Genomic DNA, 144,179 nt, shown 5'->3' with positions numbered 1-144,179 from the left:
TTAAGTGTTGCAATATGTAGCAGCTGCAGTCATTCTGTGCAACTCTTGTCCATCTCTGTTCTATTCATGCCATTATTCATGATTTTCCATGAGAATAAGGGGGATCTCCTGTTGATTGAATTTCACAGTTATCTCTTGCACTTATCTATGCCCCGTGTTTACTGAACACAGGTGGCTGGATGAGCAGTTTTACAATAATAGAAATTCAAGTGCAAGTGATTTATCACCTGACTCATTTAAGGAAAGAGACTCACATGATACTAAGGAATCAAAAATGTTTCTATTTCAGCTTTCAATGCATTTAATACATACATTTTACCTTAATACAAATAAACACGTGCAGTGACACAGTTCTGGTAAACAGTGCTTCTGTAGCATTCAGCATTTAGTGAACAGCTACTGTATTATCAATAGGTGGTGCTAGAATAGAGTGAATGGGTGATGGCTTTGTAAACAGAGCCCTATACAACAGATATGCTCAGAGTAGTGAGTGCGCGTTTGTGACAAAGACAGATCCATTTCTCATCCTTTTGCATTATTATACATTAAAAGCTGGTCTTCTGTCTCCCCTGGCCTGTGATATCCTCCCCTCCTCCGGTACCTGAATTCAATTTGCAGCACCACTACTCAAGATGCGACAGCTGCACAGCTACTGTAATGGGAAAGCGTGCTCCCTCACTTCCTCGATGGATCGAACGTTCCCTATCAGAAATCCCAAAGATTTCTAGGCAAAGCCAAGGAACGTGCAGTTCCACATCACCTTTCTATTAGTTCTACGCTGCTCGTCTCGTACGCTTACCTTAAGGTCACAGAAATCACATTATATATTTGGAAGCATAAAACAGAAAGTTCTTGCTGTCGGGGCTTTTATAACTTAATGACCAGTGAGGTAGCTCATTGCTGGATAGCTGTTTGTCTGCGCAAATGACTGATTAAAACCTCATCGTAGCTGCTATATTAAGCTTTTTAAAGCAAATTCAATTCCCCAGAATGGTTTCTGAATTTCCATCCAGGCAAGAAAGGCTATTTATGCCGTCTTTAACAAATGACTCCTTGCAAAAACAACAATTAACAAGAAGCAATTACTCGGCTAAATGTTTAATCCAACACGGCGTCTTCGCTGAGTGAAGTCACGTGCCATCACAAGTCCCTACTGATATAATGAAAATTCCTCATGGATGATCAGGGGCCAGTAGTGTATATTGTAAAACAAAAAGTCTCTGATTGAGTCTTTTAAATGCAACATCTGTATCTTTCTGGACGACTTTGATAGTAAATGGAGAAAACACGTCTGTAGAAAAGATCCAATTAACATGCTAATGCCCATATGCTTCTATTCTGCAGCAACAAGAACTGACACACACTTGTCTGATTTTCTTTTCTCTTTATCTTGCTGGGAATTTGCTTTTCATTTGCTCGCGTTCTGCTGTCAGTCCTTAACGTTCTTCTTCTTGTTTACGGTATCTGTTTTACTCTTATTCATTTATGTGATAACATTTTTGTTCATACATACTTGTCAAGTATCTTATTTCATCTCCGTAGCGTCCTCGTCTAATGCTTACCATATCTTTGTTGTTTTTCATTTTTCTTTTCTCTATCAGAGGCTAGATTGACGCACCGGCCAGCCTCCTCTTATTTGATTTCACTTTCTCCGTCTCTGTCTGTCCCATTTTATCTCTGTCCTCTGTTCATATTCTGTCCTCTGACTCTTTGTCCTTTGCAGTTAATTGCATTGTCATTGCTTTCTGACTTTTACCCACCTCTCTTTTGCTTCTGTCCTCCTGAATTTTCTGTTAATCTTTTCACCCACTCCTGTGTTTGGTGGAAAACACTTCCTGGGGATCTTTCGTGCTTAGCTGTCGGCCCCTGATAGCTTTCTGCCGCTTGGGCAGACACAGCCACTGAGTGCACATAATTTGGGGTCACTGATGCAGATGGGGTAACTGAGAGTTGTATTGAATAGGTTTCTTTTTACTTTGTTTTTTACGCTTTCAAGTGAGTCTAATTGAAAATTCAACATTTTGGAGCAGAAAAACAGCGACTCCACCTGTCATCAAGTCTTTCATCTCCATTAAAATACGCTTTTTCTCTGCCTTTCTATCTTTCTTCACCTCAGATCTTTCTTGCTGTTTACCAGCCAGGTGTCCAGATTATCACTCAGATATGCTTGTCCTTTTTTCATAAACACTGACATTCAGAGTGACGCACTGGAATATTTTTGGCTCCGGTTCTCCAGATCTGGCACTTTCTCAAGCACTGATGCATCTGTCTGCATATGTGCCTGCAATCTGTCAAGACAATGGCATATATAATGACCTTTTTATTAATGCGAACTTGTGTTTTGCACTACATCAAAGACATCTCAAGCCAAATAAAACATGAAAGGTCATTTGTGAATAGCCTGATATTTCGGGAAATAGACTTGTTTGCTGACTTGCTAAAAGTTAGCCGGGAAGATTGATGCTACACTCACATCTGTAGGATAAATTGGAGTTGGAGTCAGACATGGTTAGCTTAACTAGAAACAACCCGGCCTGGGTCTGTCTGGTGTCACTTGATCACACCCTTATCATTTTAGACCAACACCAGATGATGTTTTCGCCCAAGCAGTAAAGCGTGTACAACACACCCGTTGTGTCAGGAGAAAAAGAGTCAAAAGGTTAATCTTGATAGAAAAGTTCTGACAATGACATAACATCCAGTCATCCTGAACATGGGTCAGAAATCTTTCATCTAGTGACACATCAGACCTCTTTAAAAGACTCTTGCTATTTAACATTGAAGCTTCAGGGGTCCTGAAAGCAAGGCCCAGGGGTTAACTGTAATTAATATAGCTTATGTTTTCCCTCAGAGGAGATATTTGTAATTCTGGCTTAATACAATATCGCTGGCCTACTCAGCCACTCATTGATTTCCTTTGCTGTTCGACTCTTTTTCGCTCTTATAATAGCTGGCACTTCCAGTTTTTCTACAACTCACAGGGTCGTCTGTAATGCCAGGCGTAATCACCCCCTATTAAAGGTTCGGTTTGATTGAATGGTGGCACCCAGGAAAAGCCATTATGCTGACTTTGGATGTTGATTTTCTTCTTTTTCTAACTCATTCACTTTCTCTTTTTATTGGCTGTGTTAGACCTTCTTCTCAGGAAATGTCGAGGTGCATTTTCAAGTTGCATACAACCTTGACGCTTTTAAAAAAAAGCAGAGAGAATTTATTTTCACGCTGTTTATCATCACACAAGTGGCATTTGCACAAACATGCTCTCTGCATAATGTCTGTGAAACTTCAAAAGCCGCTTTTATTTCAGCCTCGTCTAAGAAGAAGAAGAACTTGGTTATTATTACACAGTGAAGTCCTTTTTTTCCCCTTGATGTACTATACTGATTTTTTTGTAAATATAAAAAAAAAAGTTCAGACGTCAACGGGATATAGAAAAAGATACTGAAAACAACCTCCCTTCTAGCAGGGCAGATATGCCCTTTATTATATCCGAATTAGTAGAAAGGTCTGGGTTGACTTGTTCTGAGGGTCTGACATGGCTTCAGGGGCTTCAGAATGATGCTTGAGGGGCTTGTTGTGCAAAGCGAGAGTGATTTGCAGCATAACCACTTCATTCTTCAAAAGCCCTCTACGCTCACTTTCTGCTTCACTCAGTTTCTTCTCTTGTCATTGGCTTCCTTTCCTATTGTGTCTGTTCTCCATGTCTCTTTTATCAGGCCTAATGTTGATTAGATTTATGCTGTAGTATAGTACCTTTCTCTCATTACTTTCTTTATTTCTTCCTCTTTTAATTTCCTTACAATTTCACCCTCAGGTCACAATATTACAGGGCTGTTAGAGAGCGCCGAGATCCTGTTGACTGCCATGCTCGTGATAATAGCATTCACCCCTCTCACTCCGCCTGTCTCCCTCACTCTCTGTTTACAGCTTGTAGCACCCAGACTACAGCTCACTCCCTGACCCAACAGAGCGTGCTATGAACACTGTACCCAGAGGGGAATTGTAGTTAATGCCTTTCGGCTGAAGTCCAGCAACAAAATACTTCTTTAATTGCTTTCCCATAGCCCTCAGCTGCGGTGTGTTTTGTCTCCAATTGCAACTGGGAGTTAGCGACGTGAGACAAAAGGTGTATAGGGGATCTGTACTGCATGCAGAGTTTGGAAAGTTTCTTGTGAACTTGAGTTAATATTTTAGCTATTTCTTCATCGTAGCCTCCTCTGTTTTTCTGTTCAGTTGTCATTGCCTACGCACATTTGATCTAATTTATCTTGAAAACATTTAAGCAACAAAATAAATTACCCAAATCCAAAAATCTGCTGTGGCTTGTGGATTGCTTTGTTTGCTGATATATGAATGCAGACTGCCTCCATTTCTCTTTAGATTTTAAGCCTGTCAGCTTATAGTGACTGATTCGAGTCATTGAGAAAAACATATTTAATGTGGAGCAAAGAGCAAAGGTTAAGAGGGAGCGGAGCAAAAGGGTGCTTCCTTACAGAGATAATTAAGACCATACTATGGAAGAATGAGTGCATGGCTTTTTTTTTTTCTCCGGAGCTGAAAAAGTAAGGTTATCTTTTAAGACGTGAATTATGATCTGCAGATGGAAAGCGGGGGGAGAGAGAACTGTACACTAAGTCACCTAGATGACAGCCCAGGCCGGGGCTCAGCCCATCTGTCACTAGCTTCCTTCTTCTCTGAACTGGCTCTTAAGATCTTGACGGGGATGTTTTTCTGTTCATGCAAATTTTGTCTCAGTGTTCAATTATTTATTATAAATTTGATTTAAAAGTGAAGCACACAGTATAAGTCATTAGAAAATAAGCTTTAAAAAATTAGACCGTAGATTTGTAAAAGTTGTTTTTGCCTAATTAGAACAGCATTTGGCAAACACAAAATTATTAAAAATTTAAATAATCATATTTAAAGTACTTGTTAAAGATTCGTATTTATGGTGGATTCATTTTTAATGCTTTAACATTTTTGTAAAAGTTTTAAAAACAATTATACCACACTGGGGACCATTCACAATGCATAGCCTGTGGCTGTGATTGAACTTCATGACCAGCTGTATACTATGTAATTCTTTCTGATATAGGACTATTTTTTTGAATATTTATAAAAGAAATTACGAATGTCTACTTTTAATAAAATGAGCTAGAATAAATGTAACAAGATAGAAAAATAACTTTGAAAACATATGAATCTATGGAAGAAGGTTGACTCACAGCATACTGCAAATGTTTTTAATAAAAAGCTGTTTAGCCGGCATAATTAATCATATTAAGGGTTATTAAGGTAGAAGTGGGATTTGGATAATAGAAACATTTAGAAAAGTGAATTGATGAACTAATTATAATTACTAACTAATTATAAGTAAATTGCTAATTAAATAATTATATCATATAATGTATAACTATATAATTATAGTATGTAATCCTAGCGTGATTTCAGTAAAAGGATTAACATGATGACAAATTTTCATCTTAATTTGTCAAAACAAACTAAAACTTAGTTTAATTTATATCTTATTAACTCTTTGTAATGAACAGAGCATAACATTTCTGCACAGGGAGGGCACTTTGGTGGCATCAGGGAGAACACCCAGAGTTTAATACTTATCCTACTGATCCATAGACTTACTATGCCTTAAAATGTATTTAAAGATTTTGCATGTTATGTGTTTGCACTATGTCAGTTGTATAATAAATTAATTGATACTTAGTCAGCCTGTCACGTTTTAATTACAGTGAAACCACTGTACATAAAGCAGTGTGGTGGAAGCACTTTGTATGAGCATGTCTTCATGCTGAAACTTAATTTTGATGGTGCTAATGGGTTATTATGAGGCTGACTGTGATAGTAACAGTGCAGAACATCAGTTACACTAGTGTACATCTAGCCACTGATTAGTTAATAGTAGGGCAATTTGCAGTGTACTTTGCTGGCCAGACTCTTCCTGGGCTCTAAATGGTTGCCATGAACATGGCACAGATAATGGTAATGGTATCAGGCAGACAGGAAATGGGAGACAGAAAGACTCTCTTCACCTCTGCGAATATACGGTATGTGAGAGTTGGTGTGTCTATGTACGTATGTGTGTGTGTGTGTATTAATACATGAGCATGTGGAGTGGTGTAAAGCCAGCAGCATAAATCCCCTCTCTACCCACATGTGCAAAAGAATACCTTCAGCCGCCGCTGATAAGTACTTTCTTTGTGATGAACCACTTTGAACTCATCAACCAAATGAATGCACGAGCATATCAACCATCCAACAAAAGATGGAGAGAAAGCTATTAACTGTTCTGGTTCATTTAAAACGGTCTTGAAAAGAAAATTCAAAGACAGAAAATTGAAACCAAGCCTGGACTAAAGACTGATTATCTCATTTGGGGTTAGTGACGTCAACTTAGCCTGAACAGACATTTTAGTTAATTACCATTGCATGATACTGTTCATATGCTGCCTATTGCATGACAATGACTTTTGATGAAGTGTGCTTCTGTTTTTCCAAATGGTCGTACATCCATCACTTTGGAGAAATAATTCCCTCATTTCAAGTCATCTTTAAGTGTTTGGCTGATGCTATGCATACCATACAAAATGCCATTAGATCTCTAAGATTGATACTGTATATTTGGATTGCAGGCGGTATGCCTGCAAACACCCACATACTTTCTTTCCCTTAATATAGGAACCCAATATTTGCATACACTATCAGTAAACACATGATTATCAATATATTATATGTGAGGTTTCTTTATGTTTAGAGCAGACCTGTCAGGACAGCCTCTGGTGCCTCTAAGGGAATAATTGTAAAAACATTATTATTTGGTTTTATTCAAATAATTATGACATTTTCATTAATCAGTTACCGATCATTTCTGCCACTGAAAACAGGGCTGCTGAAGGGTGCGGAGACGAGTGTGGGAAAGTTAAGGGCCTGGTTTGCACTTGAAATAGAGCAGTTTTGTTATCACCACTGCTCTGAACTACGATCAATAAGTCATGCTTTGCTAAAGCCAGATTAATGTGGTTTTGCTGTAGGTGCCAGGGCATGACGGATCATAGAGTGAGAAGGAATTATTCCTCTGTTTTACATTTAGCAGGAGCCACTTGTCAATTAGGCTTGCTAATGCTGTGGGAAAATACTGAAGTGGATAGAAAGCAGGACATAATTCAGAAATTATGCACCTTTCCACTAATCACCAATTTACAGACAATACATTTTGCATCAGTCAGTGTGTTGTTTATATTATTAATGCTTTTTGTCACTTACAGCAGAGACTGGAACATATAATTTTATCCAGCGAGGAAATATGTTTCCTTGCGTAGGCGAGCTGCATCCTATCTATCTTCAATTTTGCAATTAGATCAGGAACAATAAAATAATTTGGGAACCTTATCAATGTGCTGCTCAGACAGCAGCACTAAGGCCTGCCATTAACTGCTGCGTCTAATCAAATCACATTTTTTTCTAAATGTCTTCATTTTTGGACTTTTAAATTATATGTTTTCTTCCTCCTGCCAGATGAAGGCATATTACATAATGTTAAAAATACTGTGTGTTAGTGACACGTTGTAATTACGGGAGGTATTTATATTGAGTTGAGCAGTTGGCTACAGGCAGTGAAGTCATTAGAAGTTGCATTTGTGTGCGGCTTCAGTTGGCTCTGCTCTGTCCGTACTGAACAATATGCAAGAAGAAGAATAGTAGAGAGATCTGCTCTTGTCGTCAAGAAATTATTGTTCTTATTTTAGCTGAAAATATCTTGAGGTCTACTATGAAGGGAAGATAATCTGTGTGTGTGTGTGTGTGTGTGTAAAAGGGATAGGGATGAGCCCTCTTTACCTTCAGGGTTTTAAATGTTTCCAAGTAAGACAGCAGGTCGTTTTCTACAAAGTAGTTTTTGTTTTTCAGTCAAGTAGATCCGATAATAATAAAATTAAATTTCTATTAAAGCACAATAATGAAACAGTTCTCTGCTTATTATAAAATACAGTATGAATGAAAAATATTTTTCTATCACAATGGCACTTCTCTGAATGATACTGGATGTTTTTGAGTGGTTATTTTCTCCTCCTTTGTGTCCAATAACACTATTGACATTTCATAATGACATTTTAATAACACTGTTGTTTTGGTCATGGACTCTGGTTACTCATTATCCACAGAATAAGACAACAATCCGAGATTTGGGTCACAGCAGAACTCTGGTGTTTCACTTATTGTACTGTGGAGGTGCCATGATAAAAATGCGAGTGTTCATTTCCTATGCAGTAGCATATGGTGCTTAAAGTGGAGTTTAAAATGTTGTTAATTGCTTTGCTTTACATATAATCAATTTAATGAATGTGGCAAGACAAGTCCATTTATTTAGTAAGCACAACAAAGTGCTCTACAGAGAAGTTTATTTATGCTTTATTCAGAGGATCTGCTGGGTCTGGCAGTATGATAGCAGAATCCATTCTACCAGGTAGGTTTGTGCTGGGGAAGCTGAAGTATAGTCTCTGTTTTTGCTACCGAATGAAAAGTCTCACTACTGTATTTGATCAGGCTATGAGTAAGACAGGGACAACTCTCTGAATCCCACATACTTAAGAAGGGACATGATGACAAGATAAAAGCTTACCAGACGTCTGAAAGCATTTGCTTTATCTAACATGGAGTCTATAGATACAGTGGCAAGAAAAAGTATTTGAACCTTTTGGAATTTTGTGGTTTCCTGCATTAATTTGTCAAAAAATGTGATCTGTTCTTCATCTGGGTATTAACAATATAATGTGCCTAAAATAATAACACAAAGAAATTCTGATGTTTCATGTCTTTATTAAGAACAACCATAAAAACCCCATAGTGCTAGTAGAAAAAGTATGTGAGTCTTGTTAAGAAATTTAGTTTGTAGGTGAGGACTAGAGCTACTTTAACTAACAAAAAACACTGAAACACTTCACAGCAGTATTATGTTTTATTTTACTGATAAAACTAAGATTAAACTACTTGGAAAGAAAACACAGCACTACATCTAGTGTAAAAAGGTCACTGCATTTCATCGTGAAAACATCATTCCCATCGTAAATATAGTGGAGGAAACATCATGACTTGGGCCTGCTTTGCTGCATCAGGGCCTGGAACAGCTTGCAGTGATTGAGGTGAAGATGAATTCCCAAGTGTATCAAAATATTCTTCAGGATAATGTGAGAATGTCTGTACGTCAGCTGAAACTCTGTAGAAGTTGGATGATGCTACAGGACAATAACCCAAAACTAACAACAGAATGGCTTCAGAAAAACAAAATCCGCCTTTTGTAGTGGCCAAGTTAGAGCCCAGATCTCAACCCAACAGAGACGCTGTGGAGCTAGTTGAGGAGAGCCATCAACGAGACGTCCAAAGAATATGACAGAGCCACATACTTTTTCCACTGGCACTATGATGTTATTATGGTTGTTCTCAATAAAGACATAAAAGATCTGATTTTTTTGTGTGTGTTATTACTTTAGGCACATTATATTTGTTAATGCTCTTGACTTAGATAAAGATCAGATCACATTTTATGGCTATTTCAATTTTTAACAATAACAATTTGCCACTATATATTTGAAATATTAAAAGCAGAATAAAAACTCCACCATACAGGTTTCGTGCATATGGAATTTGAAGACAGAGACAAGAAAAGTGTCTCCATTTAACTCCTCATTCAACATTTTGGTCATTTGACATATGGAGATCATTTTAATGTGTTTCACTTGGTTTTAGTGAATAATATATATTTGTGTTTTGTGTTGTTGCACTGGCTCATATACTTAGCAATGACTTATTTATTATTGTTCTCTTGGTACATAATGTCCTACATAATAGGAAGTAGGCAGTAGAGAGCTACATCTCTCTCTCTCATACTCACACACACACACACACACACACACACACACACACACACACACACACACACACAGACACACAGTAGAGTAGCAACCATTTCTTTATGTGTGAATGTTAAATAGGTTGTAAGACTAGAGCAATCACACACAAATGCTGCATGTGATAAATTTAGTGGCCCATGATTATAGATACACTCACACAAACACAGAGAGACAGATGGAGAAAGACTTTAATCCCTTTCATTCAAGTTTGACAACCCTCCGTCCTTTCTTCTTTATCTGATTTCTATGTTGTTTGAATCGGTTTGTCTGCAGTTTCTGCTTTGCTATGGCTGAGCAAAATACGCTACTGTCCATTAGTCAACTGGAGACATTAAGATCATTTTTTTAGAATAATATAGTTTGTATTTGTTTTGTTTCTGTGCAGTTGTGCTGCACTCAGCTTGTTTTCTTGGAGTGGAGATTGTTCCTCTGCAGGCACAGAACGTGAATAATGATGATATTTACACTACTATATTGTTTTGTGTGGAGGTGAACTGTGTATTGGGTTGGGGAAAAGCTTCCCAGATTTCTTGGAAATGTGTTTCCATATCTGCCAAAGATTTTCCTACGATAGGAACACATTTGCAAGTGGTTAGAGAAAGAACTATGACATTCTGTATCTATGAAATGGGAATTTGTCAGTGTGTTCATGTACATCTGGGTATGTGTTTTACAGTCTTTATTTTGCAGCCTTACTGGATCATGCAGGACTGATACACACTGTGAGGCTGTGCTCAAATGACTATTCCTCTGATGTGTCTCTGATATGCTTTTACACTGTGCCTGCTTTAACAGAGCTATTTCTGTCAACCTCTTTTTTTTTTTTAATTCCCTCCCACCTAGCCTGATTTATCGTCAAAAATGTTTGTTCCATTCACTCAGTGTACATCCCAGAGCTATTAGTTGTTCCAGTAGGTGCCGATCATTTTCCATCTGAATAAGCCCTGTCCTTCTGCTTTTTGAACTGTCTTGTTTGAGTTTGAGATTGAGTAGCAGGATTAAGTTGGATCTCGGGGTCTCTGATCTCATCCTCTGGGATCCATTTTCTGTTAGATTGCAAACCTTGATCCAGAGGGGCTTATCTTTTATCTTTGATTTGTAGCGCTGCTTCTCTGCTAATGCTTCTACAAGATGACCCATGCAACTATAATATTATGTTGTCCATATAACTCTTTATAGTTGTATTTTGATGCTACGTATCACTTAATACATCCCATATGGAGCTTTAAGTTCAAGTAAAGAACTGAAAGAGGGTTCAGCTTGCTAAACCAATTGTGTGCTTGTAATGCCTGTGATAGGAAGGAGAAACTGTGGAAGAAAATCTAAAAGTAAAAAAGAGCTGAGTTGCGATTTGGCCTATATTCACCTCTAACTGCATGTTAAAAAATCCATTTTAGTTTATGAAATTTGGAAGAATAATTGTATATTTTGGGAACAAGGTTTCATAAGAGTTAGATAAAAAAAAAGGTTTTGTTTTACACTATGTATTCTGAGGATTATTTTTGAGTTTAAATGAGTTTTCTTTCCGCTGTAACACTGACCTGGCATAGGTCATACTACAATTGCCATCTGTCCTCTGCTCTCAGCTTTTGGGAAATGAGATAAACAAATGTCATTGGTTGGTAGACAGATGAGACATACAATCAGTGGAAAGTCAAAGAGGAAATGAAGACACTGGGGAAAGGTGAGGTTGCCAGATGAAAGGACTTTGATCCCCTGAAAATACTCTCCATTCAGTAGCAGATGTCTTTGAGCTCCCGAAGCCAGCCATGCTGCCACAAAAGCATAAAGTGACACTTAATCGGTTCAGGAAATAAACAAAAAGTTACTGGGTAGGTGTCAGTGTCAGAGAGGAAGCTGCTTATTTGACAGAACAAAGCCTGTGCTCATAAACAGATTGTTTTGTTTACTATATCAGGATGAAAAAGGGGATTGCATGAGGGGGTGGATATAGTCAATAAACCTGACAACACAGCTCAGTGGTCTCTGTACTTCTTGGAAATCCTGTCATGTTAAGTGACATTTGGAATTGCTGCTGAAAATGAGCATCATAAACAGTGTAGCATGAAATGTATATTAATGCACTTTAAACAGGCAGTTTTTTTAGCTTTTGTTGTACAGTGTGTTCTGTACATCTCCAGCGCTCTTATGGCAAGCATCAAGGAAATTATGCATTAAAAATGCAGATTTGCATTTTAATGAAAAGAACAGCTGTCCTCAAGATGTCTTATTTTCTAATGGTATTACTAAAAGCAAGGTTTCAAAGACTAGATGCTTTTTTAACTTGTCTTACTGCAATATAAAACATTTCCCCCATTGCAATTCATCACAACGCTGTTGGGCTTTATACAGAGCAACAGCACTGGCATGAAAAGCGTTTAACCGAGCACAATCTCAGAAGCAACTCTTGGGATCTTGTAACATTATTGTGAATTAGTCACCTGTATGAAAATCAGACGGCGCTTTGAAAGCAGCAATCATACTTGTGTTTTTCTTTTGTTAGCTAGGCTGCTTGCATGGCTGACACTCTTACACATCTGATTATGATATTCTCTAATGATGTTGTTCTCTTGATTGGCAGATTAGCAGCTTCTGGAAAATCAAGCTTGGTGATTGTTTGCAGCCAAAAATAGAATTGAAACAAGCTTTATTTGAAGTCTGAATGAAGTCTTTATGACTTTGAACTAACTGGAACCCATTGATTAGTTGGGTAAAACACAAATCTGGCCAATGTAATAACCCTGTAATTATTGCTGTGTCATATACGAAAGGTACAAATTAAATGTATGTTATTTTTAAGCCTTTATTTTGTTGTGTACCTCTGTTGGATGGATCTACACGCCTTGACTTGCAATTCCACAAAGTTGAGGGATTTGCAAGCAGCATATTTTTAAAGAAATTCTAAGAATTAGAACAACAGAGGCTGTGGTATCCTGAGTTTTGGTCATTTGCATTATTCCAGCTCCACTGACACTGGAAACTGAAAATCTACAACTCTACTCTGCTCTTTTTTATAATATGAAACTCTGGCTATGATACAGCCATTTGGCGTTACGGCTGTACAGTATGTCTTTTTGTTATATGCAGTTATAATTGTGTATTGTCATGATATCCTGCCATATAAATTTAAAGTCAAGTTTTGCAGGACACGTGCCAGCTGCAGCTGGTCAGACGGTGAGGTGAACTGGGCAGTCGGCTGGTTCAGCTGTAAATGTCTGAGGCAAATGGGGGAATACACGGGATCTGTTGGCTTTAGAGTCACGGTGGTCTCTCCGCAGATTAATGCAAAGACCACCATGACTGTAACCTTGAGAGACAGACAGAAAGTGAAAGAAGGAGAAAGAAAAAGAAAGAGAAGTGGTGGTAGGGAGTGGAAGAAGTTTGCAAAAAAGCAGAATATAATAGTTGCACGTCCTGCCAGGATATACAGTGTAAGGAGCATGTAATTGAATGATGGAAGGGTTGTGCTTCTAGTGTTGAAGCTCAGCCTTTCCTCCTGATTCTAGTTAGTTTGATAACTAAGCAGCTATGATCTAAATATCTGTAGAACACAACTATTTGTACATGAACAGGATCCATAGTGATGAACCTTTTGAAAATTCTCATCAGATGTCATTGTTTTGGTTTAGACCCATTCCCCCTTCTCGTGGCGTTGTTTTCTGGTGCAGCAGGCCGCTGTTTTAACCAAAACTACTCACTGTAAACTACCTGATGCGAAATAAATCTCACCAAGCAGCTAGGTGGAGAACGGAGTGGAGCGTTTAGCAGACAAAGGAGCTAGAGATCTCTAGAGTGCGCTAAACAGAAGCAAACAGGAAATAGTGAATTTACATTTGGCCAAAAACATGACTCCAAATTAATGCTAATCCTGCTGGCTGCTGAATGTGCAAATACGCCACTGTTTGATGCATAGTTCACCAAGTCATTGTTATGTTTACAGCTTGAGTCGTATCCCCATAGCGGTGAAAAAAATATATTTGTTGTTGCAGGTTTTAGAATTTTCTGTTTAGACTTTTCATTTTGATTTGACCATAGGGTTCATGAGCAAATTGCAAATCTGAGAGTTGCAGATTTGATTCCATGTAATTTAAATTGTTATTTATTCTTTTACAGCTTCTTGATGTAAATGATTTGTTTTGCAGCAAAAGAATTTAGTACAGAGCCAAGAACACACACTATCTTTATTTACTGCAGGCAAAATACTGTATGAAACACAACATTACCTGATCCAAGCGATGCAGGTTGCTTAAACTACAGTGCTGCCCAATTTAGGCTCATTGAAGGATGCAGCAGAAATGGAAAAACCATGTTCACTTTGGGATGTTACCTCACATTTAAAAAAAAAAATAAAAAAAAGCAGATACTGTAGATGGGCACACCTAAAGCTGTTAACCACAGCTGAGTCATTAGCTGTAGAAGTTGAAGAGTGGCTGTGGAGGCTTCAGCCTGTTCCATGTTGTCATAAAGTGGAGAGAAGGAAACGGTAAAAAGGCTCCCATTAGTCTGCCTGGCAAACACTGAACTCTAATTTACATATGATGTATGTTTCAGAATGGGAAAGGAGACCATGCCAGTTACAAGAAAAATGAAACACAGGCAGCAACATGGCCAATGGACTGCGCTAATGTAACTGGATGAAGTTTAGTGGCGAGATAATATCCACCGTTATTGCTCTGCTGTTCTTGTTTCCCCCCCTGTGTGGCCCTTCTGTTTTTCTTTTTGGTCTACGAGAAGAAGTGTATGGCATGTCATGGCGTTAGGGTTCAGTTATAAATCAAGTGTTTACACAGAGTAAGGGAGAATCTTCTTATTACTGGAGGCTTGTTCTGAACAAACGAAACACTAGAGCACACAATGCTCTCTTGCTTCATTGCCCCTAACCATATTTCTGCCACTTCGCTGCTGAAAAACAGGCAGGACTTGACAAAGGTGGATAGGTTTAAAGCCTGAGTTTGCTGGAAGGCAATATAGGTTCCCATGGGTGAGTTACAGCACAAAATATTTCTTCAAAGATCGACAATGTAGCTTTTAATTTAGGATGGAGGGTGCTGGTGACCTCCAGCACAACTTCAAATAAAAAGCTATTGTGTGCATTTACTGGAGGGTAATCATTATGCTGAGGTTTGAGAACAAAAAGGCTTGAAATGCATAACATTTAAGTAGGAAGACCGTGTCTGCAATTAAATGCACTCATCTCCTGAAGATAAATCAAATTATGCTGGCAGAGATAACCGTCCAATTCATTCAGACTATGAAGGCCTTGTGTATTCAGATGCATCTTAATTTGTTTACTCGTTGTGGAGATGAGGTTCCCTGTCATAATCTGTTTGGTCTTCCATTGTCAGCCGTCCTCTGTTGCGGTTTGGGAAACTAAACAGTAAATCAGACCAAAGCAATTGCTCACTGCAGCAGGGTCAACAATACAATGTTTACTTAAGATCAATTCTCATAGAAAACAATCAGCCAACAGCCAATCAGAGTTTTGTCAAATGAAACTCCAAGTCTACATTCAGAAGACACTTTGCTGCATTCGTTTTTTGTTTTCCCAAGAAAATCCAGTCATTTTCATTACATCATAAGCATTAGTGAAACATCACTGACTGCTGGGCTCCAAACGTCATTGTTTTGTTCCAGTGCTGGAACGATGCTAATCGATTGTCAGCGTGACTCAACACTTTATATTCAGAGCTGACAGAGTTCAGACTAACACGCGAGCAATTCAGTGTTCATTAAAGAACAAAAATAAAATAATAATAATAAAAAAATATATATAAATGTTTAGGGTTTGACAGCAAAACACTACTATACTGCAAAGCTTAGTATTATACATAAGAATATTTAGAGAAAAAAAAAGGCTTTTAATGTATTCTTAACATACATATTATACTTCAATATCTGGCTTCATATTAAAGTCTGTATGTTTCTCTGTTTTACTGAACCAAGTCAATGTAATGTTACACTATTTTAAGATATCGAGGGAGGAATGGTGCAGTTTCTTTTTTCCTTTTGTTCAGGGTTAATCTGAAAGTGAAAAATAAGGTCAGACCCCACCATACACACCACATCACTTGTAGTTCATTGTCACGTTGAAAGCGCTGCCTCACACTAATTTGTAATCCTCTTTCCTCCACACAACATAAATATGTAGCTGCATTTTTCTCCAAAATCAAAATCATCACTTGTGCCTTTTATCAAAGTAGCTGCGCTATCCGGCATAATCCTTAGTAAATGCAAACATGCACGTAATAATAAAAAAAACAGTTTTAAAGAATGTACTGTCAACACCTGAATGAGCCTATATTTATCCCATATAAATTCATCTTTATTTGGACATGTTCACAGCTGGTTAAGCTTTATCTCAAAAGTTTAATTTTTTCTTATACTAGTGCTTCAACCAGTGTATCCTCCCAAACCGGAGGCCTGTTACGATGCAACACAATCTGAAACCATCACTGCTGTTTATTTTAGTTTTTAGTGATGTCCTGTCTCTTTGCTTAGTCACATATTGAGGAGAACAAGGTTAGAACTGAGATATGTGAATGTAACAACGACATATCAACTGAAAATACAGTGTGCCACTACAAAAGAAACCTTTCTGATGTTTATAGAAGTCAGAGCCTTGAAGAAAGCACCCAGAAAAACAGCAGAATGAGACAACTAGCGCGAGAAGGAAAGCAGCGACTCAAATGGGCAGGGAGAGCAAGTGGAAGGGGGAGTCAGAGTGTAGACAGTGGAGGGAGGCTGTGCAGAGATAGAGAAACGAGGTGAGAGGGGGAAATAGATTAAAGCAGCACAAGATATATGGAAGTAGAAAGACTAAAAAAAAAAACTGCAAAGAGGAAATGAGAATGAGGAGACAAATTGGGATTTTGGCAAGGAGGGCGAGGTAAATGCGTCGTGAGGAAACCATGCGAGCTGGTACTTTTTACCTTAATTGGAGACAGTGGCATTCAGTATATTTTTAGATAGACGATAAAGCCAAAAGACATGAACGAGCCAAGCTGCAGAGCTGTCACTGCATTCACTTCTACACCGTCTTTCCTCAAACGCAGAAATATGTTCGCTTTGAGGCGTGCTAAAAAGAAATGCAGAGCAGGGTCTGAAAAGTGACTCATCAGTCCATTCGAGTCTGCCACTGGAACGCCCTACAGTCTGTCTTTAAATGATACTTTATCATTCAGTAACCTTTTCAGATGAACAGACCTACCTTCCAGCAGGAAAGTCAACCTGCAGAGACTTGAACCTATTTTATGAGAGTATGATTATTCACCACAGACTTCTTTTTTAAAGTACTATATTTTTACACTAATATAGTTTAGTGCAGGAAAGGTTCACACAACGTAACACATCACATTTAATCCAGCAATTCAGAGTTTTGCATTACATTCACATGCTTTTCAGCCAGAAATTGGAGAACAAGCAAGTACTGTACAAGCAACTCTTTGTTGATCAAGGTCGACATCCAGAAAGTACAGGCCAAATGAACACAGTGGACACTAACATCAAGTTCACCGGGGCTGGCTTTCCTAGATTGTGCAGTCATCACAGGGCCTGATGGTAGCCTAGAAATATAAATATACAGGAAACCCACCCACACTGACCAGTACCTGCTGTTTGACTCCCACCACCTACTGCAATGCAAACAAGGAGTGATCAGAACTGAAAAAGCTGCTGATGAGTAGTTAAAAGTTTCAAGAAACAAGAAACAAGTCCAGTTGCCATGACTCCAGACAATTATAAGCAATGTTTATAATATATTACATTGTGATATTCCAAACTAGCAAACCTGCAAAATAATTTCAACATTAAAATATATAATCATTTTATGATAAATAGCTTCAATTATTAAAAGCGTTTTACTTGGCTCAGAGATCCCACAGGTCGCACAATCAGGAGGCGGTGACGTGTTTTACATAAAATATTACTTAATTAGAAGCGTCATTATGTGTGTAATAACAATAAGGAGAGTCCTTTCATATCGCTTATCGATCACGTAGCTAACTATTTTGCTCCTTATACAAGACTTATAAGGCAGCCTTGTGGGGAACATCCACAATCTGTCCGTTTGTCAGACTAATCCACCTGAGCTCGCGTTGTAATCCAGCTCATTTGTAGTGGGCCAGAAATTGTTCGCCAATTCACGTCTGTGTGGCTGCTCCCCTCAGACTGAGTGATGGGCTCTGAAATTGTGAGAAGTCAGGGGAAGGCAGATCGCGCTGCTGCATACTCCATCACTGATGCGATGTTAGCACAAATCTGTATTGTCACCGTGCCTGTGACTGCAAACTGGAAGTGGATACAGATAGGCGGTTCTGTCTGCTGCTGTCTTATGTAATGATGTCGAAAGGAGAGGGATAAGAAAGTGAAATGAGGAGTAAACGGAGGAGGAGAGGGAGAACAGGAGGGGGATGGGGTGTGTAATGTAAATAGTAATTAATGTTGTAAAAGAGCCCTACAAGTTCTCATTATGTGATGACCATTCACTTGATCTGCAATAGCTAAATAGCTTTCCTGGAAAGGATCAGGAGGTGTACACCTGCTGTATGCCGTCACTATGGCCTCACTCATCCCGTTTGACTGTTTCCTTTATTTTCTCGATGTGCGGTCCTGTCTCTTTAGCGAACAACACATTTTTACATCTTACAGATCATATCACATTGTCCTTAATGGCCTGCAGTCTGGGGACCATGTTAAGAGATGGATGGGTAAGGTAGAAAGGATTAGTTGTAGAAAGAACCTCCACCTCCCTGCACTGAAAGTGAAATATAGCCGCAAGGTTTAGGTTTGAGGAAACTGTCACATGTGCAGCAGAGGCGCTAAGGTATGAAATGTGCTGTTGATAAATGTATTATTGATGGGCTGAGAGCAGGGAATGGTGTTTTAGATCATCTCAGACGGTACCTGTAGCTATTTATAAAATCGCTTGTTCAACGAGGATTCTCTTGAACTAACCATTTTTTGTAGTTGTATTATTATTATTATTATTATTATTATTATTATTATTATTATTATTATTATTATTATTATTATTTGTTCAACAATATCTCTGAAACCTTTCACATTATCCTCTCCTGTGGAGTGAGCTCCCACTTCAGGATCTGGAGGCGGACCGCCTCTCTACATTTAAACTACTAGTTAGAGATGGCTCAGGTGACGCTGAACCGTCTGTTAGTTACGCTGCTATGGCCTTAGTCTGCTGTGGGACCTCCCTTATACACTGAGCTCCTGACACTGAGGTGTCTGCTACTATAGAGAGTTTTTCCTCTTCCTCTTCATCGTCCTGTCGCCTAGTGCTTGGCCAAGGTGGATTTGTTGGGTTTTCTATATATAATAATTCTTCTTACAGTTACATTGGTCAACGAAATTTTAAAGCTTACATTGTAAAGTGCCTTGACGTAACATTTGTTGCGATTTGCCTCTATGTAAATAAACGAATTGGAATTTAATTAATTAGCTTCTAGAAACATGTCACGCATCTTTCAGAATGATAATGTCCCATTATCTCACTATAAACTCACACAGTCACGCACACCCTGAGGTCATCAGTTAATAATAGACTGGTGTGTATCCTCTGCCCTGATGGTGGTTCAGATCTTATTTTTTAAACCATTTTGGGATGCATACATCACCCTCCTCTATCCTCTGCTATTTCTTTGATTCGTGTTTTTCTCTGCTTCATATTTTAATATTGAACATTAAGAAAAATGGACTGAAAATGTCTGAATAGAGACAATTAATGGATTAGTTATGTCAGAGATAAGATCTGCAATGAGGTTTATGCTAATATTCGCTAAAATTAAGAAATGTTGTTTTATAGTGCTTTTTGGGGGGAAGTTTTCCCTAAACTGATTTCAAGGTCTCAGACAGAAGGTGATGTTATACAGACTGTAAAGGCCATTGATGCAAATCTTACCTGTCTGGTAAGTAGGTCATGCAAATTAAAAGTCATTTGATTTTTTTTTTTTTATTTATAGCTGAAACTGAAAATTAGCCGGAGCTATCCGTGTTTCTCTGTTTCATACTATTTTAAATTGAATATCTCAGTGTATAGGATCGACAGTTGTAAAATGTAAACAACTGGTGTTATCACTTTGGTTTTAAGAAACCTTCCTGGATCTTTTTTTTTTTTTTTTTTTTTTATGATTTTGTGACTGTAGATTAAGCAAACATAATTATCAAGTGTTTATTACAATATACAAATATACACAAATATTTTTACTGGGGTATTGTTTGACCCAGTCTAGAGTTTACTCCCTAAAAGCACAACATCCCCACAATTCATGAGCTGAAAAGAGCATCAAAGAGAAAGACGGATCTTCTGGGGATCCCTGGTCAGAGATCTGCACTCCTGGTCTTAAATTATTGGCGAAGACAGTTCCAAGTTTATTTGTCATCCGAATGCTAAGTAGCCTACCATCAGTGTGCTTCTGAAAGCCAAAACAAATACTATCAATCCAGCTAACCTTTCACAGTGACTTATAGGATTTGCTCATGCACGTCTGCCTGCTGAACAGCCTGCCCCCTGGGCCACAGTGGGGTGTGGAGTACAACCAGCAGGTTATCTTAACTGTTCAAACTGCAGCGTGATGGGCCTTTAGCAGAGACTCTGAGAGCCAAAGCAAAGAGATCTGAAGTGAATCCTAATCTCAAATGCACTCAGTTACTGCAGGAGTGGAGGTTCAACATATGATTAATGACCATCAGTTACTTTTGTCTGACTGTGTTTCTGTCTTATGTTTTTTTCCCCCCCTCTTTATCCACACAGTGCAACGTTTCTCTTTCACGCTCTTGTTTCCTTGGACGTGCTTTCTGTCTCGTGCGAAACGTTACAAACTGCCGTGCTTCTGCTGAAGCGTTTTGCATTTCAGATTAATGATTGCTGGTCCTACTTTCTCCTGAGAGGCCATAATCCTGATTTGAAACAGTCACATGTTTGTTCAGTCAGTCACTTTCACGGTAGACAACTCGTTTTTCTGATGGTTTTAACTTCCCGTTCTCCTCACGCTCTCTAGAGATTTCCTGTGAGAGGAAGATATGAAGTTGGTGGGCTCCCTGCGGATCGCTTTGGTTCTCCTGGTGGTAAGCTCTAGTTTTGTTTTTTTTTTATTCTAGGAATGCTATAAGGTAAACATTTGAAGGTCCTATTTTAGATTTTGTCCATTATCATGCTGCAATGTATATGTTTAAAGATAGGATTACATTTTCATTGTACCGTAGATGTGATAGTTGTGGTCTAGTGGTTTTTTTTCATCAGCATAAAAAGTCTCATGATTAATAATCACTCACCTCGTAATTAATAAGGACATTTTATAATTAGCTCAGCATGTTCATTACAGACTTGGGTGATTTAAAACAGAACGTGTGTGATCTAGGATTTTATGTGTGTATTGGCCACCTCTGTACAAAAAAAAAAAAAAAAAAATTAAAGGAACATTTAATCATCACAGTACAATACAAAGTCAGGCTGGTGAGGCAATGGTGAACGTTATGCTGCCTGTAACAGGATCAAGCATGACTGTTTATTCTATTTCAATTATTTATTTTTTTGGTGGTGGGGAGGGATATTCTTAGAGGACTGCTCATACCTCCATGTCATAGCTAACAGCACCCTGACTGCTGTGAGGTACTGGGATGGAAAGCGATGTCAGACATTACACTGGTGTAGTGGGCCCTGTGTGGTGCAGAACAATGCCCAGGAGGAACCTGTACCACCAAGTCCCACCACATACTGTCCCGGAGCTCACTGATGCCCTAATCCGGGTCTGGGAGGAGATCCCCCAGGACACCATCTGCTGACTCATTACAAGCATGCCGAGACATTGTTGGGAGTCTATACACACACAAAGGGCCATACACACTTCTGAGTCACATTGAGTTGTCGTGATGAAATTCGTGCAACTTGAATGAGCCTGTGATTTAAAATGTTCTGTGTGATTTTGAATACAGCCCTCAGTGGGCTGACGATTTTGGTTTCCATCGACTGTTGTTGTGTCATTATAGAGAGATCTTCAGATTGAATAATTCATCACATCACATGTGTGATTTACTGTAAATCCACTTTCAGCATTTATTACAAAGCGGCTGACATGGCAGTCGCACATCCTCCCTGGAAATGTAGGACAATTAGGTATTCACAAGGTGTTTCTTGCGTAAGTTATTTCTGTGACTTTGTCATTTTGTACAGGGTCAGTGCATAAACAGTAAGCTCAAGGATTTCAAGCTACTGTATACAGCAGTTCTGCTAGATCCCTGACATCTGTCTGTTTTAATGAGCATATTCATACATCAAATTTTCTTAATCAATCTTATTATTCTGCGTGATATATCTACTGTATGTTCAGCTTTATGTTTGTGCACTTCCTTCTCTAGAGTGGACTTATGACTTATGTTCATTTAGGAGTATTAATGAATTGCTATAGGTGTGGAGAGCCATTGATATGAAAGAAGATTATTTTTGATATTGGTGGTGGCCTGGTGGTTGTATGTATGACGTCATTTACTTCAATGTTTGGAGTGACATCATATGTACGGCTGCTAAACTGCTACATGGGACATCATTGTTTCCAAGTATTTTTCCTTTCCTGAGCTTTTGTTGGACAGGTAAGGACAATATTTTTGGTTTAATTAACCCCCCCCCCCCCCAGGTTTGCATCCCATTTGTGATAAGACAGTTTGCAAGACAAAGTATTAGAATTCCTAATGTGTTTCAGAAAATTCAACTGCATGAGCTTGGCACTCGGAGAGGCTTAATTTTCAGCCAAAATGTTGTGAGATAAGTGATGGCAAAATGGGCTCTTTATCCTTCAGTGAGCAGCGTTATCAACTCAGCATTTCAGCAGGCTTCCTCATTTTTAATGCTACCTCCAAATTCAAACAATAGAGCAGAGATAAGATTCATTTGGAGAACATCAGCTGCTTAACTACTTTTATGAGCTCCCAAACACTCTTTAATAAGTTGCATGAAATGAGAGTGACTCGAATTTCAAAGCGGAGTGAAATCTTTATCAGATCAGCTTTGAAAATGCTTCAAAACGCCGCATGCACATTCTTCCATTTAAATTTGTATCTTATATAAAGATATATGTATGTTTATCTAGAAAGGATAAAGCAGTGAGATACAGGACATCTAGTTAGCATAATCCTCCAAGATAATTTAGAACTATATTTTATTTTTATTAAGGAAATGTAGCTCATACCAGCAACCACGAAACACACACTAACAACTATCTGTCTACACTCTATAGTCCAAGCCAGCCTAGGCACGTTTTTTCCCCCTCTCCTCTCACCTCTAGTGTTGTGTCGTCTCTGCAGTGCGTTGCAGCAGCAGGCGCTGAGCCAGTCACAGACCCATCGCTCAAGTCTGGACAGAGTATGACAGAGGGACAGAGCCAGGCACTGAGCCAGGGTCAATACAAATGTCTTAAGCTGTCCAGAAAAGACCGCCAAGAAAACAGAACCGGTGAGAAGCCCAAATCATATAAAAAGCTTTTTAAGACCAAATCGATTACCTCTGGGACCACATAATGGGCGTAATGGTGTTGTAAGGTGGTGAATCGGGACCAGAACATTGTTGTTGTTCTTGTTAAAGATAATTACAGTGTTGTCAGGAGTGTTTTAAGCACAACTGACATGATTTAGCTTTTGGAAGTAGAAGCTGTAATCATTTTCAAGGGCAAATTATGTTACTCTCACACAACATACGTATATACAGCTAACATAAGTTACACTATAAACAAACAAACAGAAAGAAACAAACAAAAAACTGAAAAAGTGTCTGAGTTATCAAAGCACAATAATCATTGTACTTTTCTCATCTCCTAAGGCACATTCTGTGAACATATGTGGGATGGTTTGTTGTGCTGGGAAGAAACACCAGTTGGGACATCTGTAACGCTAAACTGTCCAGATCGTCCTGACCTGGACCCAACTGGTAAGAAAGTTTTGCACTTCTCCACCCATTCCACAAGAACAAGCTCAGAGAACCGAGAGTGGTGGGAGTTTGGAAGAGTTTTCTTCATTGGATTTTAATGCCAAGTCACAGAAAAATGATCCAATGTTCTGTGTGTGTGTGTGTGTGTGTGTGTGTGTGTGTGTGTGTGTGTGCGGGTGTGTTTGTATGGCTCTCAATGTGAGGACCAGCATGAATTTTTAACCATTGGGCTGAGAACATTTTTACAAAGTGAGGACATTTTAACCTGAGGGAGGTCGAACGCTGTTGAGCAAACGGTATAATATAAGTTGAGGAGGAAAGCTGGGAAGATTTTGTTTTTATTTTATGTATTTCTGTCCTCCCAACCTCCTAACGAGGCAAATGTGAGGTCTAACATGTCATCTGTCTAAATCATCAATGCATCTCCAGACTGTGGAGAGGAAAATAGAGAGCATAGCACCAGTTCAGCACCGAAACCCTTGAATTCATGGACTGACATCAGCTGGTTCATTCATGCTCCATAATCCCTGGCTCCCTCTCTAACTGTTTGGCTACCAGCTAATTAGAAAAGTCTAATGAAAGGTATGCAGGTGTACAACTCCTCCATTATGACTTGCTGTTGATACGCTAATACCAACACCATCTGCTGCCACATCCCCCCCTCCAACCTCCTCCTTACGTATTGTCGGTAGACTATAATTGATTTAAGATTTATTGTCAGTTCGATTATTACATTTGGATTAGTTCTTCAAGTGGAATCCACAGTGCGGCACGCTTTTCACGCTGTTCCCTCAAGGAGCAGACCCTTTCTGCCAAATTTAACTCTTTGGATATTTTCTGCACAGTGGCCAGTTCCTTGATGTAAGTGTCTCTGACTGAAGTGCATAATGTAATTGCATTTTATGCATGATGTCCTAAGCAATTATGATTTATGTTGAGCATTAAGTAGATGTGGCATAAAAATAGTGCTTTTGCCTTTTTCAGAAAATGAACGGGCTGACGCTTTTCTGTACTGTAGGTCATTCTCTTCTCTTATTACTCGTTAGCTTTGCTGGGCAGACTTTCAACAACTTTGTTTATCCTTTAGACGTCTCATCTTCCACTATTATAATTTTTTTTCCAAATGAAAAACGAATGACATTGCTAAAGCACCACTTTGTAAGCATGACTAAACTAGCAACAACTACTACATTGTATTTGACCTCGGACGAAGGTGAGCATAAAGGTCAGCTAGTATGAAATATTTATAAACTGAACGCAAGGTAAATCATTAGACTATTGTGTTTTATCAATCAGAGTGAAAACAGACATTTATATATATTGGAAGTGACAGAAATTGATTATGTAAGTACACTTTGGATTATTTAACGTTGGGATGGGAATAGAAATAGTTACGGCGACATGTGGAGCGTTTTACATTGTGAGGAATGCAAGGCTCAGTAATGTCAAGTTGAAAAGATCCAGAGTCTGGTTATCTCTGATTCAACAGATGTAATAGAATGGAAAGAGGAGAGGTGAGAGAGAGGACAGAGAGAGGAATGAAGGGTATTGCGAGTAAAAAGAAGCAAAGAAAAGAGGGATTACACAAATAGACGGGGAAGTCAGAGTCAGAGAGATGGATGGGGAGAGAGAATATGAATGAGAAGGTGTTTTTGTAAGAGAACACTCATAAAGGATCTTCCCAAAATGCCTGTGATGTTAAGAGTCCCCTTATGGCTCCTTATTTGAAAGCTGATGCTGCTGATATGAGGCTTTGGGGGAGACGTACAGTTGGAAGTGGTTGTTGAACAGTTGATGAGCTGTCAGAGAAGACTAGGCAGGCTACGGTTGTTGTCAGGAACAATATGATCTCATTCTCAGTCCAGTTGTGGATCTACAGTACATGTGGTTTTAAGCTTGACTTTTGAGAATTTGCCAGAAAATTACTCCAAAGGGTAATTTTCCATTTGACATAACATTTGATGATGCCAAGCTAAATTAATCACAGTTATTCTGCAATGCCAGGATTCAGGGACAGATTTATGTGTTTGGATGATGCCAACTTACTATAAAAAAAGAGCCGGAGATCATGTTGATTGTCTACTGAACATAAACTTCAAACAGAAGCAATAAACTTTGCTTGTAGACGAAGATTTTCGGATAATCGCTGATAAAATGTGCTGTTGTTTTTCTTTTTCTGTACAGAAACGGTGACCAAATATTGCGATGAATTGGGTAACTGGGTCCAGACTGGTTCCTCTTGTCAACCAGCTTCAAAAGATAAATTAGAGGTATTTGGAAAGTGACATTGGTATTTGGACATTGGTTTCCCTGCATGCAATGGTTGAATGAAACAAAGCTTGTTTCAGTGGCTCTTTACTGTATATTCATTTTTTTCCACAGAAGGAAGTGCCCCCTTTTTTAAGTGATGCTCCTGAAGAGCCAACCACAGGGATCACAGGGCCGAACACAGAAAAAGCCAGTGTTGTTGAAAAAATGATCCTTGAAAATGAAAAGAAATGCCTGGAGAAAATGAAACAACATCCAACTCATAATAGCTCAGGTACTTCTACTGTAACCCATTATGCAACTCTGGTCTAACAAAGATATTTTTGGTTTTTGGCTATTAGATTTGTGTTGATTACTGTTGGCCTGTAAACACAGTTTTTATTGGCTCTACAGGTCTATACTGCGGTCGTAACTGGGATGGCTGGCTTTGCTGGGATGATACTCCAGCAGGGACCCATGCCTCCCAAAACTGCCCCAATTATTTTGTGGACATTGAACTCACAGGTGAGCAGTGAGACTTTTTGCTCAGATTTTGCTTCGTTTGTAATTTTTACCCTCCCATAATGAACTCACCTCTAATCCTCTGCTGACTGTCTTTAAAGAGGTTGGTCATGGATTAGCCTTTTCAGAGAAGGCAACTAAGTACTGTGGAGAGGACGGGCAGTGGTTTCACCATCCAGAGTCCAAGCACATGTGGACCAACTATACACTCTGTGCAACCACCCTTGAGAAGAGGCAGAGGGTAAAGTGTTATTACTTTGATCAACTCTCAGTTTGCCTGTAGTGTTATTTAATACTGAAATGTCTGTTTTGTCCACAGAAACTCAAAATGCTTGAGAACGAATATAAATGCCTCTTGAAAATAAACCATGACCCGCCTTTTAATAAATCAGGTAACTCTACCGCCTCCTTAACCTTAGTGTGTAATTTCCATTTTCTATATATCCATTCAATTTCTCCATGACGACAGTTTCATATTAAATAAATGCATTTGCAATCTTATTGCTCCGGCTTTGCTGATGCTGCAGACCTGTACTGCAGCAGGAACTGGGACGGCTGGCTGTGCTGGGATGATACTCCAGCAGGAAGGTATGCCTCCCAGAACTGCCCTGATTACTTTTCTGGCTTTGACCCCACAGGTGAGCAGTGAGAGTTTTACCATTTCCATTAAAAGTCTATCGAATGTACTTACTGTGGACTGTTATTAAATGAGTTGGATTATTTTCCACTACACTTTATGGACACAGCTGTGCAGATTTAAATGAACTGTAACAGATGACATATGGTATTTCTCACATTATTGTTCTTTTTATAGAAAAGGCAACAAAGTACTGTGGAGAGGATGGGCAGTGGTTTCGGCATCCAGAGAGCAACAAGACTTGGAGCAACTACACACTCTGTGCTGCCAACACTAAGGAGAAGTTGAGGGTGATGTATCATTTACATAATTACTGTTCTTGGTTCTTGGTAACTAGCTTTTATAATATGTATGCAAATTAAATAACACTTTAATTCTCCCAACTTACTGTTGCAATCTCAATGAGCATGGTTTCTTTATATTATCTACTAAAAAGTAAGCAGAATTGTGTGCCATGCTTTTTCCATATCTTCATTGCTCATTATGTTATCCTATATGTGCGTGTGTGTGTGTCCCCAAACTGAAGGCAGCAGCCCAGCTTTCAGGAGACACTGAGGTACAGCCCATCGATGAAGCCACGGTCAGCCCCATCATTAATCCAGAAGAGCAGGAAATAGTGCGGAAAAAAATTCTTGACAGTCAGTACAAATGCTTTGAGAAAATGAATCGAGATCCGCCTTATAACAAATCAGGTAGAGATGAAGTTTAGTAAAAGTCTTTGTGTCTTTCTCTTATCGGCTCCTCCTCCTGTGAATGTTCACTCTGTCCATGTTGGTGTTGCAGGGCTTTATTGCAGCCGTAACTGGGATGGTTGGCTGTGCTGGGACGATGCTCCCGCAGGAACCTTAACCTCGCAAAACTGCCCCAATTATTTTGTCGACTTTGACCCCACAGGTGAACAGTGAGACTCCAGAATTTTCCTAACCTCTCAAAATACTATTTTCTTTGATTAATTATTTACCAAGGCTAGTGGAACCAAAAATATGGGTATTAAACAGTATGGGGTTGAAGAAACTGCTATACAATATTTACTACTTAATTGTTACTTGCAGAAAAGGCCACTAAGTACTGTGGAGAGGATGGTCACTGGTTTCGGCACCCAGACACCAACAGGACTTGGTCCAACTATACACTCTGCAATGAAAACACTAAGGCAAAGCTTAAGGTAATTCATTTAAGATACGTAGCTTGCTATAATAGATATACTGCATGGTGGTCACAGTGTGATAGGTCAGCACAATCTTTTATTTTGTTGCCTGGAGTCCTCGAGTATTTGGAGTGAACGTGGAGAAAATGTGGAAACTGTAAATATGTAGCTCTGACGTCGTTGTCCATAAATATTGTGCCAGACGCTATTATCACCAGACATTTTAACTGCCAAGGCACAATCCTCTGCTATACTCAGAATATTTACACGTGGAAAAGTAACAGGTAAATGCACAGCGTGAGATCAAACGTGCTTTTAATCATAGGCGCAGCTAATATTTGATGCATGTGTTTACTTGCTTTAATAGAAAATTCGTTTGGGTAGGGAAAATCTGCTGGCAGCTCAGCTCCACCTAGACGCAGGAGCATGTAAATTAGAGTTTGTTTGACATTCAAACAAACTTTGCTTTGGAACAAAACTATCAAACCAAGCCCTCTGTTTCTCAGGCTATATAGTCAATATAGACCCCAGGTCTGGATTGTCCCTACAAACAGGCCCTTTGTTTACACCGTTACATATTAACGACTTTCTTATCACCAGCTGCACCAGGCTGCTGCACCAGGACACAACAGAGCGTAATTTGTCCAGAAAGAATATGTTTTGCATTTTTGCATTTATTATTTGTGTACAGATGTATTCCATGCTACGACGCAGCGGTAATGTGATCGTAAATTAAGCTTGTGGTTCGGTCGTTCAGTGTTTATGATCTACCATTACCATTGCCATAAATTTCTCACTAATTTCACATGTCTCGGGCCTCTCAGAATGATATTACTGGTGTTTGCTGGACTGCGCCAGACAATATCAAACAAACCAGAAGCACCAGAAAACATAAGCAAAAACAGTCAGACGTGTTTTTGTAACCTTGTGGCATATATAGCTTCTTCTTCCACAATTTCTTTTCCCTTGTCCATGCTGACAGTTTGGCAGCCTTCACATTTTTTTTTAAATCAAACTTCTTTCAACAAGCAAGTAGAAAACTAGAAAACAATCCTTCCTTATTGTCCCATCGGGGACAAGGCAAATTGCAAATAACTTGCACCTGTAAACACAACTTCTCCAAACAAGTCATTTCCATTTTGCCGGTGTACCAGTTGCCGTGGTAGTTTGATGCCAGCCAAGCCAGAGATCAGCTACTCCATCTGCTGCTGCAGAAACCTGCGAGAACGAACAGACGTGATAGTGTGATCCCAAAGTAAAGTAAGATTAAACTTTCCATGAGCTTTTGATAAAGCTAGGACAACGCCAATTTCAGCTCTTCTGGTTTTCATCAGTGTAGTTTTTAAAGGGTATTAAGCGTTCAGACTTACAACTCACCAAAGGTAGTCGATTACACCTCAAAGAAATCCAAATGTTTCTCTATTTCTAACATTTTGTTGCATCCTATACATGTTATCTCTCTCTTGTTTGTGTGTTTTTTTTTTTGTTACAGTCAGCGTTCATCCTGTTTTACATGGCAATTGTGGGTCATGCTTTATCCATAGCCTCCCTGCTCATCTCTCTGGCCATCTTCTTCTACTTCAGGTAAAAACTTCAGGTGAATTCAATGTGATCTTCCCGTCCTCTGTGTGCAATTTTAAGAAAATGACAAGACAGCTCTAGTTCCAGTTTGATTATGCACATTACAGTATTACAGTAAGATTGTTGTACAGTATTGAAAATGGCTGATACAGTTGCTCATGATGCAGTGTCTCTTATGACAAACTTTCACACTGAAAATAGTCGTGCTATTTACACACAGTGTAATTTATACCCCACTTCACTGTTGTTAATTTCGTGCCAACTTGGTTTCCTTGTGCAACACATTTATTACATGGATATTTAGGATTCACAGCTGGAGAGCTGTGACGTCCATTGAGTGCGCTGGTGCTTCGCTCCCATTAGAAACGTGTGCACCTGAATGCATTGCTCATTAATGTTGATCATCCAAATGTACTGCTTAATCCCACAAGGAAAATGAGCACACTTCATTGTGATGCTGCTTTTGAAATTAATTTAGGTAACTGCATAAAATAACAATGTGCATAAAGAAAAGTGAGAATAAAATATATTAAATAAATATATTATATATATATATTAAAATAAAATGTGGGAATAGTGAAAACTGAGAAAAGCTAGCAGACGTATTGCTGAAACTTTACCTCACTATCTCTAAGGGAAGGAACTCAATCATTATGATTTTTGATGGCACAATAAGGTTTCAAACGTGAGGTTGGGGAGGTTTATAAAAATATTTGGAAGCGATGCTTTGTTGGCGCAGCAGTTCGTGAATGCTACAGTAGTAAAATTTGATGTGTTGAAGGGTGTTGACCTCCTAAACGCAGCTGTTATCCAGAACAGATCTTGTAAGAGACCCTCAGTGTGCGGCAAAGTTTTATACACACTCATAAATCTAGCGGCTGTGTTTAGGTCAGGTGGATTATAGCAAAGGCTCATGACCTGCTGAGAGTCAAATGCTTAACTCAGCTACACAGCAATTAAGCGGAACATATGCAATTCGTCAAGATCAAAGTCCTGACAAATTGAGAGCTCAATAAAGTAACAAACTTACTGGCTTAGAAAAGCCAATTTTTATTTCTTCTTCTTTTAACCATAACTTAGCGAATTTATAGCCAAAACACTAGAAATATTGGAAGCTTACGGTTTATTATAGAAACCAGATGTGAAGCTAACAGCGGTATGTGATAGTGTACAGCTGCACGGCTCTATTATTTACAACTCTACATCAACACTATCAGGACTCCTAGATAAAAATACTCCAGCTTGCCGTGGAAAAACAGGAATTGGTTGAACAAAAATGTTAGGACCTCTGACAGAATACAGAATAATGTTGCCATGAGGAGTCAGTCTGTGTTTTGACAATCCCTTTTAGATAAAACCCCTTGTATATAATCATTCAGCAGCTCCTGCATCTCCTTTTATGTCTGAGGCTTTTCGTGTTGAAGGTAACTGCGGCCCTGAGTCGGTATAACTTGCTGTGTCCTGGATAGAGGAAATGTATTATTATTCCTTCATCTTGGGGGGGTGGGGGTTGTGACTCAACAAAGATAAAATTGACCGTAAGCAGTAAAATTATATAACAGTAGAGGATATATTTATTGGAGGCGATATTCTGCAAAATATATTTGATTCAAGGTTTCTTTCAGCTTCTAAGCACTGCAGTCAGTTTGAATTCTGTCCTGAAATGAAAACATTTTTAACCAGTAACCATCAATATGACAATTTTGATTCTAATAGCCGTCACTTTCCATGTCAAGCATCTCGTTATGTTATTAATTCTGAGTGGCCAGTGAAGGTAATGAGGAAGCACCCTTGGGATCCATTATGCATTATTTAACAGCACTTCTCACATGTACAGTAAAACATTTTAAGGCAAATCCAGCTTGTTGATCCCAGGGATTTTATACTAACCACAAAAAATCAGCGCGCGATGAAAGATCCGTTATTTGATATTTTTCAGGCCATTCAGCATCTGACAAGCTCATTAAACTATTAGCCTGCCAGTAATGCCATTCAGTTTTTTCAGATTAAAGATAGAAACTGGAAAAAAAAAAGTGACTGACACGATTAACCGGATAATAATTTATCATTTTTACATTTTTAGACGTCGTTATCGCGTGTGTTTATGTGTCAGAAGACAATTTGAAGTTATCTTTTGAGTTATCACAAAACATCCTGCGTGTTTTCATGTTACAAAATCAATCTTTGTCACACAGGAGCCTGAGCTGCCAAAGGATCACCCTCCACAAAAACCTCTTCTGCTCCTATGTTCTCAATTCTGCCCTTACCATCATCTACCTCATAGGCGTAGTCAACAACCCTGAAGTGGTGAGCAGGAACCCGGTGAGTACCATCTCTGCAGAGATGAATTAAATTAAACAAATGTTACTGACGATGCCAAACAAAAACTACAAACTAAACTTAAATGCAGTTTCTCTGTGTTTTGAATATTTAGTCCTACAAGTTTGAGGGACAGACTTTTAATTAGTATTATATCTCACTATTCCGTATCTTGGCACCAGTACACAGTCGAGAGGAGACCGTTTTTCCTTCCACATTTTCCTGTCAGGGTTTGGAGTCACACTGAATCCCGTATGTGAATTTTTGGAACCCAGAGATCCACTTAGGTAGAGATGATAAATCTGTCTTGTAGGAATGTCTCGCTATCAGGACCGAGCATAAATTCATATGTTACTTTTCAAGAACCACTCCTTTCTGGAAATCAAAACAACGAGAGCCTTTTAACTAAGTGCTGTGCTGCTTCTTTAAAGTTGTTATTGGACCGTTCTCTCCTGTCCACAAAAGGATCTTCTTGTGTGTAGACCTGAATAAAATTAAACAAAAATTTAACAGATTTCAAAATTAAACTTGGTGCGAATAGTGTCAGAATGTGACTGGCTTAAAAAAAAAAAAAAACAGAAACACTCACTCTCAATAGGCAAATGTGCAAAAAACAAAAAAACAAGTGTAACATAAAAACAACAGAGATTGCAGGAGTTGGCTCATGTGTGCACAACTGCCTGCTTTCAAGTAGAGCATCTCTGGCCTGACAAAGCACTGGAGGCATCCAGGAGACAAAAAGCAGCTTCTGCAGCTCTCTCTTTTCATGTATTTATCAAATCTGTCCAGCTGATCCTTCCTTTCTTCACATCCCATCTCCAAATATAAATTGTATATATTTTCTGTTACTCTCTAAAGGTCGACTATAGTAACGTGTTGCACATTGGTTACATTGGCCTTGGTTTTCAAGAGGAAACTGAAAAAGAAATCGTAAGGGCCACTGATTTGGATTCACGCATATGTCTGTTGGAAAAACGGTGTGAAATTTACAGCTGCCAAAGTGAGACTTATGAGCCTGTTTTCTGCACTGGTGATTTAGGAATAGTGGATTGTGGTGCGGATTTGCTCTCACAGAGAAAACAAACTCTTTTTATTCTCTGTGCTGTGGTCATGCAGAGTCTGGTTTGGCCTGCCAGCAGTGTGGGGGAGTGACTCCCCAAAGCTTATGTCAAAACAGGGAGGAGGCTGAAAACATTAGAAACATCTACATGATCTATAGCAGCTTGATATGTAAACCAGAACGCTGTCTGTAACTTTAGACAAACCTGAGTTAGCTGCAAAGTGAAAAGTGTCTGTCTGTTATAATGGAAACTCTTCAAATGGAAAGGGAAACATAGGAAAGTACAGGAGAGACATACGACTAAATGCTTACAAGTAGAAATCTGTTTTGTGTTATTTTTGAGCTAAGACGACCCCCAACAGTTAATGGTAATGCCAGCATCTTTAAATTATAATAGAGATGTATGTATATGACATGCAGGTGTCTTTAGTTCAAGTTCTCCATGTCGGCATCAGGGAAAAAAGGTTATGTACAAAATCACAAAATGTTGATAACATGTCTCCTTAACTCATCTCCTAGGAAATATAACAGAAGTGGAATTGACTTCTTAGTGTTGTGTAAGATAAATTATTTTTAAGAGATGTTTTTCTTGTTTTTTTCTATGACTTTCGTGCATTGCCGTCAGTGTCTGGTAGTCATTAGAGGAATTATAGTATATGGAGCCTCCATAAGTGCCTTGGTAATTACAACATTAGTGCACTGTGGTTAGATAAGATTGACATGATAATATGTCATCAAAGTAATCTCTTTCAAGAAATTATAATAACTCAATCAAAAGAACAGAAAACACAATTAGAAATTAGCACTGTAGAAAACTGTACTGTACTGTACTGTACTGTATAAGAGCCTAATAGGCACTTGCAGAACATGTGTTTTTCTGACAACTTTAAGCAATGTGAGACAAACACAATCACTGTGCACTCCAAAAACAAGGAAAAATCATCGTTTCCATCATAGCTCCAGAGGAGGTAAATGAATAAACACTCTCTCAGTAAGGAAATGATAATATTGTCTAATGATTTTGTGCCATGAGTGCAGAAACACCCCCTCAGATTTTGTTTGTCTCCTGTTGAGATGATGTCAGACGTTTTCAGAGTTTTCTCCAGGGGACTACAAAAACAGACAGATCTACAAATCGTTCTGCATCTATCATACATCCTCTGCAGGTTGGCTGTAAGGTGCTGCACTTCTTCCACATGTACATGCTGGGCTGCAATTACTTCTGGATGCTCTGCGAAGGCATTTACCTGCACACGCTCATTGTGGTGGCTGTGTTTGCAGAGGAGCAGCATCTGCACTGGTACTACCTCCTGGGCTGGGGTGAGTCCATTCACATTTGACCATATATAATGTGAATTGTATTTCATATTATATCTTTAAAAGCTTTTATGTCCTCATTGGACTCGGCGAAAACTCAACTCAAAGGCAATTCGACAAGATGGGAGCAAGTCTAGCAGCCACAATTTACTCATAACCAACTGTTTCTTTTGCTTAGTGCAACTCCTGTCCTGTTTTTCACTTGGCTGAAAAGAGGAATAAAGGGTGCAATGGAACTAAATGGATAACCTTGAGATCTCTGCTTGCTGTGTGTGTGTGTGTGTGTGTGTGTGTTTGTGGATGAAGGACAACCAGTTTGTCAGGTCCATCTGCAGCCAATATGCTGCAGGGACCTCATTGGACTCTGAAAATTGACTGTACAAGAATCCAAGCACTTTATCCAGTCTCATTGGAGAAACACAATTACGAGAGGGAAGTTTGTAGAAATAAGGATGTCAGAGTGGGTCCGACGTGTTTTATACTTTCCAAGATCATATAAAGGGTATTTAGAGAGCAATCAATTATTTGATGAGTAAGTCTAAGATGAACAAAACAACTACCCAGGCTCACCACATGTTTACTGTTGCACGAATGACAAATGAATTTCACTAAATTCACTCAAGACCTCATATGGCCGCTGTCTTTTTCCTATCCAAGGCTTTCCTCTAGTGCCTGCATCCATCCACGCCGTGGCAAGGAAAAAGTATTTCGATGACAAGTGAGTAATGTTCCAGAACTTGTGCAAATAAACACGAGATGTTTACACATGTGCTCTATTGCGTGTGGCAGACTGCGAGAGTGTGCAGACCGATACACATGCATGTTTTTGTATGTGTGTGCGTGTGTACTTTGGGCAGCAGACAGTACTGACTGATATGTTTTTCCTTCTGTAGCTGTTGGATGAGTGTGGAAACCCATCTGCTCTATGCAGTTCACGGTCCTATAGTGGCAGCACTTCTTGTAAGTCAGCTAACCCACTGTTTCAGAATAAGTTAGGAGATATAGGATTTCAGATTAAAATGTGTAATTATTGCTTTGTAATTCTCGCAAGTTTCCCCCTTTCTGCAGGTGAATCTTTTCTTTTTACTAAATATTATAAGAGTTTTGGTGACCAAGCTGAGAGATACACACCGGGCAGAGTCCAACATGTACATGAAAGCAGTGAGAGCCACCCTGATTCTGGTGCCTCTGCTGGGAATACAGTTTGTAATTTTTCCCTGGAGGCCAGAGAACCGGCTGGCTGGGGAGGTCTATGAATACATCATGCACATACTCATGCACTACCAGGTATGTACCGAGCTGACAGCTAGCAGCTAAATTATTCAGAAATTCCATAGAAAGTGCCAGGTAGCGGGCTTGGTTCAAAGCTAATGCAACAGTGATTACCATAGGACAGAAAATTGTTCACTGCTGCCTTTGAGTTGGCTTGAAGCATTTCACATTTCTTGCAATGAAAGAAAACACAATTATCCGTATGCTCTCTAATTAATATATCATATACTTTGAAATGAATAATTAACAGCAATATTTAGATTGAGCACAGCCGTGATGAGCAAGTGCCCTCGTGTCCTGTCAGGCTTGAGATTAAAACGTTTGGCTCGCTTGTTTTCTGCCCTGTGATTGATTGATGTGATTCACAGCTGAATTACCTTTAAAAGAAGTTAGTGCCAGTTAGGCACTCCATTAACTTTATTTAACTACCTGTTAAGCACTTAATTAAACAACAGGCAGACTCTGAAAGGGCTTACTATGTTACTCCAACAGAGACTCTCCTTTTATTTTGAAAGAGCTCTTCATATAATTGCATTGGTGCCATTTTATTTATTTCACTCATGTATTAAAAAAAAACAACTTAATTATATCTGTTTTGCTTTTTAAGGGTTTGCTGGTGGCAACAATATTCTGCTTTTTCAACGGAGAGGTAAGCATTGCATATGTATTTACACACATATATTAGCGGTTTGGCTACACAGTGTTGTGTAACGTTAAAGGATTCATTTAACTGCCTGACAGATGCAGTGATATTTAAAGGACAGATATTCTATAAGAGTTCTCTCACATCACTCCTGGCAAAAAAGCAACTCAGTGTATAACAGTCAAACTGCTTCTAAAATGTGAATAGTGCCATTTTTCGCACGCTGCATTTTTTGTTAGAGCAATTGGCCTTTTATAAAGGTCAACCTGCACATGTTAATCTGCACACTGTTCACTCATGGAGCAAAGAAATGCTCATTGCTTATGACATTAGCTATGAGACATCACACTCCATCAGGCAAAACATTTTCAGATTTTGTTTTCAGGTCAGATCTCTGACATCTTACATCTGTACCTGTAAGCATATTAAGAAGTGACCCATGAATGTCAAACACAGACAAAGTTGTTTTTGGCATTAAATACATGAGTAAAGTAGTTGTAACTTGACAGAGACTCTACATATGTCTTAGTCTTCTGAGACCAATTCAGTACAGCAGAGGCAAAAGCTGAAGGGTCGTGTCAGGTGAACGGTAACATACGGTTTATAAATGACTGTGTGGCTCCAAGTCCAGCTGGAAACTGACTCTGCTATCAAAGGTTTGAGTTTGTCTGTCTGAATGCCACCATGGTGGATTTGAAATTAAACAATCAAGATGTACCATTAGTGTAGACTGTAATTTTAAATTTTGTTAAAACTATTGGTTTAACTGTGTAGGACTTGTAACAATTTTATGTATAACCCTTTACTAAAAGAGGTTCACAAGTATCTGGATAATTGCCTACTCAGTTGTCCAATGTCCAGGTGTATGTCTGTCACTAGTTCATTCATTTTTAAGTAAGAAGACAAAAGGTCTAGAGTGGATTTCAAACGAGGTATCTGGATTTGGAACTTGTTAAGTCCAAAGAGTTGTTACTGCCAGTGAAGCGACCATCATTAGGCTGGGAATTTTAAACACATCTATCAGAGATATAGCAAAAACATCAGATGTGGCCCAATTTGGTACACTCCTAAAAAGAAAGAATGCACTGTTGAGGTCAGGGACTCCAAAAGGCCTGGATAAGGCATAACTGTGGTAGATGACAGAAGAATTTTGTCCCTAGAAAAGAAAACAACATTCACAACAGTTGGTCAGATTCAGAACACTCTGTAGGTGTATCTGTGTTAGTAAACGAGTAAACAAGGTGTAAAGTCTCAAAAGCAGGAATAAACAAAATAAAACAATGTTCCAAAAACCAAAATCACGTCACCTGTAAAAAAAAATGGTAGTGGTAGTGTTATGGTGTGGGCATGTGTGGCTGCCAAGAGAACTGGTTCCCTCTTATTTATTGATGAAGTGACTGTTGACAAAAACAGCAGGATGAGTTCTTTAATGTTTGAGACTATATTATCTGCTCAGATTGAGCCAAATGTTTCAAAACTCCTGGGACAATGCTTCACAGAGCAGCTGGACAATGACCTAAATCAAGCTTTGTAATCAACCCAAGAATTTTTTAAGGCAAAAACACTGCGTGTTCTGCAATTGCAAAATCAATCACCTGACCTCAGTCCAGTTGAACATTTATTTCACTTAACTTTGCCTTTGTGTCAAGACAAAACTGGAAGCAAAATACCAAAAGAACAAGAAGGAACAGAAGACAGCTGCAGGAACGTCTGGCATCGCCGTCCAGTCAGACATCAGGCAATCATTGTTGCAAAGGTTTGCAACTAAGTATTAAAACTGACCATTTCATTCATGATAAGTTTAGCAGCTGGATAGTGTATTGGTATGATCACAGCCCTCCAATTAGGGAGAATGAGGTTCAAACCCCGGCTGTGGCCTACCTTCAGAAGGGATCCTTAGGTAAGGATGCCTCTTGACTTTGCCTTGTACCTCACTTGTAAGTCACTTTGGATAAAAGCATGTGGCAAATGCCTAAATAGAAATATAGTCCTATTTCTATAGAGCCCTGGGGGAGCTATGTATACACATTTTTACAAGTTCAACATGGTAATACAATATTTTTGCCTAAACTTATCAAATTATAGCACATCTTGAATGGAGTGACATAGACAGAAAACATTATAAAAGTGCCCCTGTTCAAACACATATGACCCTTTAGGTCCTTCTGTCAGCTTTTCTAAGTCAGTCTGCAGCAGTCTGACTGTGAACATCCTTAACTTCACGTTTCTCCAAATGCATGAGTTAGTTTTGCACTAAAGCCCAGAACTGGGCATAATTTTGTTGTGGACAACTTTCAGCTCACATGTGACAGGTGCTTTCAAGGCCAAGATCTCTGCAAAGCAAAGCACCAACAATGTGGCCAGGCAATTGCAGACGACTGTGTGTGTGTGTGTGTGTGTGTGTGTGTTTGTGTGTGTATTTGTACAAATTGGGCTGTGAAACTCTGCTTCATTGAAACCCTGTTGTTGTTGCGTCATATTTCTTTGCATGAGAGGAAAACAGGGCAGAGGTGTGCAAAACGAGAGAGAAGCAGATTTAAATACTCAGCATGGGGTGTCTCACAGAGAGGGACTAGCAACCTACTGCGAAGTTGTGTTTTATACATTGAGCCTTGAAAATAGGTCAGACTTAGACATGAGCAGCACAACAACAAATTCTTAAGCAGTATGACAGTATGAGCAATTCCAGATCATAAAGAACGTGCAGAGCATATGTTTAAAGGTCAAGCCCACTTTTTGGGGTAATATGAGGTCAACTAAAACAAAATTGTCTCGGGAGAATGAGAGGGTTTTTTTTTTTTTTTTTTGCTTCAACCACATAATCACCAATTGAGCTCCCCTAATCAGGACATGGGTTTCTGGAGCTGGGTTCAATTCTGTTTTTTGATTTCGAGGCCAAACTGCACAGAGGTGTCTTGTTTCCTCAATAGCTCTATTGTGAAGTTAGGTCAGTGAGACAAACAGCTCTCATGTTGTATTTGTGACATCAAGCAAAACGTTCTGTGCGGAAGCTGTAAGCCCGGCTGCTCTTTTGTCTCATTATAACAATTACTGTCATAATTTATATCATTAGATCATTGTGTGTTAATACACATGCAGTAATTACACTAGTATTAGAGTATTGCATAATAAAATAATTGACATTGCACTCCAGGAAGATCGTAGCTCTGGTTTCTGTTTTTAGAAACTGTGTTCACACTCTGCCTCTTCAGTCAATCAGTGTCTAGCGCTGAATGATTAGTTGTTCAACAGAAAATGAGACTACAGCATTTTTGATAATGATTGGCTCTCTTTTCTTCATTCAATCTGACTTCCAATTTAATTGAAACTGGACTGGAATACATTATAATAAGAGGTGTTTCTAATATTTTGGCCATGCTGTTTATATAAATGACTGGGGCAAAGCGTTGATAAGTAGAATTCATGGCAGAGCTGCCGTATTGGACAACAGTAGGTTGGTAGGTAGGTGAAGTGGTCAGTCAGTTTATGTGGTATGTTTAAATGCTAATGATGGTTTGTTTAAATGACAAATCTCCAGCTAAATACTATATACAGTCAATATTACTAACAGTCAACATAATAATTGATATTGTGATTGCATGATATGGATTTAGTTAAGTGATTATTGATGTGTTTACACACTCTTTTTGAGTTCCCTTTCTGACAAACAAACATTATTTATAGCTGTGCGTGATTATTCACTGCATTGCTCGCGTAAAGTGGGTGTTGTACGCCCACATTGTGTTGTACGGTTGTTTGGATGCCGAAAAAGAGTCGAAAGATGATTCTTTCCTCCAGAGAAGGTTCTGGAGAAGAGGCTGTGGATGACAGATGTGGGGGAGAATTGATATACAATTACATGATTAATTCTTTAACATAGACCTCATTAGAGAGTACATCTTTCTTCCCTTTATAACATGATGATCTGTCCACATGCACAACTTGGCCACACTTTAAGAAATGTGACATTGGTGTTTATATTTCCTAACTGCTGTCTGTTAATGTGCTTGAAATTGGAGTGATCCACATATGCGGCAACAATTATGCTCGCATCAGTTAAGATCACTATCAGTTGAATTAATACGATACCAAGATGGTGTTTATGTGGGCCCTATATTCCTCACATTGCACTGGAACCACATATGGGTTTGTATGTAAATCTGGACATGTGGTAGAATAATTGAGCGGTCAAAGTAGTATAGAAGGAAAAAAAAGGTTGCGGAGAAATGAATAAATACTTAGAACCAAAGCTCTTCCTACATAAAACACTTGAAAATATTGCGACCACAATAACGAACCTTGTATTTTATGTGTGTGACATCCAGGTGCAAGCAGCTCTAAAGAGGCAGTGGATGCAGTATAAGACCCAGTGGGGCCAGAGACGAAAGGACCACTGCTCAATGCGCTCCACATCCTACACGGCCACCTCCATCACAGAGGTACCTGCCTTTATGTACCATCACGACTGTAACAGCGAACACTTGAACGGACGCCACACGGACGACTCTGAACTGGTGGCACTAAAATCAGGAGAGACGTACGCGTGAGTCACACTGAAGACCAAGAGTGTAGCCAAGGAAAAGCAAACAGCAACTGAGGTGTACAGTAAGAGTGGAAGCTACTGCAGTGATTCAGTCGAAGAGGCTAATGGTGGTTTGTTGAGCCCAGGACAGCAACACGGGTCTGGAATGAAGGAGCTCGTTGAGATGGAGGTGGGCTACCGTAGTTACAAGACTGACACTTCATTTTACTTTACATAGCTGTTGTGGCTGCTTTATGAGAACTCTGATGTCGAGAACTTGTGTCATGAGACAAGAGCTGCTTCTGACATGTGTCACTTCCCAAAGCTGCTAAAGTGCGTGAGCATGCTCACGGTGACGGTGCGGAGACGCGAATAACTGTGACTTTGACGAAGGAGAAGGGGGATACGTTTTCCATTTGAGGCGACGGTGCTGAATGTTACCGTGATGCTGACAGCGGTTAAGACTGACATGATGTGAGGCCAATTATGATTAGGATGGTGCGACGATGATGATGGCAGAGTGTAGACTTCCAAACCTCACCGATACCAAAGGGTACTATATGTTGGTCACAGCTATAAGGGGTTGTACTGTGTCCCGCTGAGCTCAGATATAGTACCCTGAAGCAAAGGACACACACACACCCACACACACACACCAATCAACTTCACAAACTTGATCATTTGTGCCATAATAGAGGTCTAAATTTTCAAACCCTCTGTGCTTAAAGCTCTGGAATCGTGTACATAATGTACTTTCACATTGTCTCATTGGAAAGCGTTTAAATGTTTTATAAAGGGTGTTATTTTTGTTTCTATATTTTATTCATGGCAACCCCTAAGTACGCGCTGCGTGTGTGTCCTGTAATGCTGCACTCCCAACTGCTTTGTTGTTTTACAGTCGCTGTATTCATGTCAGTGCTAAATATCACAGGACTGAGAAGCAAAAAATAAGCTAAATACACACAAAAGGTTTATGAATAAAAAAAACCCTATTATTTTAAGGTTAAACAACCATAACAATTGTTTTACTGTGTGATGATTCTAATACGACATCAGTTGTGCCAACGATCCGGACAAAGAAGCAAAGTTTCTCTCACGTGTGAATTCACAGTGTCTGGTTCTATTCTCAGTTATCCGTTGTCATTCTCATGATGCCTTTAGTCGATCTTGTTTTATTTAAAACGTGAGTATCACATTCAAAAAGGCGAAATACCGGTCCTTCATGCATATTTGTAGCATTTTGTACGTACGAACATCTAGGAAAAAGGAAAGAGGAAAGGTCACATCCATTCTGTATGGCCAAATTTAAATATCAAAAACACAAATGCCCCACTCTTGGTCCTAAATGCATTTGTATTAATCCTTTGAAATGAATATGAAGTTTAAGAGTTGTGCAAAGATCACAATGAATTTGCTTTGTGAATGTCTGTAGCCAATATATATATATATTTTAAAAAATCGCCACTTTGCATTTATATATCAACTTTACTAAAGTGCAGTATAGTTTTAAACTACATATCCAGTGACATTTACATTCATCCAAGAACAAACCTTTATACAACAAAAAGACAATGGTCAATAAATTCTCTAGCTGGCTCAGACTATTGTGATTTGCTTTTGAAGGTTTGAAGTTACCAAAATAAGAGGAATGAGATGTATCAGCTTTGGTAACACAGACAAAGCCAGTTAGAATATATTAATTAATTAATTATTAACTATAATAAATTCATTTAGGGCTTTTCACTGTTCATGAGAAAAAAACTAATTATATCTTCTCACTGGATGTATCTTTTCAAATTAATTTGCCTAATCTAATTTGGAAATCTGAGGTGACATGTTTATTATACTTTCAGACTTTTGCACTATAAACTTCCTTATTACATATCTACATGGTGGACAGTTTCAATTGAATGTCTGGTCACAGTGTATGCAGTGATGTTTAGGTTTTCCAGTTATTATTAGCTGGAATAGCAATTTGACAGGGATTTGTATGTGAGGTATTAATGGGTCATAACGAAGTCGAGTTGAAAATGTATATGTGCATGCAACTACACAGTGAAAAGATAAAAATCAACATTAAGGAGTTGTAGTTGATAATATGTTGGAAAATGCAAGTTAACATACTGAACAGTAAATACAGTCGGTCTTATTTCATATAACTACTTCCCTCTTCAATTACAGACATTGAGACAAAAGATATATTATCACTTATACAGTGAGGAAGGAACAGAGTGACAATCAATATGAATGATTGACAACATGCTGTCATGGCAGAGTAGGTTTTACTGTTTTTACACGTGCTTATGTGGAAATATAAAAGATAGTAAATATATATTATTTATTTTGTATAAAATGAATCTTCCTCTTCATCCTTCAAATGATTTATCTTGGATGTTCTGCACACTGTAAGACATAAAAAATGAACAGTTTAAACCTTTTGGATTCTGTAAACTTTGTATGTTCGTGCTCATGTAAATACAAGCAGACACTGTGTATATAATAGAGTTTTGCACTGAAATATTCGGAAAGCTATTTTTGTTACATCCCCGCCATTAATTTTGCCTTGTGTTTGTCTCTTTCTCCCTCTCAGCTCAGACTGGCATCATCTGAAAGCTGATTTTCAAAAGAAAAGCACTTTGTAAGAGCCAAACTGATCTGTGTGGTTTCTTCTTTTTTTAAAAAGAACAATTTAAAACAAAAATACAGATCAAAACAATCTTTGTGGTTGGCTTTTGTTTGAGCAAATAGCAATCAGAGGAGCAGAAGGGCAGCAAGGGTTTGCAATGAGGATAAAGGTGAGAGGATGCTGTTGAATACTATTCTTTTTTTTTATTTTAAATTGTAATTAAATTAGTGATATTATGAACTCTCGACACTATCTTTGTCCACATTCAGGCTTGAGAGAGTTTCTATAATGAGAGAGCAGGGGAAACAAAGGGGATCTTACTCCATTAGATGATGATAGGTGATCCTTCTGGCTCGGCAGTCCTATAGTCTGAAGTTTCAGTGTGAATCACATTCCAGCGTCCAGCGTCCAACAGGACAGACTCGACTCACACAGCTTGTCTCTAACATAAACGACTGCTCGCACCCTGCGGCAGGATAACAATGCTTATTTGTGTGAATGTTTTTTCAGGCTTTTCTTTTGGTAGATACTGTGATATGCAATTTCAGGCTCTGCTGAATCCTAAAAAGACGCACTGTCCTGCATAATCTATGAGATAATAACATGATGAAGTTAGATATGTATGGATTCAATTTGTTATTCCTCTGGTAAATGATTTCCCCTTCCAAATGCATTGCACCAAACTCATCATGAGGAATCAGAAAATATGAAATGAAATAAAATATAAAACAGAATATTGGGGGGAAAAATCTACGGAACAATAATAGATTATGTTGGAGGAAGCTCAAAATTGCATCGAACATCCTCAATCTTGAGATAGGAAATATCAGGAAGATGTCAGCAGCTGGCTATTTCAGGCATTTTGAGAATGTTTCCTGACAGCGCCCATGAGAGCAGTGAGAGTGGTCTTGCAGGGGTTTTACTCAGCCGTAGTAAAACAAGAGATGACAACGTTCCATGTCGATATATTCACGTGCGATGTTATTTTTATATGTCCAAGCTGTGACCAGGGCTGTTCCGATCACTCTGTGCACTGAACCACTCTTTTACCCAACACTGTATTCAATTCTGTCACGGCCAAAAAACATCTAGGACAAGGATAATAGATGAAGGACATGTTTAACTTTGTAAATATTCTTTTTACTTGGTTGGATACACACAAGGATTCTGTCGCCCATTTGGTTTATCCAGTGTGATAGCACCTCATCTGGTTTTCTACTTCACCGCAGCTCTCACCAATGCAGCACACATCAACCCAGCTCACAGTCACAGTCAGGCATGAGCAAGCATGCCTGAGTCAAAGGCTGTCAAAAAGTCTCAGGAGGAGGAAACTACCGCAGGTTAAAAGTAACTGGCAACTTGCGATCATTTGTGAGAAATAAAATAGTACTCGAGCCAATAAAACACGATTAATAGCCATGATAACAAGTTATACACATCTATATGCTAATATTTACACTTTTCACCATCTTAGTTCAGCCTGTTTGCAACATTTGTACCAAATTTCATTTATTTGATTCATCGTCTGAGGACCAAAATTTATGGCAGGGCATCCAGTTTTTGTTGAGATATTCCAGTGTGAACCAGAGGTGTAAGTACAACGAAGGTGAAAGTGATATGTTCTGTCCTTCTTTCAGGTATTGCTGTGGCCTGTAGCTCGGTTTGTTTCACATGCCACAAAAGAAGAAATAGGAAAGACCTGGCTGCTGAATGGAAGTGCGTGTATGGGCCTGTGCAATACAATTTCATGCTGTATATAAATGTGCATAGGCACTGCGAATCTCTGTATACGGGAGCCAGATATACACACACTGACCACACTGTGTGTGAGAAAGGAACCGGTACTGTGTTCAGTGCTGCCGCTTCAAGGAAAAACAAATCAAACTATCAAAATCTCCTCTCAGTCAGGGACTAATCTGCACAATAATCTCTATCTACTCACCGGAGATAGGAGAAAGTCATGATGGGATTTTGCAGTGGTGACTGCATTCAGGCATCAGAAATGAGTCGCCTTTTGCAGCAGGGCAGTGGAATGTGTGAAAGGATAACTATATAAAAAACATTTACAAATATAAAAGAAAAAGTTAAGTTAATTCTGAATGAAAAGTCCATTTCAGGCTCATTAGTTCATGATTGGCACATCATCCCCAAAAGTATTAACTGATTAATTTCAGAGACCGTGGCGTCATCTGTGATCTGTTTTCAACACGATGTGCTTACAGCACTATTTCAGATTTTAAAGGCCAAGTCAATTTATTCACAAAGCCCCGAACAATCAAGATTTTATTGGATTTTTAAATTGCACTTGATGGTGTATGTCTCTTCAGGAAATTAGCATCCACCAGAAGTCCGCGGAGAGACCACAGAATAGAGATTACCTAATGGAATAACTCCTCCTGTAGGATTACAAGCCAATGCTCATAAATTACAATCTTAAATAAGCTTTTTGTTTTCTAACACTTTGATGTAATGTTGGACGACAATGCTTTCTGCATGATAATTGACTGGCCCCTCTTGATTTACATCCTTTGATAATCAGACACTGCCCTTAAAGCAGATAACTGGTCCAAGTGTGCAACATCATTTACTGCAATATTCATCTTCAGATCTTCTATTGGTGGTGAAAGAGATGAGATGAGATGATGTGATGTGATAGCGGTAATTTGTACACAAATAACTAAGAACAGAGGAGCGATGCGGAAAATTATATTAGTAAAGTCTATTTTATTCTAAATTTCCCGGGACCAGAGCAGCGATGAAGGAGGATCAATCAGTGTCTGTGTGTGTGCTGAAGGCTGCTGCAGAGGCATAACACAGTTTCCAACCTCACTAAACAACTGAGTCCCAAAAGAAACCATGAAAGAAACCAGTGAATATCTCTTCCCTCTTTAAAGCCAAACCCTAATAGTGTGGACTTAACACCACCTCCTAAGTACACCGAAGAGCATAACAAGAATCTTTCCTACACCGTGTTCGTCCTAAAAACAACCTGTCAGTCTACCCAGTACATCTTAGAGAATTACTCCCAGTCATTTCTTTCTAATAGCACTTGTTCCCTCATTATACTCTAATGAGATCTGTGAGGCAAATTATTAATTATCAGAACCCTGACAGAGTACACGCTGTGTCAGAGGAGAGGCTTTCCATGAAACAACAATTTGTTTAAACTCACATCTTGGAGACGAGCTTGTGCACACGCAAACAACTGCAAACTACAATACTAGCAGAACGTCGACCAAATCAACAATTCATTCCTTGTTGAGTTTGCCCAAAGTTAGTGAGATCCACGTCTCTCTCTCTCCTCAAATGCTCCTAAAATGATGTGAGATGCTTGTTTTTTAACATGATGGGACCGTAAAGAGAGTTCAAGGACTGAGAGGAAATTTGATGTCAAATTAAACTGAAGGACATTGTTACCTTTCATCACACCTCCTGCTAAGTGTCTCCACAAAGGTCATTTGCCTCTTAGACCATGCCGTCAACCTAATTCTATCACGAAATGGTTGAAAAATCCTGCATCTGTCGCCCCAGAGACATTTCGACATCCACCATCCACAAAAAAATAGTTCTATGCCTGTGTCGCAATTCGGTGCCTTTCGACACACTCAAAAAAAAAACCAAAGTGCCTTAAGTTTAAGGACCACGGAGCCTCGTTAAACGCCAGGTTAGCAGCCAAAGTTTCCCTTCTATCCAAGGGCCGTGTGCTGGGACTTTCCAAGCATTTTATGAGGGAGTCCCACCACAGCAGGAGAAGCACTAACTTATTCCACTTTTACGATCCTTGCAGTGTGAACTAAAGTGAGGTTTGTAGACATACTGCTTTCAGGGGCAATAGATATTCTCACAGACATGATACTCTTTTGTCCACATGCAGCACATTCAGCAGGTCCACATGTGGCCCGAAGCAAAAGAAACAATATATATATTTACCTCGAGCTCTTGAAAACAAAATGCAATAAATGTCATGCTGGTAGAAAAATATGACATCAAGAAAACAATTAGAAACACGAATCATAGGCAAGAAGGAATGTAAGGAGTCCTGGTGACCTCACCGTTCTGACTGGTTTATTTTAAGGTAAAAGGCGTAAAAGGTGTTATTTATCTCCAGGGTAACAGCAGCTGACTGAGAGTGTTGTTCCACATCACCTCTGTTACAGTCACATGTGATGTGACAACAAAGGAAACCAACTACAGCAAAATAGAAGAGATGTGTAATACAACTTGATCCTTTCTAAACGGCCCACACACTCTGAAGCCACTTCATGGATTCTAGCTGCTCTGTAAGTCACACACCAAAAATGAAGAGTGTGTCCCTCTTCTGGCTAAAATACTGCTCCTGATTAGGAGGGGACATCCAGTCACTTCCCACCCACAGATAAGACATTGTTCACTGTCATTCAGACCTGCCTGTGGCGCCCTGGCCGGTACACACCCCCCTATCACCTATCAAGCTTAAACCAAGCTCAGATAGCTACACTCTGTACTCCCTCTACAGGTCTCAAGACGTCTGCTGAAGTGGAAGATTACCATCAGTAAACGCCACACAACCATGAAAAATGAGAGGGAGACACAGCCGACCAGAGCATCCTGAATTATTAGCACAGCGGAGACACGGATCTGCTCGGAGGAAGTGAAAAGTGACAGAGACGGAGTTGAGCAGGATCGGATTTTCCTTGTGAAATCCCACTCTTGTGTTTTGTCTAAATGATGTGATTGGTTGTGTGCAAGCGAGCAATTTGCCCAATTTTACAGAGACCCCAACAGCATAATAAATTCTAATCCTCATGATGAATGACTAGAAGAGGAGGCAGAGAGTAAAATAAGACAGACAGGGAGGCTAAGAAGAAGAACAAGGGATTTCTTTAAAGGACAGAGTAAACATGGCTGCTTTTCTCTTCCCCTTGTACTTCAAAGGTACTGAGTGTCCGAATTTTAGTAATCGGGGAAAAATTCAAGCACATGCACATGACAGATGCGTAATCGATTTTGAGAGTCAATGACACAAATATCACTTTTACTCTGTTGTTCAGTTGAATGTGCAAATTATACTGACTGAAGCCCAAGCGGTGCCGGATGGGATGATTTATCCGAAGCAGATCTGTCTGCAGTTTCTATCATCTTTGGGGTACCCAGGGGGAGATCCACAAAAACCTGCCAGTGATCGGTTAGCCAGTGCTGAGCTCAGCCCACAGCTTTCAGTCCCCAGGCACACATCTAAACCCTCAGGATTACCAGCGCCGAGATCAAAAATCCCGAACGTCACACATAAATTTTTATCTCCTTCAAATCTGTTCAAATCTGTCAGGATGATCGTTTTTGCCAAAAGCAATGTCAACAGACTGCACTCACTCACTCAGAGTGAAGTCTGGGTCTGGATGTGTGTATCTTCAAGAGTGCATAGGTTAATTAGAAAACCATTTCCTATTCTATGATACCATTTAAAGATAATCCTCATTTATGACAAGTTGGATTTTAGTTTCACATTTGAGGCTTCAAGTTCATTTCGAACCTTCAGTAAATAAAGTGCACGCAGACGAGAGTCCCTAGTGGTGTTAACAATGAAAGGAAACGTGGCAAACTTAGCTATTGAGACAAGGAATGAACCATTTGCAAGAGTTGAAAAAAGTAAGTTTGACAACTACATCTTTTTAATCAAGCCCAACTGGGATGAACCATAATTATCCTTTCAGGTCCCCTTCTCAACCTTACGCACTAAGGGACATCGTTTGAATGCTTCAGCACTCATTGTGTTGTGTGTACTACTATATACTGTACTATAAACTACTACAGAAAAGGTTATTTTAACTTCCCGCTCGCATACTCACACACACACACACTCACACAAACTCTTGCTGGCAGAGAAGTAAAGATGTGGTGCAGTTGCCATTAAGAAAAGCTGTCATGGTTTGAGGTTAGCTCAGGTCCTGTTAAACCCTCATTTGCAGTCGCCATCACTCTGCCTTCTTTAAACTCTCTGATCTGTAGGCCATCCACTTTCCTCCGAGTAATGAATAACAGGGAATGCCAGGAGGAGCATGCTGGGCCTTATGATAAGCCAGTGACTGTGATAGAAGCTACAATACAAAGATTGTATTACTAAAAGCAATGCGGAGAAGCCCTCGACAATTTGCTGTGTGAAATATTGGTCTATATGGTAATGATGGTTGTGAAATGCATTTTCCATAGACGACAGAGAATTCGAGCAGGCTGACTTTCCCTTGTGTGATGCATGGCTTTCATTATTTTTCCATCGAGTACAAATGAAAATACTGTACGTTTTCCTGGGTCACTGTTTAGAGGTTCTCCTCTCCGGCGTCGCATTCAAAAGCGAAGAGGAACCAAAAGACAGAACAGAGATGTTCAGTGTGGCATCTGTCCTGCAGTGTGCTAATGATTGAATTGTCTGTCAGTGTACTGGAGGTTTTAGATATTCTTTGCCTTACACAAAGAGACAGAATTTAATCTGCTACAACATCATGACCTTTAGAGATACAGCGTTGTGTTGCACTCTGTCAGTATTAGTGTGATTCCAGTATGTAGATCAAACGCTCTCGAGTATCTTCAACTCCTGAGCTCACGATCAATAGGTACAATGTTAATCAAATTTCCACATGAAGCAATGTGGAGTCTGTCTGTTTGAATCTTAAGGTCAAACATCTTTCTTAATCCCACACTGCAGATTGTTTGTTTACATTATGATAAATCCAGTCAAGCCTACAGATTGTTAAAGGTAGCCTGAGGATGTAAGTCACCAGTTGAACAACACAGGCAGTTCAGTGCACTCTGTCAGTCTGCAATACAACTGGGATCACGCACGCTCATCAGCTCATCAACTATTTGCATATCTCGCCATATATTTGCAATGGCCACAGAAAAACTGTTTGATATGTGAGCTACTGTAGCTGATAAAATACAAGCTCATCTATCTACCTCGCCACAGTCATCACTCTGTTTGTAGAGGTTTGAAAACGGCGGACTTGAGAGACCAAAACCCCGTGAAATGACATGGAGTAATCTTTTGTGATCATTTAGTTTGTTTACCTATATAAATATTAATCCCATTAGCGTGATCCACACCTCATTCATGGCTCACTTAATAGGCCTAGTGGACATGAGTCATTTGTTATCAGCAAGGTGAAATTATGCATGTGCAGGAATATTAAAATCCAATGGATTTCCTGTGTTTTGCAAAAGTGGCCTTGGGACAGGGATGGTTTTGGTTTTCGGAACAGAAAGGCTGCTAAACTAACACCTGAAAAAGGAGGAACAACAAGGAGGCACAGTGTCAGCGATACAGAGCGAGTGACAATGTTTTACAGCCGCAGAGTTGCAGAGGCACCACCTCAAACTGTACCTGCAGGTACACTAGGAGGTTAGAGATTATGAAACAAAGATCAGCACAGAAAGTTACTGCTGCTGAGAAAGAAATTGACCTGAAGCACGTTTTTCATACAAGTCTGCTGTGATCTGAGCTGTGTGGAAAAATAAAGATTGATATAAGATATATAATACAAGATACCCTGCGCCCTTTTTTTTTGAAACTGGTAATTTACACTAAAATATAGGTCCACAGGAGGAAGAAGATCAATACCCATTCCTCAAAGACAGAAGTATTGAGTTTGTAATTTGTCCTGGGGTATTTCTAAGAGCACCAGAGAGTGCTGTTGCTAGGTCGAATAAAAGACTTTATTCATCACATCTATAAACAGTGTCCAACTATCTACTGAAAGGAAGGAGAAGATCTTGTATTAATAAACACTTTATTATTATGTAAATAAGAAAAAGCATTTGCTATATACAGTATTTATCTTTTTTCTCATTGAAGTCCACTGTACTGCCCTGGATTATCAGGTCATCCCAATCTCTATTCAATAATTCTTCAATTTAAACCATTAAAGCTAAACCTCAAATTGAAAGCTTTCAACAGGACCTCGTTTTTGCGTGCTGCAAAAGCAGCCTCGGTGTTTTTTCGAGAGGGTTTTCTGCCCTGCTCATGTTTACCACAACACACGACATTTCTTTCCACCCAAGCACAGCTAGTCAAGCAACAAATTAGTGGTGACTGGTGGAACAAGATTCTCAGAGGGCCATGGTGAAAGTTTATGCAGCCACGTCTGACATCCAATTAGTGGCTTCTTTCTGTAACGCAGCCAGTGGAAAGAGAAGGTCCTGGCATTATGTCCATTACATATGACAAAATAGGACTGTTTATTGAATTACATGTTTTCGAATTAAATGTAAATGATCTTTTTCTCGCACACAGGGTCTAAGGACAGAGGACAGAGGGATGTCACAGTGGAGTAGTTTGATATTGCTGGTCAACTGGGCACTTTGAACTATGTTGTGTATAAAAAGTGCTATTTACTGTAAATAAAAACTGACTCAACTCTGCAAGGTACTTATAACTTTTTAATATTTGCAACTGGCAGTTTCATTTTGGTGGCTTTTAATTGACTTTCAAATTTGCACGGTGCAACAGATGACACAGTCATTTTGAACCACGTGCCACAAACACTTCTGACCTTTCGTTTCATTTTTGTCCACACACAGCCCCATTTCTTGAAAGGTTTGTTTGGTGATAGGGCTTAATCAATAATACTACTTTAATGAAAAACTATGTGAATACATTCGGCAAATTGGTTTGTTTAAACCCAGCACAGTTCCGTGGTTGCAGTTTTCGATTTTCTGCTCTTACAGAGTGAGACACGGAGATTAAAAGGTCTTCATGTGTGGATGTGGTTTCCAATTTGCCTGACAACCCTAATGCCTTTCGACTATATCTCGTGGGATAAACTCTGTATTTTTGTCTCTTCTCTGTCACACAAGTGGCAGCTGAGTGACAGGGAGGACAAGCTCTTCAGCCCTTTTCCCCCGTCTAGGGTTCTCAAAGACTTCATGACACTTTTGTTGGTATACAGGATGGCTAACAAAAGCTTTGACGCTCTGGTAGCAGCTAACTTCTTTCACAGTTTGAGGATTGTGGTTGAAGTCGGTTGGAGACACTCTGGGTGACCTAATCTGTCTGCCTGAAATTATGTTTATGTACAACTAATTTGTAACATTAAATACACTCGGTTGCTTGAGGACGCTATACTATAAAGCAGTTATGCTGACTTGGTTAAATGTAGGGAGAAATCCCGATTCAAGAAATGACACATAGTCACATACTGCATGACAGATGCTCTGTCTACAGTATACAGATCATACTTGACATCCTTTGTTAGTTGTAGTGCGTCTGAAATGTCAGACCTTTTGCATAAAGGATTCTCAGCATGCCTCCATTTTTCAACCTGATTGAAGGTCTAATCAGCCAAAGTACCTGAAAAACCACCATGGGGAGCCCAGGGGTGGACAGCAACTATCCCACTGCTACCGGCAGAAAAATGAATTTCTCCTTCTCCAATCAACTTTGGTTATTAGTTCAGTTTTGCATAAGTAAGTTGAAGAGATTTTTAATCAGTATTTCAAAGCTCAAAGAGCTTTGATGATCAAAGACCTCCAACGTCTGAGAAAATCCACAACTTTTATCACAGATTGATTGATTAAACTATTCAGAGCTACAGACCTCATTTGTTTGGATTTGTGATCTTCATATGGCCATCTTCAAGTCAAGCTACAAATTTCTGTTTTATGTACAACTAGTAGAGCTCATCAGAGTCTCCTCAGGCTGCCACGCTTACTTTTACTCATCGTCTTCCACTGTCATGCCTCGTCGTGTCAATCAGCATGGAAAACATAATTAGTAAAGATTATTAATAAGCTGTGCCAGCAATTGTTCTGAGTTAAACATCTATGACTACAATGCATGAGTAGACAATGATGGAGATTTCTATGGGCTCAGCTGATAAAGTTTGGCAGGTCAGACGCCTGGTCTTTTATCTCAAAAGGGAAACGGGGCCTCGGCATCACAGTAGGGATACAATCCAGCCCATGTGTTTCACACGGATGGTGGGAACAGTTGCATCAGGAGTTGTTTAGCTTAGGTTAGATTACGATTCTTTGTAAAATGTAAATATAAACAAATCATTTCAAACCTGTATTTGACAACAAATGTGGAAATTAAATAAATTATATTGACTTTTTTAAAATAGATGCTCATATTAAATTACAAATCGGATTCAAAATGAGCACATTTTACCGAGAAACACAACAAAATGTAGGTTTAAATTGATTTTTAAATTATTTTAAGCCCTTTTTATCTAATTTTTGTTCTACTTACATTTTATACTGGATCCCAACTTGTTTCCAAACAGGTTTGTATGTGTTTATATTGAGATTTTAATTTCAGACCGGGGGGATGTCTGTCATACCAAACTAACTTAATAACCACTGTATAATAAAACAGCGAGTCATCAACTGTAATGAGATCTTCACAGCTCTGTCTGTTGAAGCTGATCAGTAAACCGAGGGTTTGTACAGTATCCACGCAGGAAGCCACATTAATTAGTCTAGCTGGACAAACCATCAATATTATGGACACCAACACTGCTTAAAAGTGATGCTCATACTCTGTTCAACAGCAGCTACAACGCTGGTAAAGCTGCTGCAGCACAGAGATTCGAAAGGTTGGATATAATTAACTGAACACGCATCTCATTCATGACACTGCAGGGATAAAGAGAGCGTAAAAACAATGAGTGTACATTGTTAGTGTGTTTATTATGTTAGAATCACTTTGGTTCAACCTATAATTCTAACATTGATTACCTATTTTCACTATAGCGCACTTGACCCTTAGCATAATGCTTAAATATTTGCATTTGCTTGAGTTGATAAGTTACAAGATACTGAGAGGTGATAAACGTCAGCACAGTTCCAGCAGTGATATAAAAACCCAAACAAGACACAAAGCGAGAAATAAATACAGACATTGTTCAAAACATTCACATTTACAGTATTCGTCCTGGAATAGTTGCACACAAAGTACATTTGAAGCAATATCAAAACTGGAACCTCATTAGTTTTTTTTTCCGTTTCAACAGTAAATCAATCTGCCCCCTCTGCAGGTCTGGTCCGGTTAAACTAGAAGCGGGAGCCTTAGAGCCATGAGGGATGCTTCTGGTAGTTGACTGAGTTCAACTACTAACTCGTGAGAAATCACATAATCAGTGCCGGAAAGCACAAAGCCAAAAAAGAGATAAAATATAAGCCAACATTTCACTGCTCAGCAAGAAGGCTGGAGACTGAAGTCCAAGATAAGCACTTTCACAAATACTTTCAAAAACTCCCCTCAGGACAGTGAAATTATTTCCTCCACAGATATGACAAAACAAACAGATGCAGCTTAGTGCAGGTATAATCTAATGAAGTTAACAGCAATTTATATTATTTTCAGAATCATTATATTAGATTTATATAATTCATAGACAAAAAAAAATGTAAATAAAACAAGCAGAGCATCCGGTCAGGCACAACAAATACCCTGAAGTAAAATAATATATAGCGACACGTGGGCAGGAATCAGCTATAATGAATGATTAAAGTGAAAAATAAGCCAGATTTACTGTGCTGTAAATACATTCAGATATTAAAGGGGTATAACTGTTAAAAGGTTCTCTTGGATCTGTAATCTGGACGTAGAGTATTTCACACAAAGCCTCACAACGTTAAGTGACTAACCAATTTAGCAACTCAGAAATGTTTTACTAATCTCAAGGTAGGACGCACGTCAGAGTCTGAGCATATTTTGGTGAAGACAGATGGAATGTCATAAACAGCCACATGGTCAAACCACACCACACCACACCACACATTATGCTGTTATTTCCCGTATTTTTAGTCATTTATCTGAATAACAAACTCTAGATTTGTTCCTTTAAGCTACTGAATTGGTATAAAATGCTACAGTTGCAGACAATTTGCAGGCGGCATGTTTGTATTAATGAAAACCGGGCATGCATCGTGGTACATCTATGCATAAAGTAACTGCAGCATGCTTGAGCTCCACTGTGGGAATGTCCATGGGTGTGGGGTGGTTGATATGTTTTGCGGCCCGCCCTGCGCATCGGTCTATCTCTTGGGTCTGTCAATGTCATCGATGGCTGCCAGAAGTTTCTGACGAGCCTTCTTGTTTATATGTGAACCCAGGCAAACGTTCACCAAGTTAGCTAGCTGCTTCATGGAGTACTCCTGCATAAAAACACAAAACGTCAGTCAGTACACGAGACTGTATTCACATTTTGACACAAAACAACTGTGTGATCAGTCTCACCCTGTGGTTTTTGATAAACTGCTCCATGTCGTTCTCGGTCAGGTAATAAGCTTTAATGTAGGTCTCAACAAACTCTTTATCAGGGATGGGTCGCAAGTCGGTCAGCTTCTCCAGCTTCATCAGGAACTGTTGGAAGTCCAGCTGCATCAGGGCACGGCCCTCATTGCTACATTTCTTCACGTTGGCATAGCTACAGTGGAGGACAAAACAGTAGAGGAGCCCAGAAGAGATCAGCACTGAATAAAGTATAAAGGTACAGGCAGACTCTGGCTGGACAGCAGGTCATTGCTGTCATTTTTCATTTTGTTTCAGGCCTGAGGGGAATTCATGTCATTACACATTCTCCACCCTCACTTGCTCAGACTTAAGTCTAGCTGACCAAATCTCATCATTCATGACCATTTCATATATCTAGAAAGCTGGCACACACAGTTCATTAACACCTTGTCTGGCTTTATTTGTACAGGCCAAGACTACCAACAATCTGTCAAAAACCCAGCAGGAAAGAAAACAAGGAATCTGTAGTTGCCAGTTGATGTGATGTCCACAGAAACCAGAAGATATTAGAATTTCTTTTTTTTTAAAGGTACATTGGGGAAATATATGTTATATTATTATAAGTATTTAATATTTAGTAAATGTAAAATGTGTATGTGTATAAATAATACATACAGTTTTTCCATTAAAATAATATCAAACTCATTGGAAATACAGATATAAATAGAGAAATAATTGACTATAAATTGATGTGCAGTAAGGACATGCCTCGGTCTGTACGTGTGTATTTGCGTCTGTAAATGTTGTTTATTGAATATTATGTCAGGTTGTTCCACACAGCTGTCTCTATCATGTCCATTAAGCATGTGTGTGGGCCAGAGTCCACATGTATGTGTGTGTGTGTGTGTGTCATGTTGCCCACTGGCAGGTCAGTGTCTGTGACATCTCCACTACATTAACACACCACACAGACAGGCCCACTGCTCTCTATAAACTCTGTCTGTCTCACACTTCAGCTGTTCTTTCTTCTGTTTCCAAACGCTGCCTCGCCCTCTGTCTCTCTTTCATCCTCGCTCTCTCTCTTTTTCTCTTTCGCTTGTCAGGCCTGCCAGAGGTTTTTGGTGGTGGGTGTTTGAGGTTCGGCTCAGAATGCTAACAGAGCCATTTTAGCGAGTCTCTTAAGGGAGACGAGCACTGGACAGAGAAATTGAATAACAGATGGAGCGAGGCAGAGTACAAACAAACAAATATGACCACTCTGTCATGGTGTGCCAGAGGGGAGGTGTGTGTGTGAGTGTGGAGGGGTTGCACTGGGACAACCAAGTGCAATTCTGCAACAGTAGCCTAACTTTGCCCAGCATTGTGGTCGTGATGGACCATTTGATCATTGGAAAGGGTTCAAGAGTTCTCACACGCAATGGGCAGAAAAGCGCTCAGCAAATTGGCAAGGAAGTAAACACGTTCCCTTTTCTCAGTGAGGCCAAGCCTTTCTCCAATGTTTAATACCCAATATTCCCTCTCCTTTAAACACTCTAAACCACTTAACAGGCATGTGTTTGTAACCGTTTTCTGCGCCTGCCACCAACACTTTCACTGTAACCAATACAAATTAGCAGCCCAAGATGACTGTGGTTCTACTAGTTCTCAATAAAAACGTGTGTAACCTCATTATAATTGAAAGCTGTTAGCTTCTCATTCTGACACCACCCAAACAGTCTGAGGCACTCTGTCTTATCAGAGGGCTTATCACACCTTCAATCTAAAAACCTACTTCACACATACTGTACACTTATCAGTGGGGATGCAGGTGTTGAGCAAAAAAAAAAATTCACTGACGCTCCGTCACCTATCATAACCTGCATCTCTCATTTACAGGAGGGAGAATGGTGAAATCCATTAAACAGGATGTGTCAAGAGTGTTTTATGATTTATATGAGCAGCCTGTGTCATGTAATTCTCTGATAGTCCTTTGGTGAAGATGAGAGGGTTGCCAGGATGAGGAGGAGAGAAGGAATTTAGAGTGGTTTTCTTCGGGGATAACTCCAAAGGAACTTGGCAACAGAATTTCCAGGTTTCTTATGTACTGAAGCTAATTTCGTCTGTTCCTCTCTGTGCTCGACAACATGCTTTGGTATTGTTTTTTAATTTATGATGTGCAGATGTTCAAACTAAGGGAAACATACAGAGGAAACAAGTAAAAAAAAAAAAGATGTAAAGAGGAGAACATTCCTTTGATCACTATCTGTGACAGTGAGAGGCCACAAATGACTACACTGCAATAACTCACATGTTGTTTGTTATCTGTTCATGACACAAGCTTAGGAACATTTTCTTGGCAATACCTGAGGGTAAAGAAAGCAAGACAAAAACATTTCCCATCAATTGATGGGTTAAAAATAAAACCACCATTCTACAGGTCTGTATTTAACTCAGGTGCATCACTGCTCTGAATAATTCATAGTGCAAAAATGTGAATGGAGCAATCTTTGTGTTTTGTGTACATTTCCTTCCTCCTTGCAGCGCAGTGTCATCCACCATCAACTTGAAGAGCTGCAGAGATATCCTTAATAAATATTGCATACACAATCCACAAAGTTCCTACTGCAGAGAGTTTGTCAGTGTAGTAACAGCATCTATCAATACTTGTTAGATCTGTTCCTTTTAAGACTCAAAGTTTTCTTATACTATGTTTATGAATAAATGCAACTAATTAGCTTTCATTATTTGGTCAGCAGCACGGTAAAAGCGCATTCAAGGTCGTTTACAGTACATTTGACTTTCAAAGCTTTTATTTTTAAAATCCGTGCAGATGACAACAGCTCGGCCCCAACTGGGATATGAACATGTTTTTGTAGATATATAGAGTTGGGTGTTATTTGTGTGGGAGGGTCTAGCATGACAAAAATCAACCAAGGTCATCCTGCAGTCTGGCTTTCAGGCTTCAAGTGCTTTTAGCCAGAATCAACAGAAATCTATATAGTGTAGAGACAAGTCCATTATGCTCAGGTAAAGTTAAAGCAACTGCAATCAAATATCTCTCAACTCCCTCTGACCCTAAATCCCACTAAAATCTATTAAAACTATGCACAATAAAGTGGTATTTTGCAACTGAAGGTTTAACAATAATTCATACTAAGTGACAAAAAGCTTCACTTTTCTCGCAATGCTGCACACATCCCCTTGACACTTAATAGTCGTTTTATGACTTTCTTACCCCTCGACAAGAGTCCTGTTGGCCAGGCGGATGCAGTGCTCCCACAGCACGTTGGACACAGGCAGTGGGATGCGCACGTGTCTGGAAACATCGCCAAGCCGCTTGTTAAACTGCTCAAACTCCTGTGAAGGAGTTCAGACACATTGAACATTATAAGGACATTGACATAAGGTACATTTACATGCTATATAAGAAATTTAGAAGCATAGAGCCACTCAGTTACACACAAGTCTATGCAAAAAAAGCCACTATGGGACCAATATATCTTTGGTTCCCAATGGGAGGAAATAAACTAAATAAAAGACGGCATGAACAACAATATATTCCCTCTGATCGCTTTGAACTACCCTGTGTTCTTGGATGAAGCCCAACACCAGCTCTCGAGAAGAGAACGATGTTATAAAACAACCTCAAGCTGGCTGTGAATCGCACAACCCAATTATTTAGAGTTGTGAAGAATAAACCCTATTAGGGGGTTGTATCAATCTCTTTTTCATGAATACTTCGGCCATTTGACATATAGTGCATATTCTAAATAGCGGTATGCTGAAGTAAAACCTTATCAATCAAGGCTAAATTATTTTTTCCAGCCTATGTCTGGGATTCTGCTTTAACTAAAGCAGTGTAATGATTTAGCAGTCTGAACTGATGGAAACATTTCCTGATCTACTGACCAGGCAGGGACAGGAAGTATGACTGCACTGTACCACAAATCAGGTAATAATTCAGTTGATTTATGTGCTGCTAAATGTTATTTTTGACGTGCCTGCAACAATGACAGTTGATCCTTAGTCCACTTTTAAATTTATATCTGACTTGACATTGACCTCTGACATATGGAGCATCTCCTCAGCAGGTATCTCAATGTTTATTGTTAGAAAATATAATTGTCACATCTGCTTTATATAACTATAAAATATGTGCAATGGTTTGATGTTACTTGCTCATAGCACTAAAACCCGGAGTTCGAGCTGTACCGAGCACATGTAGTAAACTCAATGCACTCTTATTTACAAAAGCAACAAACCGCAGCACTGCACATAAAAACAATGGATGTGTCTCAGGAGGAAATATTTTCTGGCACGTGTCTGCAAATGCATTCATGATCATGTGTATTTTAAACAGTTTCATATTTTTTTTTAAATAAAGCTAAATTTTAAGGCATGCATTCTCACAGATTTTGCACCCAATAATGAAATGTTATTCATTCACAAACAGTCTCATAATAGTTTCTGACTTAAGCATTTTGTCAATGAACTCATTCTGAGGCTGCTGCGTTTTCTTGCCACTTTATATGCAAATCAATGCCATTGTTGAATGCTAGTGATCAACCAGAATTCATGAATAAAATATTCTCCCGCGTGGCGTACAACTAAACGTAGCACACGCGTTTCAATAACAGCACACAACACAATCCATATGAATTATGAGTGTCTGACAAGCTGGCAGCAAAGGCTATTAGCACCTGATGGGAAAAAGTACATGCGAGTTGTAATATGCTCCATATCAGTTCATCAGCCGGACCTTTTTTTGACACCATACAGCATTTACACAGGCCAGTGAATGAGACTTTTCCCCTCAGGCACTTTAGCTCCTAACTTCAATTAATTAAGCTTAACTGTTGAGCTGCCAAAAGCCAAGTAAAGATCTGTGAGTCATTCAGGGATTTAAAAGGTGAGACTGAGCTCTTTCTTTTTTATACGTCAAACTTAAACCTGAATATTTATTAATGTACATGGATTTTTTCCATTCAAACACTCTAAATTACAACATCTGTTATGTAATCTGTGAATGACCGAGAGATTTCTAAGACATGCTGATGTATATATGGAGATTTCTCTTGGTTTGGTTCTGGTGTGTTTAGAATTTTACGCCGCAGTGAGTTCTTCAGACCTTTCTGCCTCTGAATGTCACAGGCGTTGAGAAGCGCACCGTGTGTCCTTCCACCCCATGCAAAATTTATAATGGGATAAGTAGCCAGCATGCATAAAGGCACACATTTAGTGGAAAACTTCCAATCCCAAAAATACTTCAGGGGCCGGTGAGCTCAAATATCTTTAACAATGTTGAAACTTCAGGGGAGATATGCATTCAACTCTCAACAGCTCAACCTTTACTAAATTATTCACCCTGTCCGAAATAATTGAATGGATTTAAACTCACAGGGAATAATACCAAACTTAAGAGTTCTTGACTTTAAGTACAAAAAAGGCTAATACTTTGTTAATGACACAGTGGAATTAAAATGGTAACCTACTGTGGATGGTATTTCACAAGTAAAACAAAAGTCGCTGGTAAAAGCAAATCTATTACAGCTGCTTTTTGTGTCCAACACTTCAGAGAAGTGTGAATGCTAGACGACACAGGAATGTTCATCAATGTGACTTCAAAGGGGACACTGTTAGTCTTGATATCATCATTTATATTAAACTAACTAAGAGTCTAATAAATGAAACAATTTTAATGGGGAGTTTGGATATTATGTCCATAAAATGTGAGGAAACACTAGAAGAAATCTAATCTGCTATATGAACCTGTGAAAGTACACAATACATATTTTCTCCTTTTAAAACATTTAGTTTCACTCGTGAACAGAAGAAATTAAATTATGGTCAAAGTAAAATCTTAGAAATAAGGTTTTGAACTTAAAAAAGCCTGAATATTGTAGATTTTTAATTTCATTTTTAATGAGATACATGTCACACAAATCTGGATTAGACTCCTACATTCATGTTATCAGCTACAGAAAATTCAATAGTGTTTAAAATACTGTTTTATGACACACTCAGTTGGATTGACGTGAGGAGAAATCCGTTTCTCAGTGCAGTACTTTTTAAATCATTTTCTCTAACTTCAACTGGAGTTGGGCAGCTAGAAAGTGGAGTTAGTCACCTTCAATTTTTCTAAAGTAAAATTACCTTTAATAAGACGTCCACGTACACGTTATGCTGTGACATTATCTCCCGAATGTCCCATTTAACCCCAGCCATCATGAGTAGCATTTGTTCGTAGTCAATGGCCTTGGCTGCCACAATCCAGTAAATAGGTTTCCGCAGTTCACTGGCTGTAGACACCGTCTGAAAGTATGACAGGCAAAATACATGTGTGTGGGTTATGTAAGCAGTAAACAGCCGGGATGAACGTGTGCATGAACGTAACATAATATTATCCTTAGCACAGTGTGAAATTGTAACACCATTTTCAAAAGTGAAATCAGAGAGCATGACATTCATTTGATGTTTGGAGAAAACAGACCTGTCTGCGTACCTAAACATTTGAAATGTCAAGTGGACAAATAAAGAAAACACTGTCTGTGTGGTTATGAGTGACAGACAATTTTCTGCTGGGACTGATTGCTGTGTTGCAGTTACAGTGTCGTTGGACTCATGGGTGAAATGGGTTTTTGAAAAAAACTGAACCACAGAATGAAGGTTACAAATAAAGGAGTTAGCAACTGAAATATTCTTTTCAGAGCACATCAGACAGTGATATATGTTTTAATTATTGCACAATGACTTAAAAGATGGCTCCCTTTTAAATGATCTGACTCTGATATCTGTCACAAGATGAAGTAGTACTCATATATTTATTTATATTGATTTAAACTGTCTGTCTTATGCATTATACTCATTTGAACTTACTCAGACAGCTGACTTTAGGGACAAGGTACAAGATATAAAGTTTACAATACCTGGGAATAAAACTGTTGCAAGAAAGGCTTTTTGGCTGCAGGCATCATTGTGTCCAGGTGGGACTGAAGGGACTCAAATTGTTCAGCCAGAAACACACTGTCAAATAAAGCAAAGTAACTGAGAAAACCATTTAATTCAGCAGAGCAGTGGCATAATATGGTCTGGAAAATGTTGTGGCGTGGCACAAAACAAAAAGCAATTACTACATCTTGTTTTTCTATTACTCAAGAGTGACACTTCACTTAACACAATCTGACATCGCTTTTGATAGAATTTCAGAATTTGATGACTTGAAAAAAAAGCAGTGGACAATTGCAGGTTGTAGATCAGTTTCTTTAGCAAACATCAACTTAAATCTTTATCATTGTCCCAGAATATTAAGGTGACTGTAGTTATCTATCTTAGTTAAACCCTTTGAGTATTTCCTTTCAATCTGATTAGTGGTCCATTTTAAACAGCTACACTGATCTACGCTGTTGCCGTGATTTCATTTCTCCCATGATGATTACAGTTTAATGTAATAAATAATTTATTTGACCAGGCTCGAGTGTTCTCACAACATAAAATCATCCTCTGATCCCTTGGATGCTTGAATGTGTGTGATCATTTTATTTTGAAAATTACTTCTGATTTACAAATGTTCCCAAGTCTCAGCTCTCAGCAGTTTTTTTTTTGCAGTGAGCAAATTTCAATTTGTCTTTAAAAAAACGCTAAGATTAAGTGAATAAGCAAAGAGATAAATAAAGGACAGGGGAAAAAAAAAAATATGGACAGAATTAATACAACGTTCCTCTAAGACTACAGAGTGATGCTACTGTAGGTCTGAAGAGTTACTAGAATAAAAGTGAGGAGGTTTGAGTGGGTTGAAGTTCAGAGTTGAGTTCAGAGTTTAACCAGTACAGTGCAGGTCACAGGGATTTCTTTACACGTCCATGTCAACAACACTGAATGGACAGTTGATTTAAGAAATGAAAATAACTAAACAAGACTAAGACCTAAGCCCCATGAGTTGATCGCACATGCTGTACTGCACAGTTCATCCAGCTGGTCTCACTCAGCCAGTGTCATGCTCTGAGCCATATACATCTAATAAAATCTACCATGTAACTAGAAAACTATGTAATGACTCTTCTACTAATAGCTGTCCTCTGTTTTACTTATAAAAGAACATGTTTGTATTAGTTGGAGCTAACCCATTTACTTTAATCATACATGCGCATAATCAGCTGCTCACTTTGCTCTTGTTTCTCTTCACACTCTCTGTGACTTCACAAATTTTAAAAGCAGTTTCCATCAAAATCCCTTTTAATGATGATTGCAGGTGAAGATACCACATTTTACCACATGCAAGAGGAAATAAGTGATAATTTATTCTAAAAAGTTGTTTTAAACAGGGTGATTTTCAGGGAGGATTGGTAGAAACTGAAAATTGTGATCTTTAGGTGTGATGGACTCAATTTGCAGATTAGTCACAGCAAGACAGATTTGTCCAATCATTTAGGTATTTCAGTCAAGAGCCGGTTATGTCTATGTTCCATAAACGTGATGTCTATAAGGATTTTGCATAGCATTTAATTCTGGGAATCTGAGTAGATATATTTCAATTAAAAGCAAAAATTAATATTAATAATGCCGTTTGGCTAACAGTAAATCTGGACACAATATTTTAAATGCACACAGCCCTGTATAAATCAGCCCACTGCACAGACATTTGTTCCTTTCAGGGGGCAGAGAAAATCACATTAGGCTAGCTGGAACAGCTTGTGTTTACCTCAGCAACATGGTGCAGTGTGAAGAAGAGAGAGAGAGAAAAAAAACATCCTGCAGTTCACACTTATCTGGTCACGCTTCTGTCGTATAAATATGAAGCTGAACAACAACTAGCAGGGCAAACAACAGTGAGAAGGCCACTTTACGGAGCTCTTATCTTTGATTGTTGCTTGGGGGGGGGGTCGATCACGTGTCATTGGTTGTCTATGGTTGGGCCATTATGCGGGTGAACAACTGAGCAGTTTTCTTTTTAGGGGATATTGAAAATGGTCTCTCCTGTTGGTGTCATAGGTGCTCACACACACTAAGGTTAGCCTTTTCCAACAGAAAAAAAAATTCATGCTGTTCTGCCCAGAAAAAGTCTGTCTCCTTTCTCCCCAGAGCATCTTTTCCTTTAAACTTTATCCAAGAAATATCTTCACCGCTGAACTTTAGCTCTTTTACTTTCATTATTCTTCTGAGCCTGGTGCCTGCTTTCAATACATCAAATAGTCTGAGTGGCAGAGTGTGAGACTATTCAGCATTTTTACACCTAGTCTGCAGACTTTCACTAGAGGGCTGTTGTACCATACAGACTTTTTAGGATGCAGTAGTGTTAGATGACAGTCTGACCTAATTATCTTTGAGGGCACTTTCATGTAGTGTCTGCATATAGTAAGTAATGAGAGAGAAGGCAACAGAGGTGAAACTGAGGAGCCAGAGAGAGAAAATAAATCAGTGAGACTGGCTGTGAAAGTTAGCAGAAATGATACATTATAGGGATAAAGCTAGGAATTCATTTTAGGAGCAGAAAATGGCTTCAGATCTTTTCAATAATCCTTTTTTTTATTTTACAAGTTTTCAATAAAAACACAAACTGCAGGTAGTACAAATCCCCGATTGCATTGCTGTGTAATATTGACTAGTGAAATTATGCCTACATTAACCGGATCAGAGAAAATACTATGAGTGCCAACTAAGATCACATTTGTTTGACACACAAGAGACACTGCTGTCATAATATACTTGTTGATATTACAGAAACAAAGACCAGTGCTGCTCTGAGTTGTCTTAAAGTGTGATTACACTGCTTATTTTTTGATTGTGATCCAGAGTGAAGAAGAAGACTACTTACAGAGACTCAGTGGCCACCACCCTCTGTGCTAGCCCATAAAGAGTCCCACTGTTAGTGAGGACCACCATTTGACTAAGATGGGGGCTGGGCACCTTCTCCTTTCTGTCCTCTGCTGGGCCATGGATTCCTGCATTCTCTCCCACTGCCTCCTGGAAGAATTACAGATTCATGAGTTTCAAAGATCTTTGTTAGTCTTAAGAGGATAATGCAACATAAATCTAAGTAACTTCAACATCCGTGGAGAGGAAGAAGCAGAAACAGAAGTGGTGTGCAGAGTAATGATCAGTAATGAGAGACTGGCATGATGATGATGGTCACAAGTTGGATGCAAGGATGTGATGATGATGAAAATAGTCAATTTAATTTATGAGAAGGAGAAAAAAAGACATGACTGAATTTTTAGCTGGACGGTAATGTTAGCATGCCAAATGAAAAATGTACAGTTATGTACTTTATGAAGTGCAAAAATCAATCACTTGTGATTGAAGGAAAAGGGTTACCTTTCTAACAGCATGGTTAATGTAGCATAGCAAACCTTTAACTTGAAAAAATATAGGCAAAATGTAGATGTATGCTGGCAAGGTAAGCATAATCTGAAATTCAATCTACCTTGTGAAACTCAGTGACTTCCAAAGCACACAATCTAAAAATTCTGCTGACCAAACGCTGCTCAACTGCCAGCATTTATCTTTGTTTGATATATTCCAGGACACCTCTCTATCCACCGAACCTTTTATTTGTTCATTTGAAAAACAATTGAAACTGAAAAGGAAAAATTTCAACTTAAACCCCATCCTATCAATTGCAATATTCTGCATCTGCATACAAAGTGTTTGTGTTTCCATAACAGCAGGTAGTTATATTTTCTATAAGGCATATCTGGGTGGCGTGATGTATCACATTCTCACAACGGCAACTGCTGCTGCAACGCCCCCTGAAACAGCCTCTGGCAGATCAATAGCAATGACACAGGTTATAAACGAATGGGAGATATTAATGCTATACCATATCATCCACTTATGTATTACACTCCTGTGCAATCTGGGTCTAACTATGAGTATGAGCACCATTAATCCAGATGAACTGTGGAAAGCTTTTATACCAGAGACCGCGCCGAGTGGCCAAATTGGACATAAGCTATTTTAGAATAAGTAGGTGAGCAAATTATAGCATTATGCACAAATAAATGATTACATAACTTCTATTTCCTCCATAAAACAACTTCGACATCGAAAAAAACATCGAAACAGGTGACTGATCTTTGTTTCAGTTATCAGCTACAACTACACTGTAACCTCCTAGTGAGTACTCCAACCTTCTCAGAACCTCTAACTAAACCCTCCGCATTCAATCAAACCCTCGGTGTTGCAGAACCCATTCTCAGTCTGAAATAAAATTTTATCACATTGAGAAGATTAATGCACCAAGAATATTACTTTTACAGTGGAGAGGATGTAATGGCTTCCCTAGTTATGGAGCAATATATCTCTCCCAAGAGCAACCCTCTGCAAACATAAACGCTGTTATTTAACAGTCAGAAACATGAATAATATAAGACATTAAATGGAATGAAACACTCAGCACAGATGGTAAATTTAATTGTTATAACGTTTAAATAACATTAAAGTTAATAATAAAAAAATAAGTTACCCAAAACATTAATGTTAAAGGTTTTTCTCAGATTAACAACCAGATTTAAATTGTACATCACAACTGCCTGATTCTCTGACTTTTTGCTTTAAATATACTCTCGCTACACACATTTCTTGCTATATCCATCTGTCAACTTTAGAAATTTGAACCTCTTACTAGTGTGCAACATTCAACTGGAAGCTAAAAAACAGGTTCAACAATTACAGTGAAGGGCTACAGTACATCACAGCAAATGAAATAACAAACATCCATGTGGTTATGGAGCTAATCCAGAAAGTCCATTAGTACACATCAGTAATCTAACTGGGACAAATGACTTAAGATTTGGAACACAATAAAAAAGCTACGGCTGGTGGCCATTTGTATGGATGATGTCCCGGACAAAGAGAAACTTCTGAACAAACATGCAAATAAAAAAACTTAAAAGCATGCTGTACAGTAAATCATTGTAGGGTTTAGAAAGAAAACAGATTTCTCTTTTATCTTTCTAACTAAAACAATTGGCAAATAACTTGTTGAAGGCATTTTACAGGCTTTAAAAGAGTTCCCAAAGACTTTTTCAATTGTGTGAACCCCCACATGAATAGTTTTATTGTATAATTAAATATATAATATAAATACAATCACTTTAAATATTGTTATTCAGGTAAAAAATTAAATGTAGGTTTGCAATAAACTTTTTTCTCACTCTACATGCTGATAAAATTATTTATGTTTACTGTAACATGTTCCCTTTTATTCTGCTATTATAATACTTAATCATACTTTTATTAGTGGATTGCGTTATAACAGTCACACTGGTGCTGTAATTCATTCAGAATGAATCAGATCAATTGTGTGTCAGCTGTGTTAGTCTGATGTTGCAGCAAAGTGTGGTTTGTTCTATTTTTAATCACTCCACGTGAGGCTTGACCTTTCATTGACTGTGCCCCTGAAGCATAAATGCTTTATGCAAAAAAGCAAAAGGAGGATTCTGAAAGGTTGTCGGGAGGAAAGTGGTGTTTCTTTTCCAACTGCACAGAGCTCTGCGGGGATTCTCCAGGTGAAAGCCTCGGCTGAATACAAAAGGTTTAGACGAGGAAGAAGAAGAATTATAACCCAAAACATCCATGACATTTAGGATTTAAGGCGAGAAAGCGGGTGCATACACAATTTTAGATGTGTTGCACGCTTTGGCAACTTCTTGTAACCTTGACACGGTTGGATCTCCTCAGTTGTTTGGAGTTACGTGCATACTGAATGTGACACAGCAGCAGCCCTGAGTGCATATTGCATGTTTATTGGTTTATTAGATGCTTGATCTGCTATCATTATGTGCTTACAATGACAAACATCATTTGATGGAATAGCATTAACATAATTTCCTGCCATCGTTGCCCTTTGGTGGCCCTGAATATTTAGATGACTTTTGAGGATAAACACTCAAATCATGTCTGATACTTGAGGACACATCTGACATGTTAATATTATGGAAACAAATACTTGTGTGTAACTATATGTATCTCCCTATTTAAATGAATGTAAAGCTTATTCCCATATATTATCTCTAACAAATGAGATAATAAATTCTATTTGGTCAATTGGCTTCTATGGCAATTAGGAGTGAAGCATGGTAATATATAATCAGTCATGCAACAAAATATAGCTGCTAAAATCACACAAACAAGTAAAATTAGATTCTATGATTCAAGCTTCTGAAAATAGCATTATATATATATTAATATCAACTCTTTAGTCATCATTGTGGACCTATTGTAATCGACTGTAGCGTAACTTGCTTGTTATTTGATATCCTCAAACTGCCTGCACAAACAATTAAGACTTGATTTGATTTTATGATGACACTCGATCAAAATGACAAACGACTGTAGCCAGATAAAAGCAACCCAACTCCATGTGCAGGCCGCTTTGCCAAGTATGAGCAAAAGAATGCCATATTGGATAAATTAAGCATCAGAGATAGATTTTTCAAAGTTATACAAGGAACTGAAAGGTGGGGGAAGAAGCAGACCTTTCCATATAGCATGACTTATAGCAGAGATGGTCATACTTCATTTGATTTACATCCTGCAGCTGTTGAAGATATTTAGGAGATATTTAAACCTGAACAGCAATTTCTCTGCTGGCCCACTGAGACAAACAGTAAAAATTGATTTTCCATAGAGGAGAGCAGTATTTATCAAATGGCCAATTTAGATAGATGATTATTGACCAGAGGTAATTTTCATTATTTACTTTAAGTGACTGACGACTGAACGATTCTAGTGCTTTTTTCCTTTGTTTTGTATGTATGTATGTAATCTAATCTTATCTAATCTTATGTTATCTTATCTTCTTTTTAGATTTTTAGATAATCTAAAAATTACAGAAAACATAATTACCTTATTACCTTAATGAAACTCATTAAACTTTTCATAGTGGGCCTGCAATCATGCTAAATACTGGTAAGATTTGCTATGTGATGTTTTAGTGATTAACTTGACATTATTTGTCTTACTGAGTTAGTTCATGCAAAATAAAAAAAATAAAAAAAAACACAACGGAAACAAATGAAAGTTCTTACAAATGTAAAACCAGCATGACTCTGGTGTACATTTGAGGGGTTGCGAGATGCAGCACTGAGTTTATTATGAAAACCATATGAATGATTTCCTTGGTACATCATGTGTATCCACGCATGATAAAACAGTTTTTCAATGAACTGCTTTCGAAATTGCTTTTGTTGTACTTGCCAGAGAAGTCTCAGTGTCAGAGCCAAAGGCTAAGAATACGCTGTTCCCTCATCAGATCTTTGCAAATCACACGTTTTCAGAGGAAATTTTACAAATAGCCAGAGGTGTCTTCCTTTCTATATAGCTGAAATCAATGTGGCAGATTATAGGAAGGAAAATACTGCAGGTACTACTTGTTTTCATCTCTCACTGTGAAGACATTCCTCTCTGTGTACTACCTTAAAATGACCATCAACAACCAGAACATGAGTGACCTCCATTAAAACACAAAAAATAGAGAGCAAGAATTAAAGTATTTGCTGTGTTGTGAGCTAAAACAACAAGAAGAGAAAAATTACTGCTTTAAGAGTCGAACTATTGCTTTTAGTACACTTGCATCGCTTTGTCACTGTGACCATCATAATTTCATCCATTATTAGGCTGCCTCCACATCTCTCAAGTGAAGAGGTACTGATTTCTCTTTATAGCTCACTGACTCATGTCACATCACTCACAAACCCTGTTGAGTGTGTGGTGAATACACCTTTTCTGAACGGGGTGAAGGTACAATCTGTGATCTAAATGTTACTAAAAGAAGTAGCAGTATGTTAAGTTTATGATGCTAATGATGTTGATAGCAACATTTCTGAAAACTAGTGCAAAACCGTCTTATTTTAAAATGTGATTAGTATATACAAATAAAATAGGCATGCTGAGGCAGTTTATTTATGTGGTAGTACTAGCCCCATCAGTTCAGTTAAAAAATAACCAACAATGTGAATGTAAAGATCATACAAATAATATAAATTACAGCCTCTAATCAATATGCATTCCTTGTATTTGATTCCATCTTATAAAAAAATATGTTTTGGCTTTGGAAAATGTAAAAGGCTGTTTACTCTGAAGACCAACAGCCACATTATCAAGTAAGGCCAAAAGTAAATTTCAAGCTGTGAAGGTAATAAACAAGTTTGGCATCGTCCAAGCAGGATGCACTGCAGGGTACCATTTGTTCAATGCTGGTACAGAGGAACAATAAGCAGTCTACTGATAAAAGATCCTTAATTAAGTTACTGATACTCAAAAACATGTTTACAGGGCTCGCGTTACACTTAGACACATACTCAAAGCCTTTTCTCTGCTATAAACACTTCACTCTTACTATTGAAGTTTACAACATAAGTTAAACCTAGAAGAAATACAATGTCACAAAAGGTATTTGCACCATGTTTTAAATGCTGGAAAAAGTGACATATTAAAGGAGATAAATTTATAGTAAATGCGAATCACATCAACAGGTACAATGTTTTCTTCCTACCGAAGCATCTTCTATTCCGTCTGCATCCACAGAAGCTACCCTACAGATAAGGTCAGTCTACTCTCTTGCAGTCTTTGTTCCCTTGTCATTTCTTTTTTCCATTTGTAGCGCAGACACTGCAGTCCCTAAGTCGTGCTGTGGTGTATGTGTCCTCACTATTAGGTATAGCTAAGACTTCAACTATAATTAATAATTCATGTGAATGGAACTAGTGACTCAGAATGTGTTTCAGTGAGACTTCATGTATAAAAAGATATTTCGGGGACCACAAAAAATAAAAATGTGCAGTATATGCCAAGACAAAAACATCTCAGAAAAAAATAGATGGAAGGAATATCAGCTCTTATATACAGTATGTCACTGCATTTATTTGATGCCAACCCATAATTTGATTAGGAGGATTTGGAGAGCACCATCAGCCCAAAGCCCTTGGGAAGAATTTCTTTACTTGACTCTGCGCAGTAGCTGAGAAAGACCAGCTTGCCAAGACATCAACTTCAGTGCCTTTTTGGACACACATTCTGTAGACACGCGAGGAAAAACAAGTTTTGTTTCTGTCTGTAAGGTATTAATGCAAAATGGTTTCCCCATGAGAACCAAAAACATTTTTAATGGAGACATCAAGCATCAAAGCCAGGGAGCTTATCTACCTTCATGTAATGATTAGAAATTAAGTCCTGGAGTTCCCACTGAAAAGAAAATGTATAAAAATGAACGTTTAGGGAGGGATTTTACAACAGATAAAAGCAAAGCTTTGAATAAGACTGACAGAAAGAAAATAGGGATATAACAGCAGGAGCAGTAGCAGTAGTATGATGACTATCTGTTCTTGCTGTTTTTCATCATAAAGATCAAAGGGAAGACTGATGCATTTACCCATCTAAAAATGTTTCTTAATGAGGATAGACCGTTAAAGTGTATGTGCTTGTGTGTGTGTAAGGATTCAAGTTTATGTTGTGCTTTATGGCATTCATACAGAGGATGTAAGTGGGACTAAAGCTTTATATCGATCAGGATGAACAGTTCTCCTCGGTATAGAATTGCTGGTCCACAGGGAAAAATCCAGCCCCAGCCATCTATCTGTAGAGTGTTGTAGATTTTTTATTGGTTATACATCCCACTTAACTTCAGTGCTGTTTTGTTGAACACAAAACCACCGAAGAGCTTTGTTCTAGCCGTTTACAAGTGTGCACTGGAAAAACAAACTACTGGTTGCCTTATTACATTTATGTGGCCACAGTCTGCATTACAGGCCATGGCTTTTTACTCGGCTCCAACAAATTCTTTGTTTTTTTCTTAAGTGCTGAGCCAGGGTCCACATCTAAAGGACCAGCCGTTTTATCATTGGGGTTTTTCCCTGCACGTCCACTGGGTGATTTGTTGTGAGCAGCTCAATTTTGAGTAACAGTCTGGGGTAGCTTAGAGGTGGATATGGGAAGCCCTGTCTGTCAACACCAGCAGACAACTGAGTAGAGATGGGAGCTCCCCTTTACTAGCAAACCTGCAGGACCTGTCCTTTAAACTGTGTGAAATATTGTTTCCTATTCTAAAGTAGACATAGAAGGTCCTGAGAACATACTTTCTACACCAGCAGTGTTACTGTGAGCATTATCATACAGTACATAAACTAACATAGCATAATAATCTACAGAAGTGTGAAACTGTTTTGATATCTTCATTTACAGTATATTTTTGTGTTATTTTTACCTGTTTTATACAACAAAAACTCCTTATCCCATGCACCAATCAGGATTTTGCTTTATTTTAATTACAATGTGACCAATGATCACAATGTGACCAATTTTACTCTTTAAAATTAATATAACGATTCTTTTGATCTTGAAATTCAACAGTTCTTACCTAGAGTAAAATGACTAGTATACTGGCTGATCAGTTTACACATAATTAGTGAGCAACAAATTTTGTATAGCTTATCATCTAAATCAACACTTCTTAGATGCCTGCTTCTTTTTCCAAGTCTTCTTAACCAGTTATTTGCAGACAACTGTCACTGAATTGTAGTCTTTCTTAGACAGGGATTAGGAGACATAATGGGAAAAGCTTTTAAATCGTTTAGATGTTGTTTCCATGCAAAATAAATAACTAAAATATAATTCTAAGAGCTTAATATTTTTGTAATCACCATTGTCATGTCGAAAGCTTCCAGCTGGGAGATGAAAAGTGATATCTCAGTTGAAGTCTCAGTCTATTGTGATTGACTGCCTACTCCTCTCCAATCTATTCCATAGAGATTTATGACCAAGTCAAGTAGACTGGCTGCCAGGCAATTACTGTCAAGTGGATCCTATTGCACCTCTTTGTCACTCCAATACTACAAATTTGGTTCTCATTAGATGAATGTCAAATAGCATTAGAGCCTTCATTTATTGTGACACTGCCCCTTTAAGCTTATTTTTGGCAACTTCTCTTCCCTGCTTGTTTGCCCACCTGCTTTTGTGTGACACAACAGCCAAGATCCAAGAAAAAAAAAAATATTTGCCTGTATTATGGTTAAAAATACAGGCAGAGAATATGAAAAAAGAATATGGACGATCCAAACTTAAGCGTGGAATGGTGAGAATCTGTATATAAACAAAAATATTTAAACTGTGTATAATTCTTCTTATCTTTGTCAGTCACGCTGTGAGATGTGATGAGTCATTGGCCGAAGTTGGCAATTTGTTGGAGTTGCAGACAGGAAGAGGGGCATCTACTGTGTTTTCATCACAACTGAGGAGCATGACCTGCAGCTGGAGCTATCAATGACGCCTGAGTTCCACTGAAACCCCAGCAAAATGCCAATACTTGTGATCTCCTGACAACTACAGTTTAAACAGTCACACCATGGAGTTTAATTATGATCTATAATCCCTGTCAAAAAGCAGTCTTCTCTGGCTTGCTGCACCATTCACAGAGCAAGACAGCAGGCCACAACAAAAGACAACGGTTTGGACAGTGATCTGCACTCCTGAGAGATGCAGAACTAATGACTGGGTTTAGTTTGTGGTGTGTTAACGAGAAAATGCAGCATGTGTGTATGTGTGTGACATTAGCCAGTGCCTCTCATGAGAGGCAATGAGCCAGAGTGCACTCGCTGTGCCAAGCCAGAGTACTGTAGGAAACCACAACCACAACACATTCTTAGGGATTATCACCCTGCTACTGGGAGACAGACAGGAGGAAAGCGTGAAAAATGTAATGAACAGACATCTCAATAAAGAAAAAATGACAAATACACAGGGGATTCTCCCAATGCGTGTCCGTTTCTTTCTCTTCAATTTTAAATTGTCTTGGTAAGAAACAGTTTTTCTTTTCTGTGTGTATTTTTGTGTACATTTCTGCAGGCACCCTCTCAGCCTGATTACTGCTGCCAACACAAAAAATTACCCAACTTCTCAATTCTGTTTTAGTGCCAGGTCTGAAAAAGCCTGAGCCCCACTCTGCACCGAAGCCGAGTGCCCCATGGACAAGCAAATGTGTGCGTGTGTAAATACACGTACACAAACTCATCACACAGTCTGGGTAGACTTCAGAAATTAAAAAAAAAAAAGATTAGAATCAAATAGGAAAAATAGTCCATTAAAATCAAACATAATTTTTATCCACATAGCCATAAACATACACTGTACGAAGACATAACAGTATATTCAGTTAGAAGGCCCAAGAAACTTTGTAGAATAATAGAAGCAGTTGTTTGTGCTGAGAGATGAGAGGCATGTAATCACTGGCACACAGCTGCTGAAGAGAAGGAGCCGATAGGACAAACAGATAAGAAGCAAGTGAGGGAAAAAAAAAATGAAAGGAATGAGAGAAAATGTTGGAAACACAAGTGAGAAAAATGGTCCGATTGAATAAAAAGAGTAAATCTGTGTGGTCTGAGCATTGAAAGAAGAAAAAACGATGGCAAACCAGGGGTGGCCTTCGTTGGAAATGCTAGGCTTGTATCAGACCTCTCCACAATGTTGCCTGCAGCAATGGCTCTCAACAGCTGTCACAGCTGAACTTTCTGGCAGCAACAAAATGGCCACAGATGGGTTTCATGGCATTATTCTGATATGGTGCTGTCATTTCACCTGCCCCCGAGATGTATCACCAATAAATTGGACTTTTTATTCATGCAATTATTGTAATAAATCACTATTTCACACGTCAGCTGACTCACAGCTGACTTTCAAATGAAACGAATCAGAGCTTCACATTCACAGGTAAAGATTTGCGAGGCCGGAGTACATGAGAGCACATGCAAATAGACATTATGTAACAAGTGAAGAGTGGAAAATACAGAATATTTGAACAAGGCAATTACATCCCTGCTACTCTCACAAGTTTCTCTCTAACCTCACCGCTTTTCAAATGCGGTAAATGAAATATCCAAAGTCAAAAGCCAGTGAACTTGAAATGAAAAATGTCAAACCAAGACAAGCGACAGGGTTTCAGAAAAGGTAATCAGGAACACGGGAGGCAGAGAAATAGAACATAAACTAGGGGATGATCTTTTACTTTTTCTCCACGGGCCTCCCAATTTAAGTTGAAGCCGCTCTGTACCTGAGACGAGATGAAATGAAATCTCGCTGCCGTTCGCATGGGACTCAGAGTCATTACTGGCACATTGGTTTTAGAATCAAGAAGTTGCGACAGCAAATCAGGGGAACAAAACCGCAAGGATTCGGCAGCTCAATTGAAATGCAGTGTGCAATTAACTTTATAATCTGTTTACAGATGAGGTCTACCCTGCAATCTCTCTGGAGTGTGTGGGTGTGTGTGTGTTTGTATGCAGGTGGAGCAGTGCTTTTGTACAACTTGAGTACCTGCACATTTTATGGAGTGAAGTTAAACATAAAAAAAAAAAAAAAAGATTTGTAATCCATGTTCCCACATCTGCTAAAAACATAGAAACAGGATAGGAAATAGGCATCACTTGTCTGTACTACACAAGTAACATCTTAACACATGTATTATATACATATTCAATACTGACATGTTTAATAGATGAGTGATGTTTGTGAGCATGTAGATTATGAGTCACATGGGGAAAAAATGAATGGAAAGAAACTGGGGAGTGCCATGTTAGATTGGAAAATATGGTGTTGTTCCAACATGTAATGATTTATCTAGATGTGCTGACATAGTTTTGCATAAGAAAAAAAAAACTAAAAGCATTTGTCAACACAGATCAAGAACAGGTGTAGTTTTAATGTTCATTGCTGTGTCCTCCATGCTGCCTGAGATTGCCACACAGTGATATAGTTATGCTTGTGAGTGTGTGAGTGTGTGTGTGTGTGTGTGTGTGTGTCTGGATGCATGTGGTTTAAATTTAGAACCTCTTTGTCTCCTCGGACATCTTGTTCTCTCTCACAGAAACCCACAAGTGTCCCAGTGCATCACACTGTGTTCTCACCATCTCTGCCTATTTATTTGTCTGTGTCCATTTGATCAGTTTAACATTGCAGAGGATAAACACATTCTCCACATGAGGCAGCTGAGCATCGAGCATGTCAGCCACAGCCTGTCTGACATCTGAAAATGGCTCTCAATTTTGCCAGAAAATTACTGATGTGTAAAAAGCTGCTATAGTGCCCCCAGAGGGTAGAAAACATGTTTTGATAATTCACTATTCCTCCCTGGGTTTCCTAACCTTTATCTGCTTTCTTCTCTCGTCCTTCCTGTTTTTCCTTTTTGTTTTCTCTCCTTCTCCACAGGCCACTCATGAACTGGTAAACTACAAATGTTACAGCCAAGTCGCCAGCACCACTATCACTGCAAAATGCCACTGTGCTTAAAAAGGTGTTGTGGATACTTGTGCTCCCTGCTATGGAAAACTGATGATTGTATCCGTGTGCAAAACAGACGCTGGTTAGAGGACAATTCACTCAATTCACCTTATTATATAACCTATGAATGAAATACATTGAAGAGGAGACTGGTAGTTATCCCAAAAGGCAAGTTGTTACTAGCAGTAATAGTAATTGTAAGCAGTAGTAAACTCTTAACATTAAAACACTATACATACTCTGACTCCATGGCTCCAAGTCAGTAACCAAGTTACACAGCTTTCTTTCTCAATAATCCAAATACCCCCACTTATAAACAAAGAAGAAAAACACTAAATCGAACACTAAATAGTTTGTTTTGCTGTGTTACCTAAATGCACAGATCAAACTACAAATTATATTTTACAGAAACAGACAAAGTCCCACAGGTTCCCATGAAATGAAAAATAAAACAAGATTATTCAGGATTTCACCATGGGGGAAAAAATACATTTCTTTCTCATTTTCAGATCTGATATTTTGTGACTTATGACTAAGACATGTAGTCAGATTGAATTCAGCATTTTTCTGAAATAAAAGTCTGGTTTTATGAGAAGCACTACTATCCAATGTCCTGAAAAAGACAACTTATAATTCAAGTTGGACTGACTAACACATTAGTTTCATGTGTCAGAAGAGACAGACTGTACAAACAGAGTGTGTGGACTGTACCAGACTAATTGTCACCATGTGGTGTTACAGGAAGGAGTAGTGATTGAGAGCCTTAATGGAATAACACACATATCAGTCCTGGTGGGGCCACCTCAACAGATAGAGGTGTGTGTGTGTGTGTGTGTGTGTGTGTGTGTGTGTGTGTGTGTATGACCACTGGGCCGATAATGACAACCCATAATGCATTTTGTGGTGACATGGACTGTGGTCTCTCGCGACAAAAAGACCGCACATATGGTTGGGTTGGATAGAGTGGGCAGACACAAAATACAGGGAGTAGGGTATAAAGGAGTCATGGGAGATGGAGTGGAGAGAGCATGTTTGTGTCGGAAAAAGAGACAGGCAATGAGTTAACGAGAGATGGTAAAAGAGAGAGACTGAGAAGAGAGGAGAGAAGAAAGTGACACAGAGAGCAGCGAAAGAGGAGAGAGTTACAATCTTACCATGTCAATGAGGCTCTCCTGGATCCGGTTCAGTGTGGTTCTCAGCCTGCTGCTGATAAGGCCTAGGCCCGATGACTCATACTGTAGAATACACACACACACACACACACACACACACACACACACACACACACACACACACACACACACACACACACACACACACACACACACACAGAGTTAGTGTCAGCACTGTGCACAAAACCTTCCACTTTAGGAACACACACTTCAGCAAAGTGTGAAAGCACGCTCACACAAAGGCATGGCAACATCTGCTCTCATCCCACGTAGTCGGAGACAAGAGAATCTTTACTTTCTGCTTCTCGCTGACTCTAATCCAAAAGAGGGAGGAGTAACTGGGAGGAACATACATCAAAATCAGACAATCACACCGGCAACAGGGGATGACAGGCGAGTAGTGAGAGAAAGGAGTGGAGTTGGTGAAAGCACAACATCCAAATGCCTCTGAAATTCTATTTCAGATGCGCTTCTTGTCACTTGAAGAAGCAAATCACTCACACCTTATTATCAAACGTGGACTGACAAGGAGGGTATGGCCCTGAGTATTAGTCAACACACTTCCGGTTCTACTCTTACCAAGCAAGGAGGGCCCACCACCTTGGCAGTTCCTGCCTCTCTGCCACCATGAGTTGGCAAAGATGGGCTTGGGACAGGCTATGGATGACCAATGGACAGCAAAAAGAAAAAGACAAGAAGCACACATATAACACACAAGAGGAAGTATTACAGAACTGAAAACCTATGACGTTCTGCAGTTTGGTCTATTCAAAACCTAACATTAAAATTGATAACAATTTCAAACTAGACAAGCAGACATTACTGTGGCTAGTCTACTGTAGCTCTACAAACGTGTAGAGGTCCACTGACAGTGCATTGTAATTATGTGAAATGGTTAAAACATTATCACATTACAGAGTTCACCAGCCCACCAGTTTGTTTTCACTAGACATACTCCAAAAGAGTGAAAAACTGTTTCAAAGGTCTGGGATTGGGATTCCTTAAAGTTTAAAAGATTAACAATGACAAGGTCAACAGATGTATCTAAAGAATTATTACTAAGAAGTTTGTTTTTTCATTATTTTTGTACTGCAAAGTACATTCTAACTCTAACTACACCATGAAAACCACATTTTGATGAACAACCGGTCTCTTACAGTAGATTCCAATCTTAATTCAGTCGAGTTCATGATTACTTTATCCTAGGTCACAGGTTTAAACGCTGTGACTTGCACATATTCACAACACAGTGAAGAATTGTCTGTGGGAGTCAGCAGTCAAGAATGAAAAAGACTTATTTCTTGCATTATTGCTCATTTTTCAAAGAAGCCATCTATTCAAGTGTCAGATATGTTCATGATCTGTTCTCGCTTTTTTCCTCTCTGTGCAGCTGTCTGAGCACCTGTTTACCTCTTCACTGCTTTGGAAGCCAGCTTCTCTTCTTCCCTCTTTTCACTGTGATATTGCAAAATGAAGTGACACAGTACACACTCCTCCATCTTCACCTTCCCTCCATCTTTCAATTTACATCTCATCTTGCTCTCTTTTCCTCACTATGTCCTTATTCTGTCTCTTCCTAGAACAGATACCCAAGTGAAATATCTAAGCTATTCCCACAGGGCACAGCTTTCCATAATTTTGAAATAATCACTTTTCCAGAAGAAAAATGTTTGTAAATCTGACACTCTCTCTCTGAGCGGTTGAAAGCCTGGTTATTAATGGCCATAGAGAATCTATGAGCACAGCCCATAATGTATGTTTTGCATACGTGTAACACACTTGATAGTGCACCTTGACTTGACAGGGCCAATATACACAGATAATGGGGGTATTTACCCTTTTGAATATTAATGGTCACCCACTACTCCGCAAGTAGAGAAGTCAAGCAGCTTCATCTTGATTCCAGTGGTGTAAAGAGAGCAGAGCCTAGGTCAAAATACCAACGCATGTGGATAGCAATTTCCAAAAGCTTTTTAAAGATTCATGGGCACATTAGCATTTTCCTGTAGGTGCCACTTTGAGAGAGACCATTAATGAAATGGGTGGGTGCTTGGAATGACATTAATGAGGACTAGAGGTACAGTGGGGAAAAAGAAAGTAGGAGTTTCAAAAAAAGCGAGTGGCATGAGAGAAAAAAAAAAAGCAGGAGGCATGAACGAAAAATGACGCTGTGTTAATGGAGAACATTTGAGATTGAGGACATGGCCCCTAAAATGTAAAAAAAGTACTAGGCAGGAGTAGAAACAGGCTTATATATGCATGTAAAAGAAATTTAATGAGAGAAAGAGCAATGCCAACAAAATCATGAAGACAGAATGTGATACAAATACCGCACACTGACAGGACATGACAATGGTCAGATTGAGACACATGAGAAACCCAGAGACCCATTGACAAGCTGTCAACTAGTAGTGTGTCACCTTCCCTCATGTAGCTCTCACACACACTGAGACACACCAATAATCTGTTTTGGAACAGCCATTGCGGAGCGTTCATCCTCTTTATCTCTCTCTCACCTCGATGGGACAGAAGTCATTTTACTGCTATCATTACCACTTCCCTGAGGGTGATACTGACACAAATGTTGTTTTCTTTCTTTGTGGAGCGCAGTTTAAATGACATGATAGTCTTTAGATGGAGTGGTTGAGAGCAGGCTCACGGACTGTACGCTATTGTTCAAATGGAATTTTTACTGTGAGACAGACAGCAATACACAAGTTCTAAAAACAATGGCAGGCAATAATGTGAAAGCACCATGCAAGTCACACCATTTCACACCAATAGTGCGATGCTATGATCTTAGGCTTGTCAGAGACCTTATACCCTTCAACCAACAGAAGCTGGCAAAGCTTTATATAAATATACAGTGTGTAATAACACAGCAGAGTGACTCAGAAATACTGTACCATGTCATTGCGTCCAAAGAAGGTGTATACAGCGTACAAATAGTAGTCGAAGAGCTGTGACACACAGTGGATGACGTCAAAGGCAATGGGCTTCAGAATGTTCATCATCTGCATGTACTTCCCTGTACAGAGAAGAAAATAAGGACATGACAGTTAGCATAGTTTGGGTCTGTTGGGCAAGCTTCAGTGATTTCCACAGACTTTTCAGACAGAGAATTTGTTAGCTCGCCTGGGCAGGGAGGTAGGGTCAAAGTTGAAAGGCTTGAAGAGATGACAGAAATAAAGCGGTGCATGGCACCAGGCTCTTCAGAAGTACAGTGGAGGTCTATGCATAGCACCAGAAGATTGATTTCATGTTATTATGTTATATTTACACAGTAACTACCTAATTTCCAGGCACTGATGGTTTTACTGGAGAAGACATCTCACACTGTTTTGAGAGTCTTAGAACTACACTCAGTTCACTCTGATTGTTCAAAGGTGTTACAGAGTGATACCTCCTACCTCATAAATAACATTTGGCTATAGACTGCAGTGTCTGCAGGCCTAATTTCCCACTAACTTGCAGGAAGCACAGACATCAACAACAGCACATTTCTTGATGAATTTGCATGAGAAGTAAACTCTGTCCTGTTTTTTTGTTGTTGTTTTTTTTTAGTTGAAAGATGATATGATGTAGTCTGGGTCCATGTTATTAAAGCTCTATGAAATTACAGTGAGGTTTGAAAACAGGAGTAGAATGACACAAACTGAAAGATAAAATGATCTAATCTGTACGATTCGCCTGAAATGAGAGAATGTGGACACTTTACAATCGATAATGCTGCACATAGCTATAAAGTGAAATGAAATTTTAACCATTTTCAATAGTTAAAAAATTGAAAATCTATATGTGGCTGTCAACTTTAATATTGTGGCGGGTCGCCACAAAAAAAATCAATGTATGGGAAACACTGAGCTTCATGTGTTTCTCAATACATACCAGTGTATAAAACAGTGTGTGCATCTATACTGCTTTATTTGAAATCTTTTGGCTTATTTTTCAAACCTATATCAGTTATAATGAAATAAAATGGTTGTGTATTAAAGTAAGTATATCCCGTAACAGAATACAAAAGTGCAAGTGAACTAAGTTAATCACATGTGAACCACATCCTTTAGGGAAAAACTTAACAAGAGCGCACTGCTCTTGCATACACTTAAGGAAAGGATTTAATTTAACAGGAAGATGTTAAAAAAACAGTACAGGGTTACAGGGACTGTAACAAGGTTACCACTGACTCAGAACTGATGAATGGAGGGGCAGAAAGAAGGAATAAACTCGATCAAGCTTTGCCACTGAGGCAGCACTATTTTTCCTTTCATTTTTCATGTCTTTTCTTAAATTCCTCACTGAGATCTCAGGGAGCAGGCTAACTCCATCAAAGAGCTTCAGACTGAATTGGAAGCAATTGTTTGGAATAAACTTTGTCTTTCTCTTACTTTCCATACGTCTTGTATGTTCAGCAAAACTCTGACCCGAGGAGGCGGACGGAAGCATTTTCACTGAAAACCCCTTGTTAAAACATGAAGTAATTTATTGTTTGAAATGTCCGAAATTTTTTATCAGCACCAGTCATTAAGTGAATTCTTATAGCAAAAGATATATTCAGTAATTGAACCACTAACTGCCTAATCTAATTCCTTTTCACACATGGAAGTCACTTCACAAGGGGTTACATTGCCACAGAGCACACTTTGCCATGGAAGGAACCCAATGTCCCTAAAGCCACGTCACAAAGACGTGTAAGCACCTCTTTGGAAATTAAAGGTCAGAGCTCAGGGTGAAGGCTAACCATTATAAGTGCAGCTCAGTCACACCTGAGCATGTTAGCCGCAATGAGCTGCTACCTTAATTGGTGAATAAATGGAAATCTCAGCAGGCCAGAAAGGACACCCACTGTGTGGAGAGGTAGGAGTTAGAGTGTGTGTGTACAACTCACCGACAAGCCGGATGACATTAAGTGTGGTGTTGGTGAGGATTGGTGCATTGGTTTTACTAAGGTTGTAGTCTGACTTTTTCTTGCTCCTTATGGTCTCTCGGGACACACTGATGCGTGCAGGAGGATGGGGCGAAAGAGAAAACAGGGCACAATCATGAGAACAAAAGACATTCGTTAATGTGTGTTAACCACTAATCGTGTGCAACAATCAAACAGGTTCAAAGCCACAGTTTGGGTCAAACTCTTGTAATTGATCAATCAGAACCCAGTGCACAATGCAGACATGGAAGGACCCCAGTGGTGAGGTCTGTGAACTGGTGATCCTGGGACACAAGAGCCCTGACCCTGATCACCGAGTCATATTTGCCAGCAATCATTACACGGACCATTTCATTTATGCATGTGACTATGTGGCCGATGCAATAATTAACCATTAGTGATTCCTGCTTGTTAGAATAGAAAATTAGCATTTAAGCGACTATAGGCTAATGTCAGGTTAATGCACATGTGGAAAGGAACAGGAAGCATGGTGAGGGATAAAGAAAAATATTAAGTATGTCGTACACATGAAATAACGACACTCAAACATCAAAATACCATTAATTTGTTACTGTACACGACAAAGAAATGAAATGAAGTGACCATAAACACACATACATATATAAATAGTATATAATCATTATTCAGTAGCTCTTTCACAATGAGGAGCTACTGAATAAGTTATAGTATTCTATGTCTTGTTGCTCATGCAAATTGGTGCAAAATCTGACGTCAGCTCTTATACATGAAGAATGAATAAACATAATTCTCTGTCATCAATTATTCAGTCCACAACATTCACATACTGCTCAGTAGCTTTCCTGAAAAAGGACACTTCAAACTGAACAAACGAAGTTACAAAATTAATAACTTTATCACACCGAGTCCATAGAATCTATATTTATATGGTTATTTATGACACCTTATCAACTGGAGAGGAAGATGAAATAATTATAGCCATATGATGCTAAAATTGTTATTATTTGCATAAATTATAGGACTTGGAACTCAACACTCCCTATAATGAAACTGACAGAATGCAGATTTTTTTCCTCAATGGCATTCAAACCTCTCTTTCACATGAAAAAGAATCATTTTACACAAGGTGCAGAGAACGCATGATTGCCAGTGCTGATATCAAAAAGCGACTTATCGTTCAATAGCCACCAATAACGTAGGCGGAGGTGAGAAGAAAGAGAATTTTTCATGGGGAGACAAAAGCTTTATACAAGCTTTCTGCCTACTTAGTTGGGTTAGGCAGAGGTGAACTAAAATTATCACTGCTAAATGCATATAAAGTTCTGTAATGCATGACTTCACATCGTTCTCAAACTTCATTACAAAAGATTCAAGGACATTTTATGTGTGTGAGTAATGTGAGTTTTCTTTTTTGTCCATATTCACTTTCTTTCTTAAATTTCACGGGCAGTAGAAATGATAAACGCCTGATAGATCATGAAACTTCACTTATCATTCACTGAATTGTGTATGACAATTTATGTAACTTCACTTGTCATCCTCTGAAACAACTTGGTTGGAACTAACCTCTTAAGAGGGGCGTCACCTGTCTGCTCATCCACGTAGTCCTGCTTTAGTTCCTCTGGGACGTCGCTGTCGCTATCGTAATCTTGATAAACGCTCTTCTCCAGTTCGTCTGACTCATACTTGAGGAAAAGGGAAGAGAAAGGTCAGATAGAGGTCATGGAAAATGTTGCTCAAAGGGTCAGTGCAAAGTGGAAATGTTGTCCATATGATGCAAAAGGAAGGACAAAAAAAAAAAAAAGTCAAAACACAGCTATAATATGCTGGAAAAAACCCAACTTGTTGAAGATAATTGTGAAAGAAATTTATGCCATGGGGAAACTGTGTCACTCCTGTTGACAGAAGATCACGAAGGTTGGAAAATAACACAAATTCAATAATAAAGATAAATAATGTCGAAGGGCTGTGATTAAATTCTCATTAAAGTTAATTAAACACAAAGGATAACAGATCCACATTTTAGCACTGATGGGTGCAAAAGCATAAAATAGCAGGCTTGAGGTGGAGAAATAATAAAAAGTCATTCAAGCCTCAGAGGAAAGCTCAATTAAAAATCCCCTGAAACAAGACAATGTTTTCTTTGTCCTTAACTAAAAGTTTAAGTAAGACAACAACCATATAGAAAGGATTATAACCTGAAGAGCAACCTAAGCCAAGGCTTCAGTTATCTTGATATATAAGAGTAAAAAAGTGTTTGCTTTCAGTTGTTGAACATGATAAGAGGATGTTTCAGGCTCTTCTGGGTTTGAACATAGAGCTGCACAAAGCATACTGATAGATAGTAAAGTCAAACTCAACTCAAAGACGGAGAATCTCAATTTCTCCTCACCGACAAATATGTATGGTGCCAAAGTGGTAGTAGCTTTACTGGACAATACAACACAGACTCCCGGCAAAACCAAATGACATTATACTGAGTGATAAAACACTTGCCGTAAGGTGAAGTGATGCCTTTTTTTATTTAACAGAAAATTTTAAAATGTGTCCCTAAGAAATAAAAAGGATTCCAATATTGGAAAGCATACCAGGCTGTTGTTCTGTGCTGCAGAATATTATTGAATCCTGATGAATAAGAACCCGGAAATTCATAAAAAAAAATTACTACATTACTGACAGATGCCGCATTATTAGATTCAAGTCTACTATAAAATTTGGCTCTGTGCTGCAGATGACTGCGGATTCATTTTCTACTTAACAACTTATATTACATGTCAGACAATGCAACAAAGTCATAATAATAATGGGAGGGCCTACATTGTTAATAAAGGTTTGTTATAGTGACATATTCATGTGTAACTATAAATGAAAACAAATATTCATGCTTATTACTTATTACATTTATTAACAGGTCTAATCAAAATCTGCAAACCGTCCCTTTTTTGGAGACTACTACTAACACTAACAAACACACACTCCAAACCATTAAGTGGGCATTGATTAAGGAAGCATGTGTTGCAGTAGCCTTTCTTTAGCGCTTACCCCATTAGATGCCAGCACGTCCTCTGTCTCCTCCTCTTTGTGCTCAATGTGCATCTCAAAGGGATTACCTTCCTGAAGGTACTGCTGGAACAGAGACAGTTCCTCCTGGGGCGGGCTGGTTGAAGATACCACCTGTCTGCTTGGGGAAACTGACGGAGAACGACACTGGCCCATGAACTTGAACTCCTGGATCAGGCAAAATGGGAGAAATAAGCTCTTTAGAAGGACAACACGAGGCGTTTTTTCTTTGCTTTTTTGTGTTTGGTGTAATAACCTCACAACCTGACCTGCTCTATGAGCTAAATAAAAAAAAGCCACAATTTAAAGAATTAAATATAAGTATTTCAGTCGCCACAGAAGCAGCAGCTGCTGGTAACAGCATGTTGTAAATTCTTGCTACACAAGTCATTCTGTAATGATAGGTAATGCACATGCTGTACAAAGTGTTCATGCTAGTGGTTTTATTATGAAGATTGTTTTACATGTATATTAAATAATGTGCAAGATGGACATGAACGAGATAAACAAGATGTAGGACAAATGTATTGGTTACAGCGTGTACAGTACATATTGGAGATACCTAAAGAACAATACATTTTGGTGGTGATGGTGGTGATGATCTACATTTATTCTTTTAACTGTTGATCATGAATGTGTGAAATAAAATCAACATCAAATCAACATGCGTGCCACAAGGGGACAACAGTAGTTTCATCTTTATCTGTGTTATACTGTAAGTGTACATCTCCTGTGTTGATAAACAGGCTGAAACACTTGCATGCGCCCACACATACACCCACACACAACTCACTCAGCAGGAGCTGCCGTGTTTCATATTCTTATGTGAATTTCTCGCTGGTGAGGGTATGCAACGAGTCACACTGGGGAATAGACGTATGCTGCCGCGTTTTTTGCTCCTACCTTAGTGATGTGATTAGTACTCACATGAAGCTGGGAGATGTTAAAGTTAGACTTGACCGGACACAGTTCCCATGTCTCGTTTTCCAGAAACATCCTCAGCTCTTCTAGTCGTGCTCTGATGGGTTGAGAAGGAAGGAAAAGAAATGTGGACAAGGCAGAGATGAATAAGTGGTAAACATCTGTCTATTAATGGCTTTGTGTTGTTTTGTAAGCTCAACCAGCTCCCACAGTTTGAGAGTCCAGATTAAACGTGCTGACATACACCGGACTTGAAAAGGTCACTGATACAGTGGCCCAGTGAAACCCTAAAGGTGTGTGTCTGTTTGTATTGGTTAGTGAGTGGGTGTGTGTAACATGTTTTCATGGTAACTGTGATCACAGCTCAGCGCAGCCACCCTGATGCTCACCTGCTAGGTCAATAGCAGCAGGTAAAATGTCAGAACAGTGTAGACTTCAAACACTAAAACACCTCTTGTTACTTGTCTTGAAGTTGCTTGAAGTTAAGGGATGTGGAACACAAGCAAGATCCAGAGAAAACTTGTGGGTTGATTTCAACATACCGAGGCATGCTCTATGAATTTTACTTAAAAATCTGTCGTGGCAAAAGCTGGCTCCTTGCCCCTAAAGCTATGTTTCTCTAATGTAATGCATTTAAAATTAAAGGACATTAAAACACTGAAAACATTTCAATCACTCAGAGAAAATGAGCTAGCAGAAATTACCAGTGGTGAAGCTCTCAGATATTTATCACGTCTGAACTCTGACAATGTCATTCTGTCCTTTGCACCCGCAGGCTAAAAATGCACCCACCCTGATGACTGAGTGTGTTACTGCAGGCAGCTGACAGACAAATACAGTCATCAACCAGTCAAAGTTCACTGATGGGTTATCTCTTTGCCAATAACACCCAGCTGGAAAATGAATCAAACCTAATGTAAAGATAATGCACACTGGAAGCCCCTGGCCAGCAGTGCTGATGTGTGTATTGTGCCTCCATAATAGTGTAGTGTATCCATCTCCTTTTCTTTTCTCTCTCACTCTCAGTTTTCATTACAATTTACACTGAGATCACTTCCATGTCATCATCCTTACCCTCAAGATGTATCCCATCATGCCTCTGTGTCTTCCTCTCATTTGTTTGGTGTCATAAGGATGAAGTTCATTATTATTATTATGATATTTAAACATCCTATTAATGATTCCTGACAGGGAATCACAATTCAAATTACATCTGACGATGTGGTGCTGTCTGTGTCAAAACATACATATTCATGTGGTTAGTAGAGGGTTATGTAATCAAGATGTAAATGTGCTTTCAGCTCAGTGAGTGTTACAATGTAATTACACATCTAATCCAGAAAGGGCTATGCTGGGAATAGAGCATGTTAGAGCCAGCCAATGGCTGTGGCTGTAAGTTAACCTGATTTTCAAAGGCCTATTCCAGCTAAAACTTTTTTTTCAAAGAATGAAATGTTAATTTCCAACTAAGAGGAACAACTTCAATAAATGTGGGGCAGAAATGACGGACGTGTACACCAATGCGTCAGTGTGGCACAATATTTGCATTCACCTCCATCTATGGAAGCTCCTACTCCCTGGTTTGCTGAAAATGTATCTTTATCCCAAAAAGCCTGAACAGTATCGTCAAAAGTGTGGGGATTCTTTTACCACAGCAGAACAACTGCTATGCACGAGCATGCATCTCAAAACAAAACATCCTGGGGCTGTCTGACTTCAAAATGACGAGACAGCGTGGTAAGTGTTTATTACAGCGAGTTTTGTCTGATAATTGGTTGGTAGCAATGCCTGAGAGTAGTTTTTGAGCTCTTATCTGCTGTGTTTTGGAGCTCAATGGCTCCCTAAAGCAGCTGCTAATGGCTAGTATGACAACACTACTTTCTAATCAATTAGCAAGTTGTAATCAGCTTGGTTATGCGCATACAGCCCTTAAAATAAACAATGTTGATTCCCATTAATGCTTTGTGGTGAATCAGGGTAGGGACCCTTTGGTAGATAAATAATACAAGCACACCTCCATAGATAATTGATAGAATTATCTTATGGAATATCAATAAAAACTATTGTTAGTTGCAGCTATACTATCATCTCACTGCTTTTTGTATGATACTTGGAAAATTGAAAAATATAAGCTGATGTCTATACAATGCAAATCTAATTGTTCATATGTCAATAATATTAGCACAGCGGATACACAGGAATGATGTCTAATTGTCATGATGAACGTACCTGTGGTAATTTTTAAAGTAGTTGACACTTTGGCGTTTGATAGACTCCTGCAGGACCTCTGACTTGCTGCCACAGAACTCCTCTCCCACCTGCATCAACCTGAAAGAGAAGGTTGAAGGGCAGGGGGGACACATGTTAGCAGAGGCATTAGTTAAGACAAATGTATACATCTAACCAATGAATCCACACTGATGAAAGATATTGTCCTAAGGCCACGTGTGCTGCTGCTGAAAGCCCTTGTCACTGACAGTAGGAAAATAATGACTCACTATTACTGCAGCAGTTATCTGATGATGATCATGTCCTGTCAGTATAAGGAGAATAAGTGGATTCTTAAACGGGTGGCTGCCTCAAACTGCCTGTTAAAGGCTGGCAGTTTGTGCTTAAAAGCTTTATTTACAGGTGTACAAGCACACAGTTATGCAAGCACTGCAAGTTGGAACTGCCGTGTTTAAGGTAATGATTGTATTAATTTCTCAATGATATAACATCCTTATAGTGTATATTATATATATTTTATTATGCAGTCAAAACACTGTATGAAATGTGTTATTTGCTTAAGTTATTTTATCATACATTTTCAATTACAGAAATATTCTTTAGGGATATAGCAAGCCTCAAAGTCTTTGGGGGAAGACCATCTTGTGTGTCTGACAGCTGAGCCAGCAGGGTCAAAGTAACACAGTGTAAACAGACTTGCTCTGGTATCTTGACTTGCCAGTCAAGGCACAGACCGTTTACTGTTAGCAGCAGTGTTAAAAGGAAAAAGATCATACAATTGTGCAGCTAAAGTAAGCCATCTAAAACCTAACCTTTTTGTGATTTGCAGTTTCCATGTTGTTCGACCTGCTACAGCAGGCTAGATAAACAACTGCTGCACTGTATAGAAATATTAGTTTATCTACAGTTTGTACACAGATACATATTGAACAAACAAGGCAGCAATATTAGATAAACAAACCCTTAATTAAATGTCTCCCTTTTGGGTATTGATTTGGGTCACAGGATCACAACTTTACATATTTATACTGTTTGAGATCACAAATAAATACATATACATTTGGAAAACACACATTCCAAACCCCCCAATTCCTTCCACTCACAGGTTCTACACACAGGTATATTCAAAATACTGACACCTGTTTGAGGAATGGAATACTGTGTATGCTTAGTGTCCATGAATGCTAATTAAAGTGGAGTGTCACATTATTATAATCAGAGTTTAATGCTGTTTAAATGTCAGTTTTTATATCTATGTATACACAGTCAATGTGAACTTTTTCACTGGGCATCATGCTCTGTTTCCATAATTAAGTCAGTTAGTGAGTAAGAGGCTAAACAAATGATTACTACTTGACAAAAGTAAAGCAACTGAATGTAAAAGTAGGTCAGCTGGGTAAAAAGGACAAAAATTTCAGTGATAGCGAAATCAAGAAAATACTCAGTGGAAACAAGAAATGAGCTGGCTCCTCTGGCCTTGAAGCGCACCTGCTGATGACATCCAGTACCACTATGAAATCATCATATTTGAAGTTAGACATATCTGTTCCCAGGATGTAGGCCTTCACTTTCAACTGGACATCCTGAAGAGAGAAATGAGAGAGACAGGGTGATGTGTGGGAGGAGAGTTTATGATTGAGCCTCTCTGACATGAGCAGAAATATGTGAAACCCCCCCCTCCCAAAAAAAAAACAAACAGACATATACTTGTCACTACAAACCTGCCAGATCCGTGTCAGTCCGTGCTCCAGCTTCTTCTGCACGTAGCTGTGGTCCACCACCGACTCATCAGACTCTGCTGCAGTGTCATCTGTAGGCACACAGACAGAAAACAAACTTGATTAAGATACTGTACTGTTAAGCTCCTGTTATTCCTATGAAATTTGTGTATCTTTTATTTAGCTTTTATTTCAGACTGAAATAAACGTATTAACTTATTCCAATGTACATATGAACAATGATGCAAGACCAGACTGAATCACACAAATGGTAATAAGTCATGTTACAATTGATGAAGAAAGTAAATGAAAACAAATACTTTTAAAATGGTAATAAATTATTTCCCAGGTTCATTTAAAGGGTATCTGAGCAACTTAAATACAGTCACCAGTTCTACAGTATCCAATGTAATATTTGACCATGCTTGGATGTTAGCAGAAAACTCTGCAAGACTTTCTGTACTGAAGTGGTTGTGGTTGTCAGTTTGCATCTGAAAAAAGCATTGGTCATAGTCCCCAGAGATATGGAAGACTGACAGCAACCCAGAACCCAGCAGAACAATAGCAGGTGACAGTTAATAAAGGCTTGGACTCATGTCTCACTGTCTGGCAGTCAGACAATGACACCAACATCTTCAGTGAACACGGTTCCTCCTCTGTCATCGGCTCACCATCCTTTCATTTTTGTTCTTTTTCTCGCTGACCAATCAGACAGGATAGCATGTGGTGCAGACACAGCAGTGAAGGCTACAAAGACTGAAATACTTTCCTTTAGCTGAAAATTGCCTCAATCAATCTCACACTGCTTGCCCTGTTTGAAGAGGATCTCTAGAAAAGGCAGCGGCAGTGAGCCTGTGAGACAACAAGCATGTGGCTGTCAATCCCACATGAAATTCCTTTAATGTGCCCGATAGACAGATAAATCCTGTGTTTAATATTTAGGGTTGTCTGTCTTTTGTTATTGATTATCATATTCATAGATATCACAGTTTGTACAATACATTCATACTTAAATCTAAAAAAGATATCCCACTATTATACTACTGTCCTAAATCCAATATGTCACAAGAAAAAATTAAGTGAACTGAATAATTTGTCTGCAGACTCTTGCGCATTGACAGACTTATTTTCTTGGTCCTGTTAAATAAATTCTGCTTGTTTGGTTTCACCACTCTACAGTAAACCCTGCTGTCTGGGTCAGATGCAAGACTACTCTTCTGCTCAGGATTTAGTGTCTCAAAGATGCATTAACAGCAAAGGTGCTTGTAAACACTGGAGGTTTAATCCCAGATCTCTCCGCTGAAAGACAGACCTTTATACCGACTGCAGCTGAGTACTTCTCAGGGTACCCAGTATATAATACCCCAAATAACAAGTAAAATGCAAAATACATACTGCAATACATCAGTTTCTAAGAAAGAAACCAATAACTCAATCATTGCCTAATGGACAAAATGGAGTAAAAAAAAATTAAACTAAAAAACTATAATTCTGCTGCAGCATCTGCACCATCCAGATCCATTTCTAAGTGTGCTAAACACTGAAAGATGGTGCACAGATTGATGAGAAAGACATGCAGGAGGAAAGAATTTCCAAGGCTTTCGACTTCAGTCCATAATGTAAGAACAGTGAGAACAGACATAAATGTGTCACTAACAGAAAATGTGTGGATCTCGGTGCATGTTAGATCACACGCAGTGCCCTTCATTAACCATTAAACCAGATGATGGTTAGACGCATTAGTCAGAGAAAACAAGGCAGATAGGCGTAAATCATTGGCAGTGTTTTTCTTATTCTAAAGCAGTGAGATGGTTGAAAGACAGAAAGCTTTAACCATACAAACACATAACTTAACTGAAATGTCTCCAAGCTGTAGTCAAAACAGAGCCACTACACACAGGACCTGCTGGGTGAGGCATTCGTCTGCTGAGCAAGAGGATAAACATCTCCTGCCATTTTTGCACGACTGCAAAACAAATGGACTATGCATGTGTAACATTTGACATCAGCGGCACTGATGGTGTTTTTTACAATGACGTATTGGGGCAAAAAAATACAAAAATAAATTTCATTATAAAGATATGTAAATATAATAAATATAATAGATGGACAGTATTAAAGAAAGAGAGCAGGGACGATTGAAGAAATGCTCCGAAAGGTTTGAAATAGGTTTTTATGAAAATGCACCTTATAAGATTAAAAGAAAAATGATTAAAAGACAAGAAACACTGCAAATCTGAAAAAATAAAGCTGTTCTGTCCTCTGCAGGGATCAGTAAACCTTGATATTTCTAAAAGCCTCAGAAACCTCTGAGTGTGTGTGGGTATTCAGATACAGGCAAAAAACAAAGAGCATAGACTGCAATCACTACTGAGAGACCTGTTTGATGTTGGTGCATTTTGAAATGAGGCTCTTACCTATGACAATCAGTGGGGTGTTCAGGTGTGATGCAAATATTTGCAAAGGCGAAAGTGTGATTACTCAGTAAAAAAATGTTACCCAAAACTTTAGAAGACAAAATCTGTTGATTCTCATTTCAAATCTGGGACTCATTCCTTTATTGCTCTCTAAGTTCAGCACATCAGTAAAAAAAAAAAAAAAAAAAAAAAAATTGTTTGATTGAATTGATTGTTTGACTTTTTATCCTGAAGTTCTTGACACAGGATAAACCATGTACACAATGCTGACATCACAGACTGTGATCACTGTAGCTTACACATGCACAGTGGGATCCACTTTATGCTACGCAGATGACACACTGAACCAACAACAAAGCTTAAGGGATAAAGGGAAGCTCCAAGCATTTGATTCTGTTGACATGTCTTGAGGAGTATACAACTGAATAAACTAGTATAAAACATTTTGTGGCTCTAGAGGAAGCAGCATGAGGTCGGGTGAACCTGAAGAACCTCAAGTCTGAAAATGAAAACAAGTTATGGGTGTGGTATTAAAAACAAACCCTGTAGCCCCATGTTAGAATTGTGTCTTGTGCAGCTTAGTTTCCACAAGATTTTCTTCCTCCACTGTTCTTTTTATCAGTCTGCACGCAGACCAGCACGTTACCCACAGGACCTGCATTAATCGTTCTCTGAGGCATGCAATTACTGTAGCAGCACAAAGGATCTGCTCAGCCTTACTATGGATTCTGACAGAAAGTCCAATATAACAAAGGAGTGAGAAAGCCCTCTAGAGGAATTAATGTCAAGTTTGATCTATACCTTGAAATAATGGGTTTCCCTTAAACATTTCTAATGGGCACGTACATGACTCAATATTCTTAATAAGAAGTTTAGTCTAGCACTATGTCAAATATATTATATTAAAATTAGTGTGGGGTGGACCACCTCTCATTAGATTAAAGGATCAAATGGAACGTGTCTGATACACGTCGGCAGGTAGATATTTCCTACAGCAATCACCATTACCTGTAGATCTTACTTTGTTTATGTTTGCATTAAACCATGAACCCGGTATCATGAGTCCAACCAATTATTTTTAACAACACTGATTTATATATTAACGTAATATCATCAAGCGTGTTTCACCTCTAGTGAGCTAGAACGGCCCTGATGTTACAGAGAATGAATAATGGCCATATTGAACACAAGACCAGCAATAGACTTTGGTTGGCAAGGGCACAGCATCTTCAGTAGATCAAATTTAAAGTCTTGTAGAATCCCACTCCACCTAGCTAACATGGATTATAATGGTTTATCTTCTTCTCCCACCAACCGATTGCAATCATCACACTCACTGAGTGATACACATGATGCGTATTCTCAGTGTAAAATAAACTGTTTTCATCTCAAATCTATTCAATCATTTGGACCAAGATGACAATAAATTCTAAATCTTTCCATATTACCTCCTGTGATGTCATATTACAGCCCTACGGTGTGTGGTTATGATTTCAAATAATCTGATTATCTAATCATTTCAATGAATCTTCAAAACTGGTGGTTTTTCACTTTTCCTGAAAACCCTGGTTGTAATTCAAGTCATTATTAGGGACAGAACTGTCGCATTTGCATCATTCACGAAAAGACAAAAGGGCTCAGGAATCAATGTGACATGGTAACTTGACATATCTGGGTTTCAGTTAATGAGCACAAGGACAGTAGTGAAAGTACAGGGGTGTAAGGAAGAAAGAAAAAAAAATGGAGAAGACAAAGTAAAACTGAGGCTGTGAAATCTGAGCAATCCTGGAATAGGTGAGAGAGCATAGACTGTGACTGATTACCTGATGATACAAAACTGAGAACTACAGGTGCCAGAAATAACAAAGCTGTGTTAATGGAAAAAGGAAGACGCTCAGAAACTAAATGCTGCAAGGACATTGGACATAATGGTGTCCTTGGAAAATGTAACTCTCAATAAATAAAATAAAATGTCTGTGTAGACAGATTTGAATAAATTATGACCTATTTACACACTCGAATTGCAAATAAACAATTAACCTACAAAGCATCTGGTTGAGTACAATTGATCAAAACCCAACAACTCAGTTTAACAATTTATTGCACTTTAAATTTCTAAACTATTAATTTTGCATACTGTGTAGTTGATGTGAGTGCATCTTGTGTCACTGCAATCTCCCAATGCTGACCTCCATAGGGTGTAGAACACCCTACGTGGAAAGTCTTAATAATGGTTATTAAAACTGTTTATTTGGAGGGGGAGTTATTATATGTGAGTATGTGGGTGCTAACAATGTTTGACTTTTGATGGCATTGTGGGTAACGGAGTTCTGGGTGACTCACAGGACAAACACCTACAGGTGCCTTAACTCCCTACTGGTGTATGACTCATACATCAGCCTGTGTATCACTTTGCATAAATTTGTAAAAGTTTATCAAGAGAAAAGTCAAAACACCACTCACGATTCCTGAAGATTGTAACAAAACAAACTAAATTGAAGCAGTGGGCCATCAGCACACAATCCCACTTCAATTCTTTTAAAGGACAAAGAGCTCCCAAATAAATCTACTACATCAACAAAACAACATCATAATGCTGTATGCTTCTATGGCAACAATTACAGCATCAAGTATTCCTGAGTAAGTCACTACAAGTTCTGCACACATGGGTAGTTTATTCCACTGTTTCTGGTGGACCACTCAGGCTCATTCAGAATGAATGGGAAGCACCCTGCACCCTGCATCCTGAAGCCCTTCCAGCATTGACTTGCCTGTATGCTTCGAATCGTAGTTCCACCGAAAGGAGAACCACTGCCTCGCAATGTTAGGTTGCGCACACTCAGAGGAAGGTTTTCTTCAAGGGCCTCTTTGTATTTGGCAAACTTTCCTATCCCCGCAGCTGATGAGCCCCCCTAAAGCACCATAATACCAAAGGTATAGTATTAACTAGATGATGACGAGCTGTATCTGCTGTTCACCGGACATACTGCTTGGGGTTCTACTCGAAGAGTTACATTTTCGTCTCATTATTCCAGTTAATCCTTTATCTATTGTCCTCAGAGTTCTTTAATTGTAATTTGGCCAACATTCCGTTTACTCAAAGAGCCTTTTATCTAATCACTCTACCATAGCAGCTTGACTGATGAAGTGTTACTTAGATGATTGTCCTTCCAGTGTGTTCTCCCACCACTGCAGAGAACTTCTGAAGGTCTGTTACAGTGATCATTGGGTTCTTGATCACTTCCCCGGCCCAATTACTCAGTTTGGTCAGATGGCCGACTCTTGGAAGCATTCTGGTGGTTCCAGACTTCTTCCATTTCACAATTATCCAAGCTACTGTGTTTCTTTACAAATAGTTCAATACCCAAGTCCCGACCTATACTTCACTACACCCGAATAATGGAATCAACAAGCTGGGTTTCCTAGACTTCAAAGCTTGAATTTTGTTCAGATATGCAATGTTTTGTGGGATCTATGGTGCACACTTACAAATTATGTCCTATGGCCACATCTAGGACTAGATGTATGTCAATGGAAACTCAAGCAATGTCAGTACTTTCATACGTATAAGATTAAAATTTTTATTACATTTCCTCAGATTTCTAAAAATTTTCACATTTTCTCCTTATGGGTTATTGAGTGAAGACCGAAGACATTAGTCTGTATGGTTCGTGCCTGGACACATATATTTGCTCTCACATAGTGAGGTGTTCTCACACACACAGAGTGACCCCTTTACCCAACCGCCATCAGGGCTGATCAAACATGACAGGAGTGTGTTAAAACAGCAAATCCATTTTGTCAGGGAAGCAATATAACCCTGGCCCATTTTACTTCTCGAAACAACCTTTCCTTTCTTCAAGGAGCTGAATTAATTACTGCAACATTACACTAACTAGCTCAATATATCAGGTGGCCCCAAATTCAATGGGATGTTCTTGCTTTCTTAGTGAGACTGTGTGTGCATGTGTGTCAGAAGATAAAGAAGAGAGTGTTACAATTCTGATGGTCTCTTGTGTAAGATGGAGGTCACTGTCCCTGCAAAATACTCCCCAACAAATGAGACAAAGCTTGTACGGTAAATCACTACTTTGATGGACATCCTCCCACACTCACACACACACACACACACACACACACACACACACACACACACACACACACACACACACACACACACACAGATTAGGATAAAGAGAGAAAGGTGAAGCCTAGGACAAAACAAGCAGACACCTTTAGCCAGAGGACAAAGGTGACAACCAATCAAACAGTGAGATGATAGATGGGAAATGAAAGAGAATGTGGTCTATGTCCTTTTACCCTACAAGGACAGCATCTAATGAAGGACCCTGAGGGACTAGCATGTCACCAGCCACTCAGACATCCTTTTGTCCTCATCCATCCACCTAATGAATTCTATATCGCATGGGAAACAGAAATCAGCGATCTTTCACTTCGCAGTAGGAAGGCACAAACTAACTGACAGTCCTCCAATTGCAGTCGACATCTGACAAAGTCTTTGGGACGACAAATTACAAAATGGTTTATTTTCCTACACTAGTAACAAATTCATCTACTAATGGAGCTTAGTGTTAAACCACAAAGAATTTATTGCCTTGAGAACAGAGTATGTCAAGACTGATGTTTTCACATCTGGTGGATGACTGAAGGCAGGAAGAATAGAAGCAGCGACAGAAGCAACACTTGTCTTGTTGATCCAGACATAAGCTTTGGATTTGGACAGATGTGGCGTAGAGTCGTCTTGGTGTTCTTAATGTGGCGCAACTAAAGTGTAGCCAGAGTCAGTTTCCAATGGGGAGTCACAGCGCTTTGAACTTTCTTTTTTTTTTTTCAGAAAAGCTGGAAACAGGTAAGGCTGTTGGATCTACATGTTCGTGTTTCAAAAGATCACTGAAGACGGCATTAATTGCATATTAAATACAGGTTAAGTCCAAATTTAGCTTCTATCTTAGTGTTACAATGCTGTAAAACATGTCACTTTAGAACCTGTACCACAACACCATGCTGCAATGTCAGCCTCAGCACACAATCAATAAACACACCAAAATTCATTTCTTCTTTTCTGTACGCTACAGAGCTGATAAATGTTATGTATGTGGAACAGCCAGGAAGAAAATGGCGCCATCAGGAAACAAACAAGTCTAAACAAAAAGTAGATACAGAGAGGAAGTGATAAAGACAGAGTTAGAGAGTGAAAATAAAAAAAAAGGCAGGAAGATTTGAGGTGCCAAATATCCTGCAAGTGTGGAAAGACAGAGGATGTGACCATCATGTGAAAGTCATCTGTTCCCTCTATGGAATGCGGCACATGTGACAGCTCTATTTAATTTTTGCACTGAGATAAGATGCTTCTCCGGAGATCTTTTACCTTGGCATGTTGGCAATTCAGAACAAATACAGTGTTGCTAAAAACAAATTACCTGGAGTGGGTGTGTTCTCCTGTTTGCCATGCTCCTCATGCCACTGCATGGTGCGGTAGTAGCTCAGCATCACCTCCCACAATGCCTTGCAAAGATCTGTCAGGCAAGGTATGTAGCTGTCCAAGGTGATATGCTGCCAAAAGAGAAGTTAAAAAAAAAAAGTTGTTAGATATACTGCTTACTCTATGAAGTCACTCATTTAGTCTGGATTACAATTTTTTGTTTATTACATATTTTATATTTCACATATATTAATTTAATAGACTGCAAGATCCACCAAGAGACTGTGACAGAAAACAAAAGTTCGGTTGTCCCTAATTTTACATCTAATTAAAGTCTGCTTACATTCACAATGATGATGAACGTTTGAACCTCTGTGTAACAAACCCAGTAATACAGATTAATCAGTGTTACATCACGCCTGGAATTACCAGAACCCCTATAACAGAGCGTTGTGAATAATCATAGCACTCAAAATATCAACAGATAATGCATGCTGCTATTATTCATAGACATATCAGATGAACACATCTGCTGCTGAGGTCAGACAGCCTGAAAAAAATGCTTGTGTATGTTAAATTCAAATTTGGCCCACCTAAGAAATGTGCAGCTGGCACAATAGTAGCTATTGACACAGTTCAAAGCTATACAGAAGGACTTGCCAATAGAGTCCTGTCAGCATGTTCAGGGACAAATTAATCACTGCCAGATGAAACCCTGCTGTCAACAGCACCCGCACTTTACTGTGTTTAAACCACAATAATGAATAAGTGTTTGTAGACCCCTGCTACCTTTCAGAAAAGCTTTGCAAATTACACAGCATAAGCCTCAAACAGTGCTGGTTGCTGAGAGAGAAAACAGTGCAGACCCCAACTGTGCAGTGACTAACATGAGTGAAGTTCCACACTTTCTTCTGGCTTCTTCCTCTGGCGTGCCCAAGACATGCCTGAGTGACAAAATAGTACTTGCCAGGAGAATCTCTCAACAGAGCACCTCTTTGTGAAACTTCAGGAGTAGATTCACGACTATGAGCAATCAGCAAAAATGTTTTCAAGTTATAACCGCCATCTGAAAAGTTATTAATGCAGAGCTGTTGCCCAATGCAGCTGAAGTGCAGGCCCGGTTATTAGAATAGACTGGTGTTGTAATGTGAAATGTTATTAATTAACAGCATCTTAGGCAATAATATCACTACACTGAACAGTAAAGTGAACCCAAGTTTAAAAGAACATTAAAAAAAAAAAAAAGAAAAAGTCAGTCAAATATATTTTGAGCTGCATTAAAGTTAAGAAAATTGGGGGTAATTTGATGTATTCATGTATTCTTCAGCACAGAGACTTTTAGTTATCTAATATCAATAGCACGATAATGCATCACACCATGCAAAATCTCTAGTGACGACAGTAAAATATGCTCTTATCACTGTTTTTCTTACCAAAGGTGTTTTGTAACCAAGAACTGTAATAGCCCCTCTCCAAATTAACACTTCAAAACACTACAAAAATAACAAAGCTTTTCAACTTTATAACTAATTACAGTGGTACTAATTACAGTATGCAAATAATGGAACTTTTTATTAAGATAATTTGGGTTTTTAGAAAAACAAATAGTGGCACTAATGGGAGCTGTCAGGATGTGAATACAGATGTGCACAAAGAGTAGTAGAACTCTAAATACTGGCTGTCGTGAGTTGTGTTGGTTCAAGACGGCATAGGTTTGAACTTACTGTAAGATCTTGTATCATTGCATTGTATCATTGCAGTCAATGAACAGAGATGTAATTAGGTCTTAAAAGTAGTCAATGGATAACAATAGTTTGTCAAATAAATCTATAAATTTATGTTTATCTTAGGTATGGTGTAACACAGTTACTATAATTTTCTAGATAAAAACAAAGAAACACATTGTGTATCAGTGCTGACAAGTTCAATCTAAAATACATAAATAGATCTAACTAGCTGCATTAACATATACATAGGCAATGAACCAGAGCTGGCTAAACCAGGCTTACATGTGACATTCCCCGATTCCCCCAGCTAACTGCATCATAGCAGCATGTTGCCAAGCAACTGGGGTGAGTGGAGATGATGTTGAGGTAAGAGGTGGGATTGTGTGCTGTTTAAATCTTCAATGGGTTTGATGAGAAGAAGTAACCTCAGGTACACCATGCTAATGTATATGCCTGACGTCACCTCGGCAATAACTAAAACAACAACTTGACACATACCACTCAACCTCGACAGCAAGTTGTAGCGACGAAAGCTCAGATGACACAAATATCTTTTGAACCATTTTTAAAAACACTCGAGCAAAGCAAAGCTTTTTAATACATTTCCTATATTGGAGTTTTTGAGCGACTTGGTCAGTGAACAATATATAACTCAGTTATGTAATTACATCAATTAACTATCCACCATGCTGCGCTTGTAATTTTATTTCATGGCAATTGTAGTTTTTTGTTTGTTCCAGAAATTCCAGGCAAGGCATTTCTGAGATACAGCAACATACATGAGCCCACAGTAACATTGACCTTTGACCACCAAAATTATATCGATATGTTGTTTTGAAGAAAATTCCCTCAAGGCATTCCTGAGACATCACATACACAACACGAATTGGATGAACATGTGGTGACAGTGATCTTGACCTTTGACCTTTGACCACGAAAATCTGAACAGTTCATCACAGAGTCCAAATGGAAAGTTGTGACAAATATGAAGCGATTACCTCAATGCCTTTCTGACATTCTGACAGTCAGTTCACAAGGATTGGATGAAGGTGAGGTCACTATGACCTTGACCTTTGACCTCTGGTAATCAAAAAATAATCAGTTCATCACTGATTCCAATTGAATCTAATTTGAAGAAATTTGTTCAAAGCCTTGTCTTTGTGGCCCTCAAGCCTTCCTTATACTTCGTGTTCACAAAGATTCAGTGGCCGGAAAACTGCACAACCTGAAAACAATATGCCTCCGGCCCTGGCTATCACCAGCGTGGTGGCATAAAAACAAGCTGCACAATGGGATGACAACATGCCCAAATTCTGCCAGGATGTTCATCCGGTAATGAACAATAATAATCTGCAGTTAACAGTTCGCTAAACACAAAAAGTCGACCTAGGATAATCGCACTAAAAAAGAAAAAGCAACAAAGTCTGCATCCACTCTACAGCCCTGCAAAATGGTCTAACTTTCAAACATACAAAAGGTCAGACTATGTCAAAATAATGGGATGCTGTACAGTAGAGAAGGGGATGGAACATTATGAGTTACTGACAAGATAATATAATAGTGGGGTGATTTCTCTAACTTCGAGCTGATGGTTTACAGGTACAAACTATTTTAAAAAGCTAAAGCTCCATCTGTGGCTTCTACAGGCAGAAAAAGAGAACAAACAAAAACCTGACAATAGAGTTATCAGAAAATAACTAAATAATTATTGCTGCTATTTTCACTCTAGCAAGTCACTACTTGGTTGGATATACATTATAACTAAAACTACTGTGGAAAGTAAACAATACTAAGAAACGGTGAAATGAACACTGTGTTTCAATAAAGTCTGTAGAGACATTCAACAGTATTTATAGTCACCTACTCTTCTGTGACTAAAATGCCCTATTTCTACCAGGAGCAAAGTGAGACCAGGGGATCGATAAAGAGTGAATCTAGCCAATAATGATGAGATGTTGATGTAAAATTAATAGGACCCTTTCTCAATCAGAACTGACCTTTCTGGGTGTTCCTATTTCGATTAAATTTTAACTCACATAACTAAGAGGCAAGTCTAATGTGACTCTCACATTGCCTTAACTTGTATTTATTAGGGGAAAAGAAACTGAATCAGTTTGCTGTTTATCACAACATTCCCATTGTTGCAGTTCCACAACATTAGCACATTCTCTACTGTGCAACTCGAGTGGAACAGCTGAGGGTTCAATGCCAAGAGCAAAACAACAGTAATCAACAGAAAGAGCAGAGACCATTACTGAGCTGATTTCCTCAGCCGCTGTATTGATCTGAACCAGGATTTGTCACAGGCATAGTTTCTCTATCAGCCAGAGGGAACCTGGAAATGAATGAGTACCTATGCTGCAGCCTCACGAGTTAAACCCATTTTCAAAAATTTTACCCAACCACCTCAGTTCTACTGATTGATATTTACCTAACAGAAAGTTTGGTTAGTTTTCCATTTGACATTTAAAAGGGAGGTTCATAAGTGCTTTCAATAAAATACTCTACCGCAATAAAAGGTACACAAACTATCTGTATGCCCATAAAAAAATTAAAGAATCACTGCACAGAGGCTGAAACTGTGGTCAATGACACAAATGAAGTGGGTGTGGGTGTTCACATACCACTTCACTGCACTCATGCGCCTGTGTGTGTAGGTGCCGACCTATCAATCATGACCATACAGTCCAGAGAGTGACAACACATCTCATCAATCTTGAATTGGTTAGTGTTTGTCCAGCATATGTGTACCGTGTTTGGTATGACTGGGATCATCCAGGCAATGTATTGTGCTGACAGGATATTCATCAGACACAGGTAAATATTAGGATGTCCTTTACAGTTGCATGCACCCAGTAATTCAGGGAATTCCTTACACAGATTTCCAGTAAGTCTAATGGTCCAACAGAGAGGAAAAAGGACAGTTTTGTATGTCACTTCAGCTTTAAAAAGTATAGCGTATAAAAAATAACTCATCCAGCATCAAAAAAGTGCATGAATTTCTACAAAAACATAAGAATTAATCGAGACACGTTGTTATATCCACTGTGTCAAAACTGATATTTTATTTTTGTACTAAACACTTTAAACATCCTGTCGTTTAGCTTGCATACAGGATACAACTGATCCACTTGGATGTAAAACTAGGATCTAATTGGAAACAGAATCTAATTAAAACCTCATAGGCCACTGATGAAGTCGGTTAGGAAAACAGTCATAAACAGAGAGGACAAAGAAACAAGAATCAAGGGAACAAGTAATTGGGAGTGACTAGGAGGAGAGGTAGTGTAAAGGTAGGAGGTAAAGGCCAGGGCACTGTAGATAAGAGCACAGCAGGCAGTGCTCCTGTGAAGAGATGTACAAACAGAGGTTCAGGAAGGAAAAAAAAAAAAACTCTGACGGCTGACATATGAGGAGCAACTGAAACGTAAAAAACTGTATCCTCAGATCTGGCAGAAACAACCTTTATCTATTCTCTATATACTCCTCTACACTGTAGGTCAGACTTGGAGAGGAAAACTCGCCCACGATGTTCATGATGAATTGACCAAGTTATGGCTTAGCAGGCATGCAAATGTAATTTATTGTGAGTTAGGGTGGGGCAGAGAGAGAACACAGGCGTGTGGGCCAGTGTTGTGAGCAAGATTAATTATCTACGTTTATCTACATAAACACGGTTCTCGTTAGAATAAGAACTTTTATTCCCCCTTCCTTTCAGTTGCTTGGTCTCTCCTCCTGTCCTTGCGAAGGGAGAGTATAAGCGCATGTGTGTGCACCCGGTGGTGCATCACATGTTATTTCATAACAGCACTACACAGATTGTATTTTATTAGTACATATTTCACTTAACTGACTAAAAAAGTGGCAGGATTTCACACTAGCTTCTGGTGGAGAACACCACGTATGAATACACGCTTATCTCCTTACCGTGCACAGGTCCTTGTACTGCATCTTCTGGAACTTGGTATCAGCATTGCCAGCACACAGCTCAACATATCCCAGCACCACCTGGAACACTGTGTTGTGGATGGCCTGTGTGAAGTGCATATGCAGCTGGTCCATGGCAGTCTGCAGGGAGAGACAAGCACGCCGTTACAAAACCCATTTTGGCAAGATGTCACTTGCCAGCGAGAAAAGACGAACAGAAATGAAAAGAACTGTATACTTCACATTTTGTGTTATTTTAAATTTTTTTGCAGACATAGGATGTTGGCTAAATATTGTGGCACAAGGGAAAATGAGGATAGCTATCTACCCTAGAAAATTCAGTGTTGTGGAAATAGGCAATTTTGTTTCCAGTTTCCATTGTAATTAATGAACAATGTCTGCATTAACTTGTCATTTATTTGTGATCTGATCTTCATCTAAGTCAATAGTATTGACAAATATAATGTGCCTAAAATAATGACACTTTGATTTGGCCACTCCAAAAGGTGGATTTAGTCACTTCACACAGATGTGCAAAAAACGGCAGAGACGTATTTTCCTCATAAGCCGGCTTAACACATTAGACATCTGCAGGAAGCTTTCTGAATTAGCGTTTGAGGTCATTAACGAAAGGGTTCACAAAGCTTTTCCACTAGCACGATGATGTATTTATGGTTGTTCTCAATAAAGACATAATAGATCAGAATTTTCTGTTTTGCAGCTCTTATCCACAATCTCGCTATGGGATCCCGGTGAACTGAGAACACCAGGGTGGCAGAAGATGTGGGAACACTATTGAGCAGAGCCCTATAGTTTAGGGGGTAGCAGCACAATTAGATTTTCTTGGTGTAAGGTCCTGACAACAACATTTTTGTCAGCCACCCGTTTTAACTGCTTGCTGCCACAACAGTAATTTCAACATGCCTTATCCTAGAAGGATTGTGAGGGAGTCATCTGTCCTATAGACACCATAAAAATTGTTGAATGTACAAAGTATGAACTACAGACAAAAACAGAGGAGAACTCATAATATCTAGAATATCAAGCCACCAATCTTTAGACATAATTATTAATCAGCTGTACAAGCAAACAGAGTCATTCCTCTGTAGCTATTTAAACTAAACAAATGTTCCATTTTCTGAAATATGTTGGAAAAACAAAGCAGGTGTCAAGCTCATCGGGTTATGACGAACCAGGGCATCTGAGCCAGGTAATGACAGAGAGACCCCGAGAGACCGGTGTAAAAAGAAAGAAATTACAAATGGTCTGGGGTGATATGATCCTTGTGATACTGAATAACTTGTGAATGATGCAATACATTCATGCACACAAGCACACGCACAGCGTTTGTGTTTATGTGTACGTGTGTGTGTGTCAGTAAAAGCTAAGATTCAAACAAAGAACATAAGTTAAAAGTAAACTGTGGGGAAAATGTAGCGAGAATGAGGCAAACACTTTGGACCAAAGATAAAAAGGAAAGAAATGAAAACAGCAAAATGCACACCGGGGGCAACTGTAAGAGGCCATCAACAACAAGTCCTTAGTTAGCTTTTGAGTCTGAAAATTCTCCTTATCACAGTAATAAGAAAAACATTATTCATTCTCAACAAGCTTTGATGACGCAGTCCCCACCTCAAGGATGGCTGTTAATGTCAAGAGGCATACAGTGTATTTATGAAAATCAACGTTGGCTGAAATTTGGACTAACAATGACGTTCATTGTTGCGTTGGTGCCAGTATAGGAATAAGGCTCTTATTTTCTGGCTGCAGACTTAATAAAAGAAGGTAACAGCCCCATTTTAATTACCAATTTTTACTGTAACTCGACAAATGCCCCTGAAACAAGCGTAAAGTGGAGGTGGTGTAATTTGCTCCCATTAATTCACTGAAATTACACTAACAATATAAAATGTTAAATACGCAACTCATCTCAATGTTCAACAGACGAGTATCTAAAGAAGCAACCTGGTGGAGTCCTAAACAGCAGGAACCCTCACGTACTTTAATGGCAATTAATCACCTGTAGGCTCTGGTAAAACACTGGATAGAGAATACTACAGAGAACTGATACAGAGGAAGAAAGAATCAAAAAAGTTTCCCACCGGAGCATCAAACACATGCTCAGGGCAACGAGAAAGAGAAGAAGGAACTTAAGTCACAGCACATGAAAGAGAAGAAAGTAAAGTACTGGAGTACATGGGCTGTGAGAGAAGGAGGCACCAGCATTAACTAATGTACCAATGATTTTTCACAGAAAATATGGAGGTGAGATGGGACGTGAGAGCAAATGTTGAAAGTCAGAGAGCGAGACAGGAAGAGGCTAGTAATAAAATATATCATTTATGTCGATCATAGACCATTTTATTTCTCCCCAAGCCATTTTAACAGGAATGAAAGCACTTATTTTTTGCACATTAAGATTTTACAGCTTCAAATTAACTGCTGCTCTCCAAAAACCATTACATAAAAACATGCTGTCACACAATCATCTCTATTATTTTCATGTTTTGGTTATTTTATATTATCCAAGGATTGTTTTTGAAAATTATGTTTCCTTCTGTGGGTGAGTTCTGTGGGTGTTGATTGACAGTAAGCAGAGCATAACTTAATCACAAAGGATGACATGCATGCCCAGTGGGCTCCGTCATTCAATCAAAAAGCTAAAAATATTTACTCCAATACAAACAAAAAAAATAAAAAAAACTTCACTGGAGTGAAAATACTCCACTGAGGCAAAAATGAATAATAATGAAAAGGAGAAACTTGAATAAACCAAATTGCATTCCTGTGTTTCCTATGATGATTTAAACTTTTTAGAATAGTTATCTAATCTCAATGGTGGTAAAAGGTCATTAAAATAAGGAACAGCCAATATAAATCAAAATGCTATCTGCCACCTCTCTCAGAAAAAAAAATCTCTATATGTAGCAAATGAGGACAACAAGCAGACCATCACATCTAGTGATGCTCAGTTATCACCGGTTACCTTGTAGACGAGTCAAATCACTGACCTGTGTCTTGCCGAGGAGTGTGTAGGCCAGCTGGACCTTGGTGTAGTGCGAAACATCAAAGTGCTTACAAGTCTTTGACAGGGCGACGTCAAGCTGCTCCTGGAGGCAAAAACAGATAGATGACAAAGGGAAAAAAGGGACAAAGTGAGGGGAAGAGCAAAGACAGGGATTATCAGAATAAAGACCAGGGATTTAGACATAAATGTGAAGATGTATACCTACCCCGCCGGGCCAAGGGAAGGTAATTGATAGAGTGAATGTGATTGTGAGTGTGTGTAAGACTTTGGCTAAGAAACAAAAAGATGAGTCAAGGTTACAGGTAACTTGGGGGCTCTAACGATCCTGACACAATCCGCTGACCTCGAGTGATCAAACGTCTTGCGTCACACACCTGAACACACCACAGTGAGCACAGCCAACATGTCAAACTTTCTACTTATTCATGAGATGAAGTAACTGGTCTCTAATGTAACCCACACAATGTTTTTATCTAACCTTTCTACAATAATCACACAAAAAAAAAAATCTACAAGTATGGGTCCTTAAAGGGCTACTTCATAGATTTTCATCTTGATCATATAGTTCTCGTTTGGGCGGTATGTGTATAATATTGTTATTAAACGCCCCCTTGCCTTATCTTGTATTTAAATATCTCTCTGTTTTAAGCTGAAAAAGTCAGTTTAAGATGATAAAGGTTGTCTTGGTCAACCTGCCGCACCAGATAATATGTTCTGAGCTAGATGCAAAAATAGCAGTTAGGAATAAAGGGATGCAACACACCAAGCTCAACACCAACCAGTGGCAACCTCTATAGTTAAATGCATATCGAATTGACTCTTAGCACTCCTAAGATGAAGAACCTAACAGCGAACTACAGTACTTACAGTACAGTTACTAAAGTCCTACTTTTGGTGTTTCTGTGTGTGAGGAGTTTGCTTTGCTTATTAACAAAGTCATGCTGATAGGTAAACAAACAAGCACCTCGGTGCATGATTATGTATGTGCACGTACACGCACGCCTGTTTCTTGTGTACAGACCCAACTGTAAGTAATTAATCTACTCAAGCGCATCAGCGCTGAAAAAAAAAAAAATTGCTTTGCATACCATTTATCACACACAAGTACCACGCACAGCTAGAGATGAAAAAGATATAATTTACTGTGCTCGCACACTCACAATAATGATGTTTTGAATGTGTCAGTGTTTGGCAGGCGCAGAATGAGAGTGTTGAATTTAAGTATAAATTAGTTGTTTCAGATGAGGGCTTCTAGAAAATTACAAGGTTAGAGCAAAATATCATGCGCTGTTAAAAGTCTCTTTACTGATAACGTATTCGAATAATGGAAGTGGAGATAAAGCAGAGAAAGGCATACCTCGATTTGTTCCAAAGTGTCTTGCAGTTTGGAATTCAATTCACTGTGGAAGAAAAAAGTAAATAGTTAATTATTCCTCTATTTGGGAGCAGAATACAGAATCAGATCATTTTTATTATCAGTTTAACTGTAATTTTCTTTTGCTTAAGGTGCAGTACTTATTGTTTTGACAAGTAATATGAAACAAAGCACCAGGTTTAAGATTTTTTTATTTTTACTTGACAAATTACCAATTCTAATAGCTGAACTATGAAAACACAATCAATTAGTTTTCAGCTGTCTTTGTAGCAAGCACAATGTGCCAACAGCAAAATTGGTTCCTTTCAGGAAACGGATGTATCCTCAGAAATACTTTCTGAAACCATTTCTACAGTGGGATCCACTGTATGCAAGATGCAACACCTACGCATCCTTGGAACCCGCTGAGATTCTGCCTCATCCTGGGAAATGCTTTCAACTCAGTAGCTGTTTTGCCAATCCCAAGACTCCAGTTCAATTCCCTTGTGACTCCCCCTGCACTGCACCCATTCATAATCACCCTCTGTTCCACCATTTCACCGCATCTGTCCCAGCTTCGCTTGGGGTCTTTTTCAGGTCAGCCCGCTCTTATGTTGTGCCTTGTGAGACTGCAGTAGCCCAAGGGATATAGTGTCCTTAACAAAATGTTAATTAAGCATCTTAGCTTAGCTCAAGCTGGAGACAGAGAATGATGAGGGTGGGGAGGAGGGAGAAACTAAAAGCAGATTGCAGGTTGAGATCCACAAGTCATTTGCATAACAGGTATCACAAACAAGCATGCCATTTCGAAACTCAATCCCCCGTAGCCTTTTGTGTGTACCTGCCTGTGAGGAATATTAGGCATGAGTAATAGACAGGAACCCATACTAAGTCAGAAATGATGGTTATATAATATTCAAACATAGTTAAGAGGTTGTTATCACAACTGGAGACTGATAAATATGGAGGAATGTCACTATAAGAATCATATCAAGAAGTTTCTTACTGTGAAGTGTCTAGAAAAGGGAAGAACTCAAGAAAGTCAGAAGGTATAGCACTGAGCACAACCTATTGATTATGAATGTGAAATGAGACTAAATGAATGCCACAGTTGCTAGGTGGCCAACATGCTGTCATTAAAGTGAAGCTTAAGGGGAATGTACTCACATACCATCAGTCTCTGAAATTAATTGCCAAGGCTAAGTGAGAATTTGCATTTCAACACTGTAATACAGCAGATGCCAGTGGAGTATTACTCACAATCTCAATTACTACTATAGTATAACAGAGTTAGTATTTTCTACAGCATTGATATCAACAGACATTCACAGAAGCAAGTCAACTTAGCTTAAGCTGGGGATAGGTACAACATCAGTAAGGCAAGTCAGAGCCAGTATCCTCAGTGGAAATTACAGTTGGAAGCCAGTCTAAAGAAAACATGTAAATAAGGTAGTAAGCTGGCTCAGTTAGCAAGGGCTGAACTGATCAATGTCAGATAGAGGATACTGGATACTGAAGAAATACATCTGAATGTCCATATGCAAGGCCCATGAGAGTGGTAAACAAAGGCTTACGGTTCTGGCAGGCAAACTAAAGGAATCCAGCAGTGAAGCAGAGGCCAACAGAGTAAACACCCTGTTCATAGAGTGCTCTAGAGTTCTCCCACGCTGTGGTGTGGTAAAATAACAGAAGCTAAACCACAAATTGAACAGTGCTGGAAGAGCATATGAGAGAAAAAAAATCTACAAGACCAGATCTACAAAACCATGCTCAGGGGTCAACAAACCTAAAAGTAAAACATCACACTTCACTCAGAGTCCACTGAGGCAAAGTTCACCATTCATGTGATGTTAATTTGAAATGGCCTGATTTTACAATATTACAAGTGAACACAAAACCAAAACCATTCATCTATGTAACCTGCTGTCATTGTGTCCATTTCTATATTAATTAATGACACTGTCCTGTACGTGTTCCTGTGTACAGACAATCTTCTCATCGGGACATTCTTCCATCATCAAAAAAACTTAATTAGTAATCAGTTCCCTTAAGAAAACAAGAGGATTTAAATAGAGTTACATGGAAATCAGGGAGTTTTCCTCCCCCCCATTTTCAATTACTCCTGACAATAGGTGTCCACAGAGCCTTAGAGCTAGTGCTGACTCACTCAACAGGTAATGTGTGAAGTGCTTCAAGGGTGGGCCCAATGCTCAAATTTAGTGAGAATGTCATTTTTGCTGTAGTTATGATAGTCTCTAAATGATAAGGGAGGCAGGGTGGTTAAAAAAAGTGAGGAAGGGTTTTAAACAGTATAATATATACCAAGAATGGCCAAAAGGCAGAGGAGGTCAGAGGAAAGTTGTTGAGTGATCAAACGGAGAGTCTGTTGTCTCCAAAAAGATTTACGGAACAATTAGCAATTAGGTCAGCATTCAAGAATTTACAATTTCTTAGTATGGATATCTAATTCATTTATTACAATTCTTTATTTTTTTATATTGCACCATTTTTTTTTTTCATATATTTTAGCTGGCTAAACTAAACTGTGATTAGTGTGTTATACTCACTTCTTAGACCAGTAGCCTATGTTTTCATACACTATCAAAAGTATCATTATTTATGTTATCATTCCACTCTGATCTTTTATTATTGAGCCATTTCATCCATCATTCGATAGTCTGTGTATGTATTGAGTTTTTGTATGGATGTTATTTTGTATTTGTGTTGGTGTAGCTATTTTCTGGTTGTGGTTCATCCCTTCTGTCTGAATTGGGAGCAACTGTAAACAGGCAAAACAATTTCCCACTCAATAAAGTGTTTTGAATCTTGAATTATATACAAACAGTCGTGCATAAAAGATACAAAACATATCTGACTATGTATGCTATGCAATTAATGTACCATTGTATGATTGCTGTGAGTGCATGGCGGATTTTAATCATTATCCCTAAAATGCTACAAGTAAACACAAAGAAATGGCACATTACAGCAGCAGATCCTTATGGTGCCCTGTTAAAATTCTCCACAGGCATAGTGTCTAATAGAATAGGAATTACAAACACGAAGAGGAGCAGGAAGGCACTGTGGCTTTGAATAAAAAGGTGAGCTGCTGTAGTGTTTGCAGTGACATGTTGGGCAGCCTAAACAAAACTACAGGAGTGAGATCATAAAGATCTGAGTCACAGTAAAAGAAGCAGGAAGCCTGTTTCCTCTTCTTACACTTTGCTGCTCTTACAGCATGCAGCTGATCTGACCCTTCCTTTATATACTAGTAGATTAGAACAAGTGAACCAAACCACCTCCTTCAGTACCACAAAGCAATCAGCTGGAGTCAAGATGTGAAAGAGCTTTAGTCAGAATAACCCACTAAGAACTTTAGGATATTCTGAATGGGAGTAATATTTGTTCTGTAGTGGTGTCTTTCCGTTTCAGTGACAAGAACAACGATTACGTGAAGTCCTGTTTTTTGTGGCTTTCAGAGTGGCTGTAGGCTAGATTACACATTTGACCACAGCAGAGTTCAGAGTTTATGAGCTCTACACTGACACGTGGGGGTCCTACGCTGCCCAACAGCTGACCCTTGCCTGATGAGAACAGACAGACATGGCGCAAGAGGCTGAAGTGCATTCTTGGGAAAACAATATTGGCTTTTAAAAGGTTGGGCAAAGGCACAAAGGAAGTAGATACACGGAACAAAACCTCCATGTATGGCAATCAGTGTTGCACGGAAGGCATAGCTACAAGGTTCAATCAAAGTGCAGCAGACCACAACAACCTGATTAGAAGGTGTGATGCTGCAGTCAGGGCGCTGGCGATTTTGGGCAGCGACCCCAAATAGAACACACGTGCTAATGCACAGTGGACAGCTGTGTGATGAAAGCATCAATATAATATAACCAATCACTACATTCAGAATGTGGAATTAGCAAGTTGCAAGGGTAAGGAGGGCTATAAAATTTCTATCCAGCCGGACTGTTGTTGTATATAAAAATAAGGGTGTTTCTTTTTGGGATAATCACAATTGCATTCACGCACATTAAAAGGTTGGTTGTGATTAATTTCATCACTGGTGGCAAATGACATGCAAGTCTCTTCTGCAAACCACCGCCCCGTCACACAAAGTTGATCATCAGTATGAATATGGAATAGCATTAATGGTAAATTAATGACACTTTGAAAACAAACGTGATATCCACACAAATAAACAGCTGCTGAGAGGAAAGAGTGGGAGGAATTTCTAACATAGCAACAACCTCCTGTGCATAACATTGCCTTATTGATCACAATTTCTCAGCAGTCACTCAAATGGCATTATCAGAGCAAAAACCCCAATGTCTTCTACTCCACTGGCATTGGTGTTACTGCTGATACAAACACTAACACGTCCTGCATGTGCTAAACAATACGCACCAGTGTGTCCACCACCACCGTAGGAAGTGCTGACGATGACTGTGAGGCTGGATATCAAAAGCGGATTTGATAGAATTTCCTTTTTGGTTTTGGCATTTTAAAAAACAGACAAGCCAGAGATGAAGCCACGTGATTAACTGTAAAGAGCTGATGTTGTTCGTGTTGTTCAAGATTTGTATCTACACAAGAAACCGTGTGTCAGAGGTTACACCACAATCCAGGCACCTATTTACAGTCACAAAATGAACACAATTACAAAGAAACTCAGGGGACAGAGGCGATTGCCTATCCGGTATTCATCGACTTTCCTCATGTGCGCAGGATATACAGATGTGTCCACGCCATGGGCTTAAATCCTAGTTTATTCAAATCTGGCTCTTACTCTGTAAAAGATAGAGAACGGAAGTAGTACTCCAGTACAGTAGAATTTGATATGTGGCATAAAAACACAATGATGTTCTCCTAAAGGTTCACAGTTGTTCCTCGTGTGTTCTCATGTCTGCCCACTTCTCCACTGGTGCATTTCTCTTTCTAACATCTGTATAGCAGGACCAGCCAGCTCATTACCTGTGTCTCTTTATCTTCAATCCAACAAGTATTTTTAGAAGGCTTTCACAATAGATGATGACCAGTAATATGCTTAAGCTGGCAGCTATGTTCAAACGTGTTCCAAACATGGCAGTATCTAACTGAAGATGATTGAACTATTTTAACATTATATTTTATTTTAGGAATTTAGAACATTTTCCATGTCCATTCCCATTGGTGCAGTTAAACAGCATATTCATACGGTACCTGATACAGCTGTAGTGTTTGAAGGTGCTGGCAGCCTTCTGACATTCCAGACAGAGCTGGATAGCACCTGGATAGTCTTCCTCCTACAGACAGAGAGGTGAGGTCAACTTATGTATTTTTCAACTCAAATACAATTTTCACTAGGATTCAATGTACAGTATAGTCAGTACAAAGTGTGGATCATTTTGGATTGTGACATTTTTGTGCGACTTTCCCCTGCGTATCAATTTTTCTATAAGAATCTTTTTAATAATTGCTGTTACAGCTGATACTCTCCAGATAACCAAGGATGACACTCACTGGTAGTCAAACTGATTCCATGCGCTACAGCTGACCTTAACCAAAGACAAGCATTTATCTGATCATCTAGTTGAGCTTTTAATGCAGAACCTCTATTATGTTTGACCTTTGAAGTCAATAATGAACATATCTGATGTGTGTTCGTAGAAGGGATGACGGTACCTCAAGCATCTCGCTAAGTCTCACATCTGTTCTTTGCTGCAAGTGGAAAAAACGAGAGAAGTATGAAAACAGCTTAAATTCACTATCAGGCCACAATTTTAAATGATAACCATGTTTTCCTGCTTCAAAAATGTTGGTATAAAATATTGTAGTGATTACTTTTAAAAGCAAATGATCCGAGCTAATGAGCAAATGATTAAAACAGAGTATGTTTGATTAAATTTAATCTTGATTTCAGTTGCAATGATTATTGCAGATTAATTTCACATCAATGGCATGTTACACACAGTGTGATATACAGTGGTATTTCAGACAGAATCTCTGGTAAGGAAATTAAAAACTCAGAATGAATTAAGTCTCATGACTATAGTGTGCATTAATTATGTTCACAGCGTAGCTACATGTTGTGTGAAAACTTTACCAGTGTCTTGATGGTCCTTAGAGACTTGAGCAGGCCTGTTAACAGTTGTCGTCTTCTCTGATTGGCCAACAGACCCAGGCTGGCCTCAGTGAATCCCTCCTTTGCCACACTGAGTTGCCTTCACACAAGACGTCACAGTGCATAGACAATACATTTTGTCATTGTAACAGTTTAAAATGAGTATGCCCGTCTGGCAATATGTAAAAGTGTAATATTACCTCCTTGCATTAGTGCAAATGACTGCTGCCAGCTGCAGGTTTGTCTGTAATGCTGTCACTCTCTCCAGTTCCTGTAAACAAGTAGCAGGTTAGTGCTATAAACCACTAAGTCTGAGACTAAGTATGGTTAAATAAGACCAATCAGCATATTACATCTCTGAACACTACAACTTTTTAAATGTATGATATGTATTTATTCAATATTTAGCACTTGTTTACATCAACTTGGTACTAAGAAACAGACCTTAACTATATTTGATTCTTGCAATACCTATAGTAGACAAAAACTGGTTCATTTGAAGTGCTGTCAATGAGATATGCCTGTAATAATGCAATTTATTCATTGAATATCTTTTCTCCTCCAAGGACTGCACACACAAATGGCAATGCTTGCACACACACATGCACACACACACACACACTCATCAGAGCACTCTTCTGTCCGATGCCTCCTGTTGTGAGCATTTTATGAAGATAGATAATATAGATTATGTTATTATGGTGAGACATGTATGATCGGTGGCAAAGTGTCAAACACCCAGAATATCTGAGGAGACTGTCCTTTCTTCAGAGATTTGACATGTAAAATAGGATCAATGAGCACTTTGCTCTGAGAACTCACTTAATATGCCATTTCAATGATCTCTGCAGAGAACAAAAGCCCTCAGTAAAAGTAGGACTGAGGCACACATTGCATTACTTTTATATTTTCAGTTTTTCCCTGTGGTTTTATTTTCTTGATCTGCCAGATGTCATGCCTAAGGTTGGAGACGCTTGTTTTTTTCCCCATCTTATTTTTTAAAAAAGGGCCACAGAAATGTCCTCATAACACTGTCATACATAAAACAACCTTTTACCAACAAAATATAGTCTGGGGAAAATTCATTTTCAATGGTAATAAAACAACAACAACATCAAAGTAGCACTTCAGCTGTGGGTACACAATCAATGATCCCATTGAAACCAGTCCGCCCTCATGATCCTAAGTGTTGATGAAGACCTTGACAAGTTCTTGGAACAGTTTGCAAAAGCTGATTCAATAGCCAGCGTTTTCTCTGAGGGGACATGCACCATGCGACTCATGGTATTCTTCTATTCAGATGGAACTGGAAAAGTTATTCTGTGTCTGAGCTAACAGTATACAGTACTAAGCAGAAAGAAAATTAGCTGCTTTTGTTTTATTGACTAAAATTAAAAACAAATACTTGAACATTTCATTCATTTTGGAGAGATATACATTAATATTACAGAATTAATATAAAATATATTATACCAACATCTCGTTTTGTCAGTCAGATGCAGTGATTTTCTTACACATAATCAATGTAAAGCCATAAATTGTCCTTTTTACTCTTGTAATATCTTTGCACAGAGCCATGATAGCCATTCCTCCCATTACCAATATTTAAGCAAAGCTATCCTAACTGCTAAGCTGCTGGCTGAAACTTTGTATGCACTGTAGACACATGAGAGTGGTATCAGCTCGGCCCAGATGAGAAAGGAGCTAAAGTGAGCAATTTCAGACTATGGGTCAGGAGAAGCACTGTATAAAAGCCCATTAAAAGAGAAATAAGCAGTTTTTGGATTTGTAAATGGTATTTTAGTAACGCCTCTGGATAAAATTATGAACTTAAAATTATGCATGGCCTCTTTAAATGGATCATGCCTTGAACTGATAATCTTGCACTTATCAACTTAAAAAGTCAAAGACACAAGTAGAACAAATGAAAGAACAGGTCAGCTGAAAAATACAGACTACTATTAGAAATCAACTGTTGTAAATGAGTCACTGATAATGACCCTGGCCTCTGCGTAACCTTTCACATTAGGAACATTGATCACACACTTGCACGTGTTCTCAGCGCAATCAGATGCTTTGTGTCGCTAGAGGGCAGCAACCGTGATAAGAACAGAAAGTAAGGTTAGTCATTACATAGCTATGTATGAGTCACATCACACACTCACCTAGCACGCTGTCATTTCAAGAGCTGAGGAAAAGTGTATGTGTCAGCACAATTTGTGTCTCCACTGATGTGTTTTGTGCACCATGTGAGAACTGGGGAAAAGTGGCATTGTGCCCTGTGGCTGTGTATCTCTACAGCTCTATGTGTCTCTGTGTACACTGATAAAATATCACTCTGAGGAGATGTCTTCCTTCTCATTGCGACATTATTGCAGCAGGCACTTGTGAAGCAACTGAGTGGGCTGGGATGGGTCAACGTAAATGCCCCTGAAATCTCTGGCAACATCTACTAATAAGTCCCGCTGTCTTTTTAACTCACAGTTTCACAGCGTGCATCACGAAATAATGATCAGTCTATTATTCATAGGCTGACCTTTAAATGGCTTCACATTGGCTGTAATTTCACAGTATTTTCACAAAATACATAATTTGTCAAAACCATCAGTCATCTTGTTTTCTCAGAATTAAAGCTTCACTAACTAAACACACTAACACAGATTCTTCATACTAACACCTTAGAAATCACATTGTTAGTCGTTAGTATTTGGGGAGTAAATCTCAGAGAACCATCCACCACACTGTCAGGTCAATGTCTGGGGCAAAACAGGTAATACAATACCATCCTGAGACCTGTGTCTACTGCACACTGCTTCTGTGCTCCGTGTGGGGATTTGACACAAGCGCGCACACACACAGGCAGGCTGGCAAAATTATCTGCCAATCAACAATCAGTGTTTGGACAAATGTTCGAGTGAACAATGTGTATAGAATGCTCCTCGCCAAGCTAATCAAATAGATTATTACTGATTGTATATTGCCACTCTTCTTGTCGTAAGTGGAATTATCAATCGCCTTTGTGCACAGGTATTACATTGAAGTCGCATGGAATAGCATCTGCTTATGTCCGCCAGAAGCATGCTGTCAGTGTGAGCTACACATACGTATGTTTACATAGTATATGTTATCTGTGTTATAGTAACACTAGTTGGTGAGGCATTCAGAGTACGCCCTCCATCAATTTATTAACCACTAATCAGCATATTCAAATGAATTAGCTGAGATTAAAAGCAATTCATTATTTTGGCTGTTTTTTGGCTTGGCATCAACCCCGCCATCTTGGCCCCTGACTGAAACTTAGTTTTAAGGCCTGATGGGTCAAGAATGTTGTTCCTGCTGAAAGGTGAATTTCTAAACAGGATGATATGAATGCGATCACATCCGATCGTTAGTGTAAAATAAAATGAATAAAATAGGGTGAAAGAATGACTCATCGCTTCAGCAAATGTAGTCTGTTGTAATCTCTAGTCTCCAGTGGATTTGACTAAAATAGACTGGATTACTTTATATAAAGAAATCATCGCACACACTGGTTCATTGCAGTTCATTGCAACATCATCAACGATCAAAGAAGGGATTTTATGAACGCAGTAGTTATTCGCAACCTGGATATGCTCTGAATAGAAACTCGAATATTGCCCCCATTCCTTATACATGGATAGATAAGGAAATTTCTTATTGCCATGGCTACAGAAATTCTACCTTATCGGGTTGGCGGTCAGCAGCCAACACAGGAGCACATCCAGGGAAACTCTGATAGCATCAAAATAACCTGATGTCTAGTGATAGCATGTCATAAGTTGAGAAGAAATGACATCCAAGAAAAACCACCATGTATATAGCAGATGAGTTTTGGAATTAAATTTCAGCAGCTGAAATACTTTTTGAAAGGAGTGGGTGGGCCAAAAAAGGAAAAAACAAACAAACCGCAGTTTAATGTGGTTGCGAGTTGACAGCAGAAGCTTACCTTGACATAAGCAGGCTGTTTCTCCAGAATGAGATCGGCGACCTTTTTAGAAACCTACAAAGAAAGAGAGAGGGAAAGATATTAAAATGGAATACAAAAGAAGAGGGAAAAGACATTTGGATGTTCTTCCCAAATGTCAGCCCGCAAAAACAGGTTGGGCAATGTAATCTTGCTATTGAGGATGGGGCAAGAATAACAATTACAGTACTACTGTCTGTATCTCAACCACATATAGCCAAAGCCTTTTAAGAGACAATGTTCCTTTTGTCAGTTTCATTTAATGCCTTTCTCAATAACATCACTCTGCTCTCTTAGTTCCTGTTGTGTTTTTAATGTTCTTTCCTTTTTTCTCAGCCTTTTACCAATTTCACTGACAGCTCAGGTGAAATTGTAATTATTTTAAAGAGCATGTGCTCTGCTTATGGCATGAAGAATAGTATTAAGCATTGTTATGGGATCAGTGTGACCCTTCCCTCTTATTAGTGTGCCCTCTGCTGTTTTTAGCAAAGGAAGGAAAAATCTGAATAACAGTGAGGGTTGAATGGAAATTAAAATTGGAGAGTCACAAACCTGGAAGAACCACCAAGAATGGTGGAGAAGCTAGTGTTAATTTCTAATTAAAATCAAAGCAGTTGTAGTGTAGCTAACTTAATGTCCCTAGTATGGTCAAAGGTCCTACAATTACCTGATCACTAATCATCATGATGGTTTTGGATGACTTGACAAAGCTCCTTCAGAGCCTCAGAAGATATTATACAACAATTTTTACATGCTGAATAATAATTATGACTAAAAAAGGTGTGGGGGGGTGTCCCTTTAAAACCAGAACCCAGGGTAAAAGGACTGTAACAATTACATGATACACCAACACATGCCAAGAAGATGTTTACAGCAAGCATAACTTCATTTAAAGTAGTAAGGAGGTGTTCATTACTTCTTGTATATAGTAGAGGAGGATAGATGACATTTCAGTAAGTGTTAAGTATGCGTGGTAACAAACTGGAGACCTGAGCAGATGGCAAGTGCAGCTCAACTGGAACTGTTCATTCCCTAAGGTTTGGGAGTCTGTGTGCCTTTCAATATTCATATGAATGAGTAAGATGATCCCAAACTAAATACAGTGGCAAGAAAAAGTATGTGCACGTTTTGGAATTTCATAGTTTTCTGACTTAATTTATCATGAAACATTATCTGATCTTCATCTTAGTCAAGAGTATTAACAAATATGATGTGCTTAAAATAAAAAAATAAAAAATTGGAATCTTTTAGGTCTTCATTGAGAACCACCATAAAAACCTAGTGGTAGAGGGAAAAAGTATGTGAACCCTTGGAATATTTAAAGGTGGGCACCAGAGCTACTTTGACTGACAAAAAACACTCAAACTTTTTGAGTTTACTCTGCACAAGAGTGTGCAAAAAATGTGGTCATGTGGGCAATGATTTACCAAAAGGAGCTTTCAGAGGTTCTACAATCAAGAATTGCTGATTTACATAAAGCTGGAATAGGTTACAAAGTGATGAAGACTTTAGAAATTCACCAGTCTACACATAGGCAAACAATCCACAAATGGAGTCTACTCTACCAAGAAGTGGGCGGCCAAAGATTTGAAGGCATCGTTGGAACTGGCTAACATTTGTGTTCATGAGTCTACAGTAGGTTAAACATTGAACAAGCAGGGTGTCTATGACAGGACTCCATGAAGGAAGCTGCTGCTTACTAAAAAAAAACATTGCTGCACACCTGAAGTTTGCTATAGAGCACATTGACACTTCACAGCAGTATTGTTACAATGTTTTGTGGACTTTTGAAACTAAGATTGAACTATTTGGAAAGAATAAACAGCAGTGGCATAAAAAGTTCACTGCATATCATCATGAAAACATCATCTCAACTGTAACCTTTGGTGGAGGAAACATCATCAGCCAGTTTGCAGTGACTGAGGGGAAGATGAATTACCAAGTGTATCAAAAAATTATGCAGGATAATGTGAGAATACGTTTGTACGTCAGCTGAAACCCTGTATAAGTTGGATGATGCTACAGGACAATGAGTGAAAACACCGGAGCAAAATCAGATGAGATCACACTTATGAGAAATTAATGCAGAAAACCACGAAATTCCAAAAGGTTCACATATTGATTCTTGCCAATCTATATTAAATACGTGTAACAGGTGTAAGAAAACAAGTCAACAAGAAAATGGTGGAGAAAAAGATCTGAAACTGTATTAACCAAATGCAACACCTTGTATTGGCAACCCACTGATTTTAACACTAAACAGTGAAGCATAATCAAAACCTGGCTGCGAATAACCAAACCCTCCTACTGGAGCCACAAGGCCAAAGTCATTAGTTCTCACATACTCAAATTGGAGCTAATTGTGCAGTAACTTGGTTGCAGAGCAAGAACAGTGCATGTAATAATTATCAACTACTGGCAACTAACATTCATCAACTAAGACTCTTTTTTTTTTGCATAGGGACAAAAGAAGTAAAAACCTGTCAACTCAAAAGAGACTACATGCTGCAGCTGTCTGACACACACAGATCAAGAGGATCAAAGATTGTGGCACTCACCCGTTAGCAAAAGGACAGTATGCCACAGATCTATATATATGTGTTTATGATAACTGTGACACTGATTATTTACTACTCTTTATAAGGGTTAGGGTTATGAGTTAGGGGTAACTTCATTTCTACTAACTAACTACTAACCTGGAACGATATAATCTGCAGCAGTGGTCTAATGCAGTGCTGATTTGTAAGGAGAGGTGTGTGACGCAGAAGTAAAATCTAAATAACAGAATAACACTATTTGGAAAATGTATTTGTAAAGTTCAATGTCTGTGACACCGCATTGGGCAAGAAATGATTTTAGAAATGTCAGACTGACTCCTAGATGTAGTGTGGAGAGCTTACCTGTTTCTCAAAATATCACTGCTTTATACCCCTGCTCTGAGGCTGTGTGTGTGTGTGTGTGTGTGTATCGCTCTTTTTGCACTTTCTGTTTTCACTCGTACACACACACACATACACTCTGACTTAAACTTCCTTTGCACTGCAGGACATCATTTCAGCTCGATTTAAACAAATGGTAGAATTTGGCAACCAAGCAGGGTTTAGGCAAAGGTTGCATAAGCATTACTAACTTTAAAAAAAAAAATGAACGGGGGGAGAGAATTCATTATTGCTGCAGGAGGGATAGTCATCTCTAGCTTTCAAGTTTTATTAAAAATTGAATATGTTCATTCCCTGCTATTAACGTCGCCTTCTTCTCTGAAGCCTACATTTCATGCAAAGGAAGACTCATTTCAGATGGGAGGGTAATAAACAATATTAGCACTATATATGTGAACATGTACTTGGTGTTTAGGCGTCTCATGTTCCTCACATATTTAAGGTCTTACTCGGTTAAGGTATTGAGTTAAAAGTACTACAAAATTAGATTCATCTGAGGTTACGTGTTAATGACTACAGGAGTTCAAATTTTGCTTCCTATAATTAATAAAACTAACAAAAGTATGCTACAAGCATGGCTGTCCACATTAATTAAGGCTTTCTAGCATTTGTGCATTTACTTAAATTATGGCAGCACCACACAACCAAGCTGTGTGTCTGGACCCTGACATTTTTCCTTTGGGCCGAAGCCTCACAGCACGAAAAGGCAATTAGCCCTGAGACGAGCTTCTGCCAGGCGTGTGTTAGAGATGCCAATTAAGCTTGGATACTGTGGGAGAGAAACAGGACAGTTTTTCTCTTCTTCACTACTACAGAAACCTTGTTCAACCCTACAGCAGAAAAAAAAAGGATTTTTAATGTCCAAAAAAAGTCAACACACCAGTTCACAACCACCTCCTCACAGCAGGAGTGAAGAAAAGAGTGACAAGCAGAGGAACAAGTATATGCAGTAGCTGCTTTACAGCTTAATTTATGGAGTCACAGATACAGTTTGTGGAGACCCTTCATATAATCTGCCAGGAGGAAAGTCACGTGATGACAATGTGTAAAGCCCCGTTATCGCCTCTTCAAAGAGATATGCTCCATTTCACACGCTGATGGCCACGTCTGTGCCTCTGTAGGCTCACGTGTGTATGTGTGCGTTTCTGTTATGTGTACAGTAAACATGCACACACATATGTTGTCCACCTGTTAACATGGACTTTCCATTAGTGGCAGCAGGAGAGCTGTACTGGTGTAACACACAGCAATAAGTACATAATCATCCACATGATGACTGGGATAGAGTAAGCAGGGTGTCTATGTGTAATATTTAAAGGTTTGTGGCCTCTGACATCGTTTCTAAAAAAGACAGAACCAGTTTATAGTGAGGAACATTGTGATCATATGTTTTTACCACTGTCCAGGGCTATTGTTCACCAATATTGACAAGAGGTAGATGGACTCTGTCCACACTTGCAGAGGATTTGCCTGGGGGGGCTGCTTATTGGAAGCTACAGTTCAAGATGAATGCCTGTCTACAGATAGAGCGAGACCAACAGATGATGGAACCAACGCGGTGCCTGAGTCACTTCCACTAGATGCTGCGAGCACAGAGAAGTGTGGGACTGACCCTGTGGCTAATATCAGATGGCATGGGGAAAATCTTGGCAGTAGTGGGGAAAATTCTGATTATTGAAATATACCAGTCACCCTTGACAAATGCGGGTTTTTATGATGAACTGTATAAAATGCTTATGCATATAATCTTATAATCCTATATTTTTTGTTTGTCTATGACAAAAATATTCAAGGTCAAATAAATTTGATCTAAGGGAAATTCAAAAATCACTTGGCAGTATTTAAAGAAACTGAAAGGGAATACTACTAAGCCACTGACCAACACTGAATTAAATCTGACTGGAAATTATATTCATTAGGAAATTGTGGGGGTTTTTAATTCTCATTTTGTGAACCTTGTCCATATATTTTCATTAGTTCAAACTAAAATCGATATCACTAAACTATCACTCAGAGCTATGTCACAACTAAAGGAGCTATGTCACAACTAAAGGAGCTATGTCACAACTAAAGGTTGAAATGACCATCAAAGCCCTGAGGATGACTGTGTTGTGTTCTTAAAGACTTACAGAGACTGTGTAGGGTTTTGATGTTTATTAATGTGTAAGGTTCCTGTCAAATATAGTAAAATATGACTTTGCAACATAATAACCACAAAGAAAGGTGGATTGTTTGGCTGTGCACTTTCAAATTAATCCATACAAATCTAAATTCAGTGGCCCCTTTAGGTTAAGTGGCCCCTTAAGTGTTAATTTCTTTGTCAGGTATATTATTTTGTTATTATTTAGTTATTAACATGTGTTGTTTAAATATAACTTGCAGAAGAAAAAAATGCCATTACTTGAATATCTGATCTCTGAACTTTAAAGTCAACATGTTAACCGACACAAAAAATAGCTCAAAATATTAAAAACAAATCAAAGGAGGCATATACTGAAGATTTATTACAAACGCCTCAGGGAATTGAAGCAGACAAACAGGTAGAGGGTTTACTTATATAGGCTCAGGACTGCAGGTTTGCATTGATAAGCTTGCCGAGAAACATAGCTACAGATTTTCTGCCTGACAGCACACTGGACCAATTACCATTGCTATTCCCATGAGGTGCCTGCCGGCACACAGCCAGAGTGTGAGAGGAAGAGGGAGGCAGAGAGAGGGTACATTTGTGTACTCTAAGGCTTTACTAACTTGGAGGTCTCACCATGCCACAGGCCACAGAGTCTGGAGCATCCTCTCAACTAAACAGACAGCTCTGTGGGCAACTGCCAAAAATGTCAGAAGGGATGTGGAGGAAGAGGAGCATGTATGAAAAAGTGGGACAAGAAAAGCTGTGGAGGGAATAGATGTGGCAAGGCAAAGTAGAGGGTAAAGCTGAGATAGGGTAGCAGAGGGAACGCTGCAGAGAAACAGGTGTGTCAAAATACAGAGGCTCATCACAAAGAAGGTTAAGTGTGAGAAAACTACCCTGGACTGCATGGACTGACGGCGCACAGGAGAAAAATGCAGTTTTCTCTCCCACACATTTCTACTAATAGAAGCTGTTGACATGCCGAGCTCCAGTATGAAACCACGAGAGTCTGCCATCGGTGTTCTGTCACAAAGAACACTTTCTGGCTATTTGGCACAGGTTGTAGAAACTGCCAGCAAATTGCCAATCAATACAGAAAAATCATGCCGGTAATGTTCCTGTCTAGCTTCACACATAATCAACGCAGTGTTATTGACTTGGAATGAGATGCAAGAAGTTTTCTTTTCTTTGTGCTCCCTAGGAAATGGTCTGTGATAAATTGCTATGGCTACATAATCGAGCAGACACAGATACCCAAAGCTTTTATCTAAATGAAAGCAGGCTTTTCTGGTATTTTTTTGGGGGTATATCAGTTTCATAATGTGTGTGTGTGTGTCCTCCGTGTAAAGCAGGATGTTGGGGGTTAAAGATTTTTTATTATTTTCTTTTTTCGGAAATGCTACTAAGTGGACCTTGAGGTGAAACAATTTTGTCAACTGGAGTTTCCAAGGTCAAGAATAAACACTGGGCTTCTACTTTTTTTGTTTTGTTTTGTTTTGTTTTGGGGGTTTTTTCTTGTCTAACTTGTAGGGCTGAGGAGTGATCTATACTTTCAAATTAACATAAGAAAATAATTTTTTTTACAGAACCTTTTAATTGCATTGATAATGCTAAACATAAATACCTTAACGTGATAAACTTTCATATCAACTCAAATGTCCTTTAAGTGCTATTCATCTAAGCTAACTCCAGATGTATTAAGACTGTGTGATAATGTTAAAAGCCATCCATCTATTATCTAAACTGTCTGAACTTTTAAGAGCTGCAAGGTTGCTGGAACCCAACTGTCATTGGGCAAAAGCAGGGGCACCTGGACAGGACACCACTCTATGTCTAGGTGTGAGTGGACCTTGTTTTTACTTAGCAAATACATATACGTTCAAGTCACAAATCCTACATAAACTACACATAACTTTTTCATTTTAGCATGTGCCAAACAGCGTGTGTGTGTGTGTGTGTGTGTGTGTGTGTGTGTGTGTGTGTGTGTGTGTGTGTGTGTGTGTGTGCGTGTGAAAGAGAGGGATCAAGATACATACTGCTGCCTGTTGTCTCTTCAGCTTATCTCTGTACTCCTCTAGCTCCTGCAGGTTCAGTTCAGGCGGGAGTTTCTATAATCAAACACAGATAACACATATAACCTTAGTGTTTGTTTCCAGTGCACACTCCCACACAGGTAAAGGCACTGGAGACAGAGCTCAAACACAGTTCTTAAGACACTGTCACTTCTATACAGATGTAAGCTGCTTCTAAACATGTCTTTCATTTATAGTACAGCATTCTACTGGATGGCAGCATCTAAATGACGGCACTCAGGGCCAAAACAGGGGCATCATTTATCGTAAGAGAGTTGATCTTCACTACTGAACGTCTTCATTTTTAGCACACATCTCAATAAAGATTTCAAAGAAATCATAAGCAGGTATCAGTGGCTTGGCTGAGGATACTGTAGCTGCTTCCTTCCATCCAAAAAACAAAAAGAATTTGCTCTATAAATACACCTTACCTGATTATAAGTGAGATTAGTAAATAAGGCAGAGGATGTTGTTTAGTAAACAGCAAACGAACTCTGCTAGGAAAAGAAGATATCCATGGCCCAAAGGATGATAAGTAATTACTTTCCCCTTGACTGAAAGTCTCATTTCAGATGGTGTAGCAATACCAAGATAAATCTAATGAGATTTCACACCCTTCTTCTGTTGAACGGATGCAATCCATCAATCTGGACGCCAATGGTATGCATGCAGCTCAGTTTAAATGTAAGAGACAGCAGCTCAGGTGAGAAAGAGCTTAAACACTGCCAGTCAGGAGGGGTTCAAGCACAGAAATTTAATAATTATTCACATTAGAATTGCAATATTGCTGGTATCAGAACTACTGAAATGTGGTAGTCTTGATGAAACTATTATTTCCTGGGGGGGCGTGGGAACTTGAGAGTTTGCTGTCATCATTTTCCAGGTCAGTGGTGCCTGTTCACTCAGTAACACAAATGCTCGCTCATTCATAGAGTATCTGACCTCCAGTTCATGCTGCACCATGTCGAAGGAGTCGTTAGAGAAGTAGACCTCCTCTATGCTGTCGATGATCTCCTGCTCTGCCTGGGGGTCGATGGGCTGCTCCCTCAGCTCCCGCAACTCCTCCTGAAAGAAGGAGAGACAGACCAAAGGAGACAGAGAGTGACAGAAGGAGAGAGAATTAAAATATGTGCTTCAAGAAAGCAATTACATCATCTCACAACCGATGAAAACAACAAACAAACATCAAGAAAAACACATCAAATTAGATACAGAGACACATAAAGCGGAAAAAGAAGGAACAATCCCAGAAGAAAGAACAATAATGAAGGGGGACGGGATTAGAGTTGAAGAGGTACAGTGGGGTTTAAGAGCAAGGGAAATGGTGAAGGACAAAGTGGGGAGAGGCCAGAACAAAGGAGCTGATGAAGTGAGGAAAGAAACGGAGGGGAAACACTAATCACAGGGTTTAGGAGCCGATTGCAGCTTGTTTCACTGGACAGCTATCATGGGAGATTCAGCTGCCATCTCCCATCTCCTTGCCTTCAGAGGCGAGATGAGAAGAAATGAATCACCAAAAAACATTCCCCTTCAGTGCGTATCTGAAAAAACATCAGAGCCTTATTGATTAACATGCTGTGCTTCCATCGAGGCTCATTGCTGCATTGAGACTTTCAGATGAAGGGTTTTTAACCCGCAGCCCCTCCTGGCTGCCTTAATGAGCAGCGATATAGTCACACGTCAATAGCAAAGTGGTGGAACAACTACAGTGGCAAGAAAAAAAATCATGATTTTCTGCATTAATTTGTCATAAAATGTGATCTGAAAAAACTAATTCAGATCATTTGTTAGCATAAGTTAAGAAAATGATTTTGAGGGTGTGGACTAGAGCTACTTTGACTGACAAAAAAACTCTTAAACGTTTTGAGTTTACTGTAGAAGTTGGGTAATGCTACAAGAAAATGACCCAAAACACACAACAGAATGACTTCAGAAAAGCAAAATCCACCTTTTAGAGTGGCTAAGTCAGAGCCCAGACCCACACAAAGAATATGACAGAGCTAAAGCAGTTCTGCAGTAAGAATGAGCTTAAATTCCTCCTGAACAATGTGCAGGTCTGATAAACAGCTACAAGAAGTAGTACAAAACAGAAAACCATGCAATTCCAATAGATTCACATACTTTTTCCTTCCCACTGTATGTTAGTAGAAAAAGAAAAAGTAAAAAAAAAAAAAAAAAAGAAAAAGTAAATTAAATTACAACGAAGTCATGTCCAAATCACGCCCTCTTTACTGTATAGTGAACTATATTCAGCAAATTAAATCATAATGGTATTAGAATAGATGAACAAGGATAAATGTTGAGTTACAGGATAAATGCAACCGATACTCGCCCTGTACACTTCCAAACTCTACTGCATAAACGTAGAAATCTCTAGTGGAGATCTCCACACATCATCTCATGCAGACCTCATGAGATGGCACACACTGATTAAGAAAGCCATGTTACACACCTGCCTGGCCACAAATATTTCCCCGGCTACTATCAGCAAGGAGCGCGCAGCAAAGCGATGAAGTGTGCCAACCACGTAACTAAATCAGCTACTGTGGGTGTCTTGCAGAGTGACATTAATAGGAAGCAATACTGCTGCAAGTAACTTGGATGTTCGCTGTAAAATACAGCTTGATTTAATTCAATTACACAAACAGACTCCCTTTTAAACCATGTATAAACTAATACAAGGTAATTGGGAGGATGGAAATAAAGCCTTAACGTCTTTGAATGTGTGCAGCTGCACTGCACAGACCTTCAGGGAAGTGTGTGTGTTGGATGTGTTCCCATATTTGAATCAGGTAAAGGAGTGAGCAGGAGCCCTGAGGAAACGTGTGGGTGCATGCGCAACATGGGAAAGGAGGGGTAGGGGAAGGCTCTGTCATCAAAAGGGTGGGTGGGAAATCAGTTCAAATGAGAGGGAAAGCGAAAGAGGAGGGGGGGGGGGGGCGTGGTGGATGACTCACTGGCAGAGAAAGTTAGAGCATAAGGAAAAAGATGGTGTGTCCCTCTTGTGAAGTCGCTCCAGTGCGATAAGAGCAATTCACCTTTCTGTGTCACTGTCTTTCGTTTTCCCCTCTCTCTGCCTCAGTCTCCCACCTGCAGCGATGTGCAAAACTCTAAACATCTTTAAAGTGACTGACTCATTGAGAGGCTACCTCGGGTTAAACAATTCCCTTCCCTTCCCTGCTGCTGTGCGGGCACAGAACAAAACAAGAGCCTCCGCGCCCCGCACGTTAAAACCCAACATCAGCCGCTGTGAGGCTTTGATCAGATTTCATTTTGAAGGTTCAGGGACAAACAAACCACCCTTCATCCCCCTCTGCAAATTAATGAAATCCTCATCTCATTGCGGAAATTAGAAATCTATTTGCATTCGAAGTGCGGGACGTTTAAAAGGCTTTATCAAAGAATCACGTTGGAGTGCTGATTGAATGTGGAAAATCAAGCACGGGACAGGACAAAAAAAGTGCTTCAAAACACGGGACGCCGGTTTAGAAGAAAAAACTAATGCTAAAAGGTTTGTGTGTAACCCTTGTGAGACACAGAGAGGGAACGACGGTGAAGTAAAGAGACTGAGACGAGGGCCAATTATATCCACAACAGAATCATTCATTAGATGAACAAATGAAAACCTCCTTATTGTAATCACTGTTGAATATGTATGCAAGTCTAACTGGGCATAAATCCTCGCCTGCTGCTAAATAAGGGTTTAACACTGCTGTCTTGTGGGACATAAGGACAAAATGACAGCCAACAGCAATATCCAGGCTTCCACACTGCGGTCAGCTGCCGAGTTAACAGATGATACTATTGAATTTTCACTTCAAAGTCCATGATTATAACCCGGTTCACTCAGCGCTGTCTTTACAGAGCCAAAAGCAATGGTACCCCGTACTGATGAGGCTACACGGTTAGCATAGTCAGGCCCTCGGAAACATAATTAGCTCATCTCAGAAACTAACCTGACTGAGTCATCTAAAGCATGCTGCATGTGAGATGTCAAACTGAGCTGTGTTCCCCCAGAAGAGGCTAATGACAGACTATCAAACAAGCGCTCTTCACAGCTTTCACAGCCCCACTTTCCATCCCAGGCCTGACTAATATGAAGACTAGGAAATAATGCAATCTTGAGCATGTGAAGCACTTGGCCCGAGTCAATGAAAGCGTTTTGTGCGAACAGAATTCGTAGTAATTTAAGGAGATCCAAATGTTTAATGAGGAATGAATGAACCAAGGCTGACCCCTGCTGATGAGAAGTGGTATCTGCATCTGCATGGCTCTACAGCAGTAATATTTGAATTAGAAGACGGCTACTGTTCATACTAACAGTGCTTGTATGCATATTGTTCATATTAGCACTGCTTTACTAATTAATATGAGATTCTAATAATGGAAATCATCAAAGGGTCAAAGAGGTTAAAGAGAGAATTCAGCACAACTGCTACAAAGACGATCCCTGAATCTGATGTGAAGGGGGAGAACAGCTTCGAGCAGAAGGGTTTGGAAAAAGAGAAAACAAGATTTGTTGGTTTGTTTGTTTTTAATGTGATCCCACAAAGCAGCTTACATGATTTAGGGAACCCAGAGAGATTGACAAAAGGAATAAAAGCATCAAAGTGGTTTTTAAAAAAAACAGTTTGGGGTCATTTGTACTCATTGTAATTAAACATACTGGTGAAAAACATGTTCTGATTTGTTTAAAGGTTTTTTTATGCAAATTAGCTCTTTTTGATGCACAAAATTGTACAAATTGTGTTTTATTAGCCCAGGTTTGAATGTCAAAGACCTCATTTATAATCATTCTATTTGAGATGATATCACGTTGACATCCTGAATAAGGCAAAACGTTTATTGAATTTAGGCCCCACACTCAATGAGAAGATTTACATTTTAATGTGTAGAGGGCATTGGGCAGCAGCAGGTGAACAAGAGGGATCTGATTTTCTCTGAGAGAATGGTTTTCCTTGAGGGTAAAGTGCTGCTGTAGTCAAGAGTCTGACCTCTTTCTGCACACACAACCAGCCTGACATCCGTGAAAGAAACCAAATTAAATGTTCCACCTCAGCAGTTCCACAGAATAGCTCTATATTAAATCACAAGACACGATGCACATGTTGCATTAGTTATCTAAAGTTATTTTTAGTATTTCTCTGCTTGTCACTCATCATTATCAAACCCTCAAGCCCAAAATAATGACTCAACAGCATCATTTGTTAATCATTCCCCACATCGGTCCGTCCCCCTGTAGTCAGCCAGATGTTGCTGTCAGCTTCTGGGGGATGATAAATGATGGGAATAGTGGCTAAAATGGTTGAAAACACATGAATAGTTCCAAGGAGAGAGTGCATGTTGCATCAAAATAGTAAACTATGCTGCCAAGTGCATTGGTCCGTCAAAGCGCAGTGTGTTAAGTACTGCAGTTTTTCCCCATAGAGGCACCGGTCATAATGACAAATATTCACCTTTAATCAAAAACAACTGTAGGTTTGAGGCTATATAAAACCTGGCCTGTGCTGATCTTATTTCATTTTCCTGAAAGCCAAAAGGCCTGGAGGCAAAGCAAATAAAGTCAAAGCACAATATCATCAAATAATGAGCCCCATGTTTTGGTTGAACACACAATAAGCAGGTGTTTGCAGTACACAAAGGAGAATGAATTCACGGGTGCTATTGAGCAGTAGGTGTGCATGTATAACCTTCAAATAAATACTAACCCCTGCTAAATTTTACTATATCATGAAGTCTTACATCAGACAGCCAGACAGAGCAAGTGTATCAGCAATTACAATAATTCTGGGCCTATGATTCCAGCATAAAGAAAGGAGAATACCGGTGCTTGATTACTGCATATCCAGTTTGGACACAGCCTCACCCGATACCAATCTCAAAGCAGGAGAAACCCGGGATCCTATGAGAGAAACTAATCTTTCTCCAGTAACTCCCATCTGCTGTCATACAAGCTTTAATTACACTTACACGAGACAAATGACCACATTCCTTATCTGAGTTTAATCTGAGTGGCTTTCTCCAACAAGTGTAGCAACAGCATTTCAATGTCATCTACAAAAAGCATTCCACTAATACGAGCTGATGACCTGGAATTATTAGGTTATTGTACAATTTTGTTTTCACCATCATGAGCTCAAGTGTGGTGTTTATTTGTTAGACTGTTTGTTTGTGAGACTTCCTGAGTTCATCAAACAGAGATCAGCCTTTGTCGTTTCTCCTGAAAACAGGGTTAGTAAGGGAAGTAAACAACAGATTGAAAAGATCTGGTTGTCCGCTTCATTTTTCACAAGTCTCACAGATGAATAGACAAAAACATATCCTTTTCCATTTTATCTGATGCAGTATGTGATCAGCTCACATTCCTCTTGCTTATTATAAAGACAATTCAACTCACACATTGTTCAGACCAGGTTGAGAGTCATGACAATAATACACAAGAACACAAAAAAAGGGAGGTGTTTGCAAGGAGAAATGAAATATCTGGTTGAATACGTCTGGCTCATATCACCCTGCACGGTGAATAAAGAGAGTTGGCCACCTTCCAAATTCTACTCAGCCAAATTTATAGAAGGTCATCACGACAAGGCAAAGTCACATGAAGTCAGGAAGTAGCAGAGTACTGAGGTGTAAGTAAGTAACATTATACAGAGCATACATTATGTAACCGCACTGCTACTTTGCCTGCTCTGTCTGCTCTTAACAAATTGAATATGGAGAAGTGAATAATGACAAATGCTTCCTGTGACAAAGCATGACAAATTGCATTTTCAGAATCTGCCATGCCGAAATGTTCAAATACTGTTACGGCAGGCTGTATTTCACTTGCTTCGTGTTAGGATTGACTTGTCCTTAAGTAATATAAATGAGAGTCTTTAGTTTCTTTATATTCTTGTCTACTAAAACCTGTAAGCGTGTCGTAATTTAAAGCAACAGATGTCATTTTCAAGATGTAACACAGCAAATAGAGGACAAAGCGGTGATGCACGAATCATCTAAAAATTATAGGCCATTTCTCAAGATCATCTGACACCAACATTTATTTTCAACTTATCTACTTTCTTTTACAGCACTTTCATGGCTGCGCAAGTTTTGTAGACTTTTATTTTGTGGTGAAAAATAAGCAAATAAGCAACTAACTTGTTAACAGGAGGTGCTCAACTACTCGAATGATGAAGAACAAGATGATACCAGACAATCAGGGATGTACGGACAGGTGGCTACCTACCTTTAACTACATGTGCGCATTATGTGCCAATCTAGTCAAGTGTTGTTATGATATTACAAAAATAACAAATGCAAAAATAAATCACAGTGCAAATGACAATTTCAACCATGAATGTGAAGTTTACCTTGCTCGGGATCCTCAGATTCTCCACAGGACTCAGCTCTGCCATACTCTCTTGAGGGCTTTTGAGACCCTGTCAAAATAAGAGCCACTGTTAGTGACCAAAAATGTCAGGTAACATTTACTGTTTGTTTGTTGTTTTTTCAGTTATAACCTGTCCCCATTGCTTGTTATTCACTAGCACACTGCTGCATGCAGCAAAAAGTGGAACCGACTGCTAGATTTCTGTAAGCGATATGCTCTGTTGTGTCCAATCAGTGAGTTATTACTGGTGTGCAAATTGAGAACTTCTCCAACCGCCCAGTTTGCACTGTTGTGCTTGTCTCAAGACAGACTCTTACAATTAGGTCGTGTGTATACGTGCCCACACACATGTATTTTCTTCATGCCAGCTAAATAGCTCGGAAGTTTGCCGAAATAGCCGTTTTTACCGCGGCTGAATGTGCGCTTTAAAGAGCAACACGATGAGCTGTCATTTAGCCTGTTAGCTTAGCTAGCTGTTATGCTAGCTACCTGCAGCTGTGAGAGACAAACGGACAGCAGCCGAGCTTCTGTGCACCTGCTACTCTCACCTGCCGGGCCATTAAAGACTTGATCTTCTGCATCGCAAATCCAAATTGCGTGACTCGACAAATAAATGAATGAAGATACAGTTAAGATTTGTTGTCAACGATGCTCCTCCATCACTACGAGAGGGAAGCCATAGTTGAACGTCACGTGGTCAGCAGAGCAGGAGCCTTGGCATCTTGGGAAATGTATTTTTTAATCAAGCGGAATGCTCGTGGACCTGACTGCGAGAGCGTCTAATAAAGGTAAAAATGGAAAATAACGCGAGTAAACATATATGTTATGTTTAAAAATATATGTTGTTACAAATAAATAAATAAAACCTATGTTTAGAAGGGGCATGAGCATTAACAATGGGATACCTGTATTTCTGTGATACACCACTGGATGGTGGTAAATTAACGTGTAAGAAACAGTACAGGATGCTTTAGGATACAAATCAGTAATGTAAATGTGCAGTAAACATAGGTAACTTATATTAGTGATGGATTCATTTAATACAATTGCTATTTAGCATACTGGGACACAGACAATAGATCAGAACCATACTTCAGTCAAAAAGCTGCTGCTTTAATTAAAAACAGTTCTCAGTGTATTTTTGCTCTCACTGCTGTGCTATTTCATAAGGAAATGTGTACTCCTCTACATTTATCTGGCAATTAAAGGCTAAATCTAGACATCACTGTGTGAATAAAAAAAATACAATATAGGCTATACAACTTACTGGAGACTTTTAACTCTTAAAGTAGCCTATATTCCCCTTGTTTTACAGTTTTTTGTGTTGCTGCATTATTAAGCACAACCACATTTCCTTTCAGTTGATCTCATCCTGCCATCCATGACTCAGTGCCCCATAGCTCCATCTATGCCAAGGCACTAGACCTGGCTCTGCATTCAGCCTGCTTTGTAATTGCTCCCTTAGGTGTTATTTCGAGCAGCACTTGGTAAAAAGCAGTCAGCACGCAGCAGACAGCAGGTAGCATGAGCTCTAGTTCCTGGTTAATGATGCCTCAGGCTATTTCCCAGTCAAATGAAGGTGAGGTCACTCTCCTTAGGTGAATTTACTCCACTGTTGTTTGTTAGGCAGTCATCCACAGTGCAGAGCCTCCCTTAAAGCACACACTGAGACGGAACAGATGGCAACCTCTACCCGGAGATGCCACCACAAAGACACTGAACACTTACTTGGTCGGTCCATAAGCTATAATTAGAGCTCAATTCAATAAACTGCTTGTTATTCAGGGGAGCATCGTGGTAAGCAGCATGTTATGGCTCAATATGGGGGTCAAATCTCAACCATTTATTTATTATCTTTAAAAAATGAATGAGTTAATACAGTAAATACACAGTGATAATGTTGTTAAAATAAGTAAGACAGTTAAATAACTAAATAATGACAAAACATTTCAGACGTTTCAATCCAAACTAACATTTGGATTTAGACGTTTTTAGTGCTGCATTGTTTACAATGAATTGGAAAAGAATCACTCAGCTTGGGTTTGACACAATGGGGACAACACAAAGATTTGGTAATAAGCTAAATAATAACGGGAAGAGCACTCGCTGCCTTTGAGTGAGACATTGTGCAAACTGAAGCAAACAAACCGCAGGAGTCCTTCATTTTGTAGAGACATCTTGCTCTCAATTTTCTTAACAAAACATCTTTGGGTCTCTACTTGTCTGTCTTTCCTCCGCCTCCTCCGTCTACCTCTTCCCACTTTCAACACACACACAAACACATATAAAATGTGTGTGTTTTATCTACTCGTGACAAGGTGTCAGCAGGAGCAGGTGGAGGGCACTCTGCCACATGCTGAACCATCCATCTGTTGCTGCCTGTCTCCATATCATGCATGGTACATGGCATACCAATACAGCCAGGCCGAGAGCAACAAACGCTCTGCGACAATATCTAGACAAACAGTAATTCATACACTTGTGATAAGAGATATCACAGCCAGGACATCAGACAAAGACCGACTGTGAACCAGCAGAAGAACTGACATCTTTGCTGGCGTCAGCTAATATTTCCATCTGGCATGGAGAAAATGTTCATTTCAAGCCGTGAAATTCTTTTCTATGAAATCTCTATCATTAAAGAATTCCAGAAATTTTGGAATAAAGTACATCATCTATGTGTGGGGTGAAGGCAAAAATACACATATTTAATGATGACACGTAAGCGTAAACAGTTAAATATTTAATCAAGTACAAAACAAACATGTGAATGCAAACTGTACAATAAATTAAAAATTGTTAATCATTTTCCTTGTTTGAGCAAATTATTATGTCCACGTTTAGCAGAAGAAATGCTACATTTGAGGAAACAGGGTAAAGAGTTTCTATAGGAATAAATATATTTGAGAAAACATAGATATGGAACAGTATGTATAAAGAATCTACATTATACTCCATGTACAATATTTACACTCAATCTAAATATATTTCATATGTATATATATATATACGTTTGTTATAACACTTGTCTTTGTACAAAACAGCCTCCTTTTGGGGGAGAATGTTATATAAGAAAGATAATGTTGAAATAACAAACAAAAAAAGTATTTAAAATTAAATGCATGCTTTAAATAATAATTTGGGTGTAGGATTTTAAGTACATTGTATGAACTGATGCAGCCTAATGTTGAAAAAATAACAACTAGGAACTCGCATGCTTTAAAATGACCTCAGTGACCTTAATTTCTGAATGGAAAAAAAGCTAAAAATGTCAAGGTCGTTTATACTTTCACAATAAAAAATATCAAGTCATTCACATCCATTTTCACCTCACACTGACAGAAATGTGTCCTAAACACTGGACAATAACAGTGCACAATCAGGTTGTGTACTCACTCAAGTCTCCATCATCCCTTGTGCAAATAAAATGGCCACCAAAACCTACGTTTCCGGTTTCGATAGCAGAGACTTCAGAGGACTAAGCTACACACAGGAGTCTTTAAGTGAATGACTCCAAGTTACAGCTCCACTCTCCGACTGTGAGTTACTTCAGCAAACTGTGACTTGGGGTTTCGGGAACGTGTCTGATCACATCGTAGATGGTGGTGTGCATGTCCTGCACTGACTCAAGGCGAGCCAGAGATCTGCAGGATGCCTGCAGGAGAAGTAACGTGGCAAAGTGAGTTCAGTGTTTAGACTAAATAAATATTGCTGTTTATTCATCTATGTTGAAATACAACATGAGAAATACCTGAGCAGACTCCATTTTTCCCGGTATGGAGACAAACTCGTAGATGCCAAAATCTTCCGTTGCATCCATGTGACCTGTTGATACACGGGCTTCAATGTCTGACCAATATCTTGAATTGACTTTCAGTTTACCGGAGAACCAAAGCCCTGCTCATTCATTATTCCCCCTGATTTTGCCTCACAACATATGATGTAAGATGTGTGTATGTGTAAATACAATGCAGGAACACTTCATGATGTGGGTGTCGTTTGCGTCAGGAGTGTTTGTATGTGTAAGTGACTAAAAACAGCTGAGAAAGAACCAGTTTACCTGAGCGATGAGGTCTTTTCTGCTCTGAAAGTGGTCTGCAAAGGCAAGTGAAGCAGTTCATTAAAGTGCTTATTATAGGCACTGTGATTACTGTATGCATTCTTTTCGTATTCAGTGCTATTACCTGTTGTAAATGCTCATAAGCACTGTTGGTAATGGAGAGAAAGAGACAGTGGAATGATTATTCACAGACTCACATGCTCTTAATTTGCCTTTATGATTAACTTGAACATGTAAATCCTCAGTGCAGCAAGTTGTTGGTGTTATCTCACACCGGGGAAAGAATACATTCAACAGCCATGTTGAAATCTCAGACATTCAGATTTCAAGCATAAAACCTGAGCTGAGCTGGCTGAGTAAGAAGACGTCATGTTACCTCTCTTAGGATGGCAGGATCTCCTGAGGAAGAACAACAGCATCGAACCAATGACGAACAAACAGCAGACAATAATGGCTGCCAGCGGAGATACAGAGCTTCCTTCCGCTGTCTGCTTCTCTCTCTCTTTCCCTGCAAACAACAAATTTCCATCAAATCCACTTAAAATGCATGATGTGTTCAGTGCTTCATTAGCAACTGTTAGTGTTTGACCACTCCTGGGCTAACAGGGAAGCTGTAATAAACGCCATTTTAAATCATGGCCAGTTTTGGCACCAACAATCATTAAGCCTTTCTCTGTATCACCAAGACAGCTTATCAATGTCACGCTCACATACAGAAACTCTGCATGCTATAAAACCTAGTCAACAAACACAACAGCTGTTATCCTCTGTTTGCTTTCCCAGCCACTGAACCTTAATACAGTCTGCAGGCGTTAGATCCTAGCAACCGAGATAAAACCTGAGTTTCATAGTGGACATGTATATTTCATGCTCCCTCCATAATCTGGTTTCACTTCTCCATTTTAGTGCGCACGATGCTGCAACAACAGCGTTTCTGCCCAACTGTTCCCAAAGCTGGCCTGTGCTTGTCATTGTCAAGATAAATCTCTCATAGCTCATCAAACTCTTCTGCTTTTGGCATGACGCACAGTTTGCAGATTGTTTATCTAAGAGGATTCCCGTAAACCTACCCACGCTCTGCTTGTTCATGCCATATTTCACCCTCTACGCACCTGTTCCTAAGCTGGCCACCAGCAGAGTAAACTGGGCTTCATCCTGCTTCTGTGTCACATTGTTGAATGCACGGCACATATACTCTTCAGCCTGGGCCAGTCTGTAGGAGCGAACCTCCAGTCGCGGGCCCTCATTGATGACTTGGGTTGAATTGCGGCTCTTGGAGATCCAGATGTAGCTGTTTGGCGGATTGGAGTCAGCCTGGCATTCGAAGTAGACTAGCTCACCAGGGTTGATGGTGAAGACCTCCCCTGTTCGAAGGCCGTGGTCAGAGTTCACCTCCAGGTTGTAAGGGCCATCTGCAGGAGCCAACAGTGGGTCAGGGACACAGGACAGTTTTCTGCTCAATGTGTGCTTCAATGTTTTACTTCACTATGAACTGTTTTATTCAGATGCATGACGGGGCGGGCCCTCCATTAACAAAACACTTCAGTGTCTTATTCAGTCTTAACCTGTACATATAGATTATGACTATATCATTTCAATTACGGTGAAATAGTTTTCCATTAGAAGTGAATTTATGCACGAACACTGTTAGTTCTTTGAGTGACACCCATCATTTTTAATAAGTGCTAGATAAGTTTCAGACTGGAAACAGACAATTCAGACATTAACAATATAAAGAACTAAACACGGTAGAACTGAAGGATATATTTTAAGTGTTAGCAGCAGATCATTGCTCGCTGCTGAATGCTGCCGAATGCTACAAAATCATACTTTGTCTATGCAAACAGAAATGACATGCACTAAACATCTCGGCGGTGCAGTTTTCAGTGACAAGTCACTATATTAACACACCCACACGTTGAACATATTGACTAAAGAGATAGGGTGGAGGATGGATTAAGAAAATTACCTACAGATAAATACAGTTAACCCGTCTGAAACGTCAGAAAATTCAAACAAAATTCAAACAAATTCATGGGAAGAGGAGGCGTAGAACCAGAACCTCAACCGAGTAAAACCAGGAGAGTTTATCAGCTAATCTACACCCTCTAGCCAAGAACAGAAGAGCTCTGTGAGATAAGCAATATGCAAATATCGTCCAGTAACTGACGCGTTTTTAGCCAGTAGTATGATCTGACATTTACATATGACCCAATACGGTACTACTGTAGATCAGTGTGAAAGAGAAATCATAAATGTAGTTGTGTTATATCTGTTGTTTTAACTTCATGAACTCTGTGACAGATTTCTGTAGATTGTGAAAAATATATATTTGCAAAATGTTATTGGGGAAATACTGTATACTTTATTATATTACAATACATTACAATCTAGGCTTTTCTAATGGTGACAGATCTGGCCCTATTATGTGCCAAATCAGAAAACATGCAGTTATATGAAAACAATCACAGTAATGACTGACTTTTGTCGTCTCAGGGACCTATTTAGAAACTCGACTTTCAGTTCATCTTGTTACATAGAAGAATAAGGAAAAGGAGAACAGAGAAGCATTAACAGCATATACTCACAGTACACATTTAGTTCCACGAGCCGGCTGTGTTGTCCCCAGCTCACAGCATTACTGGCCACACAGCAATAAGTCCCTTTGTCTTCTTTCCTGACGGGACTGATTAACAGCGTGGACTTGTCTTGCGAGTAGTAATACCTTTCACTGGGACCCAGCGCGACATTGTCCCTCAACCACTGGAACACAACTCTTGTTCCTCTTTCAACGGAACAAGTCCAGGTTACGTTCGCCTTGTCCTCAACAACTGCATTGGATGGGTTCTTGTCAATGACCGGAGTGGAAACAGGCACTGAGGGAAAAGCGAGAAGAATCTGTAAGTTTAGGGCTGTGTCCACCGTGACATCATGTGTGACAGAAAAAACACACTCACCATCCACTGTCACATGCACAGTTCTTTCCTCCTTGATAACCAGTCCTGTCTTGTTATGAAACTCTATGTTGAGGCTCAGGTGATAATCCCCCTCATCGTCTTGGTTTAATTTCTGGATCAGTAAAGAAACATTTGGTTCTCTGAAGAGGAGGTTGTTGCGGTACATCATGTCAGTAATTGTGGCGTCTTTGGTAAATGTCACCAACGTGGTCCTGGTGCCGCTCGGCCTGGTGTGGGACCAAGTTCCCTGAATCTCGACCTCGTCCAACGGAAAGCGGGTCTCCACAGACAGGAGCAGTGATTTCCCTTCGATGCCATGATGACGCAACGTTGGGACGTGGATGAACTCGGAGTTGACTCCTGAGTTGATGGAGAACATAGGAGAAAAGGCCTGTTAGTAAAGAATCTCATATTTACCCATCTAACGGATCTAGATCGGCATCAGCATTCACTTCCAGTCGTGTTTCAGGTGTCAGTATCTGCTGTTTGGTGTTCGGACAGGTACATTTGTTTTTTATAGCTTATTTGACTATAAACATCCTTTGACTGGAAATAATGCAGATGAGAGCATGAGAATCAAGGAAAACATTATTGTTGTGGCCCATAAAACCAAAACAATGAGATTAAAAAAAAAATCCCCAAATGTTCTGTAGAACTGAGGGGAAACTGAAAACGAACTAAGAGATAAGAGATCACTTTAACATTACATGTACTGTGTTGTCTGCTGATAGCATTGGAGAAATCAGGTCACCGTTTCGCCTTCACAGAAACACACAATATGATATCAACCATAGCACATGTCAAGCTCCATCTGCATTGACAAGTATGATGTGTACAGTATCAATACTACATCATGGCATTAATTATCATTCAAAATGATTTTGTCTTTTGAACGGACCTTGAACGTATTTTCTTAAACACTGTCAGGCTGTACAAACTGCGGAGTGAAAGTCACAAAACAAAGTAAAAACGTGCCTATTTTGATTGAAAGCGTAAACCCGGCTCTGTTTTTTAACGCTCTAATCTTATGCTCTATGTCCTCGTCCTGAAGGTTCAGTTAATATTGACCCAGCTCATTACACAGTGTCTTTGTTGCTAGACAAGGATGAGGCCTGCCTCTTTGATTCAGAACCTGTCGCAAAACAAACACTTGAGCTGTCTGCAGTAACTAGATAACTGCTGATCTATTGCACCTTGAGGTTTGTTTAGGTTGTGGCCGGTTGCCAGGGCGGTTTATTCACTGGTAACTGGCTGAAAACAGAACGAGGCATTAAAATCACCATGGGGCTGGGATTGTTCATGTGCATCGTGACCATCCAATACTTTTACTCAACGTGTTCTGCACATTTTCCAAATCATTCTGTAAAGTTCAACACTCGGAGTTAAACATCTATGATCACTCAGCAGCAGACTTTATTTTTTCTATATTTTATTTTGTAGGGACTGTTGACAGTTGAAATGTGAAGCAAAGTGAAATGCCAGGTTGAGTAAAGCAGCAGCATGTGAGTAGGCAGTGCTACTGTGAGACAAACTAGAACCTAAAACCTACCACTTTTTTGTTCACAGTCATTTCTTTTGTTCTTTCCCCTTTTTTCTTATTTGTGTCTCTTCTGTGTTGTCATGTTCTATTCTCTGTCTCTCTTGTCTCATCGCTCACTGTCCCAAGGCGAATGTTAATTTCCTATATGATTTATAATAATTACATGTTTTGATGGTGCAAACTAATCTAATAGTCTTCATGTCAAAATGACATCTCCACACGTCCTCCTCCTCTGGGATGTTGAGCTGCTGTCAACCATGTCACTGGTGACTGCCGTCCATCTTGCTCAACCACAATAAAGTCACTGTGCATCTGGTGTTATGTCCTTAATAATACATGCAGCGCTAACACCCCCAGGACACCGCGTTGCTCTGCTCTTACAGGCCTGTGGGCTACTTTGACTGAATGTGTGTGTGCGTGTGTGTGTGTGTGTGTGTGTGTGTGTGTGTGTGTGTGTGTGTGTGTGTGTGTGTGTGTGTGTGTGTGTGTGTTTGCATGTGTGTCAGGAGCAGCAGCTGAGATCTGGCAGTCTGAGGAGAAGTGTGCCATACCCGCTCCTTCACTGTTGTCCCCAAACAACTCACATGCTGTTGTGGTGATACAAAGGAGATTACAGTGACACGGGGCTTTGATGGTCCCACACACACACACACACACACACACACACACACACACACACACACACACACACACACATCTTCAAACAATTCCACCTTTAGACCCTCATGCACCGGCCACTTATCACCGTCAAACACATGCAAGATGTTTGGATACTAAATAAAATCACCTGGCGCCACAATCTTTGTCCTCCATTCCTTTTTACATAAAGAGAACTAGCGACCGTCAAGCAGGGTTAGTGTAAGAAATTGTTAGTGTAAGAAAGCATGTGACAGTCTGTGTTTGAGGGACTTTTCTCATCATGTGAGGGATACTGGAACAGATCTCTCACTCAAAGAGCTGTGACCTGCAGGTCACTTCTTCTTTCCACACACCCTGTTTTTTCTGTCTTTACTTACAACCAACAACACTAGAAAAACCCATTCTGACACGGTGAGGACTATGGAAAGGACATGCAAAACAAACCCGGACAGACTCTAAGACTGAAACCTACGTCGAGCGGGGCTGAGAGGCTGCAGTAATTGCAGTGATAACGTGTAAAAATGGTTTGACTACCTTTTGGCAAACTTTATAATAATTAAAGCACAAAAACTGTCCTTGAACTGAACGATTCAGTTCAAGGACCCTAACCCTAACCCTTCAGTTTTCAGTTTCACTGCTGCTTCTCTGAGCTGAACCTTTAAAAGACAAAAGATTTCACAAGCTTTCAGTGAAAACGTACTGAGCAGCACAAAAAAAAAAAAACTTCCTCTGCTCACCCCTGAGCTTTACCCTGCCTACCAGGGCAACTGCTGTAAACACAGCCACCACAGTAACTGCTATAGCTGCCCCAACGCAACACTGACAACTCAAGCTCAACATCCCATCACGACAGCACAACACACACTGCTCACCTGTTAGGATCCCAAGAACAGAGCAGACATAGAGCACTGTTCTTCCTGTGGCCTCCATGGCATCTTATCCGCTGGGGATATGTGGGACTTCTGACAGGCAGGCAGGGAGTGAGGGATGCAGAGAGGAGGAGAGGAAATGGAAGAGAAAGAGGTGGTGGTGGTGGAGGAGGAGGAGGAGGAGGAGAGAAATGTGACTGGTTGTGTTGACAACATTTGCCAGGGAAATAAGAGGAGCTAGCTTTAGCCTGCATGCACCCAGGCCCCTCCCATGTGATATCAGGAGGAAGAAGAGGTTCACCTGGCAGAGAGGCGCCACAGTATGGTCTTCACACATGAACACAGGATGAGAGAGAGAGAGAGAGAGAGAGAGAGAGAGAGAGAGAGAGAGAGAGAGAGCTGCCCAAAGGCTGTGG

At 39.2% G+C, this 144,179-nt stretch overlaps 3 protein-coding genes and 1 long non-coding RNA gene across 5 annotated transcripts in view; 2 read left to right on the top strand and 2 right to left on the bottom strand.

The window, feature by feature from the left end:
- Window positions 1-43,830, top strand: part of calcr (calcitonin receptor) — a 46,999-nt gene extending 3,169 nt beyond the window's left edge. The window contains exons 3-23 of the mRNA XM_026348824.1: window positions 20,933-20,999; window positions 23,232-23,379; window positions 23,743-23,850; window positions 26,035-26,120; window positions 26,233-26,392; window positions 26,512-26,622; window positions 26,721-26,860; window positions 26,939-27,011; window positions 27,147-27,257; window positions 27,434-27,546; window positions 27,783-27,948; window positions 28,040-28,150; window positions 28,309-28,421; window positions 29,896-29,987; window positions 32,180-32,306; window positions 34,530-34,683; window positions 35,338-35,398; window positions 35,574-35,640; window positions 35,749-35,967; window positions 36,560-36,601; window positions 40,921-43,830. Of these exons, the coding sequence (XP_026204609.1) occupies window positions 20,955-20,999; window positions 23,232-23,379; window positions 23,743-23,850; window positions 26,035-26,120; window positions 26,233-26,392; window positions 26,512-26,622; window positions 26,721-26,860; window positions 26,939-27,011; window positions 27,147-27,257; window positions 27,434-27,546; window positions 27,783-27,948; window positions 28,040-28,150; window positions 28,309-28,421; window positions 29,896-29,987; window positions 32,180-32,306; window positions 34,530-34,683; window positions 35,338-35,398; window positions 35,574-35,640; window positions 35,749-35,967; window positions 36,560-36,601; window positions 40,921-41,142 (2,469 nt within the window). The 5' untranslated portion in view covers window positions 20,933-20,954 and the 3' untranslated portion in view covers window positions 41,143-43,830. The remainder of the gene's footprint in view (window positions 1-20,932; window positions 21,000-23,231; window positions 23,380-23,742; window positions 23,851-26,034; window positions 26,121-26,232; window positions 26,393-26,511; window positions 26,623-26,720; window positions 26,861-26,938; window positions 27,012-27,146; window positions 27,258-27,433; window positions 27,547-27,782; window positions 27,949-28,039; window positions 28,151-28,308; window positions 28,422-29,895; window positions 29,988-32,179; window positions 32,307-34,529; window positions 34,684-35,337; window positions 35,399-35,573; window positions 35,641-35,748; window positions 35,968-36,559; window positions 36,602-40,920) is intronic.
- A 10,553-nt stretch (window positions 43,831-54,383) lies between these two features.
- vps50 (VPS50 EARP/GARPII complex subunit) lies at window positions 54,384-134,385 on the bottom strand. Of its 2 annotated transcripts, XM_026347499.1 has the most exons (29): window positions 134,247-134,385; window positions 133,679-133,747; window positions 127,269-127,391; window positions 126,291-126,362; window positions 119,170-119,223; window positions 115,403-115,473; window positions 115,185-115,302; window positions 114,764-114,799; window positions 114,302-114,384; window positions 109,100-109,142; window positions 107,726-107,824; window positions 104,715-104,855; window positions 99,059-99,191; window positions 91,204-91,292; window positions 90,971-91,065; window positions 89,483-89,581; window positions 87,260-87,350; window positions 86,315-86,500; window positions 84,839-84,957; window positions 83,255-83,361; window positions 81,273-81,394; window positions 78,946-79,023; window positions 78,349-78,429; window positions 65,742-65,890; window positions 62,857-62,953; window positions 62,084-62,242; window positions 59,166-59,287; window positions 55,955-56,144; window positions 54,384-55,872 (listed from the first exon to the last, which is right to left on the bottom strand). In XM_026347499.1, the coding sequence occupies exons 1-29, from the start codon at window positions 134,277-134,279 to the stop codon at window positions 55,753-55,755; spliced, it is 2,979 nt and encodes a 992-aa protein (XP_026203284.1). In that variant the 5' UTR covers window positions 134,280-134,385; the 3' UTR covers window positions 54,384-55,752. The 2 variants fall into 2 exon arrangements, with proteins under 2 accessions (XP_026203284.1, XP_026203283.1); XM_026347498.1 differs by lacking the exon at window positions 78,946-79,023.
- On the top strand, window positions 71,288-74,623 carry LOC113153741. Its single transcript, XR_003297979.1, has 3 exons — window positions 71,288-71,320; window positions 71,404-71,474; window positions 74,060-74,623. It is a non-coding gene; the product is annotated as an uncharacterized LOC113153741 (long non-coding RNA).
- Window positions 134,386-137,006: 2,621 nt separating the features above from the next.
- hepacam2 (HEPACAM family member 2) lies at window positions 137,007-143,933 on the bottom strand. Its single transcript, XM_026350006.1, has 9 exons — window positions 143,767-143,933; window positions 140,716-141,075; window positions 140,347-140,634; window positions 138,871-139,170; window positions 138,135-138,266; window positions 137,883-137,904; window positions 137,759-137,793; window positions 137,450-137,523; window positions 137,007-137,353 (listed from the first exon to the last, which is right to left on the bottom strand). Exons 1-9 carry the CDS (start codon window positions 143,822-143,824, stop codon window positions 137,243-137,245), a joined length of 1,380 nt encoding a protein of 459 aa, XP_026205791.1. The 5' UTR covers window positions 143,825-143,933; the 3' UTR covers window positions 137,007-137,242.
- Between the last annotated feature and the right edge of the window lie 246 nt (window positions 143,934-144,179).

Source organism: Anabas testudineus, chromosome 11 (assembly GCF_900324465.2).
Source record: "Anabas testudineus chromosome 11, fAnaTes1.2, whole genome shotgun sequence".
NCBI classification, from domain to species: Eukaryota; Metazoa; Chordata; class Actinopteri; order Anabantiformes; family Anabantidae; genus Anabas; species Anabas testudineus.
This window is presented reverse-complemented; position numbering and strand designations above follow the sequence as displayed.

Excerpts from the sequence above, each read along its gene's own strand:
- vps50 (XM_026347499.1), bottom strand. The coding sequence starts at position 134,279 with ATGCAGAAGATCAAGTCTTTAATGGCCCGGCAG. Across the intron at positions 99,192-104,714 it reads AGTACAAGGACCTGTGCACG|CATATCACCTTGGACAGCTA; the intron begins GTAAGGAGATAA and ends CTCTTTTGGCAG. Across the intron at positions 81,395-83,254 it reads TAATGTCATCCGGCTTGTCG|GGAAGTACATGCAGATGATG; the intron begins GTGAGTTGTACA and ends TTCTCTGTACAG.
- hepacam2 (XM_026350006.1), bottom strand. The coding sequence starts at position 143,824 with ATGGAGGCCACAGGAAGAACAGTGCTCTATGTCTGCTCTGTTCTTGGG. Across the intron at positions 140,635-140,715 it reads TGTGCATGTGACAGTGGATG|TGCCTGTTTCCACTCCGGTC; the intron begins GTGAGTGTGTTT and ends CTTTTCCCTCAG. Across the intron at positions 137,524-137,758 it reads GAAAAGACCTCATCGCTCAG|GTCACATGGATGCAACGGAA; the intron begins GTAAACTGGTTC and ends GTGTATCAACAG.